The sequence below is a fragment of the Acinonyx jubatus genome, chromosome B2, assembly GCF_027475565.1.
Source record: "Acinonyx jubatus isolate Ajub_Pintada_27869175 chromosome B2, VMU_Ajub_asm_v1.0, whole genome shotgun sequence".
NCBI lineage: Eukaryota > Metazoa > Chordata > Mammalia > Carnivora > Felidae > Acinonyx > Acinonyx jubatus.
This window is the reverse complement of record NC_069385.1, coordinates 134,818,373-134,962,551: the sequence shown is the minus strand read 5'-3', so window position 1 is coordinate 134,962,551 and position 144,179 is coordinate 134,818,373. Positions and strand designations below refer to the sequence as shown.

At 44.6% G+C, this 144,179-nt stretch overlaps 1 protein-coding gene, 2 long non-coding RNA genes and 1 pseudogene across 4 annotated transcripts; 1 reads left to right on the top strand and 3 right to left on the bottom strand.

The window, feature by feature from the left end:
- Window positions 1–12,642: 12,642 nt before the first annotated feature.
- On the bottom strand, window positions 12,643–21,688 carry LOC113593938 (uncharacterized). Of its 2 annotated transcripts, XR_003414312.2 has the most exons (4): window positions 21,183–21,688; window positions 20,581–20,951; window positions 17,891–18,019; window positions 12,643–14,351 (listed from the first exon to the last, which is right to left on the bottom strand). It is a non-coding gene; the product is annotated as an uncharacterized LOC113593938 (long non-coding RNA). The 2 variants fall into 2 exon arrangements; XR_003414311.2 differs by having other exon boundaries at window positions 20,581–21,688.
- A 133-nt stretch (window positions 21,689–21,821) lies between these two features.
- LOC113593937 (uncharacterized) lies at window positions 21,822–40,367 on the bottom strand. The gene is made up of 3 exons (XR_003414310.2): window positions 39,444–40,367; window positions 32,621–33,566; window positions 21,822–23,284 (listed from the first exon to the last, which is right to left on the bottom strand). It is a non-coding gene; the product is annotated as an uncharacterized LOC113593937 (long non-coding RNA).
- Window positions 40,368–74,103: 33,736 nt separating this feature from the next.
- RNF182 (ring finger protein 182) lies at window positions 74,104–136,873 on the bottom strand. The gene is made up of 3 exons (XM_053223180.1): window positions 136,345–136,873; window positions 110,247–110,398; window positions 74,104–77,316 (listed from the first exon to the last, which is right to left on the bottom strand). The coding sequence occupies exon 3, from the start codon at window positions 77,102–77,104 to the stop codon at window positions 76,361–76,363; it is 744 nt and encodes a 247-aa protein (XP_053079155.1). The 5' UTR covers window positions 77,105–77,316; window positions 110,247–110,398; window positions 136,345–136,873; the 3' UTR covers window positions 74,104–76,360.
- Window positions 92,873–94,517, top strand: LOC106974161 (rRNA-processing protein FCF1 homolog; annotated as a pseudogene).
- Window positions 136,874–144,179: the final 7,306 nt, after the last annotated feature.

Sequence of the window (144,179 nt, the reverse complement as noted above, 5' to 3'; positions counted from 1 at the left end):
CATGCTCTGTCTCTCTCTGTCCCAAATAAATAAATAAACGTTGAAAAAAAATTAAAAAAAAAATATGAGACAACAGTCGTAGGTCGAATGGGCTATAATAAGGCACGCTGTAGTCTGGTTAAATCAGTCACTTTCAGGGCTTTGATAATTGTAGGGTATAAGAAGAAATAATCCCTTTTCTCCACGATGGCTTAATTTCTCCCATGTCTTCCATTCCTGTAAACCGGTGTTGTAGAATCTGAAATCTTCCCTGGGTTAAGCATTGCTGAAAAGCCCCCATTACGATGTGTCTGGTGACAACATCTGTTCCTTAGCGTTGAAGCTGTAGATAGAACAATCAGAGTTATTTGGGGGATACTCGGGAAGGTATCAGAAGACTGTGTCCTCGGTTTGGCAGTTGAGTAACAAGATGGAAAATCCAACAGCACAGAAGACTTAGGATTAGCTGTTTCCTCACCAACCAGCTCTGTGATCATGAGTAAGTCGTCAGTGAAGGTAACCTGGCCTCCTACCCGAGTGTAGACTCGCATGGACAGGGACCTGATTTTGTTCACTGCTTTCCCCCAAGCCTCACAAGGTGCCTGGCATGTGGTAGGCATTCAATCAACGTTCGCTAAACCGACTGGGTGGTGATAAATACAAATTCTGCCTTCGTATTTTTTGTGAGGATCCAATCGATTGGCATGTATGCAAAGTGTTTTGTAAACTCAAGGCTGTTTAAGTTATCGTTTTATTAGGTTCCCCCGTTAAAGAGCTGCTATGTGGCTGTCCTCGCCCTGCTTCCTGCTTTGATTTCGTCTCTCTGACCAGGAGCATCTCTGCAGGCACGATCCCCACCGGGTTCCCATAGCAGCTCGAGCAGACCCTGAACACAACAGGTGCACTCTGTGTTGGAATGGCTGGGTTTACTCATCTACCTTTTTAGCCCAACTGTGGGCTCCTTCAGGGCAGGATTTCTGGCTTATTCATCTGAGTACCTTTGGAGCTGCGTGCTCCGAGAAGAATGAATGAAACACGTGTGGCCTCTAGGTCATCGGTTCAACTCACTGTCATCAAAATGTGTGTCAGACCAGGAGGGACAAATGAGCCATGCTGTCCTTCTCAGATTAGAGGCTGCCACCAGTATAAAACAAGGAATATGGGATGCGTTTCCAGCAGACAATGAACCAGCCCTGCCGTGTGGCACTGTGTCATTCAAAGAAGATTTGGTGGGCTAGCCTAGGAATCTAATGACCGTGTTTCCAGTTTTTTTCAGGCATTTAAAAAGTAACCCATGTCATGGGATGCCTGGGTGACTCAGTCGATTAGGCGTCCGACTTTGGCTCGGGTCATGATCTCACAGTCCGTGGGTTCGAGCCCCGCGTCTGGCTCTGTGCTGATGGCTCGGAGCCCGGAGCCTGCTTCGGATTCTGTGTCTCCCTCTCTCTCTGCTCCTCCCCCTCTCGTGCTCTGTTTTTCTCTCTCTCTCTCTCTCCCTCTGTCTCAAAATAAATAAACATTAAAAAAATAATAATAAAAAAATAAACAATTACCCACGTGGACAAAATGCCTGTTCTACAAAGAAACAAAAACACATGCTATCCCATCCTATCAGCCAGCCCCAAATATATCATCATGGATATCGGTTGGCTTTGAGTGGTTCAAATCCTACTACCCACCCCCGGCAAACATTCGTCTTTCACTTCTGGGTGGACTGGAGTCTGCGTTGAGTTAACGAAATGGTAGCACAGCAGAAAGAAATCAATTTGAATTCACGGCAGCAGCGTTTGTGGGAAGGGTTTCTCCCACCGAATTCACCTTGCCAAGGAATAAAAACGCATTCAAGGCTCTGCTGGTGTCTTGGCAGAAGCAGGAGAATGTGTGTGCAGGCGAGTCACACGTGCCCCAGCTGGGACACGCTTTTCCCACGCCGAGTCCCAGTCCCCGGTCCCTCCCTCCTTTCCTCCCTTTGTCGGTTTCCTGGGCTCGCTCAGCGAAGGGCGTCCAGGTGGCGGGTGGGCCCCCAAACAGAGGACGGGTTGGCTTTAATTATTTGCGTGAAGTTCTCAGAGCAAGAGAGATGTTTGCCAGATGACAGAGCACATAAAAGACAGAGCCCATAATTAATCTTCACGGAGTGTCCGATTCTTGGCAAGCTCAAGGAGCTGATGTTCACCTTGCACGTCGACACGGCCCTCTCGCGTTCCTCCACACATCAAATAAGTGTATATGAACCCGAGGTGGGGCACACGAACACGATCCCTAGCTCCCCTCTGCGGGATCCTGAGTCCAAGGATGGAAACCCCCAGGGTCCCCCGAGCAGGTGCGACAACAGCAGGAAGAACGCTAACTGAACAGGAAATGGTTTTATCTTTTTTCTTTATTTCTTACTTTTTTAACGTTTATTCATTTTTGAGACAGAGAGAGAGAGCATGAGCAGAGGAGGGGCAGAGAGAGAGGGAGACACAGAATCCGAAGCAGGCTCCAGGCTCTGAGCTGTCAGCGCAGAGCCCCACGTGGGGGCTCCAACCATGAACTTCGAGATCACGACCTGAGCCGAAGTCAGACGCTTAACCGCCTGAGCCCCCCAAGCGCTCCTGGTTCCATCTTTTTAATTGTGCGGCAAAGCCATCGCCTGCCTGGCCAGCAGAGCGACCGCCTAAAGACAGTTGTTTTGCTTTCGCAAAACAGAGTCTTTTCGGATTGACAGGAAAGAGCACGTCCTCTAATCTCTGCACATGCTTGCCAAGCCCCCAGGGGTAAGGAAGGCTGCATTTTGCAGGTACCAAAGATGCCGTCCCCAGAAAGTGTGGCTGTGCCCAAAGTCCTGCTAGGGAACAGCTCGCTGCCCACCTGCATGGGTGGAGGTGAACTGAAGTGTGTGTGTGTGTGTGTGTGTGTGTGTGTGTGTGTTGGTCGGGACAGGGACAGAGGGGCTCAAGTTCCCAACCTTGATGATTCATGCTGGACAGTCTATTAGATGATTCCTGACACTCTTGGTCAAAAATCAACTCCGTCACCTTCCTGTTGGTGACGGACAGATCCATGTGATCTGCTGCTGTCGCCCCCGCTGGCCAGGCTCCCTAGGAGAGCCATCTCAAGCCTGGCGGGGGGGGGGGGGGGGGGGGTGGGGGAGGGGTGGTCCTTAAAGCGTTTTCCTGCCCTATAGGCTGCCGCTCAGTTCATTACCGTGCCCCTCATTCATCGGCCCTGCCCTGCTGCTGGTTGGGACTCCGACTGTCCTCTGCCACCCTTTTGTCCACACCCAGCTGTCTGGCCACAGTGCCGGCACACAGGCCAAGGGAGCAGGGGTCTCCAAGTAGAACTCGTGTTGCGTTTAGTAAGAATCACTCTCCCTCATATGTGCCTCTGTAAATATGTAATATGAATGTAGACAAGGACAGAGAAGGCTTCCTGCTCCCTGTTCTGGCATTAGAGGCCAATCCCAAACGTCACCTAGGGCCAAGTGGAGAATCACGGTTTCAGAAACCTACACTGGTCTTCTGGGGTCTGCCCTTCGGGTTGGGGAGAGACCCCAAAGCTGCACTGTGCCTCACCGTGGATCTGGAAGGCGCGACACAGCATTGGGTGACACTGGAGGCTGAGAAAAAGATGAGAAGGTGCCAGGGAGAAGCACAAAAGAGAATGCTCTCAGTCTCAGATGTGCACTGACCTGAGTCAGCCTAACCAACCCCTACTCATCCTGCAAAGCCCAGTTCAGAGCATCCTCCTTGGAGCAGATTTCCCTGCCCCCATCCACCTTGCCTCTCTCACAGATCCCTGGCACTTTTCTCTGTTCCTAGAACAGAAATGGTCATGGCCTCCCCGGCCTGTGATACAAACTAATCACCAAAAAGTACTTGAGCTTTACTAGCTTGCTAATGTAGTGACCCAAGTCCTAAGTTCAGCCTCAGATTGTCCCCCAGTGATTCTTGTGGGCCCCCAAAGGCTACCACAAAGGTTCTCAGCAAGGCCTCTGTGGTTGAACTTTGGTCTCGGTCTTCACCTGGAGCTATGATACCCCAAGTCTTCTTGAGGAAGGCACCCCTCTTCTGCCCAGCGGATGCCCTTGTGAAAATTCATTCATTCTGGGTCCCTCTGCTTCACTGGGCTTCTCTGGCCGGGGGAGGAGCAGAGAAAAATCTCTCCTTCCATTCTATGAGAACCTGAGCCATAAGACACTCTGTGTGCACCCCAAGTCTGTAGAGAGCCCTTTCACCTTCTGTTGTGCCCCCCAACTCTCCATAGAGCCGGCCTCCCGGATCAGGTGGGGGAAGATTGCCATTCATTTCCTCTCCATGCTCTTGCTTTTCTCTTCAGTGTCCTGGGGCCCAAGCATACCCTTCCTCCTTCTGGTTAAAAAACAAAACAATGGGGCGCCTGGGTGGCGCAGTCGGTTAAGCGTCCGACTTCAGCCAGGTCACGATCTCGCGGTCCGGGAGTTCGAGCCCCGCGTCAGGCTCTGGGCTGATGGCTCAGAGCCTGGAGCCTGTTTCCGATTCTGTGTCTCCCTCTCTCTCTGCCCCTCCCCCGTTCATGCTCTGTCTCTCTCTGTCCCAAAAATAAATAAACGTTGAAAAAAAAAATTAAAAAAACAAAACAAAACAAAAACACGCAAAGAAAACCCCACAAAAGCAACCAGGCCTATGAGCCAAGGCAAATCAATGACCTGAGCAGGGGAGGTAATAGGCTTTTTTCGCACATGTCTGCTCAGACTGAACGGGGATACCAGACACACCCCTTTGCACGAGTGGAAAGGACCCTAGTATAACACTTGTCACATGTTTGTGACTGAGTCATCACAGCCGGACCCCACACGCCTTGAGAGCAGGGCCCACCCACAGACGGATCTTTATGTTTACACCCTCGGCCTGGCACTCAGTAAGTGACCGTCACAATAACTAGTAATTATCGGGCGCTCGTTGGGGATGGACCAGTGCCGGCTTGGATTTGTCCAATAAGCATCCAAATTTCTAACTAAAAATTGTTTGCATTAAAAGCTAAGAGGAGGGGCGCCTGGGTGGCTCAGTCGGTTAACTGTCTGACTTGGGCTCAGGTCATGATCTCTCAGTCCGTGAGTTCGGGCCCCGCGTCGGCTCTGTGCCGACAGCTCGGGGCCTGGAGCCTGCTTTGGATTCTGGGTCTCCCTCTCTCTCTGCTGCTCCCCTGCTCACGTTCTGTCTCTCCAAAATGAATAAATGTTAAAAAAAATTTAAAAAAAAAAAAAAAAAAAAAAGCTAAGAGGAGCGCCTGGCTGGCTCAGTTGGTAGAACACGTGACTCTCGATATTGGGGTCGTGAGTCTGAGCCCCACACTGGGTGCAGAGATTAAATAAGTAAATAAATGAATAAAAGCCAAGAAAGGTGAGCAATTAACCGTTAGAGCAAAAGAACCGTTCTTTCTCTAGTCCCCATATTAATCACCAAACCTCCTGCAGGACCAAAACAGGGACACAAAGTTTCAGCAAACGACACGAAGATTAGGGGTGGTGGGATAGGGTGCAGTGAGCTATCCTCAGTAGGGTTCAAAGTACATTTCTTCATTTGATAACGCTCCCTAAAGAAGCTGACCAATTATCTGTTTCGACTCGGAGCCCTGAGGATTGGGAATGAAATATATAGAAACATTTATTACACGATAGAGAATTTGTAGGGTGGATCAGCGGGCACGGGAGCTAAGGATTCGTCATTTCCCCCCTCAGCAGGATGACAGAATGTATGGCGTTTTACTCTATATTTGATCGAAATATCCGCTAGGCTTCCCTAATGTTTAAAAAAATTTTTTAATGTTTATTTATACTTGAGAGAGCGAGAAAGAGAGAAAGAATGAGCAGGGGAGGGGCAGAGAGAGAGAGAGAGAGGGAGACACAGACGCTGAAGCAGGCTCCAGGCTCTGAGCGGTCAGCACAGAGCCCGACGCGGGGCTCGAACTCACGAACCACGAGATCATGACCTGAGCTGAAGTCGGACGCTCAACTGACTGAGCCACCCAGACGCCCCCATACTGACATTCTTGATGTGGTTTTCTATTTTGATGATGGTCATAGCAGAGACTTCACTTACCATTATCACCATGAATAAGAAGAAAGTAACTTCTATGATCTTCTGGAGCCGTGAAATCTCATGGTTAGAAGTTTACGATAATTCAGTCCAACTACCCCTCTGATGTCTCAGTTGCCCCAGTCCTATGATGCAAACGGTCACGTCCAACTCACCCGGGAGCGTATTATAGAAGAGAGATTCCTGGAATGTCCTTCTGGAGACTCGGATTCACTCTGTCTGGGAAAAGTCTCAGGAAGATGAGTTTTTAACAACATCCCAGGCCTGAGAATCATTGCAATTGATAGCATCTCTTGACAGAAGTTTCTCGAGGCTACGATTAAACGCCTCGGACGATGCTTAAAGTAGTCCAAAACTATTTCAGATGCTGAGATTTTTGTTGAGCCAAATTCTTTCCCTGGGCCTTCTACCAATTGATATGTTCTTTGGAAATAAATTGAACTAGCCAATCTTTTTCCACCTAACAGATCTTCAAACACTAAAGATAAGAAGGAATGACTCCCTAGAGCCGACCTCCTCCAGATTATAACACACTAGTTGTGGTGACAGTGCTTCTTCCAACCAGAGTCCTTTTGGTACCATTTTTCTAGATCGTAGACCTCCAGACGGCCGGACCAGGTACCATTGACCATTCACCACAGTACAGTTCGAAGACACAACAATTGGTATCCCTTCAGGTATTCAACTAATATTTATACACCACCTACTACGTTCCAGGCATTCTCCTAAGCCCGAGGGTACAGCCACAAATCAAAGTCCCTTATCTCATGAAGCTTACCTTCTAGTCAGGGAGACAGACAAAAGGCAAATAAAGAAACAGATATAGGTAAGAGGGGATAAAGGTGCTGAGGAGTAAAGTTAGGCAAGGTAAGGAGGTAAGGTAAAGAGTAGAGGGTGTGGGGTGCCTGGGTGGCTCAGTCGGTTAAGTGCCTGACACTTGATCTTAGCCTAGGTCTTGATCTCAGGGTTGTGAGTTCAAGCCCCACGTTGGGCCCCGTGCCGGGTGTGGAGCCTACTTTAAAAATGTGTTAATTTGAAATCCAAACAGATCTTTATTTTGGTCCAGAGGTACAAAATGCACCAGATGAATATTCATGAACACAAGTCATTATTCTTGTCTTCAAGGGAGCCACTAGTGGAGAGAATAATCTGTGTTCCAGCCAATAGAGGGCAGCTGAGTGCAAGACATATTTCTGTGAGCTGAGCCGAGTAAGGCATCTCACCGGGCAACAGGGCCACACCCCAGTCATCGTCAAGTGAGTAAATTAGCCCCACACCCCAGTCATCGTCAAGTGAGTAAATCAGCCCCACACCCCAGTCATCGTCAAGTGAGTAAATCAGCCCCCAGCCAGGAGAAACTTCTTAATATTTTTTATTATTAAACCGTCTCCAGGCTACAAAAGTACTTCTACGTTGAGAATTTTCTTTCCTTACTTGCACAGAACCAGTAGTCCAGCCTAACAAGAGGGCAGAGTTCAATTCTGGAACCAAAAAAAAATTTTTTTTCCCAGGACTTCTCTGAGAGGTTGATTTAGCGAGCTACTCATACAGAAATAAGAATTCAGTTACTCGTCACAGCCTAAAGATATTTTATTTGGAATGTTTGCATGACTACCCCCTCTGTTAACAAGACCCCAAGTCACGAAGGAGTCAGTCGCTTTGACACAATGTAGGTCCTGGCACGGCAGTCGTTGAGAGAAAGGGGACTCGGAAAAATGGCTGGATCTTTGGACCGAGGGAGCAGGGAGGAATAATAAATTATAATCTTATTATCCCCAACCTACAGCCGCGACCCCATGGTCAAAGTAGCCTACAATTCAGAGTAGATATCTAGTCGTATCTGACTCAGCATTAACAAGGTTTCGGGAAGACTCAGGACCCACAAAACTGCCACTTAGAAAAGTGTTCCCCATCATGTCGAACGAGCATAGGAGAGACTCAAAGCATATTTTTTACCTCAAGGCGGAAGGTGGGCATCTGATGAACATCTTCTGAACTGACGTGCCCTTTTCCTGGAGTAGACTGAGTTAACAGCTCAGTGGTTTAGTTTCTGCAATTATCTCCCAGACCATTTATTGTCGCCCCGCTGGCCTTACTTGACTGCAGGTGCTCGATGGGAAAAAACACACATCCAACGTGGAAACACGATAATAATTTTACGACCACTTATGGAGCACTTCCTGTGTACTGTGATCCATATTATTCACACATTATACTATTTAGCCCCCCACCATCAAACAATGATACAGACATTCACACCGGTTTTAAAATAATAGAGGTTCAGAAAGTTCTGGTACGTGGGTAAGTAGCACAGCTGGGGCTTCAGGCTCTCCACTAAAAGCTATAAACCCTAGACTTAAATCACTACCTGATTCTTAGTTGATGGAATTTTCAGGGCACACATTTTTTGAGATGCGTGGCTTCTGTGGAAAAGGAAGGGCCTTATCGCCCAGACAGAATCATGGCTCAGAGCCAAGGAGGTTAAGACCCAACAGAGTGGCCCAGCCCCCTGGAGAAGACGAGAAAGGATAAATGAACTTTCATTTTCTTTGTCATGCTTTTATCCATCTACAAGGGGCACCCATTACAAAAATCATTCTTCCCAAGAGAAGATGGCACTCTGCGTAACGGTGGGCTACTTTATCTCATTGTTTTCCTTTCCTTTCTGAACATTAAACGGCCAAGTTTGATCTTCATTTGTTCAAACGACCTTCCGTTTCTCAGACGGAACAGGAAAATGTCATCAAAGGCCACTGGTGTATGTGAGCACTCCGTGAGGCCTGAAACAGCTTCAGTGGTCCCCTGTCTTCTCTTCCCAATGCCCTGCATCCGTAGTCTGTTGTTGATCCACGCTTTGAGCCGGCTATTTTGGACAAGCCACACAGACAGAAGCTTCTTTGGCCCCCGGGGGAACTGGGAAAGGCACCCGAGCTAGCTCAGGGGCGCCCCCTCTGGGGGACAGGAGAAGGACGGGCTGACGGTCCCCGCTTCCTTGAAAGGAATCATTAGTAACCAGTGCAGAATCTCTTCCCCACGGGGCACAAAGCCCTTTTCACTTCAGCGGCCAGCAAACACTGACTGCGCTCCTGTTCAGAACTTTGTTAAAAGACAGCAGACAGGTTACCTCTTAGAGCAATAGTATCGACACCTTACCCCCTCTCCCCCACCACCACCCCCGGGGGGGTTTATGGAACTCCGCACTTCAACCAATACTCTTACACCCATCATCATCTCGTTGAATTTAAATAAATGAACCAGTTGAGCAAAAGCAAAATAATTCCATCCTCAAAAATAACTGTGAATGAGCCCGTGGTTTCTGTTCCTCAGGGCTTTGCACTGTTCATTACACCCATGTAATTAGTCTCACCTCTGCTACCAGCCTCTGGGGGGCCTCGACGCCTCCTTGGGGGGGTCTGTCCTCAGCAGGTGCCGGCCACGGGGCAGGACACAGAACTTGCCTTCGTTCTCGGAAAGCAAAACCTCGTGACACGGCATAGGGAGAGACATACTGCCGGGGCTTTGGCAAAGAGAGGGGTCTGCTGCCTGCCGCCCCGCAGAGCTCTGCCAGGGTGCCAAAGAGCATGTCCCCACAGGGCCCCGGGGGCTCCGGCTGCCTCCTCACCCAGCACCCTTGCTCACACAGGGTCTCCGGCCTCTGGCCTCTTGGGCCCCTCCCTCCTGCTCTCTTTACACCTTGTCCTTTCCTGTCCAGGGTCTTGCACTATTCTCCTGCCTTCTCCAGCTCTGCCTCCTCCCACCCACTCATTCGCTCATATTTACTGAGCAGCCACCGTGTTATCAGACAGTGTCGTAGGTGTGACAGTCATGGCAGGGAACAAGACAGAGCCCACGCCCTTCTGGGCTGTCCATTCAAGCCAGAGAGAGAGAGAGAGACACGGCAAACAGATGCACATTCAACACACATACCCCGGTTACCTCGTGGTGCTGCGAAGAGAGAGAAAACGGAAAAGGGTAGGACGAGATGCAAAGGGCAGACTTGTGACCCAGGCAGCGTTTCTCAGTCAGAGGAGAGTCCGCCTCCCTCGGGACATTTTACGACGCCTGGAAACACTCTCTACTGCTACCACTTTGAAGGTGCTGCCGGTAGCAGGTGGGGAGAGGCCAGGGAGGCTGGGAATCCTACTGTCCACGGGAAAGCCCCACAGAGCACGGAATGATCTGGCCCCGCGTGTCACTAGTCCTGACCTCGAGACACCCTTGAGACAGGGCCTCGTTCGGATTCTAAAGACACAGGAGCAGCATCTGTGACAGGGGGCGGACCATCCAAGGAAGAGTCTGCCCCCAGACCTGAGATCCGCCCTTCCGTGGGGAGGCCAGGGCCGCGGTCCAGCGACGGGCAGAGAAGGTCAAAGGTAAAGCCGAAGCGTGACCCTGAGTATCCATCACCATCTTCAGCAGCGAAGGCCTCTCCTTACAAGGGCAGCAGCTGGGGATCGCAAACACCATTCGTATTCCTGACGCTTCCACGATTTTCATTTTGACTGCTGTTTGAACATAAAAGTTGCCGCTAAAGATTTGCCCAAAATCAAATACAAGGTACTGTACCCAGGGGCGCCTGGGTGGCTCAGTCGGTTAAGGGGCTGGCTCTTGATTTTTGGCTCAGGTCGTAATCTCATGATTCAGACCCTGCTTGGGATTTTCTCTCCCTCTCCCTCTCCCTCTCTCATTGTCTCTCTCAAAATAAATAAATATATCTATATCTATATCTATATCTGTATATAGACTGTCCCCAAAGAGTACCTCGGATGTCTACGCTTGGATTTGACTCCAGTTCTGCCATTTATTAATTTCTACACGGTTACAGCAAGGATTCAGTGAGGTGATGTATGCAACCGTATGGCAGAACTCCTGGCATCCAGTCGTCTCTGTCTGGTGGCTGTGAAGGTGGCAAGGATGAGGGAAAGAAAATACATACATTAGTTAGTTCGTTAGTTAGTTCGTTAGTTAGTTAAGCAGCTCCTAATCAGGTGTTTTCTGGGCTCTCAGCCCCATATTAGTACTGTTAAAAAAAAGGGTAAGGGAGAAGATATGCGGTCTCTGACTTCCAGGAACTTAAAACGTCTCCCCAAAAGAACACACACATCTTTCTAGGCATCGAGGGAAGACAAAACTTTCACCTTTGCCCCTGCCCCACCTCAATTTCACCACCACCACCCCCGCTTGGCCTCCAAACTGTTAGATAGAAAAGCCCCTGAAGACTGAGGCTAAAACACCCATTCTATACGTGAGGAAACTGAGGCCCAGGGAGCCTCAGCCATCTGGAGCTGCCAGATGGAGTGGGGCCGGACTGTTGCCGTCAGGCGCGGTGGGGAGAGGAGCTCACAGGGAGAGGGCTGATTACAGGACGGCTTCTAGAAGGGGGGCAAGTTAGAGGTGAAGGGGTCCGAGCGTATCCCCGTCAAGGGCTCCGAGAGATCCCCCGTGTGTGGTAGGCCATCCGAGACTTTCTTATTTCCGTGCCTGTGTATTTCTCTATTCTTTTCTTCTCCCACCAAAATACACACTCTCTGAGCCCAAGCTCTTTGGGTATCTGGTTTGTCTCCGCAGCTGCCCTCCCTAACCCCTCCAGTGGAACAGTCGGTAAACTCGGGAGGAGAACTCACCACCTCTGCACATGGCCAAATGCTCGGTCGGAAGCTCAGAGGGCGTGATGAAAACCAAACTTCTGTCTCTTAGCCTTTCTCAGGCAGAAACCCCCACTACAGTTAAAACACAAAGACAGTCAAACCCAGCAGCCACCGATTTTTATTATTGCCTTTGTCAGCAGCAACAATAGTTTTTAAAGGGTAGAGAAGTCAACAGCGGACCAGCATCGTGTATGTATTACTGGATTCTTTCCGACATATTAGCAAACTCTTTTTTAATCATGGCTTTTTTTTAATCAGGCTATTTTTAATCGCCTTCTTAGTTGGGCCTCTTGTCTCTTCCCAAAGGGTTGGGCTGAACCAGGTAGAATCCGTGCTGGAGGGGACGGCAGCGGGGTGGCAAGGTCTTGGGCTCAAATATCACCGGAATGATGATGTGCGCTCAGGCGACCTGAAGGTGCAGCCAGGATAGAGCCAACTTTGCTACGAGAGAACCCAAGTTTGTAGCCAGAGACCGCACAGCACTTCACATCAAATCTACAAAAAGAAGGGGCACCTGGGTGGCTCAGTCGGTAGAGCGTCCGACTTCAGCTCAGGTCGTGATCTCACGGTCTGTGAGTTCGAGCCCCATGTCCGGCTCTGTACCGACAGCTCGGAGCCTGGAGCCTGCTTCGGATTCCGTGTCTCCCTCTCTCTCTGACCCTCCTCCGTTCATGCTTTCTCTCTCTCTGTCTCAAAAATCAATAAACATTAAAAAAAAGAAGAAGAGGGGTGCCTGGGTGGCGCAGTCGGTTAAGCGTCCGACTTCAGCCAGGTCACGATCTCGCGGTCCGGGAGTTCGAGCCCCGCGTCGGGCTCTGGGCTGATGGCTCAGAGCCTGGAGCCTGTTTCCGATTCTGTGTCTCCCTCTCTCTCTGCCCCTCCCCCGTTCATGCTCTGTCTCTCTCTGTCCCAAAAAATAAATAAACGTTGAAAAAAAAAATAAAAAAATTAAAAAAAAAGAAGAAGAAAGGATAGAAACCAGAAAGCAAAGAGCCATGTCTGTGATTGGAAGAGTCCAAGTAAGGTATCATGATTGAGGATGGGAGGAGGGTGCAACTTGAATTTGTAAAGGTGGAAAAGCAGCGTCTTCATTGGGTGGCTGCACCAGATGTGGGCAGAAGGAGAGTTCAATGTCGCATACAGAGCGGTCGCCCGGCGGTCGCCTCCCACTCACAGGCCCTGGGTACATGGAACGGGCAAGAGAGATTTGGTAGGGGACCGAGTCTGACGGGCATGTGGCCTCTTTTTCTCTGAAGGCTTGTCCTCACTTGCTTTGAATCCTACAAAGGGCTTCCATGTGGGGTGAGAAGCAGCGTAAACCTTCCACGAATGTTGAGTCCTTACCACTTGTAAGGAATGATACCAAAGCCAAAGTCCTTTCACTGGAGCAAATGGCAACTTTATCTAAAACGGGCACTTTAAATAATGTCCTAAAGAATTCAGAAGGAAACAACCAGCCACGGAGAAGGAAGCGCTTCCTGAGCCCACAGTGGGTTGTCTATACCCACTCTTTCATCCACAAGCACTGTTATCTCTACCAACACCTGTCTTCACTAGATAATTCTACTGCCCTTCTCTTCGCGGCTTGTGCAGATACAATCCTTCCTCTCTGGGCAGCGGACAGAACTGCCCAGTACGAGGTTCAAGGACAGACGTCCGCAGGGGCAGTGGGGCTCCTCAGGAATCCCCTTCTCCCTTGGCATTGGCAGTCAGTCTGGGGCTGCCGGCATCTGCCGTGCCTTATCAGTGCAGCTCAGGAGGCAGGATGAAGTGACTTCACCAGGCCCGGAGAAGAATCGCTAATCAGGATGGTTCCAGAACATCTCTTCAGACGCTTAATAATAAATGCTTCTGTGGCGGTGGCCTCGCCCTGATTCTTCTGTAGGGAAGGATGACAAAATCAAGGCTACCACCCTGGTGGCAGAATTACTGCCCGTGACCCCCGCTACACTCAAGGAATTGGCTTTTACACAGCCTGTTTAAAAAAAGGACACATGACAAATCTCTCAAAGGTCAGTGGAAACAGGCACAATCTGTTTTAAAATCTCAGTAGAGAAAAAAAACACACAGAGTGAAAGAACATACAAGATTAATGATCTCCCCGCAGTGCAGGGAGAAATCAACACCAGCTGGGGGATAGATCTGTCAGAGGCAATGAACGCCATGAGCAAAGGCTGTTGATAAGTTCATTTGGTGCGGAATTTGAAATATGATTTATAGATGCACACAGCGCAGAGAAGAGCGTCACTCTTTGCAGAGTGTAAATACCTCCAGAACACGCACGGCCCAGCTCCAGAATTCAATTTTTTTTTTTTGACTTCTCATTTATCCTGACCCTGTTTCCTGGTTTCCATACAACTCGTGGGATATGAAGTAGGAAAATCATTAATATCAGTTGGGTCTTCTGTGAAGGCGTAATAAAGGAAATGCGTTTGCAATAAGCATGTTCGTAGTAAAATCCTCTCGAAAAGTCAACTTCTTATTTACAAGGACACTTGCTGATTCAAACATTTTAGAGGTAGAAACACACGATGTCTCACTTCCATGTAGTTCATTATATCAAACCTGAAGCTGGAGAGAGATTCCATTCCAGTTGTGTTGATACCTTGGCTGGTAACGTCCCCGCTGTGGAAGGTCACCACCTCTACCATGAAAGCATGATGCCCTACAGAGAGAAAATAAATGCAAACTACATTACGTGATAGGACTGATTTTAAAATATTTTCCCCAGACATTAGACTGAATGAACTTTGGAACTTAAATCCCCAAATGTAATAAATGAAAAGAGGGTTTGAAGCCGTTAAGTCATCTAAATGCAGCCAGCATGCAACTTCCTTCCCCAAACCTTTTGCCAAAGCGTATCTTAGTGCAACCAGTGGCCTTAGATGCCCCCTCTCCCTGCACATCTCCGTGATCCCAAGTGGGTCAAGCGGCAAAAACTTCATTGGCCAAACAGGACAACGGAAGAAAGCAGGAGGACCGTGACTGCCCACAAATTAGAGCAGCCCTGTCAGCCGAGGGCCAGTCAGGGTCCTGGAATCTTTGGATGTTAGAAGTGGATAATCACTTGGAGGTTCGGTACAGGGCAGCAAAATCAAGGCTTCCAGGTCACCTGCCTGGTTTATCGACTGGAATCCAGCATGGCTAAGTCCTCTCCCAAACAAAACAGAACAGAACAAACACAGACGGTGGCTAGGCGGCCTCTAAACCATGCGTTAGCTCCAGCCCCAACTACGTTGCGGCTAGCACAGACAGCAGAAATCCGGAGGAGTCAGGAGGTCTTTTCAGCAATAATTAGCAAAGAATTAAATCTCAAGTTTACGATTTTAGCCCAAAGAGGTTTTCTTTAACGGCAAAAAAGAGGGAACGACTTTGTACTTAATGAATGAGGAGCACCACAGCTTAGGTGTGGATACAACGGGTAGCTGGGTGTGTTTGGTGTAGTGTAGTTTGGCTGCGGCTGGGTGTTTTTAACCATGAAATTGGTATCGGAAAATGAGAAAAAGAGGGTCTTTCCAAAACACCCAGGGGTTCCAGATCCTGGGGAGAAAGTAAAACATTTTAGAGAAGTTTCAGATATTATCTTCCTCTTATAATTGGGGGTGTGTGTACTTGTGGACATGTGTGTGTGCATGTATATGCATAGACATGTGTATATATGTGGACATGTGTGGACACGTGGACGTGTGTGTGTGGCAATGTGTACACGTAGACATGTGCATGTGTGTACGTGTGGATGTGTGTTCATGCGTGTGCACATGCGTGTGCACATGTGTGTGGGCACGTGTACATGTATATGTGGACATGCGCACGTGGAGACATGTGTATACATGTACACGTGCATGTGTGTGCAGGTGTGTACATATGGGCATGTGGGTGTGTGTGGGCGTGTGTGTATTGTGTACATGTGAACATGTGTGTGCGTGTGTGTATCTGGACGTGCGTGCATGTATGTGGACATGCATTTGGATTATGTGTGCGTGTGCTCATGTGTGAGGGCATGTGGGCATGTGTGTATATGTGGATGTGTGTGCACAGAGACGTGTACACGTGTGGACGTGTGTGCGTGTGGACATGTGTGGACACGTGGACATATGTGTGTATGTGTAGCTATGTGTGTGCACGTAGACGTGTGGACATGTGTGGATGTGTGTGTGTGCACATGTGTACATATGGACATGTGGGGGGGTGTGGACGTGTGTGTATCGTGTACATGTGAACATGTGTTTGCGTGTGTGTATCTGGACATGTGTGCATGTATGTGGACATGCATATGGATTATGTGCGTGTGTGCTCATGTGTGTGGACATGTGGGTGTGGGTGTGCGTGTGGACATGTATGTGTGTTGTGTACCTGTGAACGTGTGTGTGCGTGTGTGTGTCTAGATGCATGTGCATGTGTGTGGACATGTGTGCATACATGGGGGTGTGTGCATGTGCTCACGTGTGAGGACATGTGGGCATGTGTGTATATGTGGATGTGTGTGCACGTTGACGTGTACACGTGTGGACATGAAAAATGAACTTTATTTTTGTGTCTGAGTCATTTCTAAAGAATCTTACACCCCCTGACGTTTTTCCTTCCTGTGGCTGCAGGAACCCTTCGTAGAAACTCAGTTCTCCCTCTGCCACTCTGCTGAGACCACATCATGAAGACCGCCTCTGTGAGCGAGCAGGAAATTCATTCCCCCCCTTCCCGGGGCCCGAAAAGAGAAAAATAGTCAAATGGTGAAACCCCAGTATTTGTGTACCCACACGATGGGTTTGGTTTCTCCAGGGCTCACTTTCATCTCAAGCGATCCTTTCTGCGCCCCCACCACCCACACCCTGGCCCCTCAGCCGGGAAGGGGGGATGTGTCCAGCTGTCCCCGTGGTGACGGCGATGAACATGTGAGGTGTAACCAAAAGCCGCTCAGCCAGCAAGAGAAGCGCTGGTCTGGACGGAGGGGCTCGCGGGCATCGTGCCATGAAGTGTTATCATCATATTTCCAATTTTAAAAACCAATCCTGCCCAGGAGCATGAAGATTTCTTTCTACTTTATTTTTCTTGTGTGTGGTCTAGTACTCTCCCCAAAGCATGTACCTGTCCGTGGGTGCACACTTCCAGAACTAGCTGAACTGGGGCGCCTGGATGGCTCAGTTGGTTAAGCGTCTGACTCAGGCTCAGGTCGCAGTCTCATGGTTCGTGGGTTCGAGCCCCGCGTCGGGCTGTGTGCTGACAGCTCAGAGCCTGGAGCCTGCTTCAGATGCTGTGTCTCCCTCCCTTTCTGCCCCTCCCCCGTTCTCTCTCTCTCTCTCAAAGATAAATATTAAACAAATTGAAAATAAAAAGAATTAGCTGACGAAACAAAACAATATACACACATGTATTATGTATATTACATATAATAGAATATGTATATTCCAACGAGGATAGTCAGGATAACCCCACAAAAACAACCCCCAAACCTCAGTGGCTTGATACGGTATTGGCTCATTCTTTGTTCATGTCACATCTGAAGCGGAACAGTGACTTGATTCCAACAGGTGACTCAGGAATCTCATTTCTCTCCATCTTGTGTTGCCACCACCTTAAACACGAGTCCTTCCAAGGTTGTCCCAGGAGAGCGTGGGCCACTGCACACGGGGTTTCGCACCAGGCCTAGAAACCCCTCACATCTCTCTTCCAGCACATTCCCTTGGCCCAAACCCAGTCATATGGCCCCAGCCTAACTACAAGGGCAGCTGGGAAATGCATCCTCCCAGGGTGCAGGGAAGAGAAAACCAGATTGAAATGTAGCCAATCTCTGCCAGAGGTGATGTTTTCTTCAGTCTATTAAGTCATTAAGCTTTGAGTGTGCTACATAAGCAATGGAAAGAAAGAAAGAAAAAGGAAAGGGAAAGAAAGAAAGAAAGAAAGAAAGAAAGAAAGAAAGAAAGAAAGAAGGAGGAAGGAAGGAAGAAGGAAAGAAAGAGAGAGGGAGAAGGAGAAAGAAAGAGAAAGAGAGGGAGAGAGGGAGAGAAAGAGAGAGAAGGAAGGAAGGAAGGAAGGAAGGAAGGAAGGAAGGAAGAAAGGAAGGAAGGAAGGAAGGATGGAAGGGGCTAAAAAAGCTGTTGTTACTCTGATACAATCAGGTCTTTGATCCGACTTAGTGTCACCAGATGCCGGACCAAATGAGAACTAAACCAAGGGGCAAAAACCCACTGCACAGACCTAAAAAGTTACCTTTCGTTCCAAACTACACGGACGTCTCAGTTCACAGGAACTGGTGTACCCACGGAGCGTGCCAAGATCTGAAGTCCCCCTTGGAACACTACGGTGGTCAGGCCTGGAGGCCAGCGCATCGAGAGGGCCCTGGCGGAGAAAGAAGGGAAGAGCCAGTCTTGGGAATTATTCCACAAGCACAGTGTTCTTTAGGGAAACCAGGACCAGGGCTTTAGGTAGCAAGTTACATGAGACACATCTACTGAAGGATGTGGGGGCCCAGGACCATCCCTGGCAGGGCGGGGACGAGCCGGGCCACCTATCCCCACACACGACGTGTGCCCCTCCTGTGTCTCCTGCCCTGGGTGGGGCACCACCATCTACCCAGCTGCCTAAACCTCCTTTCGCCCCTGCAGAGTCCCCACCCTGCTGATTCCACACGGCTCCCTCCCTCTCTCTCTCTCTCTCGTTCACCCCACTGTCTTATGGCCTTAGTCCAGGCTCAGCATCGGCCTCTGGGCTTCTGCAACAGCCTCTCCCTGGTCTCCCCGCCTCTGCCTAGTCTCACCTCATCCGCTCTATGCTTTGTGCTGCAATCCAGAGTGTTCTTTCCAAAACATAAAGCTGATCATGCCAACCCCCTGGTTAGAACTTTGTAATAGACCCCGCTGCCTTCAGGATAAACTTTAGGACCCCTGGTGTGGCCAGCAAGGTCTCACATCATCGGTGCCTTGCTTGGTTCTCCAGCATCACCCCCGCCCCCACTGCCCCTTCTCCCCAACAGCCCACGGGCACACGACGCCCCAGGCAAACCACCCGAGGGTCCCAGGGGAACACAGGCTCCATCGTCACCAGAGATGGGCTCCCTCCTCTGTGTGCTTCCGTCTCCCACCCCCTCCCCAGGGTACCTCCCCCTGTCTCCGAAGGGGGCGGAGAGAAGGCTGCTTCTCTGTGGCGAAGCAGAATTATTTGAACGTGGCGCCACCGTGACCAGACTTAGCATCAGAGCGCCAGGCCATTGTTTGATCGGCACTGGGGTCAAAACACAGCTATTAAGCGGGATATGCCTTCGCTGGCATAGACTGGGATGTGGCCAGAGAGGCACTCCACAGAGCAGCCCTGAGGCACTTTTATGTGCTTGAGAAGCCCAGGGGGCACTGGTGGAGAGAGACCTCCCTGAAATGGAGGTAACCACGGGCCCCCCGCCCTCGTCCCCCTTTTCACGGATCTGAGCCCATCTCAGCCCTCTCTCCCAGAAGCCTTCAGGAGCCCAGGGCAAAGGGGGACCCCTTGGACAGCCAGACACAACCTGGTGACGCCGTTCACAAGTGTCCAAGTCTTAGGACTGGAATTATCCTGCGGGGAAGCTTGCCGCGTCCTGAAGGAGGAGGCGTGGGCCCCAAACAGGAAGGGCTTCAAGGGGCCCTGGAACAGCAGATGGCGGGCAAGAGGATAAGCCTGAAGCAAGGGGAACGCCCTGGTGGCATACTCAGCGGATCCCCTGCTGATGGCCCAAGGAGGGGACTGGAAGCCGGCCAGTGCCTTCAACGCTCAACGAAAGGGGCTGCGCCATGTCTGGGGGACTTTCTGAGGGAAGCCAAGTTTGTGACCTCAAGCGTATCATCACCTGCAGGGGGTGGGGGGACAATGATGAGGGAGAAGAGTGGAGGAGAGGGTTTCTGCCTGTCTGGAGGGGCTGGGAAGGCAGGAAGGGGAGGGGTTCCCAGTTCTCTTTCCCTTCCTGAAGCCAGACAAGGGGTCTGTAAGGGAACCCCTTGAGGAACGTGATGTGACCCCGGAGTCTGGAGGACGCAGACAGAGACTGGCGCCCGGCCCCTGCCTGCAGCGTTCTGGAAACCGGTCCAACCAGAGGCACCCTGATGGGAGAGCGCGGGGAGAAGCAGGTTGGGGGGGCGTGGGGGTGGGGAGCGGCCTGCTTTCCCAGAGCTCGGAAGAGGGAGAGAGCGTTTCCCACAGACCAGAGCGGGCCCTGCGCAAGGTCATGGGGCTTGAGCTGCCTTGAAGGGAGCACTCCCAATGGGGTGCCTGGAACAGCAAGAGAGCACAAGAGAAGGGTCTGCGAAGGGTAGAGCTTCAGAAGGGTCGTCACCTGCACCTGTGCACCAGGGAGCCATGCCTTGAACGGATGGCCCCAAAGGGGGTCCCCCAGAGGGACACTGTCAAAGAACTCACAAAGATCCGAGCTCACGTTGGGGCACCCGGCCCTCCCAGAGGCCGGCAGCGACGAGGCTCCCACGCCCTGTCTCTCCTCCCTCCCCCTCAGCCCGGAGGGGAGGTCGAGGCAGCCCAGGGAGCAGACAGGAGTGTAAAAGGGAAGACGAACACAGACGTAGCAGAGAAGCAGGCCTCACTGCCATTCTCCTCACTGCGGGCTGCCAGGTGAGCAGCTGGAAACTGGAGGCACTGAAGCTTTGATCTTAGACTCAACGAGATTAAGGGAGGGAGGCCGCCCACGAGGGCCTAAAAGTGACCAGAGAAGCATCGGGATCAGACAGGCATGTGGGAAAGTCCGGGGGGGAAGGGCAATGGGTGGTGAGGAAGCATGGATTTTTCCTGCCTGCGTGGCCCCCCGGACTGGCCCGCTCGGTGACCTGGCTACACCCGCTACCCTGGGCCATACCCCCGGTCAGCAGAACCTTTGGGCCTCACTCAGACAAGGGAGCTCTCGGACATCTTGGATTGCCACTCACCTGGGCTTCAGGAAAGCTTCGCTTTGGGGCAGTAAACAAAGCTGCCCCACACCCCTGACTACCCTTTCTTAAAGTTGGGTTATCCAGAGCTGGGGCGGGGGTGCACCTTGACCTTGACCTCCTGCAGCCACCAGGGCTATGGAGGCAGCCTGTATGATTCCACTTGGAGAACATTCTTCGCTCACCATGGAGCCTCCAGACACGCTGCGCTGTCTTCAGGGGAGGGAAGGAAGGGAGGCCATAGCCAGGCAGCCGAGGGAATTCTTCGGGGACATCCTGGGAGTTTTGTTCAGTCTGCCTGGTGAGGGTTGTCGATTCCAGGCACAGACCCAAGAGCTAGGACATGTCAGGCTTTGTTCAGCCAGGCTCCCCTGTGATTGAGAGAGCACGTGAGTTTGGAAGCAAAACAAGCGGGCAACTGTTTAAAGCAGCTGAGTGAATCCAGCGGCCTTTCTCTGACCCGGGAGAGGGAGCAAAGAAAGAGACCTGGAGAGAATCAATTCCTCCCAGGGATCCCTCCCTCAGGTAGGGAAGACGGGGCTTTTCTGCGCACGCGAGGTTTTCACAAGCTGAAGTACCAGGATATGGGTATTTCTCCCTACTTAGTTTTCTTTCTGCAATTCTTTTGGGGGGCATAACCGTGTGTGCGCGTGTCTGTGCGTCGGTGTCTGGGTCTCTTAGGACCGCTGTAGCAAATTACCACAAACTTGATGGCTTGGAGCAACAGAAATGTCTTCTCCCGCTGTTCTGGAGGCTTCAGGTCCCAAATCGAGGGGTCAGCATGGCCGCGCTCCCTCCGAAGGCTCTGGGGAAGGACCCTTCCTTGCCTCTTCCAGCTTCCGGTGGCCCCAAGCCTTCCTCGCCTCGTGGCTGCCTTGTTCCGACCTCTGCCTCTGTCTTCACGTGGCCCCCTCTCCTCTGCGTGTTCCCCTCTGCTGTTCTCTTGTCTCTTTTAAGGACACTCGTTTGTCATTGGAGTCAGTGGCAATTTGGATAATCCAGAATGATCTTATCTTGAGATCCTTAATTATTTGTAGTCATGTCTTTGGCGGGGCGGGGGGGGGGGAGGGAGGTTGGGGAAGAACATCGTTCAACCCACTGCAGGAGGGCAAGAAGACAGCAAGAAAATGATGAACTATTTAGGCTCCAGGAATAAGGAACTGGGATTTTTAAAAAACAAAAGAGAAAAGAAGAGAAGAGAAGAGAAGAGAAGAGAAGAGAAGAGAAGAGAAGAGAAAAAGAAAAATTCTCTCTTTCTGGAGGTATGAGGCCAGCCTGTCTTAGTCTCCATACAGGACATCACAACAGGGACCCCCACACCGCTGCCTCTTTGGAATCTCTAGATGTGGACCAGTTGGAGGCCTTAGGATCAAGAGGACATAGGGCTTTGCACCAAGCCTCCCCCCCTCTTCTGCTGGGTGGTGCCGGATGGCAACATCAGTGATCTCAAGGAGACGGAAAGTCGTTCTCGGTTAAGCGACCAACTTCGGCTCAGGTCATGATCTCGCAGTTTGTGAGTTCGAGCCTCACGTCAGGCTCTATACTGACAGCTCAGAGCCTGGAGCCTGCTTCGGATTCTGTGTCTCCCTCTCCCTCTGCCCCTCCCCTGCTCACGTTCTGTGTCTCTCTGTCTCTCAATAATAAATAAAGCATTAAAAAAAAATAGAAAAAAAGAAAAGAAAAACAAGGAACAAGTGGATCCTCAGGGGGTTAGACCTGGCGACGAGCAAGCTATTTCTGACGGGTTGAATCTAGCATTTTCTGGCTTTATGATCCCAAGTTTCTAAGCCACAGTTCTGTTGTGCCTCCAAAAGGCTTTGTGGAAAAGGGGTTACAGGACTCGAGGCCCTGGGCTGCTCTTCAAGAGGTATTTATGGAAACCGTGTTAGGTGACAGGTGCCTGCAGGGAGGTTCAACCTGGCTGGGGAGAGGGAAATCAGAGTAATAAGAAGAGTGTTCTGTGTGTCCTTTAGCCAAGAATTTGAGCCAGTGACTCCAGGGTGGGATGCCATGCATATAAAAGCATAAGGAATTGCTAAGTAAATTTGCCTGACACCCAAGTGCCCCAGACCCCTCTAGCCTACATGAGTCACATGCTCAGTAACACCTTGAAGACAGTGGTCCAAGGCCTGTATTCTATGACGTCCCAAATGACACCGTCTGGCTCTTGTCTGCTCCTCCGGCCCACGTCCAGTCACCCGCATGGACTGGACTCTGGCTTTTCCGGGGTTTCTGTTGTTTCCAGAACTGCTCTGCTCAAGCTTGAACCCTGGACCATCCCTTAATGCTAAATATAGATTATAATAATTAACAAGGTTTTGGTGAAAGCGTGGGGATAACAGAAGCTTCGGCTGCTCTTGGAGCCAATGCACCAAGACTTCCTCGGGTTTCCATTGGACACTGTTCTCCGTAGGCCCTATCCCATGGTCATGATGAAAAGGCCAACCCAGCTTCCAAAGGGCCATGTCTTCCCAACTTGGAGTCCAAATGGGTCTTTTCTGAGGCTTCCACAGAAGGGCGGAAAAAAGTTGTTTCTAGAAGGAAATCATCTGAGATTTGCAATTCTGCCCTCAGCGAAGACATTTTAATTATGGAAAACATTTAGATTCTTTATTCCAGAAGATGATCTGGGATTTATGAGTTTCATAAAGAAAAAGTCCATTAAAGTGTTATTCTGCACATAATGAAGAAGTCTGTCTTCTCTCTGTGGAGAAAAAGAAACAGTACAGGCTTCAAAGCTCCTTCACATATAGGTGTTGTTGTTGTTGTTGTTGTTGTTGTTGTTGTTGTTGTTTAGAAAATGAAAAAAAGAGACTCTAGACTCCCCCGGAGCACACTGTTCTATGCAAAGAATAAAGGGATGGAAAAAAGGGAGATGGGAGGGAGGGAGACAGAGAGAAGACCTGATCACTTACAGAACTTGGTCATATAGCATTTTAGTTTTTTGATTACTCATTTGTCCCTCACTATAGCAAGCAACTAAGACAGAAACTGTCTCTTCATAAATTGTATATCCCTGTGTGCTTACTTTGGCCTAACAGGTGGTCCATGAAAGTCGATGGATGGATGGATGGATGGGAGGAAGGAATAGCATGGATGGATGGATGGATGGTGGAAGAAAGAAGGAAGGAGGGAGGAAGGAAGGAAGGAAAGAAGGAAGGATGGAAGAAGGAAGGAAGAAGGAAAGAAAGAAGGAAGGAAGAAGGAAGGAAGGAAGGAAGGAAGGAAGGAAGGAAGGAAGGAAAGAAGGAAGGAAGAAGGAAGGAGGAAGGAGGAAGGAGGAAGGAAGGAAGGAAGGAAGGAAGGAAGGAAGGAAGGAAGGAAGAAGGAAAGAAGGAAGGAAGAAGGAAGGAAAGAAGGAAGGAAGGAGGAAGGAAGGAAGGATGGAAGGAAGGATGGAAGGAAGGGAGGAAGGAAGGAGGAAGGAAAGAAGGAAGGAAGGAAAAGTGTGCTTAAAATAGTGTGTTAAGGCAGTCATTTTTTTCCTTCCTTTATACCATTTGAAATGAAACACAATTCTATCAGCCTTTTCGCTTTTATTGGTGATTCTCATGGAGGTGGGGGTGTGGTGAGAGTGTGCAAACTTTCAGGTCACATTTGGGGGCCTGGTGTAGTGTACAAGCGACAAGTTCTCACTGCCAGCATGAAAGGGACTGAGCTTCCAGGCTGCAGATCCTGGAGGAGAAACCATGTGGAATATTTTTTAACCTTCCGTGCCTGACATCTGTCTGAGCTTTTGTAGAGTGAAGAGCTCTTTCAAAGAATGACCTTATTTGAATTCTCACAGCCGCCTGCCAGGAGTCTCCACTAGGCATCTCCAGTGTGCACAGGGAGAAACTGAGGATAACCAAGTTACGGGACCCATCTAAGGTCAAGCAGCTAGAACTTGAATCTAGGTTTCCCGGCTCTCAGCCCGGGACTTATCCCATTTGACCACAAATAGGAACACAGTACTGGCTGTGTCTTCATGTCACAGGAAACGATGGGCTTTGTTCATTTTTAATGTCTCAAGAGTCTATGCATCCAAAGCAGACACCAGTTACGGACTTGATGCATCAACCGTGAGGGAACAAGCCGTCTCCTACTCCCTGGGCAATGATTCTACTTAAGTCATATTTAATCACACTCAGCAGAATGCCAAAAAGGGATCAGATCAACTAGAGGGAAAAAAGTAAGGTGTACTTATACAGCCGATACGGGAGAGGCCCCTTGAAGATGCCCCTCTGAGCACCAGGGTGGTGGAGGAAAGACCCCTGGACCAGGCAGCGGGGGCCACACTTGTGAGCCCACCCACTCCACCGTGACAAGCCAGTGCGTCCTCGGGCGGGCCACTGTGTTGGGCATGCACCAATGGAAGCACAAGATGACGAAAGCTGACTCGTGGAGGTGGTGCCGGGGGATCAGGTGGGGCTGTCGGGCTGCCCTGAGACAGGATCACAGGCACCAGGAGAGAAAGGACACATACGGGCTGCCCTTGCTTTGAGGTAAGCTGCCGTACTCAGGGGATGCCGTGCCTGGGCACAACGTCGCCAGGGCAGGGCTCACGGCCGAGACTTCTGAGTACGTAGAAGCAGAAGCATGAAGGAATGAGAAACCGTGCTCAAAGCCAATCAGGGTCAATGCCCCCCACCTCCGTGCTGCCCACCCCCAACCCCGAGCTCCCAGCAGGCATTCGGGTCGCTTCCTTACTGTCCCAGCCGCAAACTCCACCGGCCCCTTAGCCTGCGAAGAGGCAGCAGGAAGAAGACGATGTGGCAGAAAGAGGACAGGTTTCTGACTCACACACGCCTCGTCAGAGGCTGGCTCTGTAAACCACTGGCTGTCGGCTCAGCTCAGGTCGTACAACTGCACAGGCTGTTTCCCTCATCTGCTCGGGGAAAGATGGAAATATTCCACCCCTGACAACGGCAAACCCTCTCTACGGCCTTCGAAGTATCTTGATAGGATCAAAAGCTTCAAGCACTCGCCTAAAGACTGCTTAACCCTTCCCACGCTTGGAGCACTTACCACACCAGATGTCTGGTCACGCCGGACAAGACCGCACAGGAGCCACAGTTAAACTATTCTGCGTTACGAGTAATAAAATGAAGAAATTAAAGCATGCGTGCAGTGGTCCAATCGTGATTAGTTTCTCTGAAAAGCCATATCCCTGAGGAGGCTATCACAAATTAGGAATCCAATTTGCAGCAAGGTTTTTAGAAGTCAAACTCCTACACCCTGAACTAGCACCGCCTTGAGTTAAACTGTCAAACGTGACTGACTCAGCTTAATCCTGGTTCCCTCGTTTATGGACGTGCTTTCTTATTATACCAAATCTTCAGATCTGTATTTTGCTTAGCAGTGTCATTACTTTGAGGCTCCACAGAGCTACGTGTTTAAAAAAGAAAGCACGGAAGGGGGAAAGGGAGGGGAGGGGAGGGGAGGAAGGAAGACGGAAGGAAGGAAAGGAAACAGAAAAAAGACAAGGAAAGCCTCTCGGTTTCGTGGGATGGCGTGTGACTTCTGCTCTCAAGTTCCACCAATTAGCTCTGGCGCCTAGATTATCTTGGCAGCCTTCTGCATCCCATCACAGATGGTGTGGAAAAGCCTGACTGCTGACTTTCTGGCTCTGCTTTCTTATTTCCTCTCCCCACCACTAATTTAAGAAAGTCGACATGATACCAGGACTGAGAGCCCTGCCTCACTTCCCCTGCTTTCACCTTCTCTAGCCTCCCACAGCCACATCTCCCACGGGACCCCTCTAGCCCCGGAGCCTGAACTCAGAGCAACAGGAAAAAATCAGCATCCTTAGCCACACGAGCCAGTGTGGTGTGGAATTAAGTCGCAGCCCCAAACGAGGAACCCGTGACCCTGAACTTCCGGGCTCCTGCAAACTCCAGCTGCATCAAGTCTCAGCACCGCCTGCCCTTGTAGCGTAGATGCACTCCACGGAGGTGAGCTTCTCCTTGGCCCTGCTGACCCCCCCCCTCGGGTTCCAGTCCCTTACTCACCCTCTAGGCAGGGCCGTGCTAAAGCTTATAGTCCATAAACCATATCCTGGCTCCTCCAGCCTCCCCCGGGGCAGGCCACTCATTTCTCAGGCCCATCAGTAAGTAGACAGGATTCAACAACCCTACGTGAACCCGTCTTTGATTACAGGCGCGGCCCGGGGCCAGCGTCCTGCCTGGGAAAGGTCCTAAGCCGCATGCAAGCTTCCTTCACACAGCTTCCAGAACGCAGTGGCTGGCTACCCAGGGAAGGCAAGGTGGAGCAGAAGCCTCTGCTAGATGGGAGAGAGCAGGAGAGATGGGGCGGGACAGGGTCTCAGCGGTTTCTGCTGATGAATATCCAAACTGAGTCTGTGGGAATGGAAAGAAAGTAACAGCTTTCCAAGCGCCTCAGGTACTGTGACAAGAACTCCTTCCTGATGGCTGACATGACAGGACCCCGCTGCTGCCAGGGAGGGGCAGGGCACCCTAAGGTCTCTGGGTACCCCAGAATAACAGCTACACTTGGGCCCAGACAGGGCCTTTATTAATACAGCTCTGACCCGTGACTCCCCTGCTCAGTGACTTCCGGCGGTTCCTGCCTGCCTGCGAAACAGCTTGCTTGCCAGCTTCCTTCACAATCGGGGATCAGTATTGTGTCACAGCTCTCCAGAGAAACAGAACCAGGAGGGTGGAGGTGTGTGCACGCGCGTGCATGCGTGGAAAGAGAAGGAGAGACAGAGAGAGGGAGAGGGAGAGATTTTAAGGAATTGGCTCATGGGGATACAGAGACTGACAAGCTCTAAATCTGCAGAACAGGGCAGCAGGTTGAGACCCAGAGAAGAAGCGATGTTGCAGTCTCCTGGCAGAATTTCCTCTTCCTCCGGGAAGGCCAGTCTTACTGCCGTAAAGGCCTTCAACTGATTGGATGAGACCCACCCACGATGCTGCTCTACCCAAAGTCCACCGATTTAAATGTTCATCTCATCTAAAACAAACCTTCACAAAAAAACATGTAGAACAACGTTTGATCAAATATCTGGGTACCATGGCGCAGCCAAGTTCACACATAAAATAAACCATCACACACATGGTTTTCCAGCTTCTTTTTCCAACATGGTCCTTACACGAGCCCCTTTTCTGGCCACTCAGAGGCTAGTAACTATTCCTCGGATACACCAGGCTCTGGGCCTTGTGCATCCCCGAGTCCTCCCAGGACCCTATTTCTCTGTCTTAGCACATTTCATTGTAATGAGATGTTGACCTGCCTGTCTGTCCACCGGATTTTTCTACCTCCTCAAAGACACTTTCAGTCTTATTCATCCCTATTCAGCCAGCATCTAACACAGCAGTTGGAACTCAAAGACCTTCCGTGGATGTTTGTGGAACAAAAGTCAGTCCAGAAAGCTAAAGACCCACACCAAAGGTGAGGGCTGATGGTATTGACCCTGAAATGGACAAGGAGCTGAGAGCCCGAGAGGCCACAACAAAGCCCAGATTCGCTTCTGGCTCGGGGAAATCTCGGAAGGCTTTCTCAAGGACATGGCTTTTGCGTTGTGCACTGGAGAATAATGGGATTTCAACAGGTAGGGAAGGGGGAAGGGCATTCCAGTGAATGAATGGCTTCAGTTAGGGCACAGAAGTGGGAAAATGCAGAGGTGTCCAGGAAAGTGGACAGAGTGGCCGCAGTGTTCTTAGAACACAGGCTCCATGCAGGTGGGGTAGGCGGGTGGGGTGGGGGAAAGAAGCTGGAAAGGCAGCAGGGGCCAGACTGTTCGGCACGTTCAGGCCGGGCACAGCGCCCTGGATGTATCCATATGCAGTGGTAAAGCATCGGAGGCCGTCTACGCCGGCAAGAGTGACCTAATGGTTCAAGCTGGGCTGTCACTTCTGCCTCTGCCAGGAAAGTTATTAGTTCGAGGTCGCTAATGTGCGGGTCCTGAGAGGTGAGCTCACTGACGCCCGAGTGAATTAAATGCCCGGGGTGGGCGCCAGAAGCTACCTTCACTATCATTCATTTGCTCACCCTAGCCGGGGCCAGAGACCGGACTGCTCCAGTTGGTGGCGTCATTTAGACATTGTCTGAAGGAAGTGAAGGAAAATGTTCCAGAAGCGGAAAGACCTAAACAATGGCTAAGCTTTAGTCCTGGGTAAAGCTTTAGTCCAGGCCCATCAGTAAGTAGACAGGATTCAACAACCCTACGTGAACCCGTCTTTGATTACAGGCGCGGGGCCAGCGTCCTGCCTGGGAAAGGTCCTAAGCTGCATGCAAGCTTCCTTCACACAGCTTCCAGAACGCAGTGGCTGGCTACCCAGGGAAGGCAAGGTGGAGCAGAAGCTTCTGCTAGATGGGAGAGAGCAGAAGAGATGGGGCGGAAGCAAGCCAAGGGGTGGGTGGAAAGGGCGGCTCTGGGGCCAGGGGAGTGGATGGGGAGGCTGGGGTCGGCCTCTCAGCAGGGTCCGGGGTGCTGGGCTCCAAAGGCCCCGGATGCTGCAGACTCTGGAGGATCGCAGCCTCCCCCAGCACCTGGGCCGCCAGCTGCTGGGCCGCTAGGTGCGTGGCTGCGGGGCCAGGCCCGGCCGGCCAGACCCCGGCTCTCTCCGCCAAAGCACCTACAGACAGGCCTGCCAACGGCCTACGGACTGCTCTGCGATGCTAATCAATTCCTTCACTTCCCCAGCCTCCGATTTCCCCCCAGTTCAGTCTCAAATATGATTGCAAAGGAAGAGCTCCCCAAACACTTCTTTCAAGGGATTTACCGGACCTTCAGCATCCAGAGAAGGAGTCCCCACTATGCCGCTCAACCGTTCCTCGATTTTTGGGGGTCCTCACTCCCAACAGCTGTTGGGAATGCATTTCCAATGGCCTTGGTTCCGTGCCTGCACCTCTCCTGAAGGACAGAAGCTCGGGGTGGCAATGGCCGTGTGCCTGTTCTCTGGGTTCCCCTGCCCCCGGTCAGCCAGGTCGCAGGTACGCTCAGTTGGACACTGGGGCTCCCGTGTGGCAGGGCCAGGGCTGGACGCGGGCCCACGTGTGGTGCCAGGCTCTGTGCCTAAAACACTCAGTGCCAATATTTGGGCGTTTAAGGTAAAGCCTGCCCTAATCTGTGGGGCCCCAGGCAGTGAGAAGGCAGGTTCCTGACTCTGGCCCTATTTCATTCCTAACTGGGTTTTAAAGCCGACACTGCAATGTTTTGATGTGATTGAAGCAGAGCTTTAGGAAGAAGAGAAACAGCAGAGGACCCAATATTAAGGTCCCTTAAGGTCTCCCAGGGAGGAAGAAATGAACACAATTATTTTTCCATTTTAAAAAAGGGGGGAAAAATCCGAGTAGGAAATTGATGAACGCGAGGCTTAGTAAACACAGAAGTATTTTGTTTACTCCTTACAGGCTGCATTTCACAATTATTAGCCTCTCTTTCGTAAAATAAAAAAATAAATACATTTTAATTTAATGAAAAAAAAACCCACCTGCTCAAAAGGTGGGCTAAATTGTCTGCCTTCAGCCTTATGAAGCTTCACTGAAGCAAACCTTCTCAGGAAGATCATGTGGGAGTTTTTCCAGTAAAACTGCCAGTGGCAGGTGGTTCCAAAAGCTGTGCCAGAGATCCCCCCGACTCCCTAAGATGAGGCCATGGGACATCCCAAACTCCTCCTCCCGGAAAGAAAACCTACAAAGACTGATTGAACAACAGCAGCGAGGCTGGATTTTGAGCCCTAAGAGCTAAGGAGGGAAGGGGGCCCTGTAAGCAGTTAATGGCCCTCCTGCTCAGCCACCCTGTCCTCTGGAGCCCCTGGGGCTGTGGAAGGCAGTGTTATGAGGAGAAAATCATACCAGGTGCTAGAAGCGTAGATCCTTCCTGAGCTATGCTATTCACGGCATCCCCTGACTTAGTCCTCACTGCAGCCCCCTGGGTTAAAGAGGTACCACGATTGTCTCCATTGTTAGCATAAGAAAACAGAGTCCAGCGAGGTTAGGTAACTCGTGCCAGCTCACGTAGCCAGTAGAAGTAGAACCCAGGACGGTCTGTGGTATTGGCACAAAAACAGACACATTGATCAAAGGAATAGAACAGAGAACCCAGAAATGGACCCACAAATATATGGCCGACTAATCTTTGACAAAGCAGAAAAGAATATCCAATGGAAATAGACAGCCTCTTCAGCAAACGGTGCTGGGAAAACTGGACAGCGACATGCGGAAGAATGAACCTGGACCACTTTCTTACACCAGCCAAAAAATAAACTCAAAATGGATGAAAGACCTCAATGTGAGACAGGAAACAAAATCCTACAGGAGAAAACAGGCAACAACCTCTTTGACTTCAGCCACGGCAACTTCTTACTTGACATGTCTCTGGAGGCAGGGGAAATGAAAGCAAAAATGAACTATTGGGACCTCATCAAGATAAAAAGCTTCTGCACAGCGAAGGAAACAACAAATAGAATGGAGAAGATATTTTCAAATAACATAGCGGACAAAGGGTTAGTATCCAAAATCTAGAAAGAACTTACTAAATCGAACACCCAAAAAACAAATAATCCAGTGAAGACATGGGCGGGAAACATGAATAGACACTTCTCCAAAGAAGACATCCAGATGGCCAAGAGACACAGGAAACAATGCTCAACGTCACTCCTCATCAGGGAAATACAAATCAAAACCACAATGAGATACCACCTCACACCTGTCAGAATGGCTCACGTGAACAACTCAGGCAACGACAGATGTTGGCGAGGATGCGGAGAGAGAGGATCTCTTTTGCTTTGCTGGTGGGAATGCAAACTGGTGCAGCCATTCTGGGAAACAGTATGGAGGTTCCTCAAAAAATTAAAAACAGAATTGCTGTATGACCCAGCAATTGTACTACTAGGTATTTATCCCAAGGATACAAAAATGCTGATTTGAAGGGGTACATGCACCCCAATATTTATAGTAGCCCTATCAACAGTAGCCAAATTACCGAAAGAGTCCAAATGTCCATCTACTGATGAGTGGATAAAGAAGATGTAATGTATATACGTGTATGTATATACACGTGTACATATACATACATAATAATGGAATACTACTCAATGATAAAAAAAAAAAAAAAAAAGAATGAAATCCGGGGTGCTTGGGTGGCTCAGTTGGTTAAGCGTCTGACTTCGGCCCAGGTCGTGATCTCACGCTTTGTGGGTTCGAGCCCCACGTCAGGCTCTGTGCTGACAGCTCGGAGCTCAGAGCCTGGAGACTGCTTCAGATTCTGTGTTTCCCTCTCCCTCTGCCCCTCCCCTGCTTGCGCTCTGTCTCTCTGTCTCCCAAAAACAAATAAATATTTTTTTTAATTAAAAAAAAAAAGAATGAAATCTTACCATTTGCAACAACATGGATGGAACTAGAGGGTGTCATGCTAAGCCAAATAAGACAGAGAAAGTCAGAGAAAGACAGATATCATATGATTTCACTCATATGTGGAATTTAAGAAACACAACAGATGAACATAGGGGAAGGGAAGGAAAAATAAGATACAAACAGAGAGGCAAACCATTAGACTCTTAAATGCAGAAAACAAATTGAGGGTTACTGGAAGGGAGGTGGCTGGGGGGATGGGCTAGATGGGTGATGGGCATTGAGGGGGGCACTTTTGGGGATGAGCGCTGGGTATCACTTGTAAGAGATGAATCACTGGGTTCTACTCCTGAAGCCAAGACTATACTGTATGGTAACTAACTTCAATTTAAATTAAATAATAATAATAATAATAACAACCCAGGACTGCCTATGTCCAGAGCCAGAGACCCTACCTTTAACTATCGGCCTCACACTCCTTTCTATCCAAGCCCTGCCAGTTGGTCACTCAGGAGTGGGAGGACCAGGGCCAGGAACATGGGACAGCAGAACAGCCATCACCTACGTGTAAGGAGAGAAACACAGACACGGATAGGGGCCGCACATATCCCATTCATTCCTCCAGCGATGATACCAAGGTTAACTGAAACTTCTCTCAGTACCCCTGGGGATGACCCTCATTTTTTGACTGCAGCTAGCCGTAGATAACTTGTTACCCATATACAGGAGCCCCTCCCTCTACCTGTGATTTTGCTCGCCACCATTTCAGGCACCCACTCGGGGTCCTAAAATGTATCCTCGGTGGATAAGGGGGGATCTGCTGTATTCCGGGTATTGCAGATGTAAGCCGAAAACATCAAGCCTGGTGAGACCCAGCATAAGACAGCCTATTTAATCCACATGGCTCTGCCCTTCTCTCCCTTTTCGCCTGTGCAGGGGAACAGCGTACATCTACCGATCATAGTAGTTTTCTTCACCTTCTCTACCCTTCTCTGTTGAGCTGCCTGGACAGTTCAAGGAGTGAGAATTATCAGGAACAAACGAAATGTGGAGGAGTGTCATTTTCAAACGTCTAATCAGTTTTGAAGACCAGCTGAAAAGGCCAGCGCGTAAATCCGCACCCTTTGGCCGGGCTGCGTGAATTTGCCCGTCTTCTAGACGCCCCGTGCAGAGACCTGATAATTGCTGGTCTCTGCCTGGTGATCCATTGAGCTGCCCCAAGTCGGAGGCATCTTCTTCCTCATTCGCTGTCCATGGGTAGGTACCCAATCTGATATGCAGGGTTTATACAAAATCAAGCGTAAGTGAACACAGAGCCTCACGCTTAGCATCTTTGTTTCCATCGGTTGAGAGAGCGTGGGAAAGCCGTGCCTCCGTTTATGCGATTAAGCCTCAGCAAGGCTTCTTCTCAATCCATCTCAAAAAGGAGCCACTCATTTTCTGCAGTGCTACGATTACTTTCCAAAAGCTTGGAGAGAGGGGGAGCCAAATCTTCCATCGGCTGTCTGGGACGGGTTCTAGGATACCTGGTAGGCTTCTTCCTGGAGGGGCGACGAGAAGGCAAATAGTGGCTTCTCGTTACTGAGAGCAGTGGGGTGTTGGGATGGCTCAGCTGCTGGCGGTACTCCAACCAAAGACCGAAGTCTCGAAGTCTCGGAAATCACCTTGCCTCCGGACGCCATTAATGCCTAATGAGAAAACGGCATTCACTTAGTCCACGTAGTCTCTGGGGGAACGCACCTACAGGAAACCTATCCTAACGCACAGAATCCAAATGCCTAGTTGTGGAGAGTCATCTCGTGTTTCGTAGTGGGTGCAGCAGCATCTGTTCCCGGGGCTGCTCCAGTCCCTCACCCTACCTCTTCCTGGTGGAAACCTACCAGGAGGAGATAGCTGATGCTTTCTCTCTGCTGTAACTCAAAAGAATTAAAGAGCACCAGAGAAAGGAGAACTTTGGAGAAACAAGTAAGTAGCAGCCAGAACAATTTATACAAGAGATGCACACTCAAATATTGGTCTACTCCCAAGACCTACAAGCCCTACTTATAAATCAGCAGTTGAATCACTTGCGAGCGCCTTCGCGTAAATAAATGCTGACCGGGAAACATCAGTCCGCAGCAGCAAAAAAAAAATGTTCTTAAGGGACAAGGGGTGATCTAGAGATGGAGAGAAATAATTCATAGCCCTGTTTTCACCAGACCTGCCCCTGTGCGGCCTTGAGTGAGTTGGTGACGCAGGGAATTTAAATATTCATTTGTAGCAGCTATCTATCTACTTTTTGTTTACACCGCAGGACTTCCTTTTGGGAAATGCAGCTCCGGGCCTGCTGAGCTATCCCCCAGGGCTGGCATTCCTGTCATCCTGCCTTCCAGGCACAGGAATGAGCGTGGTCCGCACCCTGCACCCTCGTTGTCTGAGGAAGAGGAAGGCAGCTTCCAAATGGTCTCCAATGATCCTGCTTCCTGGGCTCATACCCTGGTGTAGGCTCAGGCACAGCGTACCAGAGCTGGCCTGTGTGACCAACAGAATAGGGCAGAAAGGATGGTGTGTCAGTCCCAAGATTAGGTTATAAAAGACTGCGGTGTGATACTGGGCTCTCCCCTCTCCTCCCTCCCTTTCCCCTCCCCTCCCTTCCTTTCCTCTCCTCTTCTTTCTCCAATCAGTCACTCTGTGAAACCAGCTGTCTTTGGAAAGGACATTCATGCAGCCTAAGGAGCGGCCATTCGGTCAGCAAGCCCACAGCCAGTAAGAAACTGAGGCCTACAAGCAACCGCATGGGTGCCCTTGGAAGTGGATCCTCCAACCCCCCAAGAGCCTTGGGAAGACAACAGCTTGACTGCCTCCTTGTGAGAGGCCCAGAGTCAGAACCACACTACCAAGCTGCTCCCAGATTCCTGTCCCACCGAAATCACTTGAGATAACAAATGCTTGAAGCTGCTAAGGGTTGGAATAATTTGCTGTGCACCAGTAGGTAACTAATGTCTTGGCCAATCAGATTATACCAAACTCCTCAATACATCAAACACCGTGATTGGTCCAGGGGAAGAAACACAACCTAAGCAGAGCCAATCAGAATCTTTCTCAAGAACTAATATGGAAAACAGGTGACAGGGAGTCAAGCCATCTTCTTTGGAATCTCAACCAGAGGCTCTATTATCTCCCTATGGAGTATTTGAAAGTGGGAAAGGGGGGACATATTTAATAGGTCACATTTTATGGAATCCCTCGTGTCATTTGACGGCTGGAAGCTAGAGGTGGTAACTGTCCCGCAATGCATGGGAGAGTCCCACACGACAACGGATTACCAGTTCCAAACTGTCAATACCTCCACAGTGAGAAACCCTGAGCTAGAACCTTCAGTGGATTTGTTTACGTGTTTGTTTATTTATGTAGGCAGGCCGTATGGAGAGATCTTCATTGAGAATGAGGTAAATTTGGATGTCAGCAGAAACCAAGATATACTGAAAGAAGGAAAGAGTCCTGATGACAGAATTTGAATCCCTGGGTCCACTCCTACCTGAAGCCAGAAGCCGTACCCTTTGATCTTCCTGGCTACACAAGCTGAAAAATGTTCTTGTCTGGTTAAAAGAGGTCAAATTGGGTGATTGATGTTTGCCACCCAAAGCAGCAAGACTGCTTCATCATTCAACCAACCATCCGTTCATTCAAGTCATATTTATTGAGCATTTCCTATGTGCAAGTCACTGGTTTACATCCTGGGGATACGTAGCTAAAGAGAGCACATTCCAGAATGACAAGGGATTAACTAACAATTACCATACGTAGTGATGTGTATTCTCTCTCTCTTTTTTTAATGCTAAGAAAATACAAAAGAAGAAAATCAGCTCAGTCTAATGGTAGGAGGAGGTAGTCAGGGAAGATGGCGCTCGGATATAAAAGCAAAGTGATAGAAGAGCCTTGCTTGGTAAACAACAAGTGACTCATTGCACAGGCCAAAGCTTTTGATATAGCCTAGCCCTGGCTATTGAGGCTAAGATCACAGTGATTCGAGAATCACTTACTGGCCATTTGGGAAAACACAAAGTAGTAAGACAAAACAGCATCGATCCAATGAAGTGTCCCTTATAAAGCACTCGGGTCATTCTCTTTGTCCACCTCTTTATGATCTCTAGTATTTCATCTTGAGAAGTAAGTCTCTATTATGAAAGCAACTCTGTTTCTTAAAAGCGATAAAGAGAGGAAGACATTCTTTCGCAACCAGACTCGGGTCAAAGTATGAAAACTCATTTTCATTGTAATGTGACCTCATTACATCTCCTTCCCTCGGTACACGGAATTACCGAGGAAGTTACATGCTGTTAGCAGCTGGGTGGGTTGCCATGAAGGTATTTCCTAATTCCAGGAAGAAAAGAAGTAAGGCTGCATGTCAAGGAGGCTCTCAATCTCTTATAAGCACTCAGACTGGGTCTTGGGGATGAGGACAGAAAGGAGTGGACGCTGAATTTTTTTCCAGAGACCTCCAAGCATTCCCTGACTAGATCCCCAACCCTGAAATTTCCAGGTCATCAATCAATCACAGCATAATATCAATTAGGGGTCTATGAGGACAAGGCATTATTTCAGGCGCCATAGAAAATGGGGCCAGAGGGGCGCCTGGGTGGCTCAGTCGGTTGAGCGTCCGACTTCGGCTCAGGTCATGATCTTGCAGTCTGTGAGTTCGAGCCCCGCATCGGGCTCTGTGCTGATGGCTCAGAGCCTGGAGCCTGTTTCGGATTCTGTGTCTCCCTCTCTCTCTGACCCTCCCCCGCTCATGCTCTGTCTCTCTCTCTCTGTCAAAAATAAATAAAACATTAAAAAAAAAAAAAAAGAAAAGAAAAGAAAATGGGGCCAGAGAGACAATGTCCTTGTTCTCAAAGAGCTTACAGTCTTACTGGGGAGGTAATCAGGAAATGACAAGAATCAGATGTGGCAGAACTGACTGACCTATAACAGAATAGTTAGGAGACGGTTCATGGCTGCCTGGCGGGGTCTTGAGCCAGACCTACGGAATGGGTAGAGTTTGGTCAGAAGAGAGAAGGAAGAACACTCCCCCTAGGCCAGAAAGATCAGCACTTGGACAGAGACGATTAAGCAGCCAAACTGAAAAGTTGGAGGGTGTGTGCTGGGAAACAGAATTCGTAAAGCCGCGTAAGCCAGACTGGGGAGCAGTCAAGGTCAGGGGCCGGCTGTTGATCTGTTGCTCTCAGCCTCAACGCCTCGCTTCTTCAACTGCTCTGTGATAAAGGAGCTGTAAGCAGCTTTCGTTCGCAGCAAATGCAAGCTGTGTCAGCACAGAGCTCTGGGTCCAGCAGGAGGAAGGATCTTCTCTTTGTGGTTCCTCGTCTGCTGCTGTCTCATCTCCTCTGGGGCCGCCTGGCTCCCAGTGGCTGGCCCCAGTCCTACACCCAGCAGCCTCCATCCAGCCCCAGCCCCTTGGTTGCCCATGGTGACCACCTGGCCACAGAGCTCCTGATGTAGCACCCAGCACCCCAATCCTTGCACTGCCCGGCTGGAGAGCAGGCTTCTGACGCCCCTCTGCCTTCTGTGAGCTCTCCTGCCGACCTCCACCCACCTCCACCGCAGACGGGTGTCTCCTTCTTGCCCACCCAGAAGGTTGCGACTGCACCCTCTCCAGCGCTGTCAGAAGCGCAGCCTAAGAGAGGAGTCCCCTTCCCGGCTCTTCCACCGGTGCTCTCCACTAGCCTTATGGTGTTTTGCAGGGGTTTCTTTACCTCCGTGTGACCTCCTCCCCTGTTGTAGTTAATACATCTTCATATTAAGCTTTCCACATTCAACCTACCTTGCGGTTTGTTTTGCATCTGACACAGGCAGGCAGAGGAGTCTAGATGGTGTACAAGGGACGGGTGGGCCAACAGGTGGGCCTGGGCCAGGGGAGGGGAGGGATGGGGAGGGGTTATGGGCCGCCTGCAAGGGCGGGGCACCCTCTTCACACCCCAGGAAGGGAGGGAGCAGCAAGGGGGCACCAGGTCCTGGGGCAGGGGAGGAAGGGACCCCGAGTGAAGAGAAGGTGTCAGAAAGAAGGAGGGAACGTGGCACAACTCATAACTTTGCGGGGGGCTTGTGGGTTTTTGGAATTCTAAACTAATCACGCTGACACAGTTTGGGGATGTTACTGTTCTTAGCAGGACAGGGTCATTGCATGGGGTTTTTTTTCCCATGACCCGCCTTACATTGGTGGGTCAGAGGTCGCCCTGCCCTGTGGTGACACGCCCCAAAGTCAGGAGAAAATGGATGTGTTACTTTCTCAGGGAACTTCCTGCCTCTAATTTTTTTTTTCTTTTTACACCTATGATCTCAGAACAGTCCCTGAAGGTTAATTAAAAGCTTCAGCCTCTGCTGTGTTGTGCTAAATATATTTGTTGGTTTGGATGTCAATAGCAACTGATATTTGTGAGTAGCTTATGCAACATCAGAAAGTAAATGAAGAGGGAGAAAAAACCTTCAAATACTATATGTCACAGTCCAGTAATTGCCTCACCTTCAGGGCTAATTAAAATAATCGAATTCCACATAGGAAGCACTTTATTAAAAAGCTTCAGGTGAATAAATATATTTGAACAATGCAGACTTTTTTTTAAAGTTTATTTATTTATTTATTTAAAAAAATTTTTTTAGTGTTTATTCATTTTTGAGAGACAGAGAGAGACAGAGCCTGAGTGGGGGAGGGGCAGAGAGAGAGAGGGAGACCCAGAATCCAAAGCAGGCTCCAGGCTCTGAGCCGTCAGCACAGAGCCCGACGCGGGGCTCGAACTCACAAACCGCAAGATCATGACCTGAGCTGAAGTCGGTGCTTAACCGACTGAGCCACCCAGGTGCTTCAGTTTATTTATTTATTTTGAGAGGGAGCAAGATAGAGCCAGGGCAGAGAGGGACAGAGACAGAATCCCAAGCAGGTTCCACACTGTCAGCCCAGAGCCCGACACGGGGTTCAAACTCAAAAACCGTGAGACCTGAGCCAAAACCAAGAGTCAAACGCTTAACCAACTGAGCCATCCAGACACCCCTCAAACAATGCACACTTAAAAGTTTTTTTTAATGTTTCTTTCTTTTTGAGAGAGAGAGAGAGAGAGAGAGAGAGAGAGAGAGAGAGGCAGAAAGAGAGGGAGACACAGAGTCCAAAGAAGTCTCTAGGCTCTGAGCTGACAGCAGAGAACCTGACCTGGGGCTCAAACTCACAGTTTGAGATCATGACCTGAGCCAAAGTCGGCCGCTTAACTGACTGAGCCACCGAGGCGCCCCAATAATGCACACTTTTAAATAAAGTACTCCACTATTCATATTTGTGTATTAGAACATGATCACGTGTTGATTGGGTAACTGACAAATATTATGTGATTAAAAATGATTGTATCTAAGTCTTAAATAAAATCTCTCCCTCCCTCCCTCTCCCTCACACACACACACACACACACACACACACACACACACACACCACCCTGGATGAAAGTCTGAGCAGGCTTATTCATCATACTCTATTCTATACATTAAAAATAAGAATCGGGGTGTTGGTCAAGGGTTTCCATCTCTTAAGCCAGAATGCTCACCTTCATTCAGATTCTAAATCTGATGATGATGATGATGATGATGATGATGATGATGATGATTTTTTTAAAGGCTGCAAAACAAAAACAGAAATTTTCATCAAAACTCACTTTGAGATGATTTTCCCTTGGAAAGCTAGCCCTCCTCAAACTGGTTCTAAACCCCAACACCCGATTTCTCAGGAAGAGGTTCATGCTAATTAGATCTGATTCCCTTGGCTTATCAATAATTAGTTACCATTCAAAACAATTTTCATTAAGTTCTTCTCCCACGTTCTGAACCTTCCACTTCTATTAATTAGTTAACGATTGTACAAGGTATTAGGGACCCACTTGGAAACGCCGGAGGGAACGTTAGAGTCATTTAGCGCTTGCTTACTTGGCTTGTCAGCAAGTGGATGTGTAGGGAACTAGAACTCTGCTTCAAAAAAAATTTTTTAAATGGCTATTTATTTTTGAGAGAAAGAGAGAGACACAGAGTGTGAGTGGGCCGGCGGGGGGGGGGGGGGCAGAGAGAGAGGGAGACACAGAATCCGAAGCAGGCTCCAGGCTCCGAGCTGTCAGCACAGAGCCTGACGCGGGGCTCGAACTCACTGACCGCGAGATCATGACCTGAGCCGAAGCCGGCCACCCAACCGACTGAGCCCCCCAGGCGCCCCTAGAACTCCGCTTCAGTGGTGTTGTTCGGGAAAGCAGAGGCCAGTGGGCGTCTGCAGGTGCCTCCCGTGGCAGGCACCGTGGTCCCACTGATTCCACCACCCTTGCCCCATCTTCACATCAGGTCCAATGTCATCTGTCATTACCACATCCTGGGGCTGTGTCACCCTTGTTTCCATGCGTGGCTTTGCCTCATGTACTCAGCCTACCCAGCAGCAGGCTGAATGTGTCCAGGAAGCATGCTTGCTTTTGAGCCCAGTTACTAACACTAGCCAGTTCCCTGCCCATGAGTGAATCCAAAGCCCAATAAGGATCAAAAGTAATAGAGGGGGCGCCTGGGTGGCTCAGTCGGTTAAGCATCTGACTCTTGGTTTCGGCTCAGGTCATGATCTCACAGTTTTGTGAGTTCGAGCCCCACATTGGGCTCTGTGCTGGCAGCACAGAGCCTACTTGGGATTTTCTCTCTCTCCCTCTCTCTCTGCCCCTCCCCCACTTGCGCTGTCTCTGTCTCTCTCAAAATAAATAAACAAACTAAAAAAAAAAAATCCAAGAATCTCAGGATTAGATGGAACCTTAAAGGTTATCATATTAGGCAAGGTAATAACTGCTAGCTGCTAAAACAAATAAACCCAGAAATCTCAATGACTTCATAAAAAAGAAGTTGAAAGCCTCGAGGGAGGTTGGGAAGGGTATTTGGTTTGACACCTAGGAAGAGAACAGGTTGATGGGCAGCCAGTCAAGCTGTATAATAAAATAGTTCTCTAGGACAATCTTTCATACCTGTCTGTAATCACCTCTAAGCGGATGGCATACCTGTCTTTGAACACGTCCACAGAGGGATGCCTCATCGCTAGCTGGAAACTCGGTATATACTCAGGGCCCACACACATGGGCAAGTGCAAGGTCCTGCCTGCAGCCAGATAGCTTTCCACATCCTGTGTCGGAAGAGAGATACAGCAGCCGGGTTTAATTCTGAACTGACTCCAGGGTTGTCAGAAATGCAGGCTCTACAATCATGAGACAACTGGGAACTTTGAAAGCTAGTCCAATATTCTTCTGGAAAGGTTTGAGTCAACAGAGATAGAGAGATAGAGACCATGGGAATGCAAGCTGGTGCGGCCACCATGGAAAACAGTACGGAGGTTCCTCAAAAAACTAAAAATAGAACTACCCTACGACCCAGCAATGGCACTACTAGGCATTTATCCAAAGGATACAGGTGTGCTGTTTCGAAGGGACACATGCACCCCCAGGTTTATAGCAGCACCATCCACAATAGCCAAAGTATGGAAGTAGCCCAAATGTCCATTGATGGTTGAATGGATAAAGAAGATGTGGTTTATATATACAATGGAGTATTACTCGGCAAGCAAAAAGAATGAAATCTTGCCATTTGCAACCACGTGGATGGAACTGGAGGGTATTCTGCTAAGTGAAATTAGTCAGAGAAAGACAAATATCATATGACTTCACTCATATGAGGACTTTAAGAGACAAAACAGATGAACATAAGGGAAGGGAAACAAAAATAATATAAAAACAGGGAGGGGGACAAAACAGAAGAGACTCTTCTTTTTTTTTAATTTTTTTTTCAACGTTTATTTATTTTTGGGACAGAGAGAGACAGAGCGTGAACGGGGGAGGGGCAGAGAGAGAGGGAGACACAGAATCGGAAACAGGCTCCAGGCTCTGAGCCATCAGCTCAGAGCCCAACGCGGGGCTCGAACTCACGGACCGCGAGATCGTGACCTGGCTGAAGTCGGACGCTTAACCGACTGCGCCACCCAGGCGCCCCAGAAGAGACTCTTAAATATGGAGGACAAACAGGGTTACTGGAGGGGTTGTGGGAGGGGGGATGGGCTAAATGGGTCAGGGGCACTAAGGAATCTACTCCTGAAATCATGGTTGCACTCTATGCTAACTAATTTGCATGTAAATTTTAAAAAATAAAAAATAAAATTAAAAAGAAAAAACAGAGAGAGAGACCAAGAGCACTTCTGGAGTATCTAAGGCTGAGTGAGGACCACTAGGCTATTGGTAAAAATCACCGCGTAAATCAATTCTCGTGTACTCAATTGTTGGCAGAAACACTGAGATGCTTTGTAACCTGTAAAGGTCTAGACACAGGTAAACAACTATTGTTGCTAATTTGTATCAGCAGGTATGTATTCATTCAGATTGGTTGTGTAATAGGTTTATTAGTGAATTCGTTATTCCTTGGGAAGACTAAAGAAAAAAATCACACACGCACACACACACACACACACACCCCCCTAGCATGTCTTGCCTTGCCTTTACTCTGTAAATACTGTCACGATCACGTCTGTAGACCCTGACTTCTCCTCCAGGGTTCCAAATGCTGTGCCGCAGCCCTAAGCATGTGGATCTTGACTCCCCGTACAGGTTACTATAACTAAATGTGATCGATCCTCTTGTGACAAATTGTCACCTTACTGGTGTTTATTTGCAGCACGCGACGGACAGATTTTTCTCTCCTTAAAAACAACAACAATGCCCTTGATGCCGACATTTATTTCTCTGGCTTCCAAGGTGGTATTTTCCACACCACCAGAAGCATCTTCGCATGCTATGTGAGGCTGACGGCAGCTTCAAAGGGCTCAGTAATACTGAATGCAAATGTCTGAGGGAATGCATTTTTTTTTTTTGTATCAAGCCCACAAGAATTTGTACGACAGGAAAACAGGGAAAAAATTTTTTTGTAAAAAGCTCAGAGCACTGGAGCACATTCCAGGTAACCTAATAACAGCTTTATGCGGTAGGGCAGGTAAAGATCCACGTGCCCATTTTACAAGCGGAGAAAGAAAAACCCAGAAAAGGCTTTCCCAAAGCCCAGTGGCACATTGTGCAGGAGAAATGAGGGGGACAGGTAGCTCAGAGCCCGCTGCAGACAAGTGCCTCAAAACAATTTCTGACGATGATGGGAAATTAAGGGCCTCTGAATCAAGGCAGGGAAAGTTATCAGCACCCCTAATTTTCTTTACTGACTCTCTAGACTTTGCCTTTATCTCAGAGAGATGTTTCAGAGGGCAAGAAAGAACTCGCTAACCAGCAGTGAAACTGAATCAGTAATTAAAAACCTCCCCCAAAAACAGAAATTCAGGACCAGATGGCTTCACAGGCAAATTCGACCAAACATTTAAAGAAGAGTTAGCACGTGTTCTTTTAAAATTTTTTAAATGTTTGTTTATTGTTGAGAAACAGAGACAGAGCATGAACAGGAGAGGGGCAGAGAGAAGGGGAGACACAGAATCCGAAGCAGGCTCCAGACTCTGAGCGGTCAGCACAGAGCCCGACACAGGGCTCGAACTCACAGACCGTGCGATCATGACCTGAGCCAAAGTCAGACGCTTCACCGACTGAGCCCCCCAGGCGCCCCTAACACCTATTCTTAAACACCAGAGGAAGGAAAACTTCCAAGTTCATTTGAGGCCAGAGATCACCCTGATACCAAAACCAGATAAAGACACCAGCAAAAAAGAGAACTACAGGCCAATATCTTTCATGAATATAGGTAAAAAAAATCCTCAACAAGATATTAGCCAACTGAATGCAACAATATATTTAAAAAATAATACACCCCACAATCAAGTGGGATTTATTCCTGGGATGAAAGGGTGGTTCAGTATTTGCAAAATAATCAACGTGATACGTCACATCAATAAGAGAAAGGATAAAACTATATGATCATTTCGATAGATGCAGAAAAGCATTTGACAAAGTACAATATCCATTCATGATTAAAAAAAAAAAAAAACCTCTGCAAATTAGGTCTAGAGAGAACACACCTCCATGTAATAAAGGCCTTATGTAAAATACCCATAGCCAACACCAGCCTCAAAGGTGAAAAACTGAGAGCGTTTCCCTTAAGATCAAGAAAAAGACCAGGATGTCCACTCTTGCCACTTTTGTCCAACATAGTATTGGAAGTCCTAGCCACAGCAAGCAGCCAACAGAAAGAAATAAAAGGCACCGAAATCAGCAAGGAAGAAGTCAAGCGTTCGCTATTTGCAGGTGACATGATACTATGTATAGAAAACCTGAGAGACTCCCCAAAAACTGCTAGAACTGATGAATGAATTCAGTGAGGTCCCAGGATACAAAATCAACGTACAGAAATCTGTTATGTTCCTATCCACTAATAATGAACTGGCAGAATGTGAAATTAAGAAAACAATCCCGTTTACGGTTGCACCAAGAACAACAAACTATCTAGGAATAAACTTAACCAGAGGTAACAGACCTGTACTCTGAAAACTATAGCGCTGATGAAAGAAATTCAATGCAATACAAAGAAATGGAAGGATATTCCGTGCTCGTAGATTGGGAGAACAAATATTGTTCAACTAACTATACCGCCCAAAATAATGTACAGATTTAATGCAGTCTCTATCAAAACACCAACAGCGTTTTTCACAGAAATAGAACAGTCCTAAAATTTGCATGGAACCACAAAAGACCTCCAGTAGCCAAAGCAATCTTGAAAAAGAAAAACAAAACTAGAGGTATCACGATCCCAGATTTCAAGTTATATTACAAATTGGTAGTAATTAAAACAGTATGGTACTGGCCTAAAAAGAGACACATAGATCAATGGTATAGAACAGAAAGCCCAGAAATAACCCATAATTATATGGTCAATTAATCTTTGACAAAGCAGGAAAGAATATCCAATGGGTAAAAAAAACAGTCTCCTCAACAAATGGTGTTGGGAGAGCTGGACAGCTACGTGCAAAAGAATGAAACTGGACCACTTTCTTACACCATACACAAGAATAAATTCAAAATGCATTAAAGACCTAAATGTGAGACCCGAAACCATTAAAAACCCTAGAAGAGAGCCCAGGCGGTAACGTCTCAGACATCAGCCATAGCAGCATTTTTCTAGATATGTCTCCTGAGGCAAAGGAAACAAAAACAAAGATAAACTATGGGGACTCCATCAAGATAAAAAGTGTCTGAACAGCGAAGGAAACAATCAACACAATTAAAAGACAATCCACTGAATGGGAGGAGATATTTTCAAGTGATAAATTTGATAAAGGGTGAGTATCGGAAACATACAAAGAACTGATACAGCTCCACACCCAAAAATCGAATGACACCATTGAAAAATGGGCAGAAGACAGAACAGACATTTCTTCAAAGAAGATATCCAGATGGCCAACACACACATGAAAAGTTGCTCAACGTCACTAACCATCAGGGGAATGCAGTCAGAACTACAATGAGATATCATCTCACGCCTGTCAGAACGGCTAAAATCAACACAAGAAATAACAGGTGTTGGCGAGACTGCAGAGAAAAAGGAAACCCCACGCACCGTCGGTGGGAATGCAAACTGGTGCAGCCCCCTGTGGAAAACAGGGTGGATATTCCTCAAAAAGTTAAAGATGGAGGGATGCCTGGGTGGCTCAATCGGTTAAGCATCTGACTCTTGATTTCGGCTCAGGTCACGATGTCGCGGCTCATGGGATGGGGCCTCGAGGTGGGTTCTGTGCTGACCCCAGGAAGCCTGCTTGGGATTCTCTCTCTTCCTCTCTCCCTGCCCCTCCCCCACTCACACACATGCATGCTCTCTCTCTCTCTCTCTCTCTCAAAAATAAACTTAAAAAAGGATGTAGTATCTATATACAATGGAATGTTACTCAGCCATAAAAAAAGAATGCAATCTAGCCATTTGCAACAACACGCACAGAGCTGGAATATAATGCTAAGTGAAATAAGCCAGTCAGAGAAAGATGAAGACCATATTATTTCACTCATATACGGAATTTAAGAAGCAAAACAAAAAAGCAAAGGGGGGGGGGTGGTGGAAAGAGAGAGACAGAGAGACAAACCAAGAAACAGACTCTTAACTGTAGAGAACAAATTGGTGGTTACCAGAGGGGATGTGGGTGAAGTAGGTGATGGAGATTAAGGAGGGCATTTGTCATGACGAAGTAAAATAATGAAATAAAATAAAACAAAATAATAAACATCACAAAAGGACAAGACTTGCTGTTCTGTGACAAATGGGCATGGAGCAAACATACACTTAGAAACGGACTTTTATGGGGCGCCCGGGTGGCTCAGTCGGTGAAGTGTTGGACTTCGGCTCAGGTCATGATCTCACAGTTTGTGAGTTCGAGCCCCGCATCGGGCTCAGCGCTGACAGCTCAGAGCCCGGAGCCTGCTTCGAATTCTGTGTCTTCCTCTCTCTCTGCTCCTCCCCCGCTCATGCTCTGTCTCTCTCTCTCCTTCAAAAATAAAGAAAAACATTAAAAAAAATTTTTAAAAAAGAAAGGGACTTCTATGATTATTATACAGAGAGACTGAGGCAGAGAAAGCAGACAGCTTCCTCTGAACACAGCCAGACAGAAACTGGGTTCTGATTCCTCCCCCACCCTGTCTCAAGGCTGAACCTGTCTTCCAACCCCTCACCGTCAACAGAGAACAGACAGGCAGGAGTAATCACTGTTTGGGTAAAGTCTGTGTGATATCTGCTCAGACTCTGCTAGGAGATCATCTCACTGACGTTTTGATTTCTAAAATGTCAAAACATGTAAAGGATCAGGGAGTTCAAATTAAATCTCGGGCGAGTTGGAGAAAATTGTCAGTTTTTAAGAAAGAAGGAAATTAAAATAAAATAAAATAAAATAAAATAAAATAAAATAAACCCCGCTTAGCATCTCTCACACAACATCAGGAGCCACAGTCAGCAGGGCACCTACTTCAGTGACAAGATCAGACGGCCACCCTGCAAAGGCTTCCCAGCCACCCCCAAAGCATTTGGTGAAGGAGATCACCCACGGCACCGGCTCTGGGAAAGGTCTGTGGCGGACACGGAGAGGGAGAGTCCTTGAAATAAAACGTGTGTCATGGGAACATTCGAGTGAGGGTGTGAGACAGGATGGGAATAACTCTACTTACAGAGACTCCTTCCCTCCACCCTAGGGGAGCCATGGAGCCTAAGAAGGCACTTATTCCTTGGAAGAAAGGAAGAAAGAGAGTGAAGCAGGGAAGTGGGGAGGCATATGAATCTCCATCATTCCTGTCTGGGAGAGGAAAGGAGGGGAAGGGAAGGATGGGATGGGAATCCACGCTAAACGATAAAGACGTCACCCAAGACCTGGGAGGCACCTTCCCAAGACACCTGCTTCACCTGCTTTGCTCGCCAGGCCTCACTTAGGCGCAGAGAGAACGAGATACAAGAATCCCAGGGAGGGGCCCCTGGGTGGCTCAGTCGGTCGCGTGCCTGACTCTTGATCTCGGCTCAGCTCATGATCCCGCTTGGAATTTTCTCTCTCCCTCTGCCCTTCTCCCCCGCTCGTGCTCTCTCTCTCTCTCTCTCTCTCTCTCTCTCTCTCTCTCTTTCTCAAATAAATACATACTTACATAAGTACATAACTACATAAATAAAAAACAAAAGAATATTTTTAAAACGAATCCCAGAGAACAAATAAGTGAGTAAATCTTTTCGTATTAAAATACAACCAATAGACTAAGAAAACGAGTTTTGACGAACTGTTACAGATTGCGTCTTCAACTCCGGCTTTGCAGAGAGCATGACAGTTTCACTGTCAAAAGAGCACAAAAGGCAGATCAGGGCGTGGAGCTGACGGCCACGTGGTGGCAGGAGGAGTCCAACGGGGTGACAAATGGGGGTGCCCACCAAAGGGGAGGACAGCACAGGAGACGCCATGTCTAAACGGCACGTGCGAGGCTGGTGTGGACTCCTCCACTCGTCTTACATTTTCAGGTCAGTCTGAAGACAGATATGGAGGATTTCCTGCAAAAGAAAATAGGTTTTTTGGGGAAGTCAAATCTCAGCAAAGTGCAGAACCTGGGACTCAGAGAGCCCCCATTCCAAGGTGCACATCACCTCCTCTGCTCTGGGCTTTCACTGGTCTCCTGTGGAGTCACAGTGGGATCCGTCTCTTGTTTGGGACAAAGAGTTAAAAGAGCCTTGAAATTCTACAGATGAGTCCTTCTTGGAGCAAAAAGAAGACACCAGTTTTCTGCTGGAAGCGCATCCCTCAAATGTAGGGAAGTAGGTGTCTGTGGTCCTTAATTTTACGCCGTGTGAAAGGAAGCCCCGCGTCGAGCAGGAAGCGTGGCTACGTGCCCGTGACCATGAATGCCAACACCCGAGTGATTCTCTCAGCGCTGCCCTGAGGACCTAACCACCGGAGAGCTACGGGCTGGGCACCCACCCTCACCTGGAAAGTCGCCTGGAGTCCTCTGTTCGGGTCATAGCACCGGGATCTTAATACGAGGATTTTTCCATTTCGCTCGTGCTCCGAACACGTTCCCATGGAGGTAGACACTGGTGCAAGAACAGCAGGTTTTTCTGAGAAAAGTCGTGGCAGCTGGGTAGTGTTTCTCACAGCTGTCAATGGCTCCTCACCGTTCATACCTGCGAGGCCTGGCATTTTCCGTTGCTATGGAGATTTGCAGTGGGTTGAGGAAACGCACTGACTTGTGCTTTCACTCTGGAATTTGAAAGGAAAATATGTATTCTGGAGGCACCTGGGTGGCTCAGTCAACTGAGCGTCCAGCTCTTGGTTTCAGCTCAGGTCACGGTCTCACGATTCGTGGGATCCAGTCCCATGTCGGGCTCCGTGTGGACAGCACGGAGCCTGCTTTGGGTTCTCTCTCTCCCTCTCTCCCTCCCTGCCCCTCCCCTGCTCACGATTTTTCTCTAAATAAATAAATAAACAAACATTAAAAAAAGAATATTCTGATCTAGGCCTTGGGTATCACACAGCTCTATATAGATTAAGAGATCCAGTAAGCCAGGTGTCTACGCTTATTCTTCAAATATTTCCATTCACGTTCCCCCAGCTCGCTGATTTCCAGCAACAAAATCCAGCAAAAAGTCTCTTTTATCAGGATAATTTAGAAGACAGCAACTGGCTTCCATCACTAGCAACTTCCGGGATAATTCCCAGTCTTCAGCCTAAACTCCCTTTGTCATCCAAACGTGAGCTCCTGGGCACAACTTCATCATGACTGCGGCATATGACCCGCCCTGGAAATGTCATGGGACATGAAATGAGGGGGAAAAACTGGCCCCTCGACACTATTTCCCCTACAAAGCTCCACAGCCCAAAGCATCTTTCTTCACAGTCAACCAATACCGAGCAAATGTCTTCAACTGGCAGAGGACTGAGTCCAAGAGCTTATGTGACTCACAGCACAGCCTTCCGGGAGCAGGAGTTCATATTCTCGTGCCCCAACTAACAAAAGAATGATACAGGATGAAAGAAACAGGCTGTCTGAAAGACATTTGGAAAATCCTGGCAGATATAAAGAAAAAATTAAAATGGCCTTACTCTACGATCTGTCAATAACTACCATTAACATGTGGCCTTAACCCACTCCTCCGGCTTTTTCTGTTTTTTCGCCCACAGTTGAAAATTGTACTGAATGTGTATACATTTATGTCTTGTTTATGTTCCTTTCAACATTGCAAGAAGAATATTCCCTCTATCACCACAGAAACCCCGTGGGCACAACCTTTTCCTAATGAATCATTTTGCCTTTGTCCTCCTATGATAGACTCATTTATCACATTTTTGTTGCAAAGTTTCATTAGGTTCTGATTAAGTGATGCTCTGGGGTTACTGAATCGTGTGCGATTTTGTTTTAAAATCTTGGGTATAAGATGGATGGTGGGGGACCATCCACACACACACTCAAGGTTCAAAGGGCAAGCAGCTGACGTTGATGGGGAAGAATCCTCCCTTCAGATTGGAAAAAGTGCCAGAATGTCAGACTGGCAAACGCAGAGGCAAGGGGACAGCAGAGGGATTATTGAGAAAATCAAATTAACTGCTGATCCGAAGCCCAGATTCTCCTTCTATTAAGTACAATCAAGTCCAAGAATCTCTAGTTAGAGGAAAACACAGTTGGTAGGCAGTAGACCTCCATGGAGCTAAACTCAGGAAAGTTTGAAGGATCTCAAATTTGGGGTTAACACGAAGACGTGTTCCTTCTAAGCCCATACATGGGGAATGCCAGGGTTCGATGAGCAACAGCTAAATAGGGCTAAGGAATACTGCACATGGCTATTAATCGTAATTAGGCTTTTATATCTCTTGAATCTGGTTGAATCACAGGGTGATTGACTGGCGTTGTTGCGGGTTGAATCGTGTCCCCCCCCCAAAATTCATGTTGACATCCTAGCTCCGGTAACCTCAGAATATGCCTGTATTTGCAAATAGGGTGGTTGCAGATGTCATTAGTTCAGATGAGGTTACGTTGGAGTAGGGTGGACCCTAACCAACGTGACCAGTGTCTTTATGAAAAGGGGAAATTTGGACACAGAGACGGACACACAGGGGAACACCACGTACGGACCGGAGTTACACGGCCACAAGCCAAGGCAGTGCTTGAACCTGGGAGAGGAGGAGGGTGGCCCCGCGGTCACCTTGATCTCAGACCTCTGGCCTCCAGAACTACTGTTGGAGCCGCTCTGTTTGCCGTGTGTGACAGCAGCCCCAGGAACACAGAATACAGAAGGAATCCTGGGAGTGATTTCATCCAATTTCCTATTTAACGCGGATCTTCCTCCCCGTATGGATAGACGCTCACTTCCGCCAGCCTCCATGGGACATTTCCAGGGATGCGGAGGCCACTGTTCTTGGGGTAACACATTCAACTGAATGGTTCCAGTTATTTCATTGTGTGGGGTATCATGCTTTTGCGATATAATTATTTGCAACACTAGTTAACATGAAGTTGCCCCCTTTTCATTTCTTATATAAAGTGCTATTAACATGCAAGAAAAGGGCGATGCGTAGAAAAGTATGTGCGGATCGCCGGCATAGCCTATAACCAAGGCCCATTGTTCGCTCGGAGGTAACAAAAGTACTCGGTGCTTGGATGGAGGCTCTGGCCTCCCTAATACGAACTAAAAAGCCAAGAGCACACTTTACACTCCCTTCTGTGGCTTGCAGAGCCCGCTGCCCGACCCAGTGCCCACGAGGAACAAATCAATGCTAACAGGCTGGCCGACTGAGTCATAAGAAGCCCAACTCGCGAGCCAGAGCGCAGCATCTCCCTTTCCTGCTACAAAAGAACAGGGACGGAAACAGAGCTGTGAGTCACAGAGTAATGCTGACAATGGGAAAATCCCACTGGAATAGTCGAGGGGATGGGGGAAGCATCTTTGATGCATTCCATGACCTTTCTTTCCAACCAGCCACATTTCCGAAAGGACCGGAGAGCTAGAATTCCTGTCATCTCCCCTCAGCCCATTCAACAACAGCATTTGTCGAGCACATGTGCGGACCATCTGCCCCAAGGAGAAACTGCTCGAGCCACAGGGCTGATTAACTCTTATGAGCTACGAGTCGGTGCCTGGAGGCTAAGTGACTCATGACCAGAGATAAGTGCTTTAGGAAGAAGTGGCAAGTAGATTGCATGTCCAGAATGCCTGGCTCTGGATGCTGATGAAAAATCCTGTCTCGGGGCGCCTGGGTGGCGCAGTTGGTTAAGCGTCCGACTTCAGCCAGGTCACGATCTCGCGGTCCGTGAGTTCGAGCCCCGCATCGGGCTCTGGGCTGATGGCTCAGAGCCTGGAGCCTGTTTCTGATTCTGTGTCTCCCTCTCTCTCTGCCCCTCCCCCGTTCATGCTCTGTCTCTCTCTGTCCCAAAAAAATAAATAAACGTTGAAAAAAAAATTAAAAAATAAATAAATAAATAAATAAATAAATAAATAAATAAAATCCTGTCCCTACTTGGTCATGTTCCTCTGCGCCCCACCCCCCAAAACCCAGTGATGAGATCAAGCCATCTCATAGTGGAAAGCAGAGTCTGTATTTTCACACACACACACACACACACACACACACGCACACACACACACACACCCAGACCTATTAAGAATGTTCCAAGCCCCTTTCCACTCTGTGCACCTAGACCTCTCGTCTCCCACACTCACATTTAGTGTAATTCAGCAAATGCTCACTGGGTGGTGTTTACACTGGGCAAGCCCCATGCTAGGAGCTGTGGAAGCTACAAAAATAAGACCCAATGCCCTGAAGGAGCTCGGGGAGGAAGCAAGACGATCCCTCTGTCTTCACATGCTGGCACCAGTTCCTAGGCTGACATTTCTATCTCTTTTTCATACGGGAGCCGGGGAGACCCAAGTTCCTATTCTGGCACCAGTGCCTGCTCGCTGTGGAACACGAGGCCAAATCCTAGGGAGGATTTCACCAAATTTGACAACCCGAATTAGAAATTCATAAGAGAAGCAAAGGACCGGGACTAGCTGAGACACCTGTAAAACAGGCGATAGCCAACGTGAGGGGTCTTTCGCTGCAAGATATCGCACTCATAGCCGTGTAGAACTGCTGTGATTAAAGCAATGTGGTCAATGGGGTATCGCAGCAGAAGCGAACAAGTAGAACAGCGATGCCCAAGAGAAAGCCGGCGGGAAACACACAGCCATGGGAGAGCCTGTTATGTGACCAACGTGGCATCATCAATGGGAAATCACGGACTCTTCGAAAAACAGCGTTGAGACAGTTGATTAGTCCAAGAAAAAAATTCGTTTCATTCACTAAATACAGCTGTTTTCTTCTCCTTCTGGGCGCAGGAGGGAGTTGCATCGTCCCGAACCCTCTGAAACTAGACATGGTTATGTGACTCGCTTTGGGCACGGAAAGGTGATCAGAAGACACACGTGTCCCTTCAAGCACGGCCCTAAGCACCAGTATGAGACTCACCGCATTCACCCCCTTTATTCAGGGATCCCAGAGGCCCCTGTCTAGATAAGCCCCCAGCATCCTGGGTCCCCCAGGAGCTACGATGAGCAGAGACCCTGCACTCCCACAGTGGACAACAGTATAAATGAGACATAAACTTGGGGTTAAACCTCTGGAATTTGGGTTTATTTCTGCAGTACAACCTAGCCTCTCCTACTACGAAAAGAACCCAAAATTAAACTTGCATGGATTAAAAACCCAGATGTGAAAACTCTAAAATTTTTAGAAAGATACAGGCAAAGATCTTTATGACCTCAGAGTATGGGAGGACTCTGTAAAAGTTTTTAAAAATGATCAGCCATAAAGGAAAAGATCAACGTATTGACCTCATCCAAGTTAAAGTCTTCTGTTCATTAGAAAACACCATACATGGAACAGATAAGCAACAGACTGGAAAGGGGATTTGCAGTGTGCGTAACAGCTCAGAGGTGAGTGTTGAATGTGCATAAAAACACTCTGAAGATCAATAAAGAAAAGACAAATGAGCCAAAGGGAAAAATAAGCAAAAATATGAAAAGACAAGGAACAGAGAAAACTACTGAATCATCTAACCATTAAAGAAATGCACAGTAATGTGATTTAAGCCATTTCACATAGTCGGTTTAGCAAAAATTAAAATTGCAACAACACCTCAGATTGTCAAGGATGTGAGGAAGAACTTCACAGAAGAGCAATTTGGACAAATCTAGTGAAGTTGAGTACACTTGCCTTTCAAGGCAAGAATAGTCACTCTTCTCAGTGCATTTCCTAGGAACCCCTTTTGCACCAGGAGATGGGTAGTCAGGAACACGCTTTGTGGGCTTGTTTTTAATGGCAAACAATTAGAAACGATTCCAATATCCACCCCCAGCAGAGTAGATGAGTAGTTTGTGATATATATCGTGGGATATTCACAACCACTTGCATCCACGTGGATAAATCTCGAAAACACAAGCCAAACAGTTAAGTTGCAGACAGTTGTGTGCTATGGGTGCCATTTATACAAAGTTTGAAACCCTGTACGCTTTAATAGAGACGTATATAAGCAGCACACGGTAAGAGTATGAAAGCCTGCAAGGGAACGATACACATAATCAGAGGGAGAGGATAATAGAGTCAGGAACATAGGTTTCCAATGGGTCTTGCTTTAATTATTAAGAAAAATTGAAACTCATATAGCACAACTTTAGATTGGGTTGAGGGGTGCCTGGGTGGCTCAGTCAGTTGAGCGTCCAACTCTTGGTTTCCGCTTCGGTCACGATTGCACAGTTTCACGGGTTCGAGCCCCATGTCGGGCTCTGCGCCGACCGCGTGGAGCCTGCTTGGGAGTCTTTCTCTCCCTCTCTCTGTGCCCTTCCTCCACTAGCGCTGTCTCCGTCTCTCCCAAAATAAATAAATGAACTTTAAATAAATAAGTAAAGAAAGAAAGAAATACATACATGTATCCTAAAACATTTTTAAAGAAATAAAAAGAAGACAACAATGAAATTGACCTCATTGATCGACTCGTCATGAATGATTTCTCTGTAGCTTGGGATGCCGTTTGACAGCATTTTACCCACAGTAGAACTTCTTTCAGAACTGGAGTCTGTCTTCTCAAACTCTTCTTTTTCAACTAAGTTTACATAACATTCTAAATCTTTTGTTGTCATTTCGACAATCGTCACGGCATCGTCACCAGGAGAAGCTTTCATCTCAGGAAACCTCTTCCTTTGCTCACTCACGACAAGCGACTGTCATCCTTCAAGTTTTATCATGGCAGCAACTCAGTCCCATCTTCAGACTCTAGTTCCTTCTTTTTTAATGTTTATTTTATTTTGAGAGGCAGAGAGAGAGAGAGAGAGCGTGTGTGCATGTGAGTGAGGGTGGGGCAGAGAGAGAGAGACTCCCAAGCAGGCTCCACACTGTCAGCTCAGAGCCCGATGCAGGGCTCAATCTCACAAAACGTGAGATCATGACTTGAGCCAAAATCAAGAGTCTGGCGCTTAACCAAGTGAGCCCCCCAGGCGGCCCAAGACTCTACTTCTAACTGTAGTTCTCTTGCTGTTTCCATCACATCTACGGTTACTTCCTTCACTGAAATCCTCAACCCCTCAAAGTCATCCATGAGGGTTGGCATCAACTTCTTCCAAACTCCTGTTCACGTTGAGATCTTAACCTCTTCCTAGAAATGATGAACGTTCTGAAAGGCACCTAGAATGGTGGATCCTTTCCACAAGGTTTTCGATGGACCCTGTCCAGATCCAGCAGAGGAATCACTGTCTATGGCATCTATGGCCTTATGAAGCGGATTTCTAAAATAATAAGACTTGAAAGTTGAAATGACTCCTTGATCCACGGGCCGCAGAATGGGTGTCGTGTCAGCAGCATGAAAACAACACTAATCCCCTCGTCCACCTCCATCTGAGCTCTTGGGTGAACAAGTGCGTGGTCAATGAGCAGTAATATTCTGAAAGGAATCTTTTTTCCTGAGCAGTAGGTCTCCACAGGGGGGCTTAAAATATTCAGTCAACCATGTGGTAAACAGATTTGCGGTCATCCAGGCTTTATTGTTCCTTTTAGAGAGCCCAGGCAGAGTAGATCTAGCATAATTCTTAAGGGCCCTAGGAGTTTTGCTGTGGACTGGCTTCAGCTTAGAGTCAGCAGCTGCATTACCCCTAACAAGAGAGTCAGCCTGTGCTTTGAAGCCGGGCATTGACTTCTCCTCTCCAGTTATGAAAATCCCACATGGCATCTTCTTCCAGTAGGCGGCTGCTTCATCTACATTAAAAATCTGTTGTTCCGGGTGGCCACCATCATCAGCTACCTTAGCTAGATCTTCTGGAGAACTTGCAGCTTCTACATCGGTGCTTCTTTGTTATGGAGATAACTTCATCTTGTGCTTCTTTGTTATGGAGATAACTTCATCTTGTGCTTCTTTGTTATGGAGATAAGATGGCTTCTTTCCTTAAACCTCATGTTCACTGGCTTCAAACTTTCCCTCAGTAGCTTCCTCACCTCTCTCAGCTTTCACAGAACTGAACAGAGTTAGGGCCTTACTCTGGAGTAAGGCTTTGGCTTAAGGGAATGTTGTGGCTGGTTTGACCTTCTGTCCAGACCACTAAAACCATCTCCATATCAACAATGAGGCTGTTTTTGCTTTCTTATCGTCTATGTGTTCACTGGAGTAGCACTTTTAATTTCCTTCATAGAACTACCCCCTTCGTGCACAACTTGACTAACTGGGCCAAGAGGCCCGGCTTTCAGCCTATCCCAGTTTTCAATACGGCTTCCTCTCTGAGCTTAATCATTTCTAGCTTTTGACTTAAAGTAAGAAACTTGCAACACTTCCTTTCACTTGAATTGTAGGGTTATTAACTGGCCTCAGTTCAAGACTGTTGTGTCTCAGGGACTAGGGAAGCCCAAGGAGGGAGACAGAGGGAGGAAACAGTGAAGCAGTCTGAACACACACAACATTGATCAGTTACGTTTGCTGTCTCATATGGGTCCGCTTTGTGGTGCCCCAGAACACAATAGCAACACCAAGGATTACTGATCACAGATCATCATAACAAATATAATAATTTGAAATACTGCGAGATGAAACAATTTGAAACATTGCAAGAATTACCAAAAGGTGACACAGAGATGTGAAGTGAGCAAATGCCAATAGACTCACTCAATGCAGTGTTGGCACAAACTTTCAATTCATAAAAAAAACACAGTATCTGGGGCACCTGGGTGGTTCAGCTGGTTAAGCCTCTGACTCTTGGTTCCGGCTCAGGTCATGATTTCACAGTTTGTGGGATCGAGCCCCTCATCAGGCTCCGCACTGACAGTGAGAAGCCTGCTTGGGATTCTCTTTCTCCCTCTCTTTCTGCTCTTCCCCTGTTTATGCTCGCTCGCTCTCTCTCTCTCTCTCTCTCAAAATAAATAAATAAACTTAAACAGTATTTGAAAGCACAATAGAGCAGAGGGCAATAGAATGACGTATGCCTGTAACTTGACCTGGGGCGTGGCCTGGTGTTAAGAGCATTTAAAGCTTCTAGGTGATTCTAAGTGCAGCCAACGTGGAGAACAACTGCCTTAGGAGAAATGGTAGGAAGAGCTCAGGTTTCAGAATCTGTGAGGAAGAACCACAGATCCGCCACTGCTTTGTAATCTTGGGCAATTTCACTATCAAGCTCTCCATTGGAACAACAGTGATAATAACACTTATTTGGGGGCGGGGATTGTTAGAAGAATTTAAAAAAAGAATGATGTTTATACATTACCCAGTACAGTATCCAATATATGGGAGCAATAAGTAGTTTTTCTCCTTAAGATTGATGAATAAAATTCTGACGTATTTTAAGGAAGTGAAAACCGTTACCGTCCTGGATGATCTCACAAGAAATGAACACCAAGCAGATTACTCAGATCCTGGGACTGGGCTGAGCATCTTAACACCATTCTCCATCCTGTGCCCTCATCCTTCCTCCCTCTCTCCTCCTCCATCCCACTGACTACACTGTGAAGCAGCCTATAACCCTGCTGTTCTCTCAGCCTATCTTATCCAAGTGTGCTTGGAATTTTGAAAAGTCCCAATCACACGTTTAGACCCAAAATATAGCCCTTCAGCCAACAAGGTGGTCTGCTGGATTCTCAATATTTCTTCTTAACTGGTATCATTAGCTCAATGCGTCAAACAACACCATCAAAGTGATAAATGGAAAATGCTTTTGCCTTCCTTCTTTTTTTTTTAAAGTCTTTTACAATAGTGGGTAAGACGCCATATCGCAAAGCCATAATCTTTTAAACTACCTTGCTCATGGATGAGACTTCTCTTGACTTAAGAAGACTGGTCTCTATTTTCAAGGCCTACGGTTACTCATTCTGCACATCATGTATTACAAAAACAATACTATATAGTCATCAGTTTCAAAACTACTTACTTTCGCAAATCCCTTCTTTGATGAATGTGAGAGGAGAGAAACGAGGAGTCTAGATATCTGAGCAATAAGGAACTGTACAGACGTAGCCTATCAGGTGATGCTGCTGACCAGACCACATTCCGTGACCCGAGCAAACGTTTAATGTGTCTACCATTTACTAGACGTGTTGGAGGTAAAGCCATGCGTAACACGTAGCCTGTATTCACAAGACACTTGTAAGATATTTTTGAACACAGGCTTAAAAAGATAACTCATAATACCAGACAATGTAACAATTGAACAATTAACAATTTAATCACCTGGAAAGACGATACATGTGAGAATTCTGTGGAAAAAGAGATGAGCTGCATGGGTTAGTGAGGAGATCATTTGGGGCAGGGAAGAGTGCCTGATCTGGACATTGAAGGATAGGCAGTCTGGCAGCCCAGAGGTTTGCATCCAAAGTCATTCTCCCCTTCCTCATTGCCTCTAGACCCCTGATTCTGTTTGGACAGCAACGTGCCCATTCTGAAAGAGAAGTCATGTCTTACTGCTGTCTTTGCAGCTGGTGGATCTAGGGATGAGTTGAGGGTACAGTTTTGCTCAAATTCTGGGATATATTGTCTTGCTATTTGCCCCACTCCCTTTCTTGATCGCTTGGATTGCTGTTCTATGAAGATATGATTCTGGAAGCTGAATCGACCCTCTAAGGAACATTATGAGTGGCATCACCAAGACAATGAAAGTAGTAGAATACAGGGATGAACCAGTCTGAGTCACTGGTGATACTGCAGAGTCATTCTGTCAACTCTAGGACCCCTCGCCTCCAAATTTTGTTATGTGAAGTAACTATGCCTTTACTATTGAAAATACTTTAGTTGGCCATTCCATTACCGACACAGGTGGCTCAGGCATTCCAACGGGAACAGCAAGAGCTATTAGCACGTTTGGGGGATGATGAACAGACAAATTTGACCAGGTAAACTAGAAGGCTTGATAAAAGCAATAACAACTGAAATCTAGTGAGAAAAAGCATGAGATTCAGAACCAGATAGACCTGGGATCCAATCCTGGCTTAGGCATTTATTATCTATGTGACCATAGCAATTTCTTCTACTTTTCTACAGCTAGAGTTCACATCTGTAAAACGGACATACATATATGTACCTTGCAGTGAGTGTTTTTGTGTTAAACACTTATAAATAGCAGGTACTCTATACATAATAACATCATTATTATTAGAAGAAAAAGTGAAAAAGTTAGGTTGAAGACAAAACATGGAAGCCTTTGCCTGCCAGGCTAAAGGAAGCCCTTTACTGATAATAGGAAATCTTTGCAGGTTGGCATTTTGCAGCTTTTATACAGAAATTTATAAACTCCATATTTATTTCAACTCCTAATGTTAGCCAAGTTAACATAGCCTCACAGCAAAGGTCTATCTCCTTCAGCTCCTAGTACACAATACAAAATGTCCAGCTTTCAACAAAACTGCCAAAAGTTACATGCAGAGAAATAGATATTTGAATGACTCTATATATATTAAAGAAATCTAATCAATAATGAATAATCTTCCAAAAAAAAAAAAAAGCAAGCACCAGGCTCATAGGGTTTTCTGGTTATTCTACCAAACATTTTAAAAAGAAATTATAGTGGGGCGCCTGGATGGCTCAGTCAGTTTAAGTGTCCGACTCTTAATTTCAGCTCAGGTCATGATCTCACAGTTCGTGAGACTGAGCCTCACGTTGGGCTCTATGCTGGAAAATGTTATTAAGAAAACCATAAGGAAGAGGGGCACCCGGCTGGAACAGGCGGTAGAGCATGAGACTCTTGATCTTGGGGTCATGAGTTCAAGCCCCATGTTGGTCTTGGAGCTTACATAAAAAAAAAAAGGGAGGAAAGAAGCGGGGGAGGGAGGGAGAGGGAGAGAGAGAGAGAAAAAAAGAAAAAGAAAGAAAGAAAGAAAGAAAGAAAGAAAGAAAGAAAGAAGAGAGAAAGAAAAAAGAGAAAGAAAGAAAGAGGAGAAAGAGAGAAAGAAAGAGGAGAAGGGAGGGAGGAAGAAAGAAAAAAAAACCATCATAAAGAAGAGAAAATACATGTAGAGGACTGTCCCATATTTCTCTAAAAAATAAAATCCATAGATAAGTGAATCTGCACAGTTCAAACCTGAATGACTTATTTGTTTAAGGGTCAACTATACTTGTCAATCTCCTTCAAATTGCCAAGGTCATCAAAAACAAAGAAATTCTGAGACTGCCATGGCCAACAGGCACCCACAGAGACATGACAACTGAATGTGCTAACTTGGATGGGATCCCAGAAGAGGAAAATGACATTGGGGCAAAAGTGAAAAAATCTGAACAAAGCATGGACTTTAGTTAATAATAATATATTTATATTGGCTCGTTAATTGTAACAAGTCTACCATATTAATATTAGATACTAAGAGGGGAAACTGAGCATAGGGTATATGGGAATTCTCTCTACTGGAGAGAGATTTGGTGAAAGGGAGTGTGAGTTAAATACTTCCCCTCTCAGAGAAGGGAATCAAATACCATGTAAGGGTGATACTTTAAAAAAAATTGTTTTTTTTTTATTTTTAATGGTTATTTATTACTTTGAAAGAAGGCAGAGACAGAGAACAAGTCAGGGAGGGGCAGAATCCGAAGCAGGCTCCCGGCTCTGAGCTGTCAGCACAGAGCCCGACGTGGGGCTCGAACCCACGAACCCCGAGATCATGACGTCAGCCACAGTCGGATGCTTAACCAAATGAGCCACCCAGGTGCCGCCCCCCCCCCAAATTTGTTTTCATAGTTAAAAGCGAATACTTATAGAGAGTAGAGCTGAGTTTGGGAAAAGAAAACTTTTGTTTTTCACATAGTAGCTGCCGCAGTTACCCGCCAGATGAGGATAATAGGGTTGCTGTGACAGCTGGCCGAAAGAACGCGCTTAAGGCCATTCGCCCAGACTGTGGCAAGTAGTAAGTGCTCAGTAAATCCCACACGGGATCATTACAGAGCTTCCAGAAATGTATCCTACAGGAGGAGGGAACAGGGCCTCAGATTCCACAGGGGCCTCAATTCATAAGCACAAGGTAGCTGAAAAAGCGCAGGAAACAACTTTATTGCTGGATAGAGCACATCTCTGCACTTTTAGTGCTGCGTAATGTATAGCATGCTATCCGCCTCCAGCCCGATGTGAGGCCATGACTGGCTGATGTCAGTGTCAATGTCAGATACTTTCACAGGCAACAGACTCCAGTCTCACATTTACCTGCATACTTGAAAAGCAAATGATGCCTGACAAATGCTTAATTATTTCTGAATTTTCTGTTAGGACGATGTCAGCGTCACGCAAAATAGATTTTGACGAATAACTTGGCCACAGTGAACCTTTTAAAAGAAAAATGCTGGCTTTGATGATCTGAGATTTTCAGATTATGAGGTCGTTCATCACTGCAAGTGTTAGGTCTCATTTCTGCTAGGGTTGTTTTACTAGGCCCCTTAGGGCCGTAGTATGTTTATTAGGCTGAAGTTAAAAAAGAAAATGATTTCTGTTCATAGCTATTCAGATTTTATTAAAAACAATTTCTAAACCAGGAATCATTTTTCCTTCTCTCCATTAAACATAGGAAACTGGGTGGCTCAGTCAGCTGAGCGTCCGACTTCGGCTCAGGTCATGATCTCGCGGTTTGTGAGTTCGAGCCCCACGTCAGGCTCTGTGCTGACAGCTCGGGGCCTGGAGCCTGTTTCGGATTCTGTGTCTCCCTCTCTCTCTGCTCCTCCCCTGTTCACACTCTGTCTCTCTCTCAAAAATAAATAAAGATTTTTAAAAATTTTAAAAAAAACATAGGAAAGAGTAGGCTTAAAAAAAAAAAAGCAAACAGGGGCACCTGGGAGGCTCAGTTGGTTAAGTGTCAGATTTCAGCTCAGGTCACGATCTCACGGTTCGTGAGTTCGAGCCCCGCATGGGGCTCTGTGTTAACAGCTCAGAGCCTGGAGCCTGCTTCAGATTCTCTCTCTCTCCCTCTCTCTCTCTCTCTGCCCCTCCCCCACTTGTGCGCGCGCGTGCTCTCTCTCTCTCAAAAGTAAATAAACATTAAAAAGAAATTAAAACAAACAGCCAGGCCGTCCTGCTCATTTCCCACGTTCTAACATAGAGACAGTAACACCCACTGATAAAGAATCTTTCTCTTTGACGAGATGGCTGGTGATCATGTGTGTCTCTTGCCATTCTGAATCCCATATGAGCCCACCCATGCTTCGGGGGGGAATCGGCACAGGGCACTGCGTATGTTTTTGAAATTGTTTAACCCTCACTGTGTTGCGTATACACTTCAACCGCACTATAGGAGAAAGTTCTAAAATTTCTAGAACCCATGAAACTCATCTGGAATCACCTCAGCTAATAGATAGAGCGAGCATACACTTACTGAAAGATGCCCTTAAGCCTGCAGCAGGACCAAGTGGCAAAAAGTGGCAAGGAGAAGGAATGGCAAAGAGAAGCAAGTTGATTCATTTAACAGAAGCTTGGGAAAGCTCGAGAATTGGAAATACCAGCTGTTTCTGGAGATGGGGGTACAGAGTGGTGGAGAGTTGGCGCAGAGGGGATTAGTCTCGGGATTCTCTTGTCTCCCCCCCCCCCCCCGGCCCACCGAGGGCCAGAGGCTTACTTTCTAGAGGGGTTACATCCCCAGACACAACCAGAGGATGTGAGGGCAGAGCTAGGGCACCTACCGGAAACAGAGGTATTAAATGACAGGTTCTATATTGGAAAGGGAGTCTGACATCCTCTCCCCATCATTTAGCTTCCAAATCACTGGCAGCCACGATCGTCCTCTGGGAAGGGACTCATTAACATAAAAGACCCACAGACAGTAAGAAGTGAACATTGGCCAGTAAAGCAGGAGGACCTTCCCCCGGGCCAGGTGACAAGCCCCAGCCACGCGTACAATTTCCAACTGGCCTGTCAAGCTCCTCACTAAACCAAAAAGGCAGATGGGGATCACATAGTTGAGGGGTGGTTCTCCATGAAAGACAGAGGCCAGAATAAACTAACCAAATCAACTCGAAGGAAACAGACAATGCAGGGAGCAAAGGAATACATAGAAACTCTAGAATGAAGATTCTCACTAAGAGAAGATCCTGTGTTCATGAAGGGAGAAGAGAATATCATTCGAAAAACTAAAAACAAAAAACATTCAGAGAACAAGGAAGCACTCTAAGAAATTAAAAATGATGGCAGACACCGTAACATTAAAGAGAAAGGTTGATAGAGAAGATTGAGGACAATTCTGGGGAATTAGATCAAAAATGAAAGAGATGAGAAATAGGAGGGAAAGAATAAGAAAATCAGAAGATCAACCAAGCAGGTTCAACTGGAGTTTCAGAAACCAGAAGGGAAACAAATGAAGGGGAGGATATTTCATTAAAAATTGGGGCACCTGGTGGCTCAGTCGGTTAAGCGTCCGACTACGGCTCAGGTCATGATCTCACGGTTTGTGAGTGCGAGCCCCGCGTCAGGCTCTGTGCTGATGGCTCAGAGCCTGGAGCCTGCTTGGATTCTGTGTCTCCCTCTCTCTCTGCCCCTTCTCTGCACACTCTCTCTCTCTCTCTCTCCCAAAAATAAACAAACATTAAAAAATAATTCAGGAGCATCTCTAGAACCAGAGGAATGAGTTTCCACTCTGAAATGGCCTACTGAACACCTAGCACAATAAATGGAAAGAAACCACATAACAGTTTTTCACTGTGAAATTTCAGAACGATATGGGCAAGAAAAGACCCTAACGGTTTACACAATGGAAAAAATAAAGATCACAGGCAAAGACTCAGAGATCCGAATGCTATAGAACTTCTCCACAGCAAGCTGGGGGTTGCCAGCCAAAGAGGCAATGAGAAAGAATGATCTCTAAACCAGTTGGGAATCAAGCCTAAGGCTAGAAGTAAGATGTTTTCAAACACACGAGGTCTGAAGATTTTTACTTCTTATGCCTCTTTTTTTTTTTTTTTTCCTCCTGCAAGCTGCTGGAGAATGTGCTCCACCAAAATAAATAAGTAAATAAATAAACCAAGAAAAAGATGGCATGCAATTCAGAAAGAGAGGATTCCCAGGATGAAAGGAAGTCCCTATAGGACAGATGGGCGGAAAACAACGCATACAAATCTCATCAAGGCAACGAAGGGCTCCAGGAGGGCAAACTGGCAGATTATCTATCATGTTTGATGTAAAGGAAAGGTTTTTTCCTGAGTCAGAGACTCTCGGGATGATTCAGTTGTAAGTACAGAGAAATCAAAGTAAGTTCTTAGATGAGGTAATTAATTCTAGGGAAAATGAACACTGTATAAGAAAGAAAATGGGGGCGGTTGGCCGGGGCCGAGGGGGGAGGGAAACAGGGAGTTGGTATCAGCATGAAGTTCCCATAATGCAGGATGAATTAGCATTGGAGACCCGCTGTCCAATATAGGACCCATAGCTAACAGTTCGGTATTATTATGAGTAGATCTCACATTAAGTATGGAGGTGACGGATATGTTTATTACCCGGAGCACGGGGATGGTTTCACAGGTATACACACATCGCCAAACTCATCAAATTGCATGCATTAAGTAGGTCCAATTTTTTTGTAGACCAGTTATGCTTCAAGAGAAGCTGTTAAAAGAAGAAAATGTACTCACAATACACTATGACCGCAGCTACGAACAACACTCTATAGTCATTAACAGTCTAAGCACTCAATCTCTAACTTGCGCTAGAACTACATTGAGCTGTAAAGAGTGGAAGTGTGTGTGTGTGTGTGTGTGTGTGTGTGTGTGTGTGTGTGTGTGTGTTGGAAGGCAGACGGCAAGACACTAAATCCTCACGTTCCACAACAGAAAATAAATAATGACTAAAATTGGGGGGAAAAAATAAGGAATTCTTTAAGCACAGTTTTCAGAAATATGGAAGTAAAGAGTTAAAAGGATTTTAGAGTAGAAGGTGTTTGCCCTTCGAGGACCAGAAAGAATAGGTCAGGGCACCTGTGTTTTATTACATGACCTTATACATTTAGCATTCATACATTCAGCTTTTGACACCATGAACATGTTTAACTGTGATAAAAATAGAATTTACTTTTTTTTTAAGTTACCAGTCCTTTTGAGAAAACAGTCTCATTACGGTTGTCATGGTAAAAGCCAAACCTGCGTAATTCAACGTGAGCAAGAGGATGTGGGGGGTGGGGAGGGGGAACAGAACATGGGAGTTGAGATCCAGGCACTGCAGGACCAGGGCATTAGAGGAGCATCTCCCTGGATGTGAGGATGATTCCAGCTGCCGAGGACGTCAGAGCGCAGGGTATCCCCATATGCCCCGCAGGAAACTTGCCTCAAAGACTATTGCAACTATGCAGGTAAGGGTGTAAATGAGGATGATGCATATTCACAAAGACTGTCTCTCCACGGCCCATCTTTAACCTCTGAGCCCTCTGCTCAAATCTGCCCCACTTGGGCTTTCCACTCTGTCTTTGCAGAATCCATTTTGAACAAGAAAATTCACCTACCCTTGGGGTCTGACCAGCCTTCATATCTTATCACTCTGGCCTCCTCTTACTAATTTTCTATCTGCTGACCCCCATCCTGCGCTATGGATATAAATCCCCATTGTCCTTGCTGGAGCCAGAGTTGAATCCAGTGTCTCTCTCCAACTGTAAGACCCCATGAGAGCCTACCGATCCTGATGATTTGTCACGCATTTCCTGACCTCTTACCATAATACCCTCTTCCGTTGCCTAATGACTACAGCGGTCTGCTTGTGCGTGCTAAAGCTCTTAGTGTTTGTTTTCTGGGTAAGTCGGTAGTACTCACTCAAATGTTTAATCTTATTTCTCCAGAACAAAGAAGGATGTTAAATAATTCCGATGACCATCTCGTGTCTTCATTACAAATTTTTGCAGCGAGACACAACCTCGACGAATAAAATAATCTCATCCAGCTGCATATTTCATTGTCTATAATTTGATAATCTGTGTGGAAAAAATAAGTTGACCGATATGACTAACAGCAGGGAAGCGTGGGGTAAAAAGCAAACCTGGACCTCAAACACCTTGGTCGGAACTTGGCTCTGGCACTTGTTGTGTTGACTCCTTTGATCACTTCTCAGAGCATAGGTTTTACTTTCTGTACAATGAGGCCGTGGCACCGTGCTCTCTAAAATCTTTCCAGCCCCAACATTCAAGGATCAAACATTTAAATCTGGTACCTGTTTTTCAAAATTTGGAACACTGGGTTCCGTCCTTTGCGAGTTAACTCTGCAAGTTTTGTAGGCTCAAAAAAAAAAAAAAATAGCCACCAGTTCATTATTCTGCCGGGGACCTCCTTCTGCCTATATTTAGATATTTCCCCACGTGTAACATAATGACTGATGCCGACAGAGGGCTTAGAGCCATAGTTCCAGTGTCTCATTCCAATGAAAAACTCTGATCAGAATAGAAATCGCTTAACTTGGAAACAAGTGGTATTATCAACATTTTACTATCCCTGCTGCTGGAAAGCTGTTCCCTTCCTCCTGTGCATTGTGGCATTCTGCTTGTACCTTCTGCCAAATTATGACTTTCTTCTCGACTGTCTTTTTAATTCACACCCCGGTTCTGTGATTTACATCTGCCGTCAGATTCCACACGACTGTTTTATCAATTCGGTAGTGAAAATGTCATCACATGTGCCCCACAGAACACTAATTCCACTAAATATTCATAGGTGTTTTGAGAAAAACTTTCGTGGCTTCTTAAGTTTGGGAAAACACTGGGTTAAACCACGAAACGGGTTTAACTGACTGTCTTCCCAGGCACTTTACCGTGTGGCCACTCAGTGAGGATCTTTAAGGGGAAGATACAGCCTGCATAGCTACTTGACCACACAGCCACGAAGCCCTCTCTTCCTGAGCCAACTCTTTGGACACATTCCACGTCACGTGGTTTGGAACAACTGCTTTAATGTGAGACCCTTTTCAAACACTGTGATTGTCTTTAAATTCTTTCACCGCAGCAGGACATGCATGGATATCACGTCAAAGAGTCAAGGAATATTTGCCCGAGACATGGCCAATGATATGGCCGATATAATTAATCTAAATGTCTGATCCACAACCTGACAAGGTTTCCACTTGGGATATAAAGCTACAGGTAAGGAAGAAGACTAAGTAATCTACAGTGTGGTCTTCCTCCTTGGCTCCAAGAACAAAAGTTCGTATTCTTGGCCTTCTGGTACTACTCCACTCTGCCCTCCACTCCGACAGCAGAAAAATCCCACAAAATTACAGTACGTCTTGCTCTCTTTCGACTGGGGGTTGGAGTTGGTCAAACGATAGGCTGGAAATAGCTCTATAATTTTAAAAACCCTAACCAAAGATAAAACCTGTAATGACAGCAAATTTAACCATATAAATACATAGTTCCAGCTGGAATATCGTGAAAAAAGTTACATCCAAAGGAAGCAAGGTCACAACCAGTCCATCACATAGCTTGGGATAATCTCTGTTGCTTAGTAATGGTGAATACTGTAAACACATATTTCATTGCTCCTGAAACAAGGAGCTGGAATCCATTATTCTATGAGCAGTCAGAAATGTAGTTGCTAGAGGTCACAAAACTATTCCGAAATACATCTTAAGTGGATAATTTACCAACTGGCAAAAGACTAGTGTGGTTCTCCTTTACAAATCTGTTTCATACAATGTGAAGATTTGGAGTGTGTGTGCACGCGTGTGTGTGCGTAGGAGGCACGTGCAGGACGTGTGAAGGAAGAGGACAGTGAGGAGAAGTAGGTTCTTCCACGAATGACGTTAAAGAAATCAAAGAAAGTAGGCAACAGAGAGAGAGGGAGACGCAGAATCCGAAGCAGGCTCCAGGCTCTGAGCTGTCAGCACAGAGCCTGATGCGGGGCTCGAACTCACAAACCATGAGATTGCGACCTGAGCGGAAGTCGGAGGCTTAACCGACTGAGCCACCCAGGCACCTCCTAAAGTGTAATTTTAATCCAATTAAAACTCCATGTTAGGAGAGAAGTTTTCTTACCTATAGCTATGGAACCATCGGAAACTTCATGTATTCTAAACTATCGGGGAAGGATTGGAGATGAAGCCAACTTTCAAAACTACCTCGCTGCAGTTCGGTTCACATTTATTAGCCAGGGTAATTCATGACTCATTCAACCAGATCGGAGTTGTATCGGCAAGAATGAAGGGGAGGTGTTAAGTTTGGAATTACACAGCATACATTTTGCTTAAGAATAATGTTCATTAAAAACTTTATATTGTCCGTCAAAAAAAAAAAAAAAAAACCTTTATGGGGCGCCCAGGTGGCTCAGTTCGTTGGGCAGCCGACTTCGATTCAGGTCATGATCTCGCAGTCCGTGAGTTCGAGCCCCGCGTCGGGCTCTGTGCCGACAGCTCAGAGCCTGGAACCTGCTTTGGATTCTGTGTCTCCCTCTCTCTCTGCCCCTCCCCCGCTCATACTCTGTCTGTCTCGAAAATAAATAAATATTAAAAAAATTTTTTTTTAACTTTAAAAATAGGGCGCCTGGGTGATTCGGTAGGTTGGGCGTCCAACTCTTGATTTTGGTTCTGGTCATGATCTCAGGGTCATGGGATCGAGCCCCGCATTGGCATACATGCTGAGCGTGGAGCCAGCTTGAAATTCTCCCTCTCTCTCTCTCTCAAATCAAAAAATAAATAAAAATAAAATAAAATTTAAAAACCTTAAAACTACATCTAAAGACTATAGAATTTATTATGCAAGCTGGCAGGAGCTCTGCCTGAATTCCATTTGCCACTCAAGGGGCTGAAAAATCTAAAAACGGGAGGGCACATACAGAAAAGTTCCAGAATTGCATCAAGACTGGAAACACAGTGAACCTTCCTGAAGAATCCACTGCTTGGAAAGGACTTTAAGAAAGGAAAAAATGGGGGAGGGAGTCAAGATGGAGGAGAGGTAGGGGAACCAGAAATTCCCTGATCCCTCAAACGCTTGGAATTCCGGGAATCCAGGCGACGGGGTGACAGAAACATCTCCACGGGTGTACAGGGACAGCTTGGCAGGACAGAGGTGAGCGTTTTCCAACTGGGGGAGAGAAAACGGGCAGGGTAGGCAAGGAGGGGAGGGATCCCCTTCTGTGGAGACACAAAGGGAAGGGAAAGAGAGGCTGTGCAAGTGTGGGATTGTATTTGGACAGGAGAGAAACCTCTCCGGGCCACGGACTGGGGAAGGAACAATACGGAGAGAGTCCGTTTCTACCTTGTAGACATCCTTCGGAGTGAAGATTGGAGTCTTCGGGGTCGCACAACTTTCTCCAGACCAGAGCCGCTGCCTACGCATGTGCCTGGGGGAAGGGGAGCCAGTCCCCGGGCCTGGTGGCGAGACTGACACTTCTCTTAACCAGAGGGCCCCTCCTCCAGACCAGCACCGTCACCGGTCCCAGGCACCAACAGGGAACGGTCCAGGGGTTTTGCATTTTCTGATGTGATTTTTGGTCAATTCTTATTATATATAGATTTTTGTCTTTTTTTTTTTTCTTCTTCCTTCTCTGTTCTGGTTGTTTGTTGAATCATGCAGGTTTATTCTTTTTAGACCTCTTCTGTATCTCCTTCTTTATTTTCCCCTCTCTCTCTCTCTGGGTTAAGCCTTATAGTTTCTTTGATTCTCTGCCTGGTCTTTTTTTTTTTTTTTTTTCCCCACCCCTGTCATTTCTCTCTTCGTACGGGATAAGGCGTCTTCCACGCCACCCCCCTTTTCCATTTTTTTCCAGGGTGGCTTCAACGAACAAATCAAAGCACACCTTTGGAAGGTCCAAACCACCACTACGAGTAGGGAGATAAAGCAACCCGAGATGCAACAGCAGAATGCACTCAACACACTTCAAAAACGCTTCCTGAAGGGCCAGGCCCTGGACAGTGTCTGACCCCTTTTTAATAGAGTCGTACTCACAGGTGAGGGCACATAACAAGCTACTAAAACACGTAAAAGACAGAAAACAGCCAAAATGATGAAATGAGAGAATTCTCCTCAAAAGAAGGGAGAAAACGGTCAGACAATAAACAAGAGGTTCGGAAGATAAACTGAGGAGCGCACTAGTTACTAGGAAAACAAGAAAATAGAGCTGTCTGAAGTGGAATGTTCAAGAAGATCTGACAAAGACTGAGGCAAAGGAATGTGCAGTCTTAAGGGAAATGACAAGGAGCCCGAACATGGTTGAAGGATAACCAGGGAGTTGGTTAAGCTAAGCCAGAGAGTAATAATGTGTTCCAGATGGGTAGCTAAATATCCAGGTGATATTTTGAAGGTTTGAGGCGAGTCAGGCACATTATTTACAAGCTGGAACAAATGTTACTTCACAGATTTGAGTTTCCTTCTCTGAGATTACAGAAGGTACATCAGGAGACAAACGTGTGTTATCCTTTCCAGTCTATTCCTTCAATAATTGAACGACTGCGATGATACATTCCAACCTCAAGATTCCCTGAAGCTTTAGACAGGCATGAGGCGTGGGAAATCCGTTCTCAGAGAATAACACATTCCAAATCTTGGGGAAATAAAATAACCGATTCAAGCCAGGATCATCATTGGATACTAAGATCATCTGGAACAAATTCTCAAGGAAGATGAAATTTCCTGGTGCCCGAGCATCCCCCGACAGACGACCTGCTCACTGCACAGGGGAAATGGAAAGACCTAGATGTCACCACCTTAACTGAGGGATCAGACAGCACTTCAAGTGGGGGAGCCAACTTTCAATCACGCCTCCCGGTGTGATGCAATAACGAGTACACCGCATCCCCTAAGAAGACTTCTTGCGCCAAATGTGAATGCAATCAAAATTCTATACCTAACTCTCGGTTTACCCGAAATACAAGTGACAGGAGGATTTCTGACGATTTCCTCACCACCACGAGGAAGCAGACATCCCGAAGGTGGGATAGTGTGCAAAATAACGGGCCTTCTTTCTTCAAGCAGTCAACGTCACGGGAAAACAGAGTGGGTCGACCATTCCAGCATAAAAGAGAATAAAATACGTAGCAACCAAACGCAATGCGTGAATCTTGATTAGCTCCCGGCTTGTGTTTTGTGCTTTGAGCTATAAAAGATACTTTGGGAATAGAAAGATTTGATGAGACTGCATAAATGATTAGAGAAGTATTTTTAATTGTCTCAGAATGATGATATTTTAGTCAAATTAGAGGAAGTCTCTTATTTTTAGGGGAGAGAGAAAAAACAAATACAGCAAAAGGTCAAGTGTGGACTCTAACTGCTAAGCGTACCAGCGACAATTAGGCAATTCTCTGAACTTTTTCATCAGGAGAAAAACTTGACAAGCCTTTTGTTAATAAAGTCATCTCCATTAGGGCACCTGGGTGGCTCAGTCGGTTAAGCATCTGACTTCAGCTCAGGTCATGATCTCAGAGTTTGTGAGTTCAAGCCCCTCGTCTGGCTCTGTGCTGACAGCTCGGAGCCTGGAGCCTGCTTCGGATTCTGTGTCTCCCTCGCTCTCTGCCCCTTGCCCCTCCTTCATGCTCTCGCTCTCTCTCAAAAATAAACAAACATTAAAAAAAAAGTTTTTAATCAAAATAAATCATCTCCATCTGCTTTCACGTGTGTTCATCTAATCATCCTAATTCCACCTCCTTTCTCTTGGCTCCTGTGACTGCACATCCCCCAGTGTCTGTACCTCTTTCCTCGGGCTCTGGCTGCACTAATGCAATTTCTTTGCACTTTGCAATTCCGCTACTGATCATTCAGTTAGAACTTCAGAGAGCTCAACCTTGACCCTCTGCTCTCTCCCACTCTCCTTTTCTCTACTTTCTTAGCTTCAGTTGCCATCGAAATGCCAGAGACTCTCAAATGTGTGTCTTCGGGCTAGACCGCTGATCTGTGGTAAATGGATCTGAACTGCTGAAAAAAACTTAACTAAAGCACTGAACTTCATGGGAAACCTAAGATCCAAACTGACCTACTAAGTCAGAGCACGTTCTTTTCCCTTATAAAATTCCCACCATCTCAGCGTAAAGGGAAAATGTTAATAGCGTGCAAATCTAATAAACTCCTGGCTAATTAAAAATGGTTGTAGGGTAATTGTCCCAGGTAATGGAATGTTTTCATCAAATCAAGCTTCAGCCACTTTTAAAAATACATTACCACATATCCCCAGTTAGTATACACAATGCACAGGGCATCATTTTTTTTTTTATTCCTAAATTTAAAGCACCTTCATGTCAAAACCCATAAATATCCGTGTTTTTTTTGGGGGGGGGGGTAAAGTATTTAATTTGAGAGAGAGAGAGAGTGGAGGAGGGGCAGGGAGAGAGAGAAAGAGAGAGAGAGAGAGAGAGAATGAATCCCAAGCGGGCTCTGTGCTATCAGCTAGCTGGAAGCCTGACGCAGGGCTGAAACCCACGAATTGTGAGATCACGACCTGAGCCGAAGCCCAACGCTTAACCAGAAGAGCCACCCAGGCACCCCTAAAAACCGTAAACATCTATATACTGAGTATACTTAGTTGAGATTTGAATTATACCACGAATTTACATGATATAAGCAACTGAGTCGAATCTCTATAGCCTCCGGGACTCACTTGGAATTTATACAAATTCCAACATCCAGCCGTGCATTCTTTAAAAAAAAAAAAAAAAAAACCAAAAGGCTCTTTTACACAAAAATAAACCTGCCAGGGAAGACCCAACATGAAGCCTTGAGGTCCTCACGGAAGAGCAAAAATTCATAAAGTGTCTGAGGCCATGAGAAGTAACATCTAACAAATGGGCAGAGATGGGGAAAATACACTGCACTCAAGCTTCCCCAGCAAATGGTGAACATCTCTCAGAGATCTTACCTGTAACCACGCCTCCCACTGGTTTTGAGGAAAGCTCTGGAATAGTCTGTGGTGTTTCTGCGGGTGTTGCAAAAGAATTAAGGCAAGTATTTGGGGCACCTGGGTGGCTCAGTCAGTTAAGCGTCCAACTTCGGCTCAGGTCATGATATTGCGGTCTGGGAGTTCGAGCCCCGCGTCAGGCTCTGTGCTGACGGCTCAGAGCCTGAGCCTGCTTCGGATTCTGTGTCTCCCTCTCTCTGCTCCTCCCCTGCTCACACCCTCTCTCTCCCTCATAAATAAATAAAAATTAATAAAAAAGAATTAATGCTACTTGGCAATGAGAAAGAATGAAATCTGGCCTTTTGTAGCAACGTGGATGGAACTGGAGAGTGTTATGCTAAGTGAAATAAGTCACACAGAGAAAGATACCATATGTTTCCACTCTTGTGTGGATCCTGAGAAACTTAACAGAAGACCATGGGGGAGGGGAAGAAAAAAAAAGGGGGGGGGTTAGAGAGGGAGAGAGCCAAACCATAAGAGACTCATAAAAACTGAAAATAAAATGAGGGTTGATGGGGGGTGGGAGGGAGGAGTGGGGGGGTGATGGGCATTGAGGAGGGCACCTGTTGGGATGAGCACTGGGTGCTGTATGGAAATCAATTTGACAATAAATTTCATATTAAAAAAATAAAAAAATAAAAATAAAAGTAAACAAATCCTAAAAAAAAAAGAACGCAAGTGTTTGTTGTTTTGTTTTGTTTTGTTTTTTTGCCAAAAAGAATGGGGAAAAAGAACAAGCCTCAAAAAAAAAATGCAGAAACAGGGAGGATTATAGTTTGCCCCCATTACACTCAAGTTAACTCTTTCCCCCCATCTTCTGTGCTCTGGGACTCAAAGACATGGCATTGATACTTCGGTGTCAGTTTATCTATCAATACAGGATTCCTTCGGCATCTGCGTCTACCTGGATGACATATCAGAACACTTCTTCAAAGTCAGGGTGTCAGTTCAAAACCAGGCAAACGCTCGTCACTTGTGGGTCTCTCAGCGTTAAGCATGACTCGTCTAAGTCATGACTAGCGCAGGCAATGCCCTTCCTTAACCAGACTCCTTGCTCATCTGTGCAAAAATTTCAGAAGTGAAGGAAACCGTCACTCTTGATGAACAGGTGGTGCCAACTCACTAATTATCGTAAACAGGGAATCATGACATATTCCCAAGTGATGTCTACTTTGCCTAACAACGGTCACATTTAAAGATCGGGTAATTTAAAAAATTTTGCCCAGATCACAGAAGGCTAGTGATTCCCCAACTAAAACGGACACTGTTCTGCTGAGCGGCAAGGCACATTCCGGAAAATGAGTCAAGCAAATTAAAACCAAAAATGTTATTTATCAGGTAAAGGTAATGGTTTTGTTTCATCTTCGTCCATGTTTCCGAAAGCTCAGGTTTGCAATGATCTGACGTTAACAGAAGTCCAAAGTAATAACTGAATCTCAACCATGAGTCAAAGAAATCACACTTCTGGTGTGGAAACAATAACAATTTAATGGACAAACAAAATATTATCACAGTGGATAAAATATCGAAGCATTGTCGTGTTTTCATTCAACAGCATGAAGAGTTTTTTGCTGTCTTCCATTTAAAACTCTTTAGAACCAAATGAAGTTACCAGCAACTTTTTAAAAAGGAGACTATCACAATATTCAAAGAAACACGAATTTAGCACTGCAGACATTACACAAATAAGCAAAATGCACAGTACCCACAACCAGAGCTTTCTAGAAATCTCATATTACTCACCAATTTATTTGATGTTACATTTCAGACAAAATGAACATAAAAAAAAAAACCTTATAAATATATAAATCCGAACCACAAAACACCTCCTAAACATCAGATTTACTCTAAGTACAAATGGGTTTTTGGAAACTGCATTCACAATGCTATCTAAACTAGATTTTATGAAATTATAAATGTATTGAGCTGTAACTTGGGGCTCCAATTCATTGGGCCACACCCCACGTATGCTTTCCCGTCATACTCCCCTTGGGTGGGCATATTCTCAGAGTCAATAGTTATACGATTAAAATAAAACTACGACTATTCTAAAAATAAGCGTCAACTCTTCCCGAAAATTCGGAGATTGGACTGACCCACTGTAACGGTGCCACGCAACGAATGTTTCATCGCCAACAAGTTCAAGTAGTGTTAGTAACGCCCTTTTCTAAGAGTAATAAATATTCTAATGTTAATCATCAGTAATGGGTTTTAGGAACTGAAAAGCGCTATTTTTTTTTTTTTTGGCCTAGTTTCTGTGGACATTCTATTCCCTCAAACCTAAAACCTGCTAGACAATTTCTTCTCATAAATATATACATTCGACTTCCCCTCCGTCACAGAATCATTAACATGAGTCACACGGCTTACGCTTTTATTTGAAATCAATTACGTAAGAACTTGAACCCGTTCTAAAATGGACTGCCAACAGGACCAGCGATATGTCAAGATGTTCTCTGCCGTTTCCTTTGTGTTTCCTGGGAGGGTCCTCTCGAGCAGCCCGCCGGCTCTGCTTCTGGCCCATCTCTTTGCCCGGCCTCCTGCAACACAATTTTGCACACAGGCCTAAACCACTGTGTTTGGGTTACTATTCAGTACAGCCCAGCAAAATACGTCGGTCCGCGGCACCTCAGACCGTGAGCTAGAACATCTCCACAATTGTTTCTGGGCTTCCACGGCCACAATTCATTCACCCCAAACCGTTATAGGAGTAAGTTCCAGAAGTTCGCAGTGGAATTTGAAATACAGTGGGGGAAAAAAAAAAGCCTCATGAGTGTCTAACAACTAATTTCAGGGGAACCTCATTCTGGGTAAGGGGTGGGGCTCGTTGAACAAGGTGGCTGACAAGACAAAACTCAACTAAAACGTTTTAGGGAGAGACTCCACGGAAGGTTTCCATGAACACTAACTGGGCTGTGAGAATTTCAGAGAAGACTGAGGCGAGAGGAAAATAAATATGGAGGGAAGGGTGTATCTCAAAGACAAGGGGCCATGTTCTGTCATGAAGGGCGCTGTGATGCAAAGTCCACGGTGGGTTTAATTTCTCTTCAGTGATGTGGCAGAACAGGTATTTAATTGAAACCGCACAAGGGCACGAGGCCGATTCGCTCTTGGCAAAGGGGCCTGTGCACAGGGAACAAGCCCCTCGCTGGGGCAGCAGACCACAGACAGTGGCCTTAACTTCGAGACAAAACACCTGAAGATTCCAGGGAACGTCAACAACCAGGCGTGGGAGGGGAGGCGGGGGGGGGGGGGCGCGCAGGGGGAGTCACACTTTTTAAGCGGCCGTGTCTCAGAACAGCTTTCCTCTCGTGTCTACCCTCCACCACAGATTATCGAGGATTACGAGAAAAATCGTTCATCCCTAGCCGTCTACAAAGACCTTACTACAGCCTGACCCCTCGCCCCTGGGGCCTGTCTAGCAGGGCTGGGGGAGATCTTGGCCATTTCTGGGGGAAGACTCCCCGGAAGAGCTCTAGGAAGGCTTAGCTCCTACATTTCTGCATCTTTGCCAACCCCTAAGTAGAAATGAACGTGTTTATGTCCAGCATACAGGAAAACCGACGGAGTCCAGACTTCGGTGGAAAAAGAGACCACAAACATTTGGCCAACGGCTTCGTTAAGGTCACGGACGCTCCTCACAGAGAAATACAAAATAAACAAATGATGAGTGACCTAACTTCAAAGGTGGCAACGGGTGTCAAATTTCCTAGTCTGCACATCGGTTAAGAAGAAGGGGCCACACAGTCTAGAAACTCGTGACAAACGCACTGGCAGAAACCGTACACCATGAGGATGACAAGGCTCGAAGGGACGAGGCTGACAAAGACGACCCCGAGGGTGACCTTCTTAGACACGAGTAAGTAGATCCCTAGGGGTAAGGAGCTGAAGTAGAGCAAACCCAGCAGCCAAACCAGCACCCGGATGGATGTCTGAAACAGCAGGGATGTACAGTTCCACACGGTCCAGTTGTGGGACACGGTGGTGACAGAGTCGAAACTTGCAGGCCGGTAGAACTCGACCACAGGAGTGGAGCTCAGAGACGGGGAGCTCTCTCTCTGCACCTCCATGATGGTTATGACCAGGCAGTTGGAGGAAGCGTGAGAAGGGCTGACGAGAGACGCCAGCCTCTTGGGGGTCAGCAGCAGCTCAGTAGGGTTTTCTGGCAGGCACTTCTTGCCTTTGCCTCCGCAAGTCAAGTTTACCAGGATGTTGTTGTCATCCGGCAGGCTGCTGACTTCATCATCCGGCAGGCAGGTCTCAAACCTGCAGAAAGGGCAGACGATGACGCCTTGCGGGGAGTCCCCGAAGTCTAGGATCTTGTAGAGGCATTTGGCACAGACCCTGTGACAACACTCCAGCACTTTGGGTTTCCTCTGCTTCAGGTTGTACCGATTGTAACAGATCTTACACTCGAGCTCGTCAGAGACCTGAGAGTCTGCCCCATCTTCCGGCGGCTGACTGGCCATCCTGAAAGGTGTGGACACGGTCTTTGGCCAGAAGTGTCTCTCCGAAGGATGACTTCGATTAAGGTGTCCCTCTGAATATCACATCATCCGAATCAGGCAGTGGGGCCAAAGGGCAGGAAAAGGAGGGACAGAAATCAGAAATCGTCCAGGCATTTTGAGCTTCTACATTCACTCTGTCTCAAACACATATTTAAAAAGGCCACACGCAGGGTCTGCAAAGGAAAAAAAGAGATTCTAATATAGTGAAGAGTTCACTGAAAAGGGCTTTCTGGAATTTTCAGAGCTCCAGTGGCTGAGAAGCCATAGATTTAAAGGTTAGAGCCCCTTCACCTCCTCACACATTTCTGCGCCAGGACAGGAAAGTATTGTCTCCATGCTTAGCTTTCTCAGTCCACAGATACGGTAGGAAAGAACGAATCCAGATTCCTACTGGTCTAAGTACGTTCTAGAGCATCGTGATTTTGACTACATACAGAGATTCTGTCTCTGAAACTCGTAACATTTCTGGGCCCTTTGAAAACAGAACAGGACGTGCATCAGAAACAGACACATTTGCAATCAAATTCCATTCAGTACCGACTGATCGATTCAGATCATCAATACCGTAAATGCCAGTCTTCTAAATACCCTCAGCAGTGCTTAGGAATACACACAAAAGAAGGAAAGCCTTAAGGATAAGTTCACTCCAGGAAGAATGGGGCAGATGACACGTGACACAAGCATTACAACCAGGCCAAGTCTAACTCTCAAAAAAAGAGAAGTAAACACAAGGGCAGCTGGGTGGCTCAGTGGGTACGCATCTGACTCTTGATTTCAGCCCAGGTCGTGATCTCACGGTTCTTGAGTTCGAGACCCACGTTGGGCTCTGCGCGGACAGCACGGAGCCTGCTTGGGATTCTCTCTCTCCCTCTCTCTCTCTGCCCCTCCCCCACTCACACTCCTGCTCTATCGCTAAAAAAATCAGCAAACATTTAAAAGAGAAGTAAACAATACATGCACAGTTGCATCTCTAAGCGAGAAGAATCGTGCATGCATGGCTATGGGGACGAAGTCCTCAAAGTTCCCCTACTCGCCCAGTTTATTTCATGTAAACTCTGTCTCTGCAGTGAACAGAAAGCATAATAGAGTCAACAGTGCCTAACGTCGGCCCTCGGGTGCTGTTACTGGCTCTGGACAGAAGGCTGAGGCTTGATTTCGTGCGCCCAGTCAGCCCTCGATTATTAGCAGTCACAAAGGGGGCTGAAGTCTGGGCCGTCTCCACATCACCAGTATTTGGCTTTGACGTGTATGACTGTTTTGGTAAGAGATTGATCTTATGTTTTGCTGGGGAAAATATCGAAATGTACTTGAATTTCTGAGCACACTTCCAAGCCCAGTGGCGGAAGGCTGCCGCAGCAGCTGTAGAAAGCCCAGCACAACTCTTCGAGGATTAACTTCGCTGTGGGTCATCCTGCTTAACAGAGGAGAGGCAGCAGGTGCCTCGACTTGAAATATTTGGAATTATGAACAGCTGGCTTGTGAATATATATTATCTTCCTTTTTATGACTTCAGCTAATTTGTTAATTGATATCATATAATACAAAAAGGCATAACGGATGGCAGTTACGAGACATAATGTTGGGAAAAGGAAGTCACTCCATAAACAGAATCTCTAGTATCACCCAAGACACGGAGGTAGGGGTTTTTTTTTGTTTGTTTGTTTGTTTTTTAGTTTTTAGTTTTTAGTTTTTACATTTATTTATCTTTGAGGGACAGAGAGAGAGAGAGAGAGACAGAGCACAAGTGGGGGAGGGGCAGAGAGAGACGGAGACCAAGAATCCGAAGCAGGCTCCAGGCTCCGAGCTGTCGGCACAGAGCCCGACATGGGGCTTGAACGCATGAACCATGAGATCATGACCTAAGCCGAAGTTGGGGGCTTAACCCACTGAGCCACCCAGGTGCCCCGGGTTGTTTTTTTTTAATAGAGTTTATTGTATACGAATGCATGTGTTCATTTCAAAACTGCCATCATAAGCCAATTTCTGTACATCTCCTCTTACGCACGAGAAAGGATATACAGACACACACATCCTCTCTTCTGTGCCCTTTCTTTCCATGTGCCCTCAATGTTCTCTTCATTCCTGGTCCTGAAGCATGTGCCCATGTGATCGCGAAATGGGACTGTAGCTTGCCCACAATTCTACGAAGCTGGCTTCCTAGTCTCCTGTGGGATGGACATCTATCTCCAGGAGGGGAGCCAAGGGCCACGGAGATGTTCTATCCCTGTCACTACACCCGGTCCTCGCCACCTTCACAGAATGGGGCCCGGCACCGGGCAAGTCTGCTTCCTGGACAGCTCCCCCTTGTCAGGCGTCCCCTGTGGCCACGCACAGACCACAGGCCCATCCCAAAGGAGTATGTTCTGTTCTCTGTGCAGTCGTCCTCCCACTCAGCCTTACTGCCTTCCAAAACCCAGGCGGGCTGAAACTAATAACAGGGCTAGAATTCGCAGCAGTGACTGCCTCCATCGCCATCGAGAGGACCGATGGGTGTGAAGGTGTGTGAAAAAGTAAAAGACAAAATGTAAACATATACGCCGAGATATCTGGAAAAGAGCAAGTGAAATATTCAGCGAGGACAAGTTAGCAAAATCAGAGAAAGCTAGACTGTGCATCCAGTAACACCAGCAAGAAGCGTATATGGATGTGAAAATTCGGCATTTGATGAGCAGCTCGTCCCATTAATACTTTCTGTACCACGCTTTGAAACAAAGCTTTCCTTTTGTCACAGGAAACCACTCTATCGGACCTTCGAATGTGGTGACACGGTGTTATGAGATAATGTTCCTCTTTATAAAACTTCGCATCGGGGGCTTCTTGATAACGTGCAAAGAAAATACCAGATGTTCGAATATCCAATCAAAGAGACATCTACTTCAGTCCTAAGGCCAACCGTAGCAAACCCGCTCTCACCAGCACAAATACTTTAAGTCCTGCCTCTGAGAGAGGCCCCCCCTGGGCAGGGCTGGCTGACAGCCTTGAGTTGCATCCCTGGAAATGCGGCCAGGACAAGGGTTTCTTCCTGGGATGCCATAAAGCAGCATGGCGATCGTTCCTCTCGGGAAGGCAGGGTACCACCTGCTGGAGTTCTTAACAGTAAATACTTCAACTGTCTCCTTGTGACTCGAGGGTCTCTCAGAGGACTCGCCTAATAACCGAAAATCTGTAACTTCATTGGGCTGCCACGAGTCAGAGTTATTTGGTCCTCCAAAAGCTAGGCGTTCACCCCTGACAAGAGCTGCGGGCAACAGTCACGATGCGGAGTGAAGGAAGTCAGACCCAAAAGAGCACATACCGCAGGGTTCCATTTTTAGAAAGCTCAAAACACACACACACACACACACACACACACACACACACACACACACGCAAAACTAAGCTGTGCGGATGCAAGTTTAGGTGGTAAAGCTAACATGAAAAGCCAGGAATCGATCAACATCCAAGTCAGGATCTCGGATGCCTTTGAAGGGGTGGAGAAGCGGGGTTAGAGGGCACCGGCTGATAGGCTGATGGTCCTCTGGGTTCTCAGGAGTGCTCAGTTGGTGATATGCCATCGGGCAATACGTTGTTTCTGTACTGGTGTTATCTTTCACGGTAAAAAGTAAGAAGTAAGAAGTAAGAAGGGGAGAGGGGGCGGGGAGGGGGGCGGAGAGGGGGAGGACAGGGAAGGGAGGGGAGGGAAGGGAAAGGAAATGCCTAAATATTTTTGGTATTTTTAATAGCCTGGATTTTTCTGTCAGTAGGTATTTCAGATCAACTTATCTTTCCCTCTACGATCTGTACTTCCATTTCTTTTCTTTTTTTTTTTTCTTCCACAAAATCGAAATGTCACTTATTCGTCACCTAAACATCCAGGCGCTACTGTTAAGTCAATATTGAAATGAACAGCATCTTTAAGACACGCCGGTCTGGCGCGTTCCCTGAGGAGAACTACTGTTGAAAGTCTGTGTCAGCAGGCACAGGGGACAGAGTCTGGCATGCTAAAACCGCCTCAAAAATAAACACACATAATTAGGCAAGATGACAGATGTGTTACACCCATGTTATCGTGGTAAACATCTTGCAATATGTACACGTAATCACATCACGGTTACACCTTAAATTTACACAATGGTGTATGTCAACTGCATTTCAGTAAAGCTGGGAAAAGGTTTTCTTTTCCTGGAAAAACACGTATTTAACTATATGAAGGTGATATTCCTTATCAACCACTTAATAGTCTTCAATCCTTTTATAAGTCATCTGGGGTAAGACCATCCACGTAAATATTTACCTACTATGAATCTTGGTGCTATCAGACCAACGTTTAATTGCACTGCCCTAAATGTACGGTACTTATTGTTTGACTCAAACCCACTTCCTCCACTGCTCAATTCTTTTGATCTTAAAGATGCAAGTTTTGCTTCTATTTGAGGCAAAGCCTCCAGCAGACATCTGTGGTTTCCGTCTACCTGGGATCTTCCGGTTTTCTCCTTTACACAGACCTGCACCCCCTTCTGCCACTGCCACCGCTTCTGCGGGGACGTGCTCCCTGCGCACTCAAACCATGTGACTTGTGTTTCCACCGTCCACTGCCCGCGCTGCCTCCCTTCTCTCCAGAGGTGTGGCTTTGTGACCTGGAAGGCCAAGGGAGGGCGCACAGACCAGAAAAAGATGTTTCAAGGAACTGTCCTGCCCTCCAGAGGGAGAAAAAGGGAGAAAAAGCCACAGCCAAAACCAAAAAGAGAAATACAAGACAGCAGAAGGTGGAGATACAGACAGAGGCAAAAGGCAGACACCTGACGACAGGTGAACCGGACCTGGGTGGAGGCTCCTGTGAGCCAATGAATTCCCTTCTTTGCTTCTGCTGGTGTTTTGATTGGATTTCTGCTACTTACAACTCCAAGAGCCCCGGACACAATTACCATGCTGTATTTGATTTGAGAATGTATTATGTTTTTAGATCTAGGTTCCTCCTTGCTAGGGCAGAAATTATAAATGATTTGTAAAACTGAATACATGTACTTTTAAAATTTCACTTGTGTGCGCGAGCACACATGCACATATACATACAAATTTAAATTTACTAAACATGCAAAGGTCGTCATAAATATCATTGTTTATTAGTCGCGTGTGTGCGCGTGTCCGCACGCATGAGTGTGTGTGTTCTTGTGTATCTGGCCAATTTCTCCTCTTCACTCCCTCCATCCACATCAGCGTCAATGCTACCTTCTTCCCCGTCCCCCCCAGTCACACATATTAACTAGCTGGTATGTTTCTTCTGTATATAGTTCCATGTACACATATTTATCCAGTACATATCATTATAATGGCACACACAAGCACCGTGTTTTCCATTGTCTTGACTATTTAATACCCACTTGTCCGCATCTTGCTTTTCCCATTCAATAACGGTTCATGAAAAGCTCTCAATTCAACTGATGAAAAATTCCTTTTTTCATGAGTGCATATTTCATTCATCATTTGGATACACCGTAATACAGCCAACCACCTCTCTCCTGGTAGACATTCATCCATCTCCATTCTTCCCCAACACGTACATTTCGGCAGAACACAACCTCATGATAAGCATCCTTACATCCGGGTGTTTTTATCTCTTTGAAAGAAAAGGAGTGGAGTTCCTGAGTCAAACAGATGTTACCCCTAACAGATGTGGCCAGCCTGCTCTCCAACAGGAGTGTAACCCATACATCAACCAGTAGTAATAAAAGCACTTTGTCCCCCACCAGCAATAGATGTTATTGGACTTCAAATGTTTGCCTGTCTGAGGGGTGACAGATCATGATTTGGGTCTGAGTGCCTTCTCACCTGTTGGCTTTCTGTGTCTGCTCCTCTCTGAACTACACCTTCTCATTTTTTGCTTATTTTTCTATTGGATTGTTGGGCCCTTCTTGTCCATTTGTAAACATTCCTTGTCATGAGACACATGAAACTCTGTCCTCTGTATTGCAAACGCTTCCTCAAATTTTACTATTTATTGGCTTTGCTTCATATGTTTTGAAATGCAAAATATTTGACTCTTCGGACAGTCAGATGTTCATCCTCTCTCTTGCAGCTTCTAGGTCTCCGATCTTAATGCTGCTCCTAATATTATACATGTGGCTGTTTTCCTACAAAGTTTGTCTCGCTTTATTTTTAACTTGTTTTCAGTTTTATATACGGTATAAGATACAGTCCTAATTTTATTTTCTTCCAAATTTGGACATTTATATTTGGCAAGGAAATAACCTATCTCTTCTAGTTTTTCAAGTTCGTTGCCATAGCGTTGAATACCGTTCTCTTTGCTATCTTCTTTGATTCGTTCCTGCCTCTCTGATTACGTCTTTGTTCTCATTTCTGGTCTTGTACATTTTTTACTGTTTATTTCCTAATCAAACACATGAATCTTTGTATCTATTTTGCTGTTTCAAAGAACTAGAAAATGCATTTGTCCTTTACGTTATTTTTTGTTTTATGAGCTTCAGCTTTCATTTTTATTATTCTCTCTTTCTAACTTGTTAGTTTGTTTTGTCATTCTTTTTTCTCACTTTATAATAAGGGTACAATTTGTCTTTATTCTTAAGTAATGAAAACATCTAAAGGCTGTAAAATTCCCACTAGCTATCCCACTCTATCCCAAGCCTTTCGGAATAAATTGTGCTCCTTTGACAGATATCTAGGTATCTTCTAAATTGACTTTTGTTTTCTCCTTTGATGCTAAGGTTTTAAAGAATGTTTTTAAGTTTCCAAACAGTAAAGGGTCTTTTTACTACCTTCCATTATTTGTTTCTAATATTACTGTGTTATGATCAGAGAACAAGATCTATAAAAATCCCTTGCCTTTGAATTTGCTAAGGTCTTCTTTGTGGTCAAGTATATGATCAAGTTTTGCATCTGATTCAGAAACGAATATTCTGTGTTAAGGGATGTGAGGTGTCCCATGCCCATCAAATCCAACTTTTTTATTTGTTCAATTTCTCCATCTTAGGGTTCTATACAAGGTTAGCACAGGTTGAGACAAGCAAGAGATGTTTATGCAATTTCTCACCATAACTATATTTGCATTTGTAATACTTTTGCTTTACAGATTTAGTGGCTATGTTATTCTATACATACAGGTTTATTTACCTCCCTCATCAACTGTGCCTTTTAAAAATTATTATGTAATGTCTTTGCTTATCTGATTTATGCCTTTCCCTTAAATACTACCTGTCTAAACCTCATATTGCTAGTTTCTGACTCTCCGTATTTGCATGGGATCTTCGTCCATCCTTTTATTTTCACCTTCTCTCACTTTGTCTCAAGTGTTTTTCTTATAAACACCAGATTACTGCATTTTGCTTATTAACTCAGTCTAACAGTATCAAACGTTTGATGGGGAAATTTTAGCTCATTTTCACTGAATGTCAAGACTGCTATATTCCAATTTATTCTTTCCTTCCCACTTGAGTTAACTGATTAATGTAGAAAATTTCCTCTGCTAGTATCTCTCTTCACCTTGAGGTGTTTCTGTTTAACTTCTCATGTGGATACTTTTTGTTTTATACTGTTTCTGGAGTATTTTTGTCAGAAAATGGGTGATGGCATCTCTGAGTTCCTAAAGAGCAGCAAATTTTCTTTTACTCTGACAGGGAAATGGCAGCTTGGGTATGTATGTGGCTTTCAGGTTGCTGGCTTTTTGTCTCTGGAAGTTACTCCACTGTCTCTAGCACTCTGTCATACATGAGAAATCTGGGGCTAGTCTGATACTTCTTCATGGTAGTTCATTTGTTTTCTCTGTCTGGAAGCTTCTAAGATTTTGCTTTTTATTCTCAAGAGTTCAAGCGCTTTCCCAATGTATACAGAGATGTGTTTTTTCATAAATCTTGCCTGGAACTTGATGAGCCATTTGAATTTATAGACTCCAGGGGCACCTGGGTGACTCAGTCGGTTAAGCGTCCCACTTCGGCTCAGGCAGATCATGGTCTCGCAGTTTGTGAGTTCAAACCTCGCATTGGGCTCTGTGCTGACAGCTCAGAGCCTGGAGCCAGCTTCAGATTCTGTGTCTCCCTCTCTCTCTGCCCCTCCCCCACTCACGCTGTCTCTCAAAAATAAACATTACAATTTTTTTTTAATTTATAGACTCCAGGCTTGATATTAAAGCTCAGAAAAATCGTTTCTTATATTTATGTAATTATGGCCTTTCCTCCATCCGTTCCTTTGCCTCCTTCTGCCTTTCCTGTTACTCACACATTGCATTTCCTGGATCTGTTTTCTCTTGTGATTTCCGTCCTTTATATTTTTGTTCTGTGCTCTCGGGTTCTTCTGCCTGACTGGCCAGGGTGCTAATTCAAGCCTCAGGAATAATCGTCGCCTCTTTTAATTCATTTGCTGATGTTTGATTGGAAATTCACGCATTTCATCTCTAGGAAGCCTTTTTGTGCTGCATTTAAATCTCCTTACACGCTCTTAACTACGTTTTGTCAGATTGTCATCCGTCTCCAGCCGCTGCTCTATCGCATTAACCGTGTGTTCTATCTGTTCTCACGGACTGTCTTCTCGCTGGCTGTGGTGCCATTATTTCTCTTTGTTGTATAGCTGGGGTTCAGGTCGGATGGTTGGAGGACCCATGTGGCTGCACTTGCATCAGCAATGGGAGCACAGTGGCCTCTGTTCCTGTAGAGTGACTCCTGGAGCAGTGCGACAGCAGGCAGGCACCAGGGCCCCGCCGAGGCACCAAGGGGGAGGGCTTTATGTTCTAGAGTCTCCTCACTCTCTCCCAGCCTCCGAAACAGGGAGGACTCAGCCCAAGGGTTCGCCTTCTCCTTGGTCTTTTGTGGGACACGTACACACACAGTCACCCGCACACAGTGGGGCGAGGGAGGTTTTCAATTTTCCAATTTTCCTCCCAAGACTCCCTCAACCTTTGTAGATCAGGCTCTATATAGTATCCGATGCATTCTGATCCTCCCCCAGGACTTATCAGATGCCCACCTTTATTGCCAGCCCCATCCGGCCCAGGAAGTAAGCCCCCACCCGCTCCCTCTCACCCTCAACTTCCACAGAGCTCAGGACTTCCCTGCACTGCGGGTTCTGTTGGCTCCAGGGGTTGGTCTGGGTCAGGAGAGGCAGAGTAGAATGGAAAATGGCAGGATAGTGAACCACTTTACCTTGCCATCTTCCCAGAATCATCCTCACCAACTGTAATTCCTGGGTTTCTTTTTCAAATGTGTATCCAGATCAAAAACGTGGGAATTTGTGATAAAAGTTTAATTGGGGGGGGGGGGGCGGGACATGGGAGTCCTCATCATGTTCAGTGACTGCTGTGTAAAGACACATGTCAAACTGATATACATCTCTAAGTTCATAAAGATTTTTGAAATTCACTTTTTAAAAAGGATTCTCCTTCCCGAATATTCTTTTGTGTTATTCCTTCTATAGCAAACTGTCTAACCCCAAGAATACATAAACTTGCCACCCACAAGTATCAGAATCCTCTTACTTTTTCCTTGGCTATCTTGCTACCGCTCAAGTCCTGGTTTCTATTTCAGAAGCTGTATTAACACATATCAGTTATATCAAAAAACCACTAGATCAGAATTCTTCAGGGGCGCCTCAGTGGCTTAGTCGGTTAAGCATCGACTTCAGCTCAGGTCATGATCTCGCAGTTGGTGGGTTCGAGCCCCACATCGGGCTCTGTGCTGACCGCTCAGAGCCTGGAGCCTGGAGCCTGCTTCCGATTCTGTGTCTCCCTCTCTCTCTGCCCCTCCCCCAATCACGCTCTGTCTCTCTCTCAAAAATAAGTAAACATCAAAAAAATTTAAAAAAAGAATTCTTCATATCATATTTTCATATTTCAAAAATATTCATCTATACTTTCAAAAACTTAGACTGTTCATGGTCTTTCCTGTTTGGATCTTAGGCTATCTTGGGTCTTCTCCCCCAGCTTTTCATGATATAATTCTTCTATTTCAATTTTAAATTTACTAGTAGACCATTTTACCTAACTATCCTTTGCCCTTCCCCCACCACGTGTAGATTGTTTGCATGCAAATGGAGTTGTAATAATTCTCCACAGCCCTTTGCAATGTGACTTTCTATTGACCCATCAACAGGTGGAGGAAGCTGCTTTCCCATCCCTGAAATCGAGGCTGACCTTGTGACTTACTTTGAATAGCAAAGTGAAGTGACTTCCTAAGAGTTCTGACCCTTGACCTCAGGGTGCTTTGCGGCTTCTGTTGGCCTCTTAGGACCCTGGGACAGCCATGTGGGGAAGCCCAGGCTACTCTCTGTGAAGACGAGAAGCCCAGACAAAAGCCAGTATCAACATCCACACCAACACCAGTCATGCGAGTGAGACCATCATGGCGCAACCAGCCTCTGCTGAACCACCAGTAATTATATCCATTGAATGAGTGACCCTAAGAGAGACCAGCCAAAGAATCATCCCTACAGAACCCAGTAGAAAATGCTGATCCACAGAATCATGAGCAAATAAAATGGCTGTTATTTTAAACCACCATGTGTTCAAGTGGTTTGCTTTACAACAATAGATCACCAGCCTACCATGCTAAACTATCCCTTTCTGACAAAATCCAAAGCTAATCTCTGTCCAAAGAAATTATCTTCCTCATTTATCAATGGCCGCCGTTCCTACCTAGAAGATTTAGACATTCTTACGTACTCGGAAGCTGCCTGACCCTGTGGTTCTTGCAATTTTTGTCTCTGTGAGAAAATTCTTGGTCAAAATCCAGTTCTTGTATTTTTGCTATATATAAACCTTTATGATCTTTATCATAAGTTTCTGTTAATTATAAGCCTCCAAGAAGCTCAAAACTTTTAGAAATCCTGCATAATCTTCCTAACGGTGAAAGGCAATTATAATTCCCTTTTAACAGATGTAAATGCCCATAGAAGGTAAGCATTTTTTCCAAGATGCCCTAAGTTAGGACAAACGGAGCTCAGAAACAAACTGTCGCTGTGATCCTATTTTCCACCTATCCGGGGCTCTGGCCTGCGTATTGCTCTACTGTCCACGCAAGTTGATTTTCTATGCCTTGGGGTGACTTTAGGTTCTTCCGAGTGATTCTCACACAGGTTTCATTTAGCCTGAATCATGCTCCCAGAGTCCATCAACCATTTTAATTTGGCATCAACGGAACAGGTTCTATTTTTCCCCTTATTTCAGAGCAACAGCTGCCAAGTTCCAACTCTCATTTCCTGGATCCTCCTCCCATCCTGGAAAATAAACATGACTAGCATCGCTTTCTACATGATGAGTCGAGAGATCCTGAAGGGCTCTCTAACAATAACAACGACGACGACACAAAACTGATACAAACTAAGGGATTGTCATTTCCGTGATCTATGGTTTCTGTTTTCAGAGCCAGTGCTAACGATTTGCTTCTGTCTTTCAATTTCTTTTTTTTTTTTTTTTTTTTTTTTTTTTTTTGCAAAAGGAGCCTCACTCCTCAAACAGGGTCACTTCGTGGGCATCAGTTTTTATGACAGCCTAAATTCTCTGACTAATGATTTGGGAAACATTAGCAATATTTGAACTTTCATATTACAGCATGACCACCTCAGAGTTCAGGTTTCTGCTATTATGCCTTTTCATTAAAAGCAATCTTTCTTGCTATTATAAATGGCTGTCACTTAGAAAACCCTAAAAGAATTGCCTTGACAGATGCCGAGCACTCATTCCTAACAGATCAACAGCTGACTCTCAATGAATTTAATCTGCAACACCCATAATCCTTAATGGCTGCCTGACAGCACACACACCATTCCAGAAACTTCCCTCAAAGATTAAAACTCTTGCCCCTCCTCCAGGACCAAGCAATTTAATTTGATAGGGAACCATAATCTATTCGAATACAGCCAAGTTAATGATCTACAATTCTAAGCTATTGATTTTGGACAAGAAGCCGCTATTTATACATGCGGAGGAGAGATTTATGATGCATTCTTTGCTAGGGTTTTAATCCAAATGAACGTCCAGCAACAAAGGAGAAAAACCAGGTACTCCTCGCCCTATGCATAGTGACCCACATCGGCAACCTCACGGCCCTGGATGTACAGCCAGGAACATGACCGTCACTTCTGGCAGTCTGAGATGGAAACACATAGGGATCTGGAATCAGGAGACCTAGATTTGCAGGCTAGCTCTGATACTGACTGGTTACGGGATCTTGGGCTAAAAGATAATGAACCCTGCCTCACGAGGCAGTGATTCCATGAAATCACATAGGCATAAACATTTTTGCATAAATAAGCACCATATGGATGTCCTGGAAATCTAGAAGTAACATAGCCATTGATATTTTTAAAGTACTCAGGGGCGCCTGGGTGGCTCAGTCGTGAAGCCTCTGACTTCCGCCCAGGTCATGACCTCACAGTTGGTGAGTTCGAGTCCCACATCGGGTGAGCGTGAGCCCCACTTCGTGTAAAAACATGAGCCCCAGGTGAGCCCTCCTTCTCACTCTCCCTTCTCTCCCCGCCCCCCCCCCACTCTGCCTCTTTACCCCTTGTGGGATATTCTCTCTCTCTCTCTCTCTCTCTCTCTCTCTCTCTCCCTCCCTCCCTCGTTCACTTGGGCCTTCTCTAAAAAAAAATAAAGTCCTTCAGCGTTCCAATCTGGTATTAACAGAAGACTCTGCATTGAATACAGTACCGAAAGGTACACAGGTTTTCTGTCTATAGATAGAACATGCTGCAAGTAAAGTATATGCTACTAATTCTGCAATATCATACTAAGCTCCACTATCTGATGAGTTGCCAGAGATCTTTTATTATGTTTTTCTTAATCTGTCTACAGGGGGCATTAACAGATCATGTAGAAGTCTTACAAGTTTCGATTGGTTGATTTGTACCTTCCTCTTTACTCGGAAGAGGCAAAGATAAGATTTAAGAAAATCAAGGGTTAACGGGGATACAGGCTGCACATGACATTATTATTAAAAGTGACTGACTCCTTCCCCATTAAACAAACCTCTTTGCTATTAATTCCTTCCTCCATAATTTCCCCTGGCCAAGGCTTACTAAAACTCTCGGACCATATCAAGAAAGAATAAAATGTCTAAAGAAACTGAGGTGCTTTGCACCATTTCTGCAATTTCAATTTCAAACTTAGGTGGAAGGAGCTGAACTATTCTGATGCCAGTTTCACTGAATGAAACGAACATCACACACGCACACATGCAAATATTCCCTCTTTTTCCAAACCAATGTAAGCACCTCTCTTTTGGAACAAAGATGGAATGTATCTACTTGTCCAAAAAGAATGCAGTCACGTTCCTGAAGTCACGCAGAAGATCAAAAACTTCTGATATGTTTTTATCCGTTTATTAGCAATTGATAGTAACGTTATCTCGATGGATTTAGAAACTCACTTAAAAGATCGACTGCTGAATTTAATTCTTGACTGACTCATTCATGATATACCTCTCTTTTGAAACTCTCTTTCATTTAATCGTTCGACAACTATTTTCCTCGTATCTATTATGTGTCCAGCTAGATGCTAGATGCTGGGGACGCAAAGACAAACAAGATAAGAGTTCTGAAATCAGAAGCTGATTATAAAGGTACGTGGATCCTTTTCTGCCTTTATCTGGTTTTACCTCTCGACAGCTTTCTACCCAATGACGACCTCCTTCCTCCTGAAACCCTCTCTTCTCATTGCTGCCGTGATGGAACACTCTTCCAGTTCTCTTCCTGACTGCTCGTTCTCAACGTTCTCGGCCAGCTCTTCTTCTGTCAAATCTCTAAATGCTAGAGCATCCTCGCACTTGGCCTCGAGCCACATGCTCCTTCTCTATTTGCCATCTTTCCCTTGGATTGTCTCATTTACCCCAACAGCTTTAAATACCATCTGACAACTCCCCCAATTTTGTGTCTACAGCTCGTGCCTTTCTTCTCAGCTCCATACCGCCTACTGGACACCACCACCTGTCTCTTATAAATATGGCAAATTAACCTAAGTCCGAGACCGGCCTCAACCCTCCTCTGCAACTCCCACCCAACCAGCGTCCCCATTGGAACAACCGGCACCACAGTTTCCTGTTTTTCGGGCCCAAACCGGGAGTCATCTTTGATTCTACGGTGTGTCTCATCCCCACGTCCAACCCACGGGCAAGTCAAGTCAACTCCGCTTCCAAAGTGAGCCTCCAGTCTTTCCACCTTCATCAGATCTTCGACCTCGTCCACTACAAAACTGCCTCCTCACTGATCTGCCTGCTTCTAAGCTTGCCCCACTGCAAACTATTTTCTTTGCAGAAGCCAAAAGTGCACTTCTAAAGATACAAATTAGATCATACCTATTGCTTGTTCAATAGTTTTCCACTGCATAGAGATTAAAATCCAAACTCCATACAGCAAGGCACAACAGTGTGGCCCCTGCCTTCCCTCCAGTCCCCCCCTAAACCGCTGTCTACACTGCCTTCCTATCACATAGGCCTTTGTTAAGTTGCACGGACAGTCCAGGCTCTTTCCTGCTTTAGGCGATGTCCTTGATGTGAGATGTCCTTACCAAGCTCATTCTCTCTTACGGATCTGAACCTCCAGATAAAGTCTTCAGGGAGCACCTCCCTAATTACCTTCTTTTTAAAATTCTTTTACCATTTGTTTTCTATTATAGCACCCTTTTTTTTTCTTCAACCAACTTCCATAATCCCAATTTAACTAATTAATTTGTCTGCTCTCAATCTCCACTACTAGAATGTAGTTTCTAAGAATACAAGTGCCACTGATACGTTGTTTCCCACTGTGGCACAAGCACCTATCATAAGCCAGCACAGAGTAAATAGTTGCCAAATAAATAAGTATACTGAACTATCTCCAAGATTCCTCCTCTCTCCATCAATCGGTGTTACCACCTCACACATTGCTAAGTGTGGTGAAGTGAGCACTTTGTCTTGATAAACATTCTTGAACACTGTACATTTTTAATCTGGGTTTTTAAATTATAAATCTAATGTCCTATAATTATCGTAAAGAAATATTGAATCCGATCAGATGAATTTCCCAAAAAATCTTTAACTCGAAAGTAAATATGTAAAAATATTCATAAATCACAGCATCCAGGAAGCCCTTCATAGATGTTGAACAAATGAATGAATTCCTTTATCTTCATTACTGACGATCCCCAATTTTCATACATATTTGTCCACCATTAGCTTCAGGTTTAGGCTCATCACAGATATGCATTAATAAAATGGATACAATACAATTCCTTTAAGATTGTTTCTCTGTAAATGTCCAGACATCAACCTAAGAAGCTATATGTTGCTTTAAGACCTTTTTTCATTTTCTCTAAATGTACCCTGATATACTAAGCAAAACTGTCATCACCACTATATCTAAACATAGCTTTCTCAAAATTATTATAGACACAGGAAAAGCTATAAAGGTGTTATGTTTATAATATTACTCTACAGTAAAAACAAAGTGACAAAAATACTCTTCCTGTCCCCAAAGTGTTTTGTTCACTTCCCAAATTCTAAAGTACATACCGTCTCTTCTCCAGCACCAATAAAAACATTTACAACACCTCCTGAAATGTAGTATATTTACAGCTACCGAAGTCCAACTGTGCTCTGACTCAGCAACATGAGAACAATCGAATTCACGAAATGCTTTAATAAGGGGCAAAAATGCTTTAATAATGGGCCAGAAAATGGGCAAGGGGAAACGGAAATCAAGTCAGATTTCGTTGCATTTATTTGCCCTGAATGGCTTTTCTCAACAGGCTTTTCGGACTCAACCTTAATGAAGATGTCACTTGGCAACACAGCTACAAAATGTGGCGTTACTGACTGGCACAAACTCAACCACAGAGATCAGGATAAAGCGAAACGCTACAGCATTATTTTTGAGGAGCTAAAAATGATAGTTGTACAGGAAAAGCAGCGCACTGTGAAGAAAGATACTTTTGTATTTATTACATATTAAGGTTAAGCGACTGTGTTGTGTGACAGACCCATTAAACACTCCGACCCTCAAAAGGCAAACCTAGAAGAGTGCTGCTGTCTTTCTTATCAGCCCAGAAAATAATTGGCTTAGGGAAGCTTCTAAGGTATGAAAAAAATTTCTCCCAATTTTATGGTTGAGAGAAAAATAGAGCTCAGATGCTAGTATCCTTAAAGGTGGTCAGAATTAGTCTAGAAAATCTTTGTGGAGGGGCGCCTGAGCGCTCAGTTAAGTGTCTGACTCTTGATTTCTACTCACGTCACAGTCTCGTGGTTCATGAGATCGAGCCCCGCATTGGGCTCTGTGTTGACAGCATGGAGTCTGCTTGGGACTCTCTCTCTCCCTGCTTCTCTCTCTCTCTGTCTCTCTCTCCCTGTTTCTCTCCCTCTCTCTCAAAATAAATAAACATTAAAAAAAAAAAAGATGCTACTTCCTCTTAAAAAAAGAAAAAAGAAAATCTTCATGGAAAGGAGGGAAACGTGTTGTGGGACAAGATATATTAAATGGAGAAGTAATGTCATAGAGTCTAATGCAAAGGATAGCCAGCCGAGATTGGGCCAATGCAGAGACCGGGTGTAGTGGAAAATTAAAATAAACAGTTATTGGGGCGTCTGAGTGGCTCAGCCGGTTAAGCGTCTGACTTCGGCTCAGGTCACGATCTCATGTTTCGCGGGCTTGAGCCCCGCCTCTGGCTCTGTACTGACAGCTCAGAGCCTGGAGCCTGCTTCAGATTCTGTGTCTCCCTGTCTCTCTTCTTCTTCCCCCACTCGCGCTCTATCTCTAGCTCTCAAAAATAAATAAACATCGAAAATAATTCTTTTAATAAATAAATAGCTATTAACAACAACAGGGCAGAGTAAAATGGGGAAGCAAAAGAAGCAAGAAATACATGACCGTCAAGTGAAGGCCTAGTCTCAGAGATCAGAGACTTGAAGGGAAGAACAGGTTAAAACCTAAAAAGAAAGAAAAGCAAGATCCCAGTGCGCTCAAGGCCACAGAAGTCCCCCAACATCCTTCCTGCTTATTCTTCCAATATAACACACAGCTGGGCCCACCTTACCACATCCTGGCTGATACTAACGTTATCAACTTTTCCATTAAAGCCAAAGTCGACGTAGGATAGTCAATGATGGGCTGTCTGTATGCCAAGTGTATCCCTTGTATAACTGACTTTTTAATGGCCGAAACTGAGAGACAGGGGCACAAGTATTAAGGGGCCCTAAGGACTGCCAAGGATCCAAGGCTGGAAGATGACCATGCACACACCAAGGAACCTATGCGAATGACCGCTCAGTATAGATGGTAACTAAGCAGTGCCACGCCGTGGCCACAGCTGACCAGGACTTTTAGTGAAGGATGGAAAGATCCCTGGAGTTCCCATCATGCACGTTTCTACTACAGGTACAACGCTGAACAGATGCCAGGTGATTATGGAGCCCCTTGGTTCTAATTCTTCAAAAAAGAGTTCCTCCGCCTGCCTTCCAACTTGTTCTGTTGCCAGTTCCCGTAGCAATAGGCTATAACACGAATTATTACTCCACTTACTCATTCACTCTGTTATGAGCTGAGTATGGCTAAATACACTCGACTTTGGGGGCGCCTGGGTGGCTCAGTTGGTAAGCGTCCGACTCCAACTCAGGTCATGATCTTAGTGGTTCGTGACTTTGAGCCCCACGTCAGGCTCTGTGCTGACAGCTCGGGGCCTGGAGCCTGCTTCAGATTCTGTGTGTGTGTGTGTGTGTGTGTGTGTGTGTGTGTGTCTCTCTCTACCCCTCCCCTGCTCGCACTCTCTTCTGCTCTCTCTCTCTCTCTCTCTCTCTCTCTCAAAAATAAAAAAAAATATGGGGCACCTGGGTGGCTCAGTTGGTTAAGTGTCCAACTTCGGCTCAGGTCATGATCTCACAGTTCGTGAGTTCGAGCACCGAGTCGGGCTCTGTGCTGACAGCTCAGAGCCTGGAGCCTGCTTCAGATTCTGTGTCTCCCTCTCTCTCTGCCCCTCCCCAGTCATGCTCTGTCTCTCTGTCTTAAAAATAAATAAAACATTTAAAAAAATATTTTAAAAAAATAAAAAAATAAACATTAAAAATGCACTCACTTTCTGATGGTTTTTGAAACTGATATTTTGTATCATTTTAAAATTTGTTGTATCTTTTTATAAACCAGATGATTACTCGCAAGTAAAATAAAACAAAATAAAATAAGACAGCTACTGGGGGACAACTTTCAGAAGGCTTTAAACCCATCTTCAAAATCTTTTCATTGATCAACCAGCAGCCAGGGGCCCCATCAGTGACAGGAATACATTTAAAAGGCACCTCAAGAACACGGTGTACTCTTTCTCTTAGATTTTGTTTTTATTTGTTAGAAAAAAAGTCAAAGTTGAAACATCTTATACTCCACAATAAATATAGAGATAAAAACATCAGAGCTCAGAACGAGACACAGAGTTCTAAAAGTCATCCATCTATGGGGAGTAACTGAAATCATGAGAAGTAAGACTGGCAAACCGTGAGCCTTCCTAGGAAGTTAAAGTAAGGTAGAGAGAGAGAAAATGAGAAATGCGAGGATGCATCAGCAAGATCTGGAAACATCGTTAATGAGCTGGGGAAAGAGAAGAGAGAAAAAGAATCATAAAGAAGACAGGAAGAAAGACAGGTGATCTGTAAATCCAAGGACAGAAATGACGAAGAGGGAAGTGTCAAAGCAGCACGCGGGCCAATGAGACAAACACTTAGAGAAGACGGCACGTAACCATAAGCATCTAAGGAAAAGACGGACTGCACGGGGCTGGGGTGAAAGTCTGGCCGTAACAGAGACAAAAGATAGACAATGACTTTGAAGAGCTGAACAGAGAAAAGGAGCGAGAAAGAGCATTATCACAGCCAACTGATCTCAGTGAAATACCGACGATCAATCAGGAGACAGCCTCTTGGGACGTACTAAAATTTGAGCTCTTCGAGTATGTCCATTTTCCCCCCACTTGGCACTAATGAAAAAAACATATGGGATTAGATCAAATTTCACATCGTAGGCTAACTAAATGATGTTGCATTATGAACTTTAAAACGTCAGTTTGGCTCATCAACAGTGACCTAGTCATGATAAAAAAGACAAGCATGTTGGGGCGCCTGGGTGGCTCAGTCGGTTGAGCGTCCGACTTCAGCTCAAGTCACGATCTCACGGTTCGTGAGTTCGAGCCCCGCATCAGGCTCTGGGCTGATGGCTCAGAGCCTGGAGCCTGCTTCAGATTCTGTGTCTCCCTCTCTCTCTGCCCCTCCCCCATTCATGCTCTGTCTCTCTCTGTCTCAAAAATAAATAAACATTAAAAAAAAAATTAAAAAAAAAAAGACAAGCATGTTAACCTAGATAAAAATATGTCAAACTGCAAGAAAGGGTCTAATTTTTGAATTTAAAAAACATCGTTTTCCTTACCCAATAGAACTGAAAAGCTGAAGCATCGTGGATTTTACCACCGCAGAAAGAGACCACAGCTGTATTTTCTAAGAACCACCACTGAGGTCCTCGCCTGCACGGACAAAGCTGCGGACACACACAGACAGGAGATTTTTCCCACTGCGTTTCTGAAGCGAGTGTGCCTCACCCACTACAATCTCCAGCTGCCTCCCCGAGGCCAGCAGGCAGGTGCAATCCGCACGGGAGACACCCCCTGAGCACCTTGCCCTGGTGGCCTAAAGGCTGGTGTTCCAGAGCTCCAAAGAAATGTAACAAATAGATGGACAGCTCCTGGCAAGGCGACCACCTCCAGGGTGCTACTACACAGACAACAGAAGGAAACACAACCCCAATCTTCCTGGGGGGGGCGGGGGGGAAGGGGGAGGCCTATTTAGGTAGCCTGGAGCTTCAGCTTGAGGGACAGGCTTCAGGCCTCCCACACATCTAGAGGCTAAGGAAGGAAGGTCAGAGAACGTAAGCAGGCAGATACCGTCCTCACGCGCCTCTCTGGCCCTGCTAGGTATGGTTGTGGCCCCACAGGACAGTACGTACTTGCATACTTTAAACGCTGCTGCCTGAGGGTCTGGCTTCCCAACAGCCTGAAACTAGGCGCTAAATAAGATTCCTCCCCTTGGATCACCGACAGGTCTTGGCACATCCACATCAATGAGGGCAATTAGGCAGTTTAGACAGTCACGAAGGTTTGAGAGACAAGCAGGAGCTAGGGCAGGCTTGAACAAGAAGGATCACACCTACAGAAAACAACTGCTTCAAGACTAAGAGAGGCAGGGGCGCCTGGGTGGCTCAGTCGGTTAAGCTTCCGACTTCGGCTCAGGTCTGGATCTCACAGTTCGTGAGCTCGAGCCCCACATTGGGCTCTCTGTGCCAACAGCTCAGAGCCTGGAGCCTGTTTCCGATTCTGTGTCTCCCTCTTTCTCTGCCCCTCCCCCACTCACACTCTCTTTCCCTCAAGAATGAATAAACAAACAAACAAACAAAAGACTGAGAGGGGTAGTTGTTTCACCCAATACATAGAAACAAACACAGAGAGAGTCAAGCAAAATGAGCAAATATATGTTCCAAACTAAAAAAACAAGACAAAACCTCAGAAAAAGACCTTCATGATACAGGGATAAGTAATCTACCTGATAATCCAAAATGATGGTCATAAAGATACTCACTGGACTTGGGAGAAGAATGGATGAACACAATGAGAACTTCAACAAAAAACATGTGAAAGTATCAAACCGAAGTCACAGAGCTGAAGAATATGCTACCTAAACTGGAGAATACACCGGAAGGGTACAACAGCAGGCTGGGAAATCAGAAAAATGGATCAGTGAGCTGGAGGATGGAACAGTGGAACTCACCCAGACAGAGCAAAAGGAGCTCATCGCTACTAAACCAGCCTTACGCGAAACATTAAAGGGACTTCATGCTGAGAAGAAAGGACACTGATTAGTAACGAGAAAACATACAAGGGTAAAAATCTCACTGGAAAAGGTACACATATAAGAAAGGTAGTAGATCCATCACTAATAACACTACTATAAAGGTTAAAAGGCAAAAGCAGCAAAATTAGCTAAAACTACAATAATTAGTTAAGGGGTACATAAAATAAAAAGATGTACAAAATGACATCAAAAGCATAAAACGTGGTGGAGAGAGTAAAATGTAGAGTTGGAGGACGTGTTCCAATTTTAGTTGCTATCAACTCAAAACACACTATTATATACGTAGGAAGTTACATGTGAACTTTATGGTAAACCACAAAACAAAAAAATAGTAAATACACAAAAGAAAAAATGAGAAAGAAATCTAAACATAACACTAAAGGAAGTCATCAAACCACAAGGGAAGAAAGAGTAGAAAAAAGGAACAAAGAGGAACTACAGAAGCAGTCAGAAAACAATTAACAAAATGGCAATAAATATATACCTATCAATAGTTACTTCAAATGAAAATGGACTAAATACTCCAATCGAAAAACAAAGTGGCTAAACGAACAATAAAACTAGATCCATCTATATTCTGCTTGTAGGAGACTAGCTTCAGAAGTAAGGACACATGGAGACTAAAAGTAAAGGCATAAAAAAATTTATCCCATGCAAACGGGAATGAAAAGAAAGCTGGTATAGCTATACTCGTATCAGACAAAATAAACTTTAAAACAAAGACTGTAATAAAAGACAAAGAAGGGCATTATATAATGATAAAAGGGTCAATCCAGCAAGAAGATATAATATTTACAAATATACATGCACCCAATATAGAAGCACCAAAACATACAAAATATACAAAGTAAATATTAACAGGTAATATAGCAATAGTAGGAAATGTTAACACTGTACTTACATCAAAGGTTGGATCGTCCAGACAGAAAATCTATAAGGAAACTATGGCTTTGAATGACACATTAGACCAGATGGACTCAACAGATACATAAAGAACATTCATCCAAAAGCAGAAGAATACACATTCTTCTCAAGTGCACATGGGATATTCTGCAGTATAGCTACACATTAGGACACATAACAAATCTCAATAAATTCAAGAAGATTGAAATCAGATCAAGCATCTTTTCCAATCACAATGGTATGGACCTAGAAATCAATTATAAGAAGAAAACTTGAAAACTTGGAAAAACTACAAATATGTGGAGATTAAACAACATGTTACGAAACAACTACTGGGCTACAGAAGAAATCAAAGGGGAGATCAAAAAATAACTAGAGACAAATGAAAAAGAAACAGGACGTACCAAAATTGATAGGATACAGCAAAAGTGGTTCTCAGGGGGAAATTCATAGCAATACAGGCTTACCTCAAGAAACAAAAGAAATCGTAAACAATTTACTTTTACACCTAAAATATACCTTAAAAAAGAAGAAAAAATAAAGCCCAGAGTTAGTAAAAGGGAGGAAATAAATAAATAAATAAATAAATAAGTAAGTATCTGAACAGAAGTAGATTAGAAACTAAAAAAACAATGGAAAAGGTCAATGAAGCTAAGAACCGGTTCTTTGTAAAGATTAACAAAATTAAGAAACCTTTAGCTACACTCACCAAGAGAAAAAGAGGGTTCAAATACAATCAGAAATGAAAAAGATGTTACAACTAATACCACAGAAATATAAAGGATCTTAAGAGACCTGTGAACAATTATACGCGAGCAAATTGAACAGCCTTGACTAGATAAATTCCTAGAAATTTACAATTTCCCAAGACTAACTCATGAAGAAATAGAAAATCTGAATAGACTGATTGCTAATAAGGAGATTGAATCAGTAATCAACCCTAAAACAAAGGTCCAGGGCCAGATGGCTTCACTAGCGAATTCCACCACACATTCAGATTTAATACCTATCCTTTTCAAACTCTTCCAAAAACCTGATGAGGAGGGAAAGCTTCCAAACTCATTTTATGAGGTCAGCACACCAAAATCAGATAAGGACACCACACACACAAACACACACACACACACACACACACAAATTATAAACCAATATCCCTGATACTACATACATGCAAAAATTCTCAACAAAATACTGAATTTAACAACTGAATTTAACAATACATTAATAGGATCACACACCATAATCAAGTGGGCTTTTTCCAGCAATGCAAGGATGGTTCAACATCTGCAAATCAGTCAACATGATATGCCGCATTAAGAAGGTTAAATAGCATTTGATCATCTCAGTAGATACGGAAAAAGCACTTGACAAAATTCAACACTGAATTACGATAAAAACTCTCAACAAAGTGGGTATAGAAGGAACATACGTAAGGCCGTATATGACAAACCCACAACTAACATCACACTCAACCATGAAAAGCTGAAAGCTTTGACTCTAAGGTTATGAAAAGACAAGGATACCCACTATCCTCAGCCTTACTCACCATGGCGTTGGAAGTCCTAGCTACAACAGTTAGACAAGAAAAGAAATAATAGGCATGCAGATTGTAAAGGAAGAAGTAAAAGTGTCATTATTTGTAGATGACATGATACTATATGTAGAAAAATTTACAGGCTCCACCAAAAAACTGTTAGAATAAATGAATTCAGTAAAATTGCAGGTTTCAAAATGAATACACGAAAATCAGTTGTATTTCTACACACTAATCGTGAACTATCAGAAAAAGAAATCAAGAAAATGTTCCCATTTGCAATCACATCAAAAAGAATAAAATACCTAGGAGGTGAAAGACTGAAAGACTTATACTGAAAACTGTAAGAAACTGAGGCAGAAATAAATAGAAATATAATCCATGCTCATGGATTGAAAGAAGTAATATTTTTTAACTTTTTTAAAATATTTATTTATTTATTTTGAGAGAGACTGAGACAGTGCGAGCAGGGGAGGGGCAGAGAGAAAGGGAGAATCCCAAGCAGGAATACGAGGCTTTAACTCACGAAACTGTGAGATCATGACAAGAGCCAGATGCTTAATTAACAGAGCCACCCAGGTGCCCCTGAAAGCAGTAATATTGTTAAAATGTTCATACTGCCCAAAGCAATCTACAGATTCAAGGCAATCTGTACCAAAATTCCAATGACGAACTAGAACAAAGAATCCTAAAACCTGTATGGAACCGTAAAGACTCCAAATAGCCAAAACAATCTTGAGAAAGAATAACAAAGCTGGAGATATCACAGTCCCTGATTTCAAACTATGCCACAAAACTATACTGTCTAAACAATATGGCATTGGCATGAAAACAGACACACTGGTCACTGGAACAGAATAGAGAGTCCATAAATAAACCCATGCTTATATGGACAATTAAGTTATGACAAAGGAGGCAAGAATATACAACATTTAAGGGGCCATCTCTTTAATAAATGTCGGGAAAAACAGACAGCTACAGGCAAAAGAATAAAACCAGGCCACTATGTTATACCATATATAAAACTCAACTCAAAATGGATTAAAGACTTGAATGTGAAGCCAGAAACTATAAAATCCCTAGAAGAAAATCTAGGCAGCAAGTTCCTTGACATTAGTCCTATGATTGTTTTTAAAGATCTGACTCCAAAGGCAAAAAAAGGCAAGCAAACATAAATGGGATTACATCAAACTAAAAATCTTCTGCGCAGGGAAGGAAACACACACATCAACACAATGAGGGGCGCCTGGGTGGCTCGGTCAGTTAAGCATCCGACTTCGGCTCAGGTCATGATCTCACGGTGCGTGAGTTCGAGCCCCGCGTCGGGCTCTGCGCTGACAGCTCAGAGCCTGGAGCCTGTTTCAGATTCTGTGTCTCCCTCTCTCTCTGCCCCTCCCCCGTTCATGCTCTGTCTCTCTCTGTCTCAAAAATAAATAAATGTTTTGGGGCGCCTGGGTGGCGCAGTCGGTTAAGCGTCCGACTTCAGCTCAGGTCACGATCTCACGGTCCGTGAGTTCGAGCCCCGCATCGGGCTCTGGACTGATGGCTCAGGGCCTGGAGCCTGCTTCTGATTCTGTGTCTCCTTCTCTCTCTGCCCCTCCCCCCTTCATGCTCTGTCTCTCTCTGTCTCAAAAATAAATAAAAACGTTAAAATAAATAAATAAATAATTAATTAATTAAATAAACGTTTAAAAAATTTATAAAAAATAAACACAATGAAAAGGCAGCCTACTGAATGGGAGAAGATATTTGCAAATTATGTATCTGATAAGGGGTTAATATCCAAAATATATTTTACAAACTCATATGACCCAATAATAAACACAAAACAAAACATAGTCCAAAGAATCCAATTTAAAAATGGGCAGAAAATCTAGACAGACATTTTTCCAAAGACATACAGACGGATAACAGGCACATGAAAAAGATGCTCAATATCCCCAGTCATGAGGGAAATGCAAACCAAAACCACAATGAGATATCGCCTCACACCTGTCAGAATGGCTACAATGAAAAAGACAAGAAATACCAAGTTGGTGGTGAGGATGGGGAGAAAATGGAATCCTTGTGCCCTACTGGTGGAAACGTAAACAAGGGCAGCCACTCTGGAACACAGTATGGAGGATCTCTGAAAAATTAAAAATCGAGCTACCATATGATCCAGAAATTCCTCTACTGAGTATCTATCTGAACAAAAATGAAAACACTGATTCGAAAAGATACATGCACCCCTATGTTCACTGTAGCATCATTTAGAAGAGCTAAGATACGGCAACAACCTACGTGTCTATCCACGGATGAATGAATAAAGAAGATGTATGTGTGTGTATGTGTGTGTGTTTGCACACATACAATGGAATACTACTCAGCCATAAAAAAGAATGAAATGGTACCATTCGTGACAACGCGACGGATCTTAAGGGAATTATGCTAAGTGAAATAAGACAAATACCACGTGACTTCACTTACATTGAAATCTAAAAAAAATAAACAAACAAAACAAAACCCAGACTCATAGATACAAAGACAGGTGGCTGCCAGAGGGGAAAGGTGTTGGGGATGGGAGTGAAATGGGTGAAGGGGATTAAGTACAAACTTTCATTTATAAAGTAAATAAGTCACGGGGATGTAATGGGCAGCATGGGGAATATAGTCGATAACCCTGTGTTAACTTTGTAAGGTGACAGATGATGACAAGACTCATTGCAGTGACCATTTTTGCAACATACAGAAATGTCAAATCACTATGTTGTACACCTAAAACTAATATAATAATATTAGTTAGTAGTTAATCATTAATAGTTAATTAATACTATTTACTAAACTAAATATAATGGTTAATATAATAACTAAATAATACAATTTTTGCCATTTGTACCTCAATTTAAAAAAAAACTACAACTGAGACATTCCGCCAGGGAGCTCTCAGGGCCTCAGAAGTACCACACGGCTGCACTGTGACTCCTAACAGACATCAGCCATAGGGTTCTCCTGTGTATCTACAGGGCCTCAGTCTAGGAAGACTGAAATATCAAATATGTTTAATATCCATAATTTCATGATGACACTTAAAAGAATGAACCGATCACCTTTGGAAGATGCTAAGAATCAATTGTTCTGAAAATAGATAATAAATAAAGGGAAAGACTCGTGCATTTATCTTCCCTTTCCTTTGCAAACAGCTCCTTAATAATTGATGAGGCAAAATTCCTCTTTCTAGAAGCACTTCAATTAATAAACAGAGAGTGATAGAATTATTATATTATTTTGCACACCCCTAATGAAATAACTGATGTAGGTCAGAAGAGTTGGCAAATAAGTTTGGCTAGCAGGCCAAATCGAATCTGGTAAATAAAGTTTTATAGGAACACAGCCACGCCCATTATTTACATATTGCCTACAGTCGCTGTCGCACTAGAATGACAGTGACCATATGGTCTGCAAAGCTGAAAATACTCACTATTCAGCCCTTACGGAAAAAGTTTGCTAACCCCTGATAATCTTGACGATAATGATCAATGGTTGCTAACACCACTCGGCAAAAAGCAGATGAGAAAGCTTATAATGACAACACCTGTGCTCACTGGTGAAGCTTTAAGTCACAAAGGCGGGAGACAAGGTATTATGTGCCCGGGAGGCCATGCATTAGAAAGTACATATACCCCACCTCTGAAGTCTTCTTGCCAAAAAATTAAAACTCTGATCAAACCTCTGGTTCTAATTAGCAGTTTACAGGAAAGACGGCAGATAGAAAAACAAATTAAACTACGCCATGGGGATACAATCAGTAAAAATCCACACTGTGGGAAATCCTACAGACAGAGGATCTGGCCTCTTCAATACATAAAATGCAAGGAAAAGGGAAAGGTGAATCTATAGATGAAAAAGTCTTAAGAGATGTGAACCCACAACCATATGGTCAATTAATCTTCAGCAAAGTAGGAAAGACTATCAACAAATAGTGCTAGGAAAACATGCAGAAGAACGAACCTGGACCCCTTTCTTATACCATAGACAAAAATAAATTCAAAATGGATGAAAGACCTAAATGTGAGACAACGTTCTCCAGAGGAGAACACAGGCAGAAAGCTCTTTGACATCAGCCATAGCAACTTCTTTCTAGATGTGTCTCCTGAGGCAAGGGAAACAAAAGCAAAAATAAACTATTGGGACTTCATCAAAATAAAAAGTATTTGCACAGTGAAGGAAACAGTCAACAAAACTCAAAGGTACCCTACAGTATGGGAGGAGATATCTGTCAACGACATATCTGATAAAGGGTTAGCGCCCAAAATCTGTAAAGAACCTATAAAATTCAACACCCAAAAAACAAATAATCCAATTAAAATGGGGAGAAGACATGAATAGACATTTTTCCAAAGAAGACATACAGGTGGTCAACAGACCCATGAAAAGATGCTCAACATGACTGATCATCAGAGAAATACAAATCTACAATGGGATATCACCTCACATCTGTCAGAACGGCTAAAATCAACACAAGAAACAAGAGGTGTTGGCAAGGATATGGAGGAAGGGGAACCCTCTTGCACTGTTGGTGGGAATATATATATATATATATATATATATATATATATATATAGGAATATTATTAAGCCATTAAAAAAGTGAAATCTTGCCATTTACATCAACGTGGACAGAGCTGGAGAGTATTAAGTGAAATCAGTCAGTCAGAGAAAGACAGATACCATATGATTTCACTCATATGTAGATTTTAAGAAACAAAACAAACAAGCAAAGGGGAAAAAAGAGAGTGAGAGAGAGAGAGAAACCAAGAAACAGACTCTTTAACTCTAGAGAACAAACCGATGGTTACCAGAGGCGAGGTGGGGGGAGGGGGGATCACTTAAATAGATGATGGGGATTAAGGAGAGCACTTGTGATGAGCACCAATGATGTATGGAAGTGTTGAATCACTATATTGTACACCTGAAACTAATATTACACTGTATATTAACTAATGGGAAATTAAATAAAAAATGTACAAGAAGAAAGGTCCTAAGAGATTTGTCAACTGAACGCATGTATAGTCCTTATTTGGATTCTGATTCTAACATACCATCTGGACAAAAAATCTACAAGACAAATCAGGCAAATCTGAATACGAATCCAATATTTACCAGCAGTAAGGAATTACTGCACTGTTTCCTGGTGTATTAATAGTGTTGTGATTAGACTTTTTAAAAAGGCAAGTCTCTTGGGGCGCTTGGGTGGCTCAGTTGGTTGAGTGTCCAACTCTTGATTGTGGCTCAGGTCATTACCTTGTGGTGCACGAGATCGAGCCCCGCGTCAGACTCCATGCTGACAGTGTGGAGCCTGCTTAGGATTCTCTCTCTCCCTCTGTCTCTGCCCCTTCCCCATAATCTCGGTTTTGTGTAGAATAATCCAATGGGGAAGGGGCAGATAAATGAAGCAAGATTGGCCATCTGTTTTTTTTAATGTTGGCCATCAACATTTTTTAATGTTTTTATTTATTATTTTTGAGAGACAGAGAGACAGAGAGAGACAGAGCATGAGGGGGGGAGGGGCAGAAAGAGAAGGAAACACAGAATGGGAAGCGGGCTCCAGGCTCTGAGCTGTCAGCACAGAGCCAACGCGGGGCTCAAACTCTTGAACAGTGAGGTCATGACCTGAGCCCAAGTCAGATGTTTAACCAACTGAGCCACCCAGGCACCCCAAGATTGGCCATGTGTTGATCACTGTCAAAAGCTGAGTAGTAAAAAGGGATTCATTCTGCCATTTTCTCTACTTTTGACTATGTTTACACCTTTTCATAATAAAAAGGTAAAAATTCATACAATTAACAAAGCTTTTTGTCTCCACTTCCAACGTATGTGTTCATGATTGTTTTGTTTCTCTTCTGTCCATCCACCACATGTATCTGTTCATAAACCATATATGTATTGAATGCTTACTATAACATGGCCCATGTGCTAGGTGCTGGCAATGATCTTACCTTCAGGTGATCTATAATCTAGACGTGGAGCCCAGTAAGTAACTCAGCTATTACAGTACGGAGGGTAAACGCCACAGGACAAAGGCCCAAAGGATGCTCAGGGAACAATGCAAAGAAGGGGGAGCTGCACGTTTCTGTGTTCCTCATTCCTACCCCTTAATATTATTTGTGGTAGTTAGAGCATCCTGACTTTGCACTTTTCTCTCCTAGGTGAACTTGCTCAAGTGGCCCTGACTTCCACCATCTTTGGGGGTTTCCTATTGCCTATACCATGACTCATGAAAGCAAAAGACTGGAATCTGCCCCCACCCCGGTCCCCACAGGCCCTTTACTTCTCTTGCGACCGACTCTCACAACCCCAAACTCCCATATCAGTTCAGTGCTCTCCTACTCACTCATGCTCACTGGTTATTAACAACCACACACACGCTCACACCCAGTGCAGTGCTAACCCCTCTTTCCACATCTTCACTAGTAACTCCCCTGTCCGCTGTGTGACTAAATGGTATGAAGAGTCACCCAAGGTTTCCATACCCAGGGATCCACTGGTATCACCAGAATGAAAGGGACACCAAAAAGGCAGAGGACAAAATGGGACTACACACACTGAAAAGCTTCTGCACAGCAAAGGGAACAATGAACAGAGTGAAAGGCAACCTACAGAATTGGAGAAAATGGCAAATCAGGTTTCTGATTAGGAGTTAGTAGCCAAAATATATGAGGAAATCCTACAACTCAACTGCACAAAACTAACAATCTGATTAAGAAATAGGCTAACAGGGGCACCTAGGTGGCTCAATTGGTTAAGCACCTGACTCTGGGTTACGTCGATGTCTGCACTGGGGGTGGAGTCTGCTTAAGATTCTCTCTCCCTCACCCTCTGGCCCTCCCCTGCCTAGGTGTGCACTCTCTCTCAAAAAAAAAAAAAGCTGAGGACTTGAATGGACACATTCCCAAAGAAGACATGCAAAGAGCCAACAGGTATATGAGAAAATATTCAATGCTACTAATCAAGGAAAAGCAAATCAAAACCTCAATGAGACATCACTTCATACCTGTCAGCATGGCTCGTATCAAAAAAATCAGAAAATATCAACTGTTAAAAAAAAGAAAAAAACAACAAAATATCAAGCGTTGACAAGGATGTAAAGAAATTAGAACCCCTTGCACACTGTTGGGAGGAATGCAAAATGGCGTGGCCACCATGAAAAACGTCATGGAGGTCCCTCAGAGAATTAAAAAATAGAACTACCACATGATCCAGCAATCCCACCTCCGGGAATTCATCCAGAAGAACTGAAATCAAGATCTTGAAGAGATATGAGCACCCTATGTTCACCACAGTACTATTCACAACAGCCAAGATGTGGAAACAACCTAACTGTCTATCGATGGATGAATGGATAAAGAAGTGGTATATGTACATATACATGTACATGTACATATACATATACATACACAGTGGAATACTATTCAGCCACAAAAAGAAGGAAATTCTACCATTTTCAGCAACACGGATTAAAGTGAAATAAACCAATCACAGAAAGGCAAATTCTGCATGATTTCACTTATAGGAAGTATCTACAGCAGTCAAATTCATAGAATCAGAGTGGAATAGTAGGGAGAGGGAAATCAGGAGTTACTGATCAACAGTCGCAAGTTAGTTAAGCAAGATGAGTAAGTTCTAGAAAACAACACTGAACCTAGAGTCAACAAATGTGGTGCTACACACTTAAAAAGTCGTAAAAAGGGTGATCTCATGTTAAGCATTCTTACTACAGTTTTTTTTTAATGGCTATTTTAGCGTGCACGCACACACGCACATATGCACGCACACACACACGCACAAGCTAAGGAAAACTGTCGAGATGAAATTCAGGCATGGCAATAATGGAAAAGAATAAGGGGAAAAACCCCGATTTACTATTTCACACCCAAAACAGCATCAATTAATGTTTCGACAGAAGAGACGTGGTATTATTTCAATCTTTAAAATTTTTAAAACACTGTAATGGACGTATTTAGGCAAAAAGAAAAAAAATCAAGGTCTGCTTTTTTAGCTCTGAGTTGGTTGTTTTGTTATCATTATCCCTATTACTGTTATTTTATTTTTGCCTAAACTATAGTGTTGCGGGGGCGGGGGGGGGGGGTGTCACTCAAAAGAGATATAACAGATTCAGGCAGAAGTGTCTGACACAGAGATCTGCTAAGTCACCTGCTGGGGCTCCCCAGGACACGGCTGAGTCACTGTCACCTCCACCTACAGGCAATTTCACCTCTTAAGGTTATTTTCCAGAAGAATGCAGGGGCAACACTGTGGCAGTTTGCCACTGGATAAATACATTCAGTGATAATGACCTCTTAGGGTAAATCCCCAAATTGGGCCATGATAATTTCTGGTTAAACCAATTCCAGTTTTCTGAAGCAAGCTCTGGGATCCTGAGTAAATCACTTGGGGGAAATCACTTAACCTTTCTGGCTCATGGCTTTTTCATCTAAGAAGTTAAGAGTCTGGGCTTGATGGCTCGAGACCTTCCCGTTTCAAGCACTACTGGGAGTTGTGATCCGGAGCAGCTTTTCCATACGTATTGGGGTGTTAACAGTAGTTCCCGGGACAACTGAGAGCATTTATATCCCGACAAAGCACTATTAACACTCTTACTTTCTCGCTGAATGTTTATTAAGCCTTGCTAAATTTTCTTCTTAGGATTTGGCACACAGTAAACAGCTTGTCGATGCTGTTATTAATGTAAATTATTTCTAAGAAAAGCATGTTGCTATATAATAAGATTAAAACACATGTTGAAAAGCATGTATTACGATGTATTGGCACTTTGAAGTCAAATGAATCTGGGTCTGAACCCCCAACTCCTGCAGTCACTAACTAGATGACCTTGATCATGTTACCTAAAGTGTCTGAGCCTCATGATTTAACATGGAGACAGTACGGACCTCACAGGGTTATTAGAAGGATTAAAAATGACAGATGTCATGTGCCTGGTTAAACAAACATTAGTTCCTTCTCCCCTAGCTAGAACTGGATATTAAATTCTAGGTATCCCTGATTTCTACCCCATTTTCGCTTTCACCTTCGATTTCCATTCATAAAGTATGCTGGTTGCCCTGTGTGTGATGGGACTCTCTCTTTAACCAAGCTTTGTTCAGGCTCCTCTGAGCCCTCTCCTCAATCAGGCCTCAACCTTGGCCTATAAGAACCGCACCTTTCAGCACAAAGGATTTCATCCCCCGCCCCCCGACTTAATCACTAGAATAGTTTCTATTAGCTCCAGGCCTTGTTCCTAGAATGAGGACCCCAGGTCCCTAAACCATCTGCCTGAGAAAGCTCACGTCCCCAGAAGAATGGACCGTGTGTTCCAGCCAAAGCCTGGCAATGGGCTCCCTTCTCTTAGAGCACTTACTTTAAAAGGCTTACAATCTCGTCAGTCCTTGTGCTGCCCCCTATGAGAGGTTCATCTGCTACCACCCAGAAACGTCTCCTTAAGGACCTGGAAGCCAGCTCTTTGAAATGCAAATATCCGGGGAAGTAGCTCTCCTGACCCCCAGCTTCAGTGGGAGGGCAGCAGCCTAACTGGGGTGGGCACCTCTCCCCCATCTGCAAAACTACCTCCTGTCCTAAAGATATGAGAAGGTGATTTCTCCTCCAGAGGATTGCCAGGCCATCCAGACAGCCTAACCATACAGACCGACTCCTCTTAAAGACTTCTGAAACCTTTCCTTTGGCACATCCCGGGCTGGAAAAGGCCTCCTGCCTTTTGTTACAGTGCTGTTGGCTTCGGTTGACATTGAAGTCTTTCTCCTCTACTGCAGTAGTACTGACTAAAATCTGCTTTGGGGTACCTGGGTGGCTCAGCCAGTGAGGAGTCCCACTTCGGCTCAGCTCGTGATCTCGCGGTCTGTGAGTTCCAGCCCCACGTCGGGCCCCGTGCTGACAGCTCACAGCTTGGAGCCTGCTTCGGATTCTGTGTCTCCCTCTGTCTCTGCCCCTGCCCCTGCCCCACAACAAAAACAACAAAAGCCTCAACTTTTTTTTTTTTTTCCAACGTTTATTCATTTTTGGGACAGAGAGAGACAGAGCATGAACGGGGGAGGGGCAGAGAGAGAGGGAGACACAGAATCGGTAACAGGCTCCAGGCTCCGAGCCATCAGCCCAGAGCCCGACGCGGGGCTCGAACTCACGGACCGCGAGATCGTGACCTGGCTGAAGTCGGACGCTTAACCGACTGCGCCACCCAGGCGCCCCTAGCCTCAACTTTTGAGCCTCTGTTCGTTCAACATCAATGCCTATCAAAAACATGTACTTAAGATCATTACAGTTCATGGCAATATTGGTTGTTTACTACAGGGGTTCATAAAAAATGGCACCTAACATATTTAGGTTGTTAATTTACACTTAATAATTCAAACGTTTATCCAGCACTGTATCTGGTATATCAGAGTAGCTGAATGTAATTTCTGGGAATCCAGTAATTTTCCTGAAAACTTTACTTTTTGTAGTATTTATTTATTTTGGGGAGAGCACAAGCAGGGGAGGGGTAGAGAGGGGGGACAGAGGATGTGAAGCTGGCTCTGCGTTGACAGGCTGACAGCAGCGAGCCTGATGCGGGGCTTGACTCACAGACCATGAGATCATAACCTGAGCCGAAGTCAGATGCTCAACCGACTGAGCCATCCAGGCGCCCCAAAACCTATTTTTTAGGGCAGTTTAAGGTTCATCGTGAAATTGAATGGAAGGTACAGAGATTTCCTATATACTCCCCGCCCCCACACAAGCACAGCCCCCACATCATCAACATCCCCCCACCAGAGTGGTATATTTGATACAATTAATCGCACCTAATAACTTTTAAAAGCTTTTATCAAGATTGATTTTCATTTTTATAATACAAAGTATTAAATCCTAAAGATACCAGCATTAAAAATTAAGCATTCCAGGGCGCCTGGGTGGCGCAGTCGGTTAAGTGTCCGACTTCAGCCAGGTCACGATCTCGCGGTCCGTGAGTTCGAGCCCCGCGTCAGGCTCTGGGCTGATGGCTCGGAGCCTGGAGCCTGCTTCCGATTCTGTGTCTCCCTCTCTCTCTGCCCCTCCCCCGTTCATGCTCTGTCTCTCTCTGTCCCAAAAATAAATAAACATTAAAAAAGTTTAAAAAAAAAAATTAAGCATTCCGTGTCATTTCACTAAAAACTAGAAAAAAATAATAATAATAATTTGACATTAATGAGTCAGGATAAATATGTGTGTTTTCCTAACAATAAATTCAAATAAAATTGATCTTAATATTCCACAAATTGCAAATAAAGATCTACCCCAAAGTCATTATCAAATTTTTGTAAAACTGATTTATATATTTCATTGATTTTACTGCAAGAAGTAATAAAGAATTAATTGGTTCAAGAGCAAGTATTCAAAAGACCAGTATTATAACAACATTGCAGGTCAGTGTGTCCTTTTATGCAAAACTGGGTAGTCTCTTAGCTATTGATTAAGATTGAATAGAAGTTCCCTGGTTCAAATTTTGCAAAATAAGTTTTTTAACTTTCCCACCTAGTCTTTATCTTGGAGAGACACTCTGACGATTCTAAGAAAAGACTCTGATCTGGAGAGAAAAATGACAACTCAACTTAGGTCAAGTAAAGCAATGATGCTGAAGAATGCTTTTGGAGATCCGCTTCCAGAAAGAGGGAAATAGTTCATATTAGGTCAACCCTCCAGGAAGAAAAGCTGAATAAAACTTACAAAAGCAAAAAACTGTTCAAATTCTCAGAGAGCAACCAAAGCAACCAGAACTCGAAAGAGGGAGACCCCGGAGAGAAGAGAAATTCTGAAGTGAGTCTGACACTGCCTGCCGCTGTGGATGATCAAGGCATTTGCCAATTTCTTTGCACACTCAGGGGCTAGGAAGCCAAAGAGACAGCAGTGACTCAAAAATTCTAGCTTACTGAGCTATGCTCAAAAATTAGAGTTCAAGTTTACCAAAGCAGATGGGACTGAAAGAGCCAAGATCCACCGAAAAAGAAAAGTACAGAGAAGCAAGGTCAACAGTCCACACAACATCTCCCTTCAAGTTTCCAAAGCTGTATGATATGAGAAGCCAGAAAAGCAAAGAGAAACTGGCGTGTGTGAAGCTAAAATACCAAGCAGAGTTTCTGGGAGATTTGTAGGGTCCAGAAAAAAGAAAGTAGAGCCCAGAGTTAGCAAAGAAGAAGGTCCCAGTAAACACCTCGGGTTTGCACTTGGAATCGAAAGGGCTATGTCCTAGGAACAGAGGAAAACCAAGAGCCAAATATCCTTCAAAGAGAATAAAACTGAGAATCAGATTCTTTCTTCAAGTCCTGACTAAATAAAAATGGGTTACCCCTACCCTGTCTTCCAAAGGAAAAACAACATCCAACAGGGCTTCCACAATTTCTTCAAATACACTGTCCTGACATTCTATCACAAAGATCATGCATGCTAGGGGATGAGACCAAATGCCTAAAACCCGGGGAGAGAGGGGACAAGAGAAAATGACCCACTGGTGATTCAAATACTGAAGTTATCAGATATGGACACTAGAAGCACAATGATTAATATGTTCAAGAAAATAGAGGACAATTGAAGAGTTTCACCAAAGAACTGCAAATCTGTGTCCAAAAGGAAAAAAAGCGGGGTGCCTGGGTGCTTCACTCGGTTACGTGTCTGACTCTTGATTTCAGCTCAGGTCATGATCTCATGACCGTGGGCCTGAATCCCACGTCAGACTCTACACTCAGCATGGGATTCTCTGTCTCATTCTCTCTCTCTCTCTCTCTCTGCCCCTACCCCGCTCACACGCACATGTGCCATCACTCTCAAATAAATAAAAACTTTAAAAAGGAAAAAGAAAGAATCAAGTAAATCTCACGTGCGCGCATCTCTAAATAAATAAATAAATAAATAAATAAATAAATAAAAACTTTAAAAAGGAAAAAGAAAGAATCAAGTAAATCTCACATGCGTGCATCTCTAAATAAATAAAAACTTTAAAAAGGAAAAAGAAAGAATCAAGTAAATCTCACATGCGTGCATCTCTAAATAAATAAATAAATAAAAACTTTAAAAAGGAAAAAGAATCAAGTAAATCTCACATGTGTGCATCTCTAAATAAATAAATAAATAAATAAAAACTTTAAAAAGGAAAAAGAATCAAGTAAATCTCACGTGCGTGCATCTCTAAATAAATAAATAAACAAATAAAAACTTTAAAAAGGAAAAAGAATCAAGTAAATCTCACGTGCGTGCATCTCTAAATAAATAAATAAACAAATAAACAAATAAAAACTTTAAAAAGGAAAAAGAAAGTAAAGATCAAATAGAGATTGTGAATCTCAAAGATACAGTAACCAGAACAGGATCACGTGGGCACGATGGAGTGAGGAGGCTGGTAAACCCTCTCCCCACCAAGCCACCATAAAGCAGCTCAAAACTCAAAAACAGTCATTTCAGCGCTCTGGAAATCTCCGCATACAACCAAATGAGAAGCGTTTATCCATGAAAACGAGCGACCTAAGGTGAAATTACCATACATGCTGTAGTGCTCTTGTCTGGGGCTGCTCCCTTCAACCTGTACCCCCCCTCAGCATGTCAAAGGCCTACCCAACTAAGAGAAACAGTGGCTTCACCGCTCCTGTCAAGGAGGCTCATGTGATATGAAGCTGCTGTTGAAAGTGGTCATTTCGGTCACAACCTAAGAGGGAGCAGCTTCACTACCCTAAAGTAACAATTCTGCTTAGGCAAGCCATACTCCGGCAGACTAGCCAGATACGGTGTTCAAGAGGCCAAAGGGAGGCGTGAAAAGCACTCCACGTGGCCTGGGTTGACCAGAGGCTGAGTACATCCATAGTAGAGACTAGAGTTTAACACGCTAAAACGTTCATGGTCGACAGGGCCTAGATACACGCATACAGAAGACCTCAGAGCACCCAGTGGGAGTAGCAGCGAGGAAAAACTTGAAAGCAGTCTGAACTGTGAACGGAGCCCCCCAGTCCACCTGCAGATTCACCTGGGCAGAGTGGCAGCCTTCCAGACTAGAGATATTTGAGCACAACCTCTGACTAATCTTTGGCGGTAGCCCCAGCGAGGCAGACTCCGGAAAGGTCCCCAGGGAGCCAGGCTTTCAAAAATAGAAGATGAGAAAAAGAACTGAATGGAGACATCAGCCACAGATCACGAGGAGACAGATTTCACAAATCTAGGCCAGTTAAGTTACTAATCACAAACAAAATAAAACCACCACCACCACCCTCAGGGAGAAATAAGTCACAATCCATAGTGGCTATGGTATGTTATTCAAAATGTCTAGTGTTCAAACAAAAATGTTTAAGATATGCAAAAAAAAAAAAAAAAAGACAAGAACAGTGTGACCTATAGTCAGGAGGGGAAAAAAAGGGAATCAATAAAAACTGTCTCTGAGTGAGCCCAAGTATTAGATTTAGCAAAGACCTCATGCTGCTATTACAAACACACATATAGAACTTTTTCTTAAAAGTTCAAAGAATCAAAGAAAAATATGACAACAGCGGCTAAACAAATGGAGACTCTCAACAAAGAGATATTACTTTAAAGGAGCCGAACAGAAACTCAGGAGTTGACAATTATAATAACTGAAAGGAAAAATTCAGCTGAGGAGATCAAGGGGTACATTTGAGATAGCCACAAAACAAACAAAAAATCAGTAATACTAAGATAAAGAAATATTACCCAGTATCAGACAACATCAAGTATGCCAATATACATGTAATGGGGGAGTCAAATGGTAAGCAGAGAGAGAAAGGAACAAAAGAATATATTTGAAGATATACTGGCCCCCAAATTTTCCAAATCTGATGTAAAAAAATTAACCTACAAATCTAAAAGCTCAATGAATCCCAACTAAGATAAACACAGAGATCCACACAAGGGCACGTCTCAAATTGTTGAAAGACAAAGAAAATGATAAAATCTTGAAAACGGCAAGGAAAAAAAAACATCCATCATGTACAAAGGAACAATGAGATTAACAATGACTTCCCAAGGCGCCTGGGTGGCTCAGTCAGGTAAGCAGTTGACTCTTGATTTCTGCTCAGGTCATGACCTCATGGTTGTGAGACTTGAGTCCCAGGTCTGGCTCTGCACTAGGCAGGGAGCATGAAAGGGCATCTGGATGGTTCAGTCGGAGGAGCGTGCGACTCCTGATCTTGGAGTCATGAGTTTCAGCCCCACAGTGAGTGTAGAGATTACTTAATAAATAAAAACTTTTAATATAAAAAAAAGAAGATGAAAAATTTCTCAGAAAAAAAGTCTGAATTTGTTCCTAGCAGAGACCTGTCTTACAAGAAATACTGAAGGAAATCCTTCAAGCTGGAATAGAATGACATCAGACATCAACTTGAACTGGCAAGGAAAAATGAGAAGTGTTCCAAATGCTAAGTATGTAGGTAATACAAAATGTATAAAAACTATTTTTCCCATTTTTTTCTCTTATTTTCTTTAAAGTACATAAAATGGTATAAAGCAATAATTATAACATTGTTGAGTTTGAAATAGTTAGAAATATAATTATTTAGTTCTTAATATATGTAGACATAATATATATGACAATAAGAACCCCAAGGAAGGAGAGGAAAAAGAGAACTATTGGAACAAGGCTTCTATATTTTAATGGAATTAAGTTACTATTAATCTGAAGTACACATAAATTAAATTAGGACACATATTGCAATCCCACTAAGATCATAATAACAGGAAAAAAAACAAGCATAATTTAAAAATCAACAGACAAACGGCCAACTAAAAAGCAACTAATGCAAAAGGAAGTCAGGGGGAAGAGAGATATGAAACAGGAGATATATGGAACATAAGTAGAATGGCAGACATTAAACCGTAGCAATAATTACATTAAATATAAATGGACTAGACATTTCACTCAAAAAGTAGAGACTGACTAAATGGAAAAGCACAACTGAACTAGATGCTAGCTACAAGGGATACACCTCAGGTTCTAATGTACAAATAGACTGGAAATCAAAGCACAGAAAGATACACCATGTTAAAACCAAACACAAGTGAGCTGAAATGGCTGTATCAATATAAAATAAAACAAACAGTAATGTAAGAAATATTACTAGAGACAAGGAGGGGCATTTTAAAATAATAAACCTGCTAGTACATCAGGGAGACATAACAATTATAAATGTACATACAAAGACATAATAATGCTAAATGTATATACAACTAATAATAAAACCCCAAAACTCAGCACAATCTGACAGTCATGAGAGGAAAAATAGACAATTCAACAATAACAGTTGGAGATTTCAAAACCACAGTCTCACTAATTGATAGAACAGCTGAACCAAAAATCAGCAATGTTAGTCAACATATAAATAAAACTATCAACCAACTTAACCTAACTGATATTACTAGAAAACTCTACTCTGTGAGTACAGAATACACATTCTTTTCAAACACACATGGAACATTCTCCAGGATAAAACACAGGCTGGCCACAAAACAAGTCTCAAGAAATAAAAAATTAAAATCATCAAAGTATATGCCCTGATCACAATGGAACTATATTTGAGATCCACAGAAAAAAAAAAAAAGGGGGGAAAATCCCAAAAATCTGAAAATTAAACAAGACACTTGGATCAAAGAAATCAAAAGAGAACTTTAAAAATATTTTGAGCTAAATGAAAATGAAAGCAAAACATATGAAACTGGGTGGGACCTACTGAAAGGAACACTTAGACTTATAGCTATAAATGTCTGTATCAGAGAAGAAAAAGGTCTTAAAAACCTAAGCTTCTACCTTAAGAAACTAGATAAAAATAACCCAAAGCAACTGGAAAGAAGGAAATAATAAAGATTAAAAATAAAATCAATGAACCAGAAAACAGAAAATAATAGTGAAAACCACTGAAACTAAATGTTGGTTTGTAACAAATAAAATTGGCAAGCCAACTAAGTTAATTAAACTACTCCTAGTAAAACAGAAGATATAAATTATCAAATTATCAAAATAAATAGAGAGAGAACATCATTACTGTATATAATTAAAAGACTTGTAAGGAATATTATAAACAACTATATGTTCATAGACTTATACAAGGAAAAAAAATTGGGTAAATAAAAATCCTCCCACAAAGAAAAGTCCAAGTCCAGATGGCTTCACTGGTGAATGATGTCAAAAATTTAAAGAAACAAAATCCACTCTTCACAAACTCATTCAAAAAATAAAGGAGAGAACACTTTCCAACTCATTCTATGAGGCCAGTATTGCCTTGATCCCAAGGCCAGATAAGGATATCACAAGAAAGCTATAGCCATAACACTCCTTATTAATATAGACACACTATATTACTAGCAGGTTGAATTGAGCAATACCAGAAAAGACAGCTGAGACAAGTGAGATTTAACCATGGAAGCAAAGTTCATTTAAAATTCAAAAACCAACTGATGTAATAAACTAGATTTGTAAATATAATATTAGTAAGAGGAAAATTAATAAATATTAATGAAGGGGAAAACACACGATCATCTCAATACATGCAGCAAAATATTTAATAAAATCAAACACTCATTTATAATTTTTTAAAACTCTCAAACTAAGTATAGAAAGGGTCTTCCTCTGGGGCCCCTGGGTGGCTCAGTTGGTTAAGCACCCGACTCTTGACGTCGGCTCCAGTCTTGATCTCGTGGTTCATGAAATGGAGCCCTGCGTGATACCAAGCCCTTCATCAGGCTCTGCACTGACAGCTTGGAGCCTACGTGGGATATTCTCTTTCCTCTCTCTCTGCCCCTCCCCCGACTCATGCACGCTGTCTCTCTCAAAACAAGAAAGAAAGGGTCTTCCTCAACCTAACAAAAGGGTGTCTGTGAAAAAACTACAGCTAACATCATATATACTATTGAAAGAATGATTGCTTTTACCCCTAAGTTTAAGAACAAAGTAAGGATGTCTGCTTTTACCACTAAATAAGGCAAGGTTGTCCGTTTTTGCCATTTGTATTCAACACTGTAGTGGAAGTTCTGGCTCCTACAATAAGAAAGGAAGTAGAGAAGGAAGGAAGGAAAGAAGGGAGGAAGGGAGGGAGGGAGGGAGGGAGGGAGGGAGGGAGGGAGGGAGGAAGGAAGGAAGGAAGGAAGGAAGGAAGGAAGGAAGGAAGGAAACAGGGACAAGGAGGAACTAGGGAGTAAGAGGATGAGGAAAGAAAGGCATTCTGATTTGAAAAGAAAAAAAACAGAACTTTTTTATTTGCAGATTATGTGGTCCTATATGTAGAATATGGAATCTACAAACAATTCCTAGAATAAATGAATTTGGCAAGATTGCAATACGAAGGAACAAACACAAGAATCAATTACATTTCTTCCTATCAGCTATAAACCAGCTAATATGCTACATCCTAGCAATAAACAATCTGAAAATGAAATCAACAAAACAATTTCATTCATAATAGCATCAAAAGGAATAAAATACTTAGGAATAATTTTAACAAAAGACATGCAAGACTTACCCACTGACAACCACATAAACATTGCTGAAGGAAATTAGACATCTGAGTAAATGGAGACATTCCATATTCGTGAATTGAAAGACTCATTGCTGTTAAGATGGAAATCCTCCCCCAAAGTGAGCTATAGAGGCAACACAATCTCTAACAAAATTCCAGTAGGCTTTGTGTGTGTGTGTGTGTGTGTGTGTGTGTGTGTGTGTGTGTGTTAGAAAATGACAACCGTATCTTAAAATGTGTATAATAGGAATGCACAGGACTTCAAATAACCAAAACAATATTGCAAAAAAAAAAAAAAAGCGCGAAGTTGAAGATGACTATTTGATTTCAAAGTTCAATATATGTCTACAGTGTAATACGGGATAAGCATAGAAGACAAATAGATGATAGATAAATGGATCAGAATTAACAGTCCAGAAACAGGGGTGCCTGGGTGGCTCAGTCAGTTAAGCGTCTGACTTTGGTTCAGGTCATGATCTCACAGTTTGTGAGTTCGAGCCCCGCGTTCTGAGCGCCTTCTCTCTCTGCCCCTCCTCACTTGTGCTCTCGCTGTCTCTCAAAAATAAATACATGAAAAAAAATTTTTTTTTAAAGTCCAGAAATAAACCTTTACATTTACTATCAGTTGACTTTTGACAAAGATGCAAATTCAGTGAGGAAATTATAGTCTTTTCAACAAATGGTGCTGGTAAAAGATTGGACACCTACATGCAAACAAATCAATAAACAGATAAATAGACCTCTACCTCACACAAAATACAAAAAAAAATCATAATTCAAAATGGATCATAAACCTAAATGTAATAGAATCACAAATCTTCTGGGAAAAAAATATAGAAAAATCACTATCTCATAAAAATCTAGAGAATCTCAGATTAGCCAAAAAGTTCTTAGGTACAACAAAAGCGTGCCATAGAGGACAATATTAATAAACTGGACTTCATCAAAATTCAAATCTTTTTGCGCTTCAAAAGTAGGCACTTTGGGGGGAAAATATTTGCAGATCATATATCTGATAATGGGCCTGTACCTAGAATATATAAAATACTCTTACAAATCGATAAAACAGCCCAATGTAAAAAATGGGCAAGAAAACTAAATAGACACTTCACCGAACAATACTTACAAGTGGCTAAGAAGCCCATAAAAAGTGTTCAATATCATTAATCCTTAGGAAAATGCAAATTAAATCACAAATTAAATTCAACACACATACTCTAATGGCTATAATCAATAACCATTGGACAATGATGTGAAGAAACTGAAACCATCATACACTACTGGTGGGAATATAAAATGTTACAGTTACTTTGGAAAACAGCTCAGGAGTTTCCTAAAAAGTTAAACATACATGCACCATGTGACCCAGAAATTCCACTCCACTTCTCTTACTCAAGAGAAATGAAAACACAGTCTACTCAAAGACTTATATGAATTTTCATGGCAGCATTCCCCAAAATTTGGGAAACAACCCAAATTTTCATTAACTGATGAATGGATAAACAAACCAAAGTGTATCCCTTCAACATAATACTAATCAGCAATAAAAAGGAATAAAATACCAATCAATGCATGTTACGATATGGACAAGACTTGTAAGTTTCTTCAAAAACATTATGCTAAGTGAAAGAAGCCAGATACAAAGACTACATTTGTATGATTCGGTTTATATTAAATTAGTAGAAGAGGGAAATTTATAGAATTTGCCTGGGGTTAGGGCTGGGAGCAGAGATTGCAAATGGGCTCAAGAAAATTTTGGGGGTGGCTGCAGAACCCTATAAAACTCAATTTTGGTAATGTTTGCAGAACCCTATAAATTTAACTATCATCACTGAAGTGTACACTTACAAAGAGTGAATTTTATGGCATGTAAATTACACCTCAATAAAGCTGTAACAAAAACTCAATACAGGGTTTTTTTTTTTTAAGAGCAGACTGAACATTAAGAAGAAAGTATTAGTGTATTGGAAGATAGATCATTAGAAAATCTCCAAATTAAGGCAAAGAAGGAAAAATATACAATGGAAAATACAGAAAAGAGTTTGAATCAAACAGGACGTAGTGAAAAAGTCTACTATATGTAAAACTGTACTTTCAGGAATAGAGGAGAGAGATTGGACCAGAAGAAGTTAATATATAATGAGATAATTGTCAAAAATATTTCAAAACTGATTTAAGAGACTCTATGATCTCCAAGTAGGATAAACAGTAAGAAAAAACTGCCTGGGTAGATTATAGTAAACCCCTCAATATCAAAGAAATAGAAAACAAAATTTAAAACGGAGGAAAAAGCACATCATCTTCAAAAGACCAACAATGAGACTGACAGCTCATTTCTTAAACAAAAATAATAGAAGACAGAAGATGATTAAATTATGTATTTAAAGCACTGAAAAACAGTTGACAACCCAGAATTCTACATGCAACGAGAAGTTAGACAGATTTTTTTAAGTTTCAAATAAAAATACAAAGAAATACTAAAAAGAGGTCTTCAAGCAGAAAAGAAATTATCCTAGAGGGAAACAGACTTACACGAAGGAATGAAGAGAAATGGTAAATACAAACAGACATTAACAGCACAAAACATCAATAACAATATATTGTGTGGTTCTATTCATACGTGAAATTAAAATAAATGACAGCAACAGTACAAAAGGGAGCAGGGGCTTTTACAGAGGTAAAGTACTCTTAGAATTGTGCATGATGAGGAAAGTGGTTAAGCGCTGAGAGTAAATTCAAGTGAAGGACGGGTGATTCTACAGATAAACTATTAAGACTAGGAAGCCAATGTAGCAAAATCCTTGGAATCTAGGTCAATACACCAAAATCTACTGTAGTCTATATTCACAGGCAACCTAAAGTTAGAAGGTGAAACTTTAAAGATCATCTGCAACAACAACAAAAAGAATCAACCTCATGAAAGATGTACAAGAATGCCACAGAGAGAACTTGAAAACATTACTTTGAGAAATTAAAGACAACCTAATTAGACACAGAGCTATACTGTGTTCACTGACTCAATTATTATAAAGAGTCAACTCTCCCAAATTGATCTACAGATTCAATGCAATTCCAATCAAAAGCTCAGCCAGTGTTTTTGTGAAAATTGACAGGGTGATTCTAGAATTTATATGTAAATGCCAAACACCAAGAAAAGGCCAAAAGGAAATCAAGAAGAAAAATGAAATTGAAAGACTTATACTACCTGGTACCAGGTCTACAATAATTTAAGGTATTTTATTAAACAAACAGCCCAACAGGACAGAATACAGAGGGTCCAGAAAGAGGTTTACAAACACAATTTCTTGATTTAGGATAAATGTGCTACTGTAATTCAGTGGAGAAAGGATGATCTTTATCACAAGTAATGCTGGGTTAACGGGTTAATAACACAGATAAAAATCATCATGACCCCTACCTCACACCACACACAAAATTCAATTCCAAGAGGGTAAAAAATCTAAATGTGAAAGGTAAAACAGTAAGACTTCTTAAGAGTACAAGTAAATATCTTTATGACCTTGAGGCAAGCAAAGGTTTCTTAAACAAGACACAAAAAGCACTAACATAAAGGAAAGATTTATAAGTCAGAATTCATTCCAATTAGAACCTTTGGTTCATCAAAGACACAACATTACGAGATTAAAAAGCAAGCCCATAGTGGGGCTCCTGGGCGGCTCAGTCAGTAAAGCGTCTGACTCTTGCTTTCGGCTCAGGTCATGATCTCACAGTTTCACGAGTTCGAGCCCTCGTCGGGCTCTGCACTGACAGTGTGAAGCCTGCTTGGGATTCTCTCTCTCCTCTCTCTGCCCCTCCCCCACTCATGCTGTCTCTGTCTCTCTCAGTAATAAATAAATAAACTTTGGGGAAAAAAATCATTAAATAAAGAAATCATTAAATAAAGAAAAAAAGCAAGCCCAGAGTATCACAGAACATCACTTATTGGCGAAGTACAAATAAAAACCACAATGAGATATTACTTTTTGCCCACTACTATGATTTACAATACGAAGTGTGAGCAAAAATGAGAAACAGCTGGAACTTTGAGACATTCGTGCTGGGAATGTCAACTGTACAACCTCTTCAGGCAAATGTTTGGCCATATCAGTGGTAACTCATACATGTAACCTATGATCCATTCCAATCCTACGTACATACTCAACAGAAATGCCCACGTATACATACATGTATGAGACTGTTCATGACAGCACCATTTGTAACAAAGAAAAATTAGAAATGATCCAACTATCTATGGACAACAAATGGATAGGAAAAAAATGTGGAATCTACAATAACAAAATACCAAAGTGTGGGAGAAGAAAAATCAAATATGATTACATCCAGCAGCTTGGGTGAATGTCACAAATATAACAAAGAAATGCTTAATGACAAAAAAAAAAAAGGACACATTGCATGATTTCGCTTGTAGAACATTTTAAAATAGTTTGCAAAACTGATCCGTAGTAATAGCACTCAGACCAATGGTCACTTTTTGGGTGCAGGTAAGGTCTGAAAGAAAGCGGTGAATGGATTCTAGGGTAACGATAATATTTTATGTTATGTTTTGATGTAAGTTGGGGTTTCGAAAGCGGCTTGCTTTTGGAAAATACAAACCACTATAACCCTCTGACCTGTGCACTTTTCTGTATGCATGTTAACCTTCAATGACAATGCTTACTTAAAAATAAAAATGACGCTTCCTTATATCTTTACATGATACATAGAACACAAAACAGGTAAAAGGATGCTATGACTTTGAAAAGTCTGCACGCAGCCCCAGAAAGACTTTCTAGAACTCAAATTTCATCATTTACTTCCCTGCTGAAAAGAATTTAAGGTCCTCCCAATCTGGCCTTGCTGGGGCCACCCATCATTCAGCATAGGTACTAATTACTCCCAAATCTTACTTGGATGCCTCTCCCACCTCCTTCCACAAGCATCATATGCCTTTCGCATCACACTCTAGTGTAACGACCAAGCACGACACTGTCAGTTCCAGCAAGGTATGAGCTTTTGGGTCATCAGTGCCCAGCACAGTGCCTTACACACAGTGGATATTCAATAAGTACTTACTGGAAAAATTAAGTAGTAAACTTGGCAAAAAGTCCTCCTTTCTACCATGAGAGACTTTAACATGGGCTGTCTAAATTTTCTCTTTTTTTTAAGCTGACTTTCTCTGGCAGAAAAGTCTATCATTTATAGACCAATCGACCATGACCTAGAGGTTAATAATCAAATCATTTAAATTTACTGCAGACCAAAGAATAATTGAATTTCAGTCCAGATATAAAATTGAACTCTAAAATGCTTTAAGCTCTTCCTAATTATGTGCCCCACTGTTTGAATAAAATGGTTTAAAGGTTTCAAACTCTTCCATCATTGTCTATAAAGACAGGAGAAGGGAAAACATTAAATCTGCTAGGTTGCTAGTTCCATACCCAAACTACATGAATCAGTATCACGGTCCATTTCAAATGCCCCATTATAGTAAGTGAGGTCTGGCTTAAACGAGTCCTACTGATAGGTCTTATTGTTTTCATTAAAAGGTTTGAAGCAACTTATGTATACACTCAATGTAAGATGCACATTGTAACTTTTCTACCCGAAAATTACCATGACTAAGTGAGCAGGACAACCTCAATAGTTTCAGCAACATCGTGTGGTTATAACCCACGTGGCTATCATTTTCGACTACCTTCCACTTGTGAAAATACCTTCCACTCTCTAATACGTGGCTTGTGGCATTTCTACCACAAGAGGTTGGGTAGACCCAACCTCTACGTGGAAGAACATTTCCAAAATGTAAACCAAAGTATTCCCATTTTCCCAACCACTACTTCTGCAAAAAGCCCTCCAACTGTTTCCCGCTGCACACAGAATAAAACCCAAGTCCCTGCCACGGACAAAACCTTGAGGAACGTGGCCACTCCTTCCTTCTCTGACATCATCTCTCGGCATTCTCCTGCCTTCTCTCTGCCTCAGGGCCTTTGCACTTGTTCCTTCAGTCTGAAATTGCTTTGGTCCTGATAAAGGCTCCCCTGGTCACTGAGATCTCAGCTTAAACGTGATCTTGCTTCCTAATCTAAGGTAGCATCTACTCACTTGCCATAGTTTAATTATCTGTGTGGGGTTTTTTTTTTTTTTTCCTTCAAATCGGTCGGTGTGAGTCACACAACTTTATTCTTTTCCACATTTGTTTTGGCTCTTCTGGGGTTTTTTGCATATTATCTGTGTTTCATTTGTCCCTGCTAGTTTTCTTTTTCATTTGGATTTCTGTGTGTGTGTGTGTGTGTGTGTCCACACATGTGCACATGTGTGCTTATCTCCTCACCCAAATGCAAGCACCACCACAAAGGAACCTTGTCTGTTGATATTCCCAGAGTTGAGAGTCTTCCGGCACTCAGTCACATTTGCTGAATGTCTGACCCCATCAAGAACGCCAGGGAAAATTTCCCTAAGGAAGTAACAAATGAACTGAAATCTGCAAAATGAGCAGGAGTTACTGAGTGAAGAGAGAAGGGAAGAACATCTTCACAGAGGAATGACCAGTGCAAAGGCCCAGGGGCAGGAGAAAGCACCGCACAAGTGAGGGATTCCCAGAAGCCCCACGAGCTGAGTTCAGAGTACACAAAGAAAGATAAGATCGATGTCAGAACTGTTAGCTAATATAAAGAATACAAAGACAAGTATTGCACAGTGAAATTAATACGCTTGTCAGCTTGAGCAAAACAAGAGCCAAATGTAAAAAAAAGAAAAATCACTGAAGAATTATTTCATCATAATAAAACGAAATAAGATATATAAAACAAGATAATGTATTAAATTACTCATAATTTTAGAAAAGGAGCTACTACAACATATGTAACTAAATTTCACAACCTAATCATTATCTGTTCTTATTTCTGTCCTAATTGTATCTAAAAACAAAAAAAGCTGCTGCATGAAAAATGTTTTATAATGCTCATCAACCGATGAAAATTTATTTGTAGATTTAGTTTAAAAAGAAATCCTCATTCTCCTCATTCAGACATTACTGCTGCTGTATTGAGTGTGGTCTTACCCTTTCATATGTTACACTACTAAATATCTCAAGCAGATTCGCAACGTCGTTTGAAAATTATATAGGACCCTCTGTTGGAACACAGGCGTGCAGAACTTTGTGGCTACAAACTAAACAGAGACCCTCGAGACAAGAAAAAGGTAAAATGCCAGAATTATTTTTTTTTTAAGAAATGATTTCAAATGATCTTCAAGTATTAGGGTTCATCTCGTAAGGGGTAGAGGCTGAGAGGAGAGGGCATGTGATGGAGGGAAAAGATGCCAAAGAGCTTTGGGCTGCCTTCATTAAGCGCTTTTCATCGGTCGGATGCGTGGTGCACACTTTACGTGCGTCCAGCCAGCCATCACGTGTCCTCACAACAGCCCTCCGCGGTGATGTACCGCACCCAGGTCACAGCTCAGCGCCCCCCAGCTCCTGGCGTCTTCTTGTACCTGTGTCATTTATCTGACTTGTGCCAACGGACGGTGCAAATGAACACGTTCTCTCACAAAAACCGAAAGCTCATGGGCTGAGTACAAGATTGACAGCTTCAGAATTACGCGTACAGAAGCTTTAACAGAAAAAGTTATTCACCCTGCTCTGTAAATTTCATTTCCTACCATCACCATCTGTCAGTAGGAAGAACTTCTTCCTGCCTTATCCCAACAAATTTATTTGTTGCCCACACCCGCCAAGTTATTCAATCGCAGCCCTCTCTTTCAGAGGGAGAGTTAAATCTCATTACTTCCCACCCACAGACCAAAAGCAGTTGCAAGACCCTTAGTGCAAAGCCAGGATTCCGGCCCAGATCTGACTACCAGGAAGCCCGGATTCTTGTATGAGCCAGCAAGTGACATCACACGCCAATGAATGCCTCTTGATTTCACTCCCATCTTTTAGAACCTGAGAGCTGACTTAATAATCTTCAATGAGTCTGTTCGCTTTCTCAGAGACACGGAGAGAAGCTCTGAAAAGAAAATGTTCCTAAGTGACAAAGACACATCGCATGCAACAAGTAGCAGAATTTTCTAAACTCCGGGGAATGGGGCTGTGTTTCATTGTTTCCATAGTCCTGCTCCTATGGCACTGCTGAAGAGATAACGAAAAGCTTTGCTTAGGCACAACTTTCCAACCTCCCCTCCTCCCAAGTGTAACACAGATTTTTTTAAAAAATAGATAAATCAGCAAACTCTTAGGCTGATGGATTTTACAGCCTCTAGCTCTTGGGATGCAATGCTTTTTATTAATTCTTGAATATCTAACAAGCAAATAGCTAATTCAAGCTTATAGAGAAGAGGGCTGTATTGTTCTTTTATGTCTTAGCCCCACAATTGTACAATTGAAGAAATTCTAGTTCGTATTAACATTAGCAAGAGTTCAAAAATTATCTCTGAATGGTTTATATCCAGTTTTACAAAAGCCTTGAGAAGGGAACTACATAGTACTTTTTTTTTTTTTAAGACTTGGACAGAACAGTTAGAATACAAAGGTATTATCAAAAGCTCTCCATGCATTTGAAAAAGTCTCTGCATGGAAATGTTCACATCTCAGTGATTACAGATGTCTCAAGTTTCACCAAATCACTAATTCTGACCTGTTTACCAGAACAGAGGATGGCATTTTTCTGTACTCTTCTCTGGGACCACTTAATAAGCTGTAGGGACGGGGTGCCTAGGTGGCTCAGTTGGGTGAGCATCCGTCTTCGGCTCAGGTCACAATCTCATAGCTCATGAGTTCAAGCCCCACGTCGGGCTCTGTGCTGACAGCTCAGAGCCTGGAGCCTGCTTCGGATTCTGTGTCTCCTTCTCTCTCTGCCCCTCCCCCACTCACGCTCTGTCTCTCTCAAAAATAAACATTGAAAAAATAATAATTAAAAAAAAAAAGCTATGGGGAGCCATCTGAGAACACCAGAGCAGACAGAGACTTGACTACAGAAATCTAAAACTCTCCTATGATATTCAGTGGTTTCCTAAGACTGCTCCCCTCTGCTAGAAACAGACATCATATAAAATTATTTTAGTCATTCAAGAAGTATTTATTGAGCACTTACTATGTTCCAGGCATTGTCCTAGAAGCCGAGAACACAGTAGCAAAAAGAAAAAAAGAAACAAAACAGATCCACTGTCTTTATGGAATTGTACACAATAGCTGAGTAAGACAATTATATGTTTTTCGTTTGCTTACTTGATGTACCATGTGATGACAGCACTGTGGAAAAGAACAGATGTGGAAGAGAGTACGGGAGACAGAAAGATCACAATTTTTAATTTTTTTTAACGTTTTAGTTTTTGAGAGACAGAGTGCAAGCAAGGGAGGAGAAGAGAGAAAGAGGGAGGCACAGAATCCAAAGTGGGATCCAGTCTCTGGGCTGTCAGCCCAGAGCCAGACACGGGGCTTGAACCCACAGACTGTGAGATCGTTACCTGAGCCGAAGTTGGACACTCAACTGACTGAGCCACCCCAGCACTCCAAAAGATCACGATTTTGTACAGAGAGCTTAGGAAGGCCACTCTGACAATATCAGAGTACAGACCTGAAAGAAACGAGGGGGTAAAGTCACACAAATGTTTAGAGAGAAAGCAGCCCCAGCAAAGTGGACGGAAGTGCTTAGGTCTAAAAACCGTAGGAGGCTTGGCATGTTCAAAGAACAAGGCTTCTCAACTTCATCCAGACCTCCAGCATCCTAGACAAGGACCTCCCCCCACGTAACAAAGAACACGCTGCTCTGACCCTCTGAGAAGCCTACCCAGAGGTATATGACACGACACATGCTGAGTTTTCATTTCTTTTCATCTAGATCATCTCACGTGGCCCTTTCCTGTGTTACATTCCCAATCCAGGGCACAGTGTAAAATAAAACGAAATAAATTCCGGAGACAGAAGACAGCTCGACTAATTTTGGTTTTAATTCTAAAAATAGATCGAGAGCAAACATTCTCCCCTCCTTCTACCCCAAAACCCCCACCGGTGTCTGCAGTGGTGAGCATAAACAAGGATGTATTTTTCTTGGTTTCCTCAACGGCCTCTCTTCCCAAAGTACTCACCAACAAAAGCATCTTCGATGCTGTAGGAAGCACTCTTCGCCAGGAATTAGCAGAGCAACCCCAGGCAACTTCACATTGTGACTTACCCACACAAATCACGGTTTTACATTTACCAACTCTGCGCAACCCTGGATAAGCTATTTATTAGTATTTTATTGAAGGGGAAACAAGGGTTACTATGAAGATCAAAAGAGACTGCTTGTGTAGCATACTAATAAATTACCTGGCACCAAAGGAGTACTGAATAAATGGCAGCTATTAGAATATTTGTTAAAAGAACCCACAGAACTCTGCCTCGTTACTTGCTTTCGTGGACACTTGTCCCTCACTTCATCTTATTTTTCACGTAGCTTAAATAAGAAAGGGTCACTGAAGTTAATATGCTTAATCACTCTTAATCACTTTACATGGGGTGGAGGAGGGGCGATCGGAGGTAAAATGCTGAAAGTATTGTAAAAACAAATGTAAATGATCGTCAAAGATTCATTTTTTTTTTTTTGCTCTTTGACTAGAATAATCAAAAGCTTGTTCATAATTGCTAGTATAAAATTCTGCTAGCTACTGGGGGGAGGGGCAGAGAGAGGGGGAGACACAGAATCCAAAGCAGGCTCCAGGCTCTGAGCTGTCAGCACAGAGCCCCATGCACGCCTGGAACCAAGGACTGTGAGATCATGACCTGAGCTGAAGTCAGACGCTTAACCGACTGAGCCACCCAGGTGCCCCTACTAGCTATTTTTTTAAGTTTGCATTTAAATTCCAGTTAACATACAGTGTAAGATCAGTTTCAGGTGTACAATTTAGTGCTCCAACACTCACATACAACACCCAGTGCTCATCACAACAAGCTAGCTACTATTTTTTTAAGCTTTTTATATATAACCTTTTAAGGCATGAATATCAGAAATCCAAATAAGTTGAAACAGAATTGTGATGTGATTTCTAATGTTCTATTTCAAGTAACTAAAAGCTCAAATTAATTTTATAGTGCCCAAATGATACATTAAACTTGAGTCCGTTTCCTAAGGCCCTAAAATTGATTTTTTTTTAAGCTCTCACTACTGACTTTGGAACTAGAGTAAAATGTAGTAATTTTATATCACATAAAAAATCGTTTAAGTGTTCAATTAAGAAAAGCATCCTTGTACCTACCTGATCTTTGGAAATGAGTTAAGACATAGTTGTTGTTCTTGAGAAGCTTACAGTCTAGCACAAAAAAAAAAAAAAAAAAAAACACCTATGTATCTTTCAACACAACGTGCCATTTTTTTTTAAGGTATACACAGAATTATCTTGGAAGAGAGTAAAAAAGGAGTATCACTTAGTCCTTGGGGCAGGAAGTCAGCTAAGGACAAAACAGGTGAGCCCAGATTGAGGACAGTGCACAAAAGGCAACACAAAATAGACCAACACATATATTTACAGGTATATTCCATGCCAACACCATAGAAAATATGTATTCTTTTAGCAAGGAATACAAACCATAATGAAAGGACAGCTACCTTCAGAAAGTATCTTTTCTGCAAATCAATCTCTGCCAGTTTCTATACACAGAAAAGAATCCTGGTACATGTCACAATATACTATGAACAAAAGCTTCTTGTGACTTTAGGCTTTGTTTCTTTTCATTGAAAAGAAAGAAAAAAAGCCCGAGTGCCACAACGATTAGTGCCATCATTTCTACACTTTACACACACACACACACACACACACACACACACCAGTGAACTGAAAAAAAAAAAAAAAAAAGGCAAAGCTGCCTGCACTCCTTCCCATCAAAACACTGGGATTGGGGTGCCTGGGTGGCTCAGTCAGTTTAGCGTCCAACTTCGGCTCAGGTCACAGTCTCACGGTCCGTGAGTTCGAGCCCCGCGTCAGGCTCTGTGCTGACAGCTCAGAGCCTGGAGCCTGTTTCAGGTTCTGTGTCTCCCTCTCTCTCTGCCCCTCCCCTGTTCATGCTGTCTCTCTCTCTGTCTCAAAAATAAATAAGCGTTAAAAAAATAATAAATTTTTTTTTTTAAATGCTGGGATTCTGGTGTATTTTGTGTACCTTTATGTGAATACATCAGAGAGTGGTCACATCAGTTTTCTCCATCTTAAACTGGGGACCACAAAAGTACCTACCACATAGGGCTCCTGTGAGCATTAAAAATAAGCTTAGAGTTGTGGAGTGCTTCGCACAGGATCTGCCCCATCAGAAGCCCTAGTGAGGATGTGACTGATGGACGGAAAAAAGATGAAACGTCAATCATACTGAACGTGGTCTGAGAAAAACCGGATGCGACAGGATGAAATGCCAGACAAGACCACACAGAAACCTTTTATTGCAGATTTACAATTCAAGAGTTTGAGTAAGCATCTATTCGTCAATATAACCATGCCTGACATGTCACAGCGTGATAAAATTGTGTAAAATGCCATGTCTTCATTGAAGGACTGTGGTTATAAGAAAGGGAAGAAGGTTCCTAATGGACTGATACTCAGAAACACAGTTTCCCACTTAAGTACACCAAATGTGTTAGACAAACGCATAGTTTTATACTTCCAGTACTGTCTTGATTAATCTAACTGGTCTACTGGAACAATCAGATTACATAATACTCACACACACACACACACACACACACACCCACACACACAAACCCTCTACTCTTGTACCTTTATCGGAGGCTTATAATATTCAAAGTGCACTTAGTCACAATTCACAGGAGTCGCTTTTTGGTTAGTCAGGGGAAAAGGTGGGGATCAGTGACCAGGACCCACATCTCTGGTGTAGAAGTGGCCAGCCTCTGAAAACCATGGAAACAGCCCTTCGGTGACTGCTTCAGGAGTTTGGACCATAAGGTGATAAAGAGATTATTAATGCCATCAAAGTCTTTTTTTCTTCCCATCCCCTTGACCATCATGCCCTGCAGGCTTTCAGTGTGTATTACACTCCCTTTAAACATCTTTTAACTCATTGAAGACTCTACCTCATGGCCTTTTGGCTTTTACTTCTACTCATCGTAAGGTAAAAATCTAACGTGAGACACTTAGGGAAATGCACAATTCATCACCCTACAGGATGCCAAATTTTCCTATTCACCACACAGCTCTGTAAACGTCCAATATGTCAGATTATAATATGGGTTGGGCTTTTTTTTCTTAATGTTTATTTATTTTTGAGACAGAGAGAGACAGAGCATGAACGGGGGAGGGGCAGAGAGAGAGGGAGACACAGAACCGGAAGCAGGCTCCAGGCTCTGAGCCATCAGCCCAGAGCCCGACGCGGGGCTCGAACTCACGGACCGCGAGATCGTGACCTGAGCCGAAGTCGGACGTTTAACCGACTGAGCCACCCAGGCACCCCTGGGCTTTTTTTTTTTTTTTAATGCACACTACTATAAACTAAGCCTCTAAATATTCTTCTGGTTGAATAACAAATTAGCCAAATCATGTTTTTAAAGCTCTGGGGACATAAAATTATTTAAAAATCATCAAGGCATTAACTGGTGACTTTTCCCCATAAGACAAAGAAGGCTCGGGATGCCTGGGTGGTTCAGTCAGTTAAGTGTCTGGCTCTTGATTTCTGCTCGGGTTATCATCTCACGGTCGTGGGATCGAGCCCCGCAGCAGGTTCTACACTGAGCATGGAGCCTGCTTAGGAGTCTCTCTCCCTCTCTCTCTCTGCTCCTCGTGCTTGTGCGTGTGCTCTCTCTCTCAAAATAAATAAATATGCATTTTTTTTAATTTAAAAGAAAAAGGAGGCTGAAAACTAGGCCAAAGGAGACCATTTGGTTATTGCACATAATGAGTTCAGAAATGAAAGAAATAATCATAATAGTTGGAAACAAGTAATTCCTCATCCATAAGGGTTCGGATGCCTTTGATCAAGCAACACAGAATATATAGAAGGAAACACCTGATAACCATTGGTTGACTGATGTCCAAAACTGTACTGTGTAATTGCTACCAATAACTGGCAGGTAAGGAAATCAATCACTGACCTAGAGCTGTATTTGTAACACTCCAAGTGGCAGACAGTAGAAACGTATATATTATCCCCAAGCTCTGTGGTTTAGAAAGTGGTTTAACGAAGACGTGGGATCTTCATTTTAATGGGGAACACGAAAAGAGAGACCTACGCCCAACAAACATTTCTCAATCTCCATCAATCACTACTGATAATCCATGCTACACTTCCACGGATTCCAGAACATTCCATAACCCAGAACGCCACTTCCTGTCGCCACCATCATGTGTCTCCCATGCCGCTTCTCAGCACCACAGTTCCGATCAATACCTACCATGCACAGCAGGCCAGTGAATATTTATAAATATTCATATTTATATGAATTCATTAAATATGAATAAAATTCATATTTACATTCATTATTGAATATTGAAATTATATTCATTAAATATGAATATTTATAAAAATTCACTCTTCCTCGAGCTAGTCTCAGGGACCACATTACTCACCCCCAGGCACAGATCTGAGCCTGAGTGTTTTGGTAATGAAGACACCATTCAAAACCTATCGGCCTTCACAAATGCGCTTTTATAAATGCTACAACACTTTGTACTAGATGCCAAATTACGAACCCGTCAGCACACTGCTACTAGAAACTGCAAGAGAACGTTGACCCAGAAACAGGCAATAAAGGCTTCCGTGGCCTTCTGCTGCCCATGCAGGCTCACGTGGTTACAAAACAACGGACTTTCAATGTCACGAGTGTGTTCACCCTAACTTCAACAAGAACATTCCGCGGTTTGTCTCATAGCTGCGGACACGCTTGGTAAGTTAAGGTACAGAATCCCTCTTGTAGGACAAGGGCTGTGATTACAGTGATCAGACCCTATTTTACAACTTATACCAAAAATTAGGACCAGCTGTACTCCCTAAAATACAGAGTCTTGGGGCTAGAAATGCGCAAGAGTCACACCCCTATGAATAAGCGGGAGGGACAAGTAGGGTTTTTTACACCTGAGGATGCGCTGGGCTGTTTTCTACGTCCACCAGGTGGCTAAGCTAAACCAAGGACATAAAGCACACTTTTCCACGTGCATTTATTTCCTAAGGAGATCCTGAGGATCTCACAACTACTTTTTTCTTTCATCACCTGGGGACGCACATACCTCGGAATGCCAGCAACATACATGAACACGCCAAGTTCTTTTTCACCACCCCAACAACAGCTCCATTTCACGCTTCAGACACTGGTGGAAACAAACCACTACAAAGCGGTGCCTGCAGTCCGTGACTGTTTATTCCTGATGTTTACGGACTTTACTTTTTGGCAGAAAGACAGACAGCTTTAGAAATGCCAAACTCCATTGAGTCTTGTGCCTTGTGTGAGTTAGCAGCAAAGGCAAACCATGAGTCCTCGTGGTGCTGAGCCAACAGTGGGTTGTATCTCCGTTCTTGAGAATACAAGCTAAGGGCCACCACGTCAACTATTGAGGCTAGGACCCACCGTGAGGGTTCCATCTGGCTGAAAAGCAGGTCCAGAGGCCTTGCACTAGAATGCTGGATTTGCTAACAAATATCTGGATAAAGCTATAATCTTGGTACCCCCGAACACGCAAGAGAAATCATTATTTTTACTACAAAGCAAGAAACTCCCTCCCGTGTCTATATCCTGTGTCTAGGCTTCAATATTCTGTTTGCCTTTCACGCCTCAATGAGAAAATACTGATTTTCTCTCCTGGTTACCTTCTCAAAACAGACCTAACATCTCACTACCGTCTCTCGTTGCCACCATCGGTGAGCGTTAAGCACGGCAGCTGTGAATCACTCTACAGGTAAAATCAGTTTCAAAAACCACCCCCGGTTGTGAAGGAACCTGCAAACTGTTGTGGCAACTTCGTCTTTCAGTCTTCAATACGATCTTCTAATGAAGTCACATCACTTACAAGTGCTGGCAAACACAAACTGACTTGGAAACCTGGTAATCAGCAGGCTAACAGGTGTTGAAATCCCACGAGGAGGAAGAGGGGCTATTATTAATCACTTCACGCCTCAAAGCTCAACTAGCTTTAATAGCCATAATTCTAATCAACTTAACTGCAATGCAAAATGATCCGTGCCACCGGTTTCTTTTCACCAACTACCTTTTAAAAGAGCAAAGACACAATTTCCTGCATTCCGCAGAATGTTCTCTAACTCATCTACTCCAACTTGTGTATTATTTTACTAAGTTGGCAGCAACAACTTAAGTTGAAACATTTCCCAGTTCCCAGTCGACGTCGCTCGCCAATGAAGGCAAACAATGTTAATATATCATTGCCTTCCGGATGGATCCGCGAGGTTTCTTTCCCAGTATCACACGTGTTGCCTAAGTAGCCCCAACGCCGTCTTTACAATCGTATCTTGAATTCCTTCCCTGTGTCTGACACAACGTATCACGAAATGATGGCAAGGCTTGGGGCCCTTGAGAAAGGACGCATGCACCCATCACCTGAGCAATTCCCCCGAGCGGTACCCTCACGCCCTTGGCAACCACATCTTCACTCTCTCCCCGCCCTTAACGCCCGGGTGCGAACACCGGCCGCTACACCTGCCTCGGGAGCTGCTCCGGGCTGCTCCCTCACGAAGAGAAACGCGAGGCATTTTGCAGTCCCTTAAAGCGCGAACACAATACCTTCCAGAAACAGTAACAATGCCCCCCGCCCCCCGTGGGGGCCAAGGATCTAACCCGCAAAGTACTGGTCCCGCCAGGAACTCTGGTACCGCCGGATGGGAAACCCGGGCTGCCCTTCCCGTTCGGTTGCAGGTTTAGCGACTACACCTTGCAAAGATAAAGGTCGTTATGTTCAAAACCCAAAGGAACTTCGGAAGCACCAAACCGGGCAGGGGCACCTAAGCACGGGCTCGCTTTCCAGAGACTGTTCAACAACACCACCACCACCGCCGCCGCCTGGCTTGCTCGCCCCTGCGAGCCTCCCATCCCGTCCTCGGAGAGGATCGGTTAGGAAGTCCACCGGGCGAGTCCAAAGGGAAACGGCGTCCCATCTTTTTTCCCCCAAAGCCTCGCGAACACGCCAAACCGGCAAAACCGGAGGGCGCCCGCCCCACGCCCCGTCGCTCGGGAAGCCCCGCGCCGCGCACCCCGTCGGAGCCCCGGCGGCGCGCCCACCCGCGGAGGCTCTGCCCGCCTTGCCGGCCGCCGTCCGGGGCCGCGGGCGCGGGGCGCGGGGCGCTGGGCGGGAGGCCGCGGCGTCGGGGGCGCACCCGGCTGGAGCCCGGCGGGGGACGCGCCCCTCGGGGACCCGGGCGCGGTCGAGCCCGAGCCCGCTCCCCTCGGCGGGCGCCCCGCCCCAGCCTCCCCTCCCCCACCGGCCGCGGGCGCGCTCGCTCGCTTACCTGGCCCGCGGAGACGGCGGCGGCGGGGCCGGGAGCCGCTCCGGCGGCGGCGGCGGCGGCGGCGGCGGCGGCGGGGCCAGAGGCGGGGGGCGGGGGGGAGGGAGGCGCCCGCGGAGGAGGAGCTCGGGCGAGGAGCGGGCGGGCTGCTTTGTTTCCACTGCGCCGAGCCGCCGACCCTGCGTCACCATGGCAACCGCCAGGGGGCCCCCGGGCCCGGTGGGGACCCCAGGGCAGCCGGGGTCCCGGGCGCGCGGGGCCGCCGCCTGGACCCCCGCCCTCCTCTTCCTCCTCCTCCTCCTCCGCAGTCTGGGTGCTCCGAGGGGGCAAGGAACCCCCCCCCCCCGCCTCCCGCCTGGAACCGCCGCCACCACAAACACGCCCCTCTCTCGTCTCCCTCGCCAAATCGTGTGTCTCGCCCGGGCCACAGGGGAAGGGGACCGAGGGGAGCGAGCCCACAGCCAATTCTTGTTTCCGTCCTAGCGGGCGGGCACCCCCCCCACACACCTTGATTTCCCGCACTGGACATCCCGAGCCACCCCCCCCCCCCACCACCACCACCACCACCACACCTTTCCTCTATGGAGCTGTACCCTCAAAATGGAAAATCACTGAAGAGAGAAGGAGCAGTGCAAACTGATAAAGTGTTGAGCAACTGGTACCCGAGCTCCTGTTGCCACTGCCGCAGCCTGCGTGGAGCTGCCAAGGGACACCCAACGTCCTCCTCCTCCTCCTCCTCCTTCCCCCCCCCTTTCCCCGACATCGCCCCACCTGGGTCTGCTTTCACTCCCTGCAAACTGTGCCTCAGTCCCGTGGAGGGCTCCAGTAGGAGAGGCGGGAGGGGGGCCTTGTGTTTCATTGTAAACACAGGATACACTTGTAACCTCACGAGCCAAAACTCAACTTTCAGGCTGCAGCGTGAATCCCCGGCTGCTGCCACTGCTGGGCTACTGGCTGTGACTGCTGAGCATCTGCCTTGAGCGCCGGCTTACTCTGCGCCAACCACCGGCCATGCACTATGGTGCTCCGGGGAAGGGAACGGGCGGCGAGGCTGACCTTGGCACCTGCTGGGCGTCCCTTCTTAAGGAAATTCTTGAAGAGGGAGGAAAAGTACTAGCAGACCCACAGTAAGGCTTCCTCTAAAGGACAGAGCTAGAGGACAGCTACGTGGGGTGAGTGAGTCATCGCCCCATACAATGTTTTCTTAAAAGATCATTTACTGAATCCAAAACCCACAGTATCTTCATTTAGGCCCCAGGGAGCATGGCATTTATTTTCTGGCATTTGTGAATCACCAAAGGAATGTCAATAACTTAAATTAAAAAAAAAAAAAATCCAGGGTGGCTGATGTTTTCTGGGTTTGCTACCTGTCTGAGAAGCTGTAAAGCAGAACAATGTTATTACCAATTGAAACCACACATATTAATTAATGGAAATATAAGATCCATTTTATGGTGGAGAGTAGAAACAGCTTGTTCCTCGGGAAGGCTGGCCACTTTCCTGCAACAGGAACATTGGTATTTCCAGATGAAGTCAGGAGACAAGGGCTTGTGATAGGCTCTCAGGCAGTTTCACAGTATTCGTCAAAATTTAAGCTACCTTTAAATTTAATTTAAATTTAAGATACCTTTCACCCTGCTATCTCGATTCTTGGAAATCTGTCGTGCACAGACACACAAGCGTGCAATTGTAGAGGTAAAAGGATGTGCCATGAAGCAGTTTTGTAATAGCAGAAATTTGAAGTAACTTGTACATCCATCGACAGTCATGTGGCTAAAGAAATTTGGCACATTCATAGCATATAATACTATGCAGTCATTGCAAATAATAAAATATGTAAGATACACAGAAAGATATTGATTTCTTATTTTAAAATCGGGGTACCTGGGTGGCTCAGTCGGTTAAGCAGCCGACTCTTGGTTTCAGCTCAGGTCATGATCTCACAGTTCATGAGATTGAGCCCTGTGTCCAGCTCTGTGCTGACAGCACAGAACCTGCTTAGGACTCTCTCTCTCTCTCTTCCTCTCTCTCTTTCTCTCTCTCTCTGCTCCTCCCCTGCTCACGAGAGCTATCACGTGCTCTTTCAAAATAAATAAACATAAAAAAAGAGGGACTACAGAACATGTGTGTGGGGTGATCCCATTTCTGCGCAAAAGAATTTCTAGATAGATAGATGGATAGATAGATAGATAGATAGATAGATGATAGATAGATAATAGACAGACAGACACATAGACACAGTCTCATAGATAAAGGTCTGGAAGAATACATACCAGTAGTTGTCTTTGAAACTATGGTAAGAACTGAAAGAACTCTCAGTTGTTACCACATACAACTCAGTATCGTTTGGTCTGTTTGATTTTTTTTTTTTTAATCTCGTTTTCAATGAAGAATTTTTCAAAAAGTCCCTTACTAATGTATGTTGACATATACATTACTGCCTGGTTGAGAACTGAATACAGTGAAGGGCCAATAAGTTGGCCAGCCCTGCTCTCAGATGCTAAAAGCCTGGAAAAGTCCACTTTTGGGTCCACTCTCAGTGAATTCCTTAGTGACCTGGTCCTGCCTTATTCTGTGAGGTAGTCTTACAGACATTCACTTTCCCCAAGGAGATTTCGTTTTACCTTCAGGTCAGCTCCATTCTGGCTTTTAGACCAAATGACAAACTTGCAAGGAAACTGTCCTTCTAGAATATTCCACCATACTTGCCAGGGGATGCCATTTGAACAGGTTAAGTGGTGGCCATTAATCCAATTAGTTAAGTTGGAAATGAAGGCGCTGAAGCTGAGAAATTTTTGTGTGGATGCATGACTAAGCCTTTCTTATCCCCACCGTTTTTGAGATACCTAAAATAGTGAATTTGCTTTCGTAAAAAGATTTTCCTGAGCTGCACTGTCCAATTTAGTAGCCACGACCAGCCACGTGAGACTGGTGAACCCTTGAAATGGGGCCAGTCCAAATTGGCATGTTCAGGAAGTGCAAAATACACACCAGATTTCAAAGACTGGGAACAATAACCCCCAAATACCTCATTAAGAATATTTATGTGTCAGAATGTTTTTAATATGTTCCATTAAACAAAACATTAAAATTATTACATGTGTTTCTTTTCACTATAACGTGGCTACTAGAATGTTAAAAAGTACATATGCGGCGTATTGGATAGCCTTGTTTTAGAAGGAGTGTCTTCCTAAAGTATCATCAAGAAATCCAAAGTTATCTATTCTTCTTAATTTTTAGTTAAAATATAATTAATGCTTGGGGCGCCTGAGTGGCTCAGTCAGTTAAGCATCCGACTTCAGCTCAGGTCATGATCTCACGGTTCATGAGTTCGAGCCCTGCAACAGGCTCTGGGCTGACAGCTCAGAGCCTGGAGCCGGCTTGAGATTCTGTCTGTGTCTTCCTCTCTCTCTGCTTCTCCCCTGCTCATACTCTGTCTCTCTCTTTCCCTCAAAATAAGTAAACATTAAATATATATATATATATATATATATATATATATATATATATATAATTAATGCTTCCCAATTCATAGATGTGCCATCACATAGCAACTTATGTTAAATAATGTCAACCGATTAGAAAAGATGTTATATACAAACATTAGCTCATTTGCTTATATTTTAGAAAGATTTTACCACAGACGCTGAAGCGGGAGAGGGGTAGAGAGAGGGAGATGCAGAATCCAAAGCAGGCTGCAGGCTCTCAGACCCAGGCCTGAATCCCAGCTTTCCTGTTTATTAGTTCCACGACATGGACAGTTTAATGCAACTGGTCCTCAGTTTCCACATCTGTAAAATGGATATAATAATGGTACTTGCCTCGCTGAGCTGTAAGAATGAGACAAACAAATGAGTGAAAAACTCTGTAATACCTTGTCATATAAATGCTGAGTAAATTGTAGGCTTTTTTTTTCCCCTTATACTTTGTCAGCTGTCACTTAGTCTATTAACCTTCAGTTGAGGTGAGTCTATATTTATAAGAAATCTTTCACCTTCCTTTAAATAAGCTGATTGCAACTGTGGCTGAGCCATCAAAATTTAATTCTCCTCAACTCTGAACTGGTTATAAAATTACTATCAAAATCAAAGAGATTTTTTGGTCTATTTTAAGTTAGCAAAATAAATAAGAAGTTTCAAATTACCAGATCAGCGTTCATGATAATTTCAATAAATATTAAAATTTCCAGGTTTAACACAATGCAACAAGTATCCTTAAGTGGTGTATATTCTGCTTATTATCATCAGATCTCTACTATACAAAATAAATAAGATATTGCTCCGAAAGCCTTTGTATAAAAATGTTTCTGTTCTAATAGTTTGGAATATATCTCCCCAAATCCTTATTCTTTTCTCAATTATAACCATAATAATAGCTAATATTCGTTTCATATTGGGTACAGGGTCATGTAGGTATTTATTAGCAGAATTACTAGACTCTTAACCACACACTAAGAAATATCTTTACATCATTTGAGAGCTTGAACTCACATATGTTTCATTCCATTAAGCCACGAGTTTTGGAATAGGCAGAGAAAAAAAGCAAACTTCAGTGTTTCCTCACCACAGGCTCATTAAGCAATAACTCCTCAAACCCTGCCTTCTGGTCATGTTCTGACATTGTTTAATAAGGTGATATGAACACATTCAAAACAAATGAAAAACATACTTCTGTTGTCTATGTCTTAAAATCTGTTTTCTTCCTGGATGTCTATCTATCTATCTATGTATTTATTTATTGAGAGAGAGAGAGAGAGAGAGAGAGCATGAGCGGGGGGGGGGGGAGAATCTTAAGCAGGCTCCACGCTTAGTGTGGAGCCTGATACGGGGCTCGATCCCATGACCTCGGGATCATGACCTCAGCTGCAATCAAGAGTCAGATGCTCAATCCACTGAGCCACCCAGGCGCCCCTTTCTTGGATAGTTTCGAAACTTGATTAGGAAAACTCAGCTCCAGCCATTCAGAAGGCTTGAAAAAGTGAAACAAACACGCTGCCGAATCGATAGAAGCTGAAAACTCAGAACTCACAAATTCCTCTCCTCCAATAGCCCCAGGAGGGCACCAGGCAAATCTGCTCTAAAAAGGCAAATATTGATGATCGTATCCCCACAAGGAGAGAAAAATCACTCCTGTATACACGACTTCTAAGCAATATGGACATCCTTGCTCAAAGAAGGTATATGTGTGTGTGTGTGTGTGTGTGTGTGTGTGTGTGTGTGTGTGTGTATACTGGTGCTTTGAACTAAAAAACCTGTGGCCATAGAGGAGTGTCTAAGTCATATTTATTTCAAAGGCTCCAAGACATGCCCAATTAACATCTTCAATTCCTTCATCGCATTGACTCTCTTAGGGAAACAAAAGATCCAACGAAATCACAAGAATTTCACCTAACTGGAAATGAGGTCTCTGTACGATGTGTTGGTTGACAAAAGGCTACAGATTACCCTAATGGCTTTAGCAAGAAACAAAAAGACATCCAGCTTTCTTATCAATGCCAAACAGTTCCATAACTGCTTATATAACTGGAGGAGAGAAATTCTCACTGCAGTACATTCCATAAAGATAAGACAAATTTTGAAATTACATTGCTACTTAACCAGGTATTGTGAAAAATGTCAATATCGGTAGTGGCGATATATTTAACCACTGAGCTGATGGCTTCTTGGCCTTTTGGCTAAGATCGAGTGTAGTATTTAACCACTGAGCTATCTGACGTATCAACATCAGCATGAGAAAAGTTGCTGCTAATTAGAGAAATGTATCCTTTAAGAATCTGGAAGAACACAGCCAAAAGTAGATGGGATTGAGAAGCATTTAGACATCATTTGTGATCCCCTTGGGTTTATTGTGCAGCCCACTCAAAAAAAAAAAAAAAAAAAAAAAAAATATATATATATATATATATATATATGTAATCTGCCAATGGGAAAAATGGCAGGTAAACAGAGAATTAGAGACACAAATACATCACAGTTCTTTGCCAAGAGCTCCCTATGGAAACGCCCAGCATAATATCTCAGCCAAAAGTATAACTTGATATTGATCAAATCATATCACAGTAAACTTTTGATGTGCTTTAATCTGCTTTCAATAAATTTTGTCGGAAATAAATTAACTTTTGGCTTTGTTCAAAAACGTATTCAATGGAAAGATGCTGCTTCCTTTCCTTGGGTCCTTAGACAGAGGTTCACATCTCTCTTCAGGGGTCTCTGGCATCAGACCTTCTCCACACTCACAGCTTACCTCATTTCGGTGGCACAAATATGTCAGCATAAAAACCAAATTCAATATTATCTGTTTTAAATTCATAGTTCATTTACTTATTGATCCGTGACACAGCTGCAAAGCAGCTCTTAGCAGAATGGAAATGATTTGTTTCTAGTTTCCTCACCTATAAAACGTGGGTATTGAAGCCTGCCCTTATCCCCGGTAATGGATTTCATAAGTCTGAATTAGATCGTTTCGTAAAGCTCATTGATCAAAGGTTCTGTGTGACACTCATGCCATAATACTATTGGAGCGAGAGCCTAGAAGAGGTATCAAAGGGAAACTGTGTGCTGCACACATCATTCTAATAGTAAAATTATTTTAAAGGCCCTCTTTGTGACTGGACCTTTTGAGCATTATAAATGAAGAATTTGACCCCATCAAAGGCAAGCCAAGGGTGTTACAACCAGACAGGCTCTTCGTGGATGAGGTATGTCAAAGGAAGGATACGTGACACCATTTCCACTGACGCCTCACCACCGCTTTGAGAGCGTACCTTGGCTAGATGGGCAGAGATCACGGAAAATGACCAGATGCAGGCTTGTTAACTGCAGCCAGATGTGGCAGACAAGGCAGCGAAAGAGAGATCTGGAACGAGCTCTGCTCAGCGGGGTGGGAAGGACTGTTGGCAAAGGGCAGGTTAGAGTTGCCAGATAAAATACACATGTGCAGTGTTTGGGACGTGCAGGTACTAAAACACGTATTCGTTGTGTTTTTCTGAAAGTCAGAGTAGAATGGACATCCTCTGGTTTGGGGTTGTTTGTTTTCTGGGTTTTGTTTGTTTTTTCTTGTTTTCGTTTGTTTGCTCTTGTCTTTGTTTTTGTGAAATCAGGCCACCCTATAGGCAAAGAGCACCGGAAGGGTTTCAGCAGGGGCAGATACAGCTCCTGGGAAGAACCTACTGTCGTGGGGGAGCTTTCCAAACCACCTAATCCGAACTAGCACTCAGTTTCTCATGATCACATTGCCCTCTTCTATTGTCTTCCAAATACCATCTTCTGAAATGGTCCCTGGTTAACATGTATACTGGCCACCACCTCACCCTCTAGAACGCCAGCTCCCAGATCTCAGGGACTTGCTGTCCCTTTCATGCTGACTCCCCAGCTTCTAGAATAGCACCTGGCGTGGTAGGAACTCGGCAAACACTTAGTGAAAGGTCCCTCAGCCCATGGCTTCCCAGTGCCGGGTTCTAGTTCACAGGCAGCCGGCCGGAGTCTGTTGTCTACTCTTGGATGTTGCAAAACAGCCTTGTCCTTACAATAACCCTTTCTTTTCCTCACCAACTAAAGGGCTGTACCGGGACACACGCAGGAGTCTAAATCAGGAGAGAGGCTGGAGGAAGGTTAGGGGATGAGCCAAATATGTCAACCTCTAATAAGGAGAAAAGCTACAGATTTTTAAAGATTAGAACAGATAAGACAAGAGAAGAATAACCCACTAAGATATTAACCTACTACCTGTGGAGGAACAGTAGCGAACTCCAAGACTTTATTCTCTTGTGTTGTCTCCCTTCCATATGCAATCTCTGGGCAAGGCCAGAGATCTAGAGGTAAAGAAGGGGGCAGCCTAGC

What these genes read in the sequence shown, in the direction of transcription:
- RNF182 (XM_053223180.1), bottom strand. Translation starts at nt 77,104, where the DNA reads ATGGCCAGTCAGCCGCCGGAAGATGGGGCAGACTCTCAGGTCTCTGAC.